Source organism: Pantherophis guttatus, chromosome 2, assembly GCF_059756535.1.
Source record: "Pantherophis guttatus breed Tessera chromosome 2, ASM5975653v1, whole genome shotgun sequence".
Lineage (NCBI taxonomy): Eukaryota > Metazoa > Chordata > Lepidosauria > Squamata > Colubridae > Pantherophis > Pantherophis guttatus.
In genome coordinates, this window is record NC_142064.1 from 255,414,863 (window position 1) to 255,559,041 (window position 144,179).

A 144,179-nucleotide genomic window follows, 5' to 3' on the forward strand; every position below is an offset into this window, starting at 1 on the left:
AGGGGTGTTTTTACAGTTGGGAGTCAGCTCATATTTGCAAGCCGGGTTTAAAAAGCTCTAGAATTAACAGAGAATTGATTTGGGCGGGGCAGGATGTACATGGAGCAGAGATAAATAGCCACATCAGGGAGAGCTTCAACTGCTGCCTTCAATTCAGCCAATCTACACAAAAATCGGGTTGAAGCGGCAACATCTGTAGTCAGAGGAACGTAACCCTGGGAGCACAAACAGCGGGCCAAGGAGCAGAGAATATTTTGTGTCTCTCCCCCCACCCCCCATTTTAAGCAAGCAAAATAATTCGATATTCAGACTCAAGGGACAGCTAAACAGAGTATCCAAGGGCACCAAATTGCACCCTGCCTGCTGAACGTTATTTTTAAAAGAAGAAAGGGAAACTAGTTCTTCAAAACAACAGTTCCCTGCCTTTCGCGTCGTATTTCTTTGCATGGATCCCTTTGGGATGTCAAGAAATCCCATCCACCAGGGCTGGCACAATATTTTCTGAGCTAAGAACCACTCTCAGTTTTGCAGCAGCTTGCCAAAAAATAAAAATAAAAACCCGCATTCCCCAAAGAGGCACAGACAAGTTAAAAATTAAATTTGGGCTTCATTTCATTTAGAGTATATCTTAATTAGAAATAAATGGAATCAGTGCGGTGACTCTTCTGTTCTTTAGTGGGTTGAGTCTTTCCCCTTTCTGTTACATTAAAAACCACTACATTTTTAGGAACATCTGTTAGAAAGTTCTAAAGGATTTATCCAGATGTTCTGAAGGTGCCATAGATAAGCATCCTTACAATGCTTATAATATACAAATGGAGGAGCGACACAGGCCAGGTTTTGTCTGGAAATATGCCCACCGGTCCAGAGGGAAAAAACAAAACAAATACAAGCATCATAGAGAATTACGGGAGAATTTGGAATGTAAACCTACTAGTTTATCTTCTGGTAAAAAGGTGCTTTGAGACTGGCTGTGCTCACTTTGATAGCATTGCACGAATACGCCTGTCTCCCCTCACCTGCTGTGGCAGCCATTTTGTGACAGTGATCGCGATACGTGTTTTCAAATTCCAAAGAGGCCTTGGTTGATTGATTGACTGATTAAGAAAAAGCTGCTCATCGTATAAAGAAAGATTGGTCATCACTTCATGCTGTCTTCTGTCTATTCTCTTATTCAAGATAGATAAAGCTTGCATATAAATTGAGTTGAGTGTGACTTTTAGCAACCACAGACTTTTAGCTATGCAATTTGGGATGAAAATCCTTTGAATGGTGTGGGAGTAGGAATGGATTTCCAGAGGAAAAAATTGCAGGCTACAGGAACCAGAAGCATTACTCAAGTGACCCTGAGGACACAGATAAATCTCCAAGTGCTTCAATGACCCTATAAAACAAGCCTGTCAATCTCGCGGGCTGCGGGCCGGATGCGTCATGCGCTGGCTATGCCCACACCCGGTTTAACCAAGGAGAAAAAAGTCCCAATATGTCACGTGAAGCAGCTGTGACACTGCGAGTTTGACACTCTTGCTCTAAAAGGATGCAAATGTCCAGCTGTCTGCAAGGAATATAAATCCTTCCATTCCCCACTATCCACTCAGAGCTGAAGAAGCTTCTTGGATGAGAAGCAAAACGTCTTCAAAAGAAAAAACAAGAAAGTCCAGTTGCCTCCTGAAAAAGCACCTTTGGGACAACCATTTTATTTATTTATTTTATTTTATATTGGATTTCTATACCGCCCTTCTCCCTAAGGACTCAGGGCGGTGTACAGCCAGATTAAAAAACATGCAGAACAAATATTAAAAACAATTAAAAGATATATAATTTGGCCCAATTAAAACTCATTTACCAATTAAAAACGTTTAAAACATTTAAAAACAGTTAAAAATTTCATCTTAAGCCAGCCCGGCTTGTTTAAATAAATGGGTTTTAAGGGCGCGACGGAAGGCACTGAGGTCTTGGATTCTCCTTATCTCTGGGGGGAGCTGATTCCAGAGGGTAGGTGCCCCCACAGAGAAGGCCCTCCCCCTGGGGGTCACCAGCCTGCATTGTTTGGCTGATGGCACCCCGAGGAGGCCCTCTCTGTGGGAGCGCACGGGTCGCTGGGAGGTCGTCGGTAGCAGCAGGCGGTCTCGCAGATAGCTAGGCCCTATGCCATGGAGCGCTTTAAAGGTGATAACCAACACCTTGAAGCGCACCCGGAAGACAACTGGGAGCCAGTGCAGCTCGCGCAGGAGCGGTGTTACATGGGAGCGCCATGCTGCTCCCGTCACTACCCGCGCTGCTGCGTTCTGGACCAGCTGGAGCCTCCGGGTGCTCCTCAAGGGGAGCCCCATGTAGAGAGCGTTGCAGTAGTCAAGGCGAGAGGTGACGAGGGCATGAGTGACTGTGCACAGGGAATCCCGATCAAGAAAGGGCCGCAACTGGCGAATCAGGCGAACCTGACAAAAGGTCCCCCTGGTTACAGCCGTCAGATGTTCCTCCAAGGACAGCTGCATATCCAGGAGGACTCCCAGATTGCGAGCCCTCTCTGTGGGGGCCAATGACTCGCCCCCAATAGTCAGTGATGGAGTCAACTGACTATATCGGGATGCCGGGAGCCACAGCCACTCAGTCTTGGAAGGGTTGAGCTTGAGCCTGTTCCTCCCCATCCAGACCCGTACAGCCTCCAGGCACTGGGACATCACTTCAAGGGCATCGTTGGGGTGGCCTGGGGTGGAGATGTACAGCTGGGTGTCATCAGCGTACTGGTGGTATCTCACCCCAAAGCCACGGATGATCTCACCCAGCGGCTTCACATAAATGTTGAACAGAAGGGGCGAGAGGACCGATCCCTGCGGCACTCCACAAATGAGAGGCCTCGAGGTCGACCTCTGCCCCCCTGCCAACACAAACTGCGACCGGTCGGAGAGAAAGGAGGAGAACCACCGCAACACGGTGCCTCCCACCCCCAACTCTTCCAGCCGGTGCAGCATGATACCATGGTCGATGGTATCAAAAGCCGCTGAGAGGTCTAACAGGACCAGAACAGAGGAACAACCCCTGTCCCGAGCCCTCCAGAGATCATCAACCAACGCGACCAATGCCGTTTCTGTGCTGTGCCCAGACCTGAAACCCGACTGGAACGGATCTAGATAAGATGTTTCCTCCAGGAATTGCGGAAACTGTCGTGCGACCACACTCTCAACAACCTTCGCCATAAAGCGAAGGTTGGAGACAGGACGATAGTTGGCCAATATTGCCGGATCCAGGGACGGCTTCTTGAGGAGAGGCCTCACCACCGCCTCTTTCAAGGCGGTGGGGAAGTAACCCTCACTCAACGAAGCGTTGATAACACCCTGGAGCCAGCCTCGTGTAACCTCCCGGGAAGCCAGTACCAACCAGGAGGGACACGGGTCCAGTAAACATGTGGCCGCACTAAGTCTCCCCAAAATCCTGTCCACATCATCAGGAGTCACAGCATCAAACTCCTCCCAGATAACATTCTCAAGACTATTCCTCGTCACCCTGCCCTGATCTACCCAGTCAGAGTCCAAATCCCCCCGGATCTGGGCGATTTTGTCATACAGGTATTGTCCGAAATCCTCCGCCCTGCCTTCTAAGGGATCCTCCCGCACTCCTGGATGGAGCAGGGCGCGGGTCACCCTAAACAGGGCAGCCGGACGATTCCCTGATGACGCAATAGAGGCGGAAAAGTAGTTAGACTTTGCCGTCTCTATCGCCACTAGGTAGGCCTTAATATGCGACCTTACCAGTGTTCAATCAGATTCAGCGAGACTGGCCCTCCAACCGCTCTCCAGGCGTCTTTTCCGGCGCTTCATTTCCCTCAGCTCCTCAGTAAACCAAGGAGCCGCACGGGATCGGCATCGGGTCAGAGGCCGCAAAGGCACAACTCGGTCCAAGGCCCCACCAGCCGCCCGATCCCAGGCGGCTACCAGGTCCTCGGCCGAGTCATGTGCTAGATCCTCAGGAAATGGCCCAAGCTCCGTCTGGAACCTATCAGGATCCATCAGGCGCCTGGGGCGGATCCATCTAATTGGATCCACCTCCCTGCGGCGAGGGGTCGCGGTTCGAAGATCTAGGCGAAGGAGTGAGTGGTCAGACCATGACAAGGGTTCCATGTCTATATCCCCTATAACAAGACCACTCAACCACTGGCCAGAGACAAAAATCAGATCCAGAGTGTGACCTCCCCTGTGAGTAGGGCCATGAACTAACTGGGTCAGGTCCATGGCCGTCATGGAAGCCATGAACTCCCGAGCCACCTCAGACGTTTCACCGACGGATGGCAAGTTGAAATCACCCATGACTAAAAGCCTGGGTGTATCTACTGCCACCGTGGCTATCACGTCGAGTAGCTCAGGTAGGGCTGTTGCCACGCGGCAGGGAGCCAGGTACGTAAGCAACAAGCCCATCTGAACCCCACGGCCCCACCTCACTAGGAGGGACTCACATCCGGCTATCTGAGGCACAGTGGTCTCCCTCGGACCCAGATCCTCGTTAATAATAACCGCCACCCCCCCGCCCCTCCCCTGAGCCCTCGGCTGATGGAATGCTCTGAAGCCTGGTGGGCACATTTCAACCAGAGGGACGCCACCCTCCGGGCCCAACCAGGTCTCCGTAATACCCGCCAGGTCCGCTCCTCCCTCTTGTATAAGATCGTGAATGAGGGGGGCCTTATTGACCACGGACCTGGCATTGCACAGCATCAGCCGAAGGCCCAGCTCCTGAGTATCTAAGCCACCTAGTATCCGAGCAGAGCCTTGGGGACCGGGGCAAGCAATTGCTCTCAGACAGCAAGTGCGAGCCCCCAGCACCTGATGTGGTCCCCTGCTCCCGCCATATCTGCCCCTCCCATTCACCGTGCCGATGGTACAGCCCTCATAGATATCGTCCCCCATCCCTTTCCCAATCCCTCGTCCGGTGCCCCCCGGATCGTTACCCTGTGCCGGGCACGGCTCTGACCCTGGTGGATTTCCCCCCCAATCCGCCTTAGTCGTCTTCCCAATATCTTTAAAAGAATAATTACAACCCCCTCCCCCAGAACCCCTTAAAATCTTTAAAAATTTCCCTAAAAAGCCCCATAAATTCTTCCTTGCTCCATGCCATCTCTCCGGACTCCAAAGTCCGTCATCGAGATAGGCCCTCGATAATGTGGGGGGCCAAATCTGCGAGAGGGGAGAATCTCGCAGGGCGAGATCTGGATGACTGAGAATCTCTACAGATTTTTAATCACATATATAGTTTTTCTTCATGATGATCTGTCTTTCAAGTATTCCAATGGTGCCCTATTGCCATTATATCTGAGTCCATCCCTTCCTGCTGGTCATCTTCTTCTTCTCTTTTCTTCCATCTTTCCCAGTACTTCTCTAGAGAGCTTGTCTTCACATAATGTGTCCGAAGTAGGATAATTTACATCTAGTCATTTGTACCTGGTGTGAGAACCCTGAGTTGGTTTGTTTGATGATTCATTTGTTTGGCTCTCCACAGTATTCTCGGGGGAGCGGGGGGGCTTCTCCTACACCAAATTTCAATCCAAACATCAATACTTTTCATAGCCTGCTTCTCAGGAGTGAAATTCAGCAGGTTCTGACAGGTTCTAGAGAACCGGTAGTGGAAATTTTGAGCAGTTCAGAGAACTGGCATATACCACTCCTGGCTGGCCCTAGAGTGGGGTGGGAATTGAGATTTTGCAATATCCTTCCCCCAGGAGTGAGGAAGAAATGGGGAGTTTGCAGTATCCTTCCCCCAGGAGTGGGGTGGGAATGGAAATTTTGCAGTATCCTTCCCCTGCCATGCCCACCAAGCCAGGCCCACCAAGCCACACAACACCACGCCCACCAATCCACGCCCACAGAACCGATAGTAAAAAAAATTGAATTTCACCACTGTTGCTTCTTCAAACTCTTTCACATGTATAGAGTAATGGGGAGGGAGACTATCTTTGATCAAAGATAAACCTTCAGATTTTAGTTGGATGGGAAGACCTTTAAATGATTTATAATCTGACTTTGAATGAGTCTGGATCATACATCTTCTATTTTAAGGTTTTTGAGCGTCTGCACCCAGTGGTGCCCCCTGGTGCTGATGTTGAGTTATGGTCTCCTCTGCTGATTATGATTGCCTTTTCAAGGTACTTTATAACAAAGACCACAATACAGGTAGTCCTCAACGTACGACCACAACTGAGCCCCACATTTCTGTTCTGTTGCTAAGTGAGAAATTTGTTCAGTGTGTTTTGCTCCATTTTACAACTTTGCTCGCCAGATATATCACTGCAGTTCTTAAATTAGTAACACTGTTGTTAAGTGAATCTGATTTCCCCATTGACCTTGCTTGTCGGAAGGTCGCAAAAGGGGATCCATGATCGCAGGACACTGCAGCCGTCATAAATGTGAACCAGTTGTCAAGCATCCAAAAGTAAATCATGTTATCATGGGGATGCTGCATTGGTCATAAGAGTGAAAAATGGTCATCAGTTACTTTTTTTCAGTGTTGTTGTAACTTCGAACGGTCACTAAGCGAACTGTTGTAAGTCGAGGACTACCTGTATTATGCAGTTCACATAAACCTGGGCATGTATTGGTAGTCCTTGACTTATGACCACAACTGAGCTCAAAAATTTATCTTATTAAGTGATGTAGGCCTCATTTTACAACCTTTCTTGCCACAGTTGTTTAGTGAATCATTGCAGTTGTTTTTATGCAGTTGTTTTTAGTGATAGCGAGAAATTTGTTAAGGGAGTTTTGCCCTACTTTACGACTTTGCTTGCCACATTTGTTAAGTGAGTCACTGCAGTTCTGAAATTAGTAACCACCGTTGTTAAGTGAATCTGGTTTCCCCATTGACTTTGCTTGTCAGAAGTCGTCAAAAGGGGATCACATGACCCCAGGACACTGCAACCGTCATAAATATGAACCGGTTGCCAACCATCCATATTTTAATACACATGACCATGGGGATGCTGCAAAAGAGCCGAGGTGGCGCAGTGGTTAGAGTGCAGTACTGCAGCTACTTCAGCTGACTGCTAGTTCAGCAGATCAGCGGATCAAATCTCACCGGCTCAAGGTTGACTCAGCCTTCCATCCTTCCGAGGTGGGTAAAATGGGGGCAATATGCTATTTAGTATACTGTCTTCAGTGTAAGCTGCCCAGAGTCCTCGGAGAGTGGGCGGCATAGAAATATGAATAATAAATAAAAGTTGCAAATGTGAAAAATGGACGTAAGTCACTTTTTTCAGTGTTGTTGTAACTTTGAACAGTCACTGTGAACTGTTGTAAGTCGAGGACTACCTGTATACCTTTTATAAGCAATGTAGCCCTGTAGTGAACAGACAGCCACTGAATTGTTTTGAACGATAGTCATAGGATGCAAAATGTAATTAACGAGCGCTTATGATGGGGGGGTGAATGCACGAGGAATTATCACATGGTTGTTGAACACGAGGTTTTGGGTTTTTTGGACTCTGAACAGAGACAAATTAGCCAAAGGCTTTCCTCGTGCTGATAAAGCATAGGCTTCATTCATTCAAGATTGCATCCTGGGGTGAATGAAAATGTTGCCTTAGACAAGGGCAATACATGGCCTTCTAGATATTGTTGGACTAGAACCTCCATCGGTTGTTTCTAGCACAGGGGGGGTCAAACTGGATTTTCTTCCAGGGCTGGATCAGCATTGTAGTTCTCCTCTGCCGGCCGGCTAGCTGGGGGGGCGGGGAGGGAGGGGAGATGGGACAGATGCCTCCTGCAACACCAGGGGTGGGCTCTACTTACCATTACTACTGGTTCACAATGGGATCGCGTCAGGGGTGGGTTCTAACATTTTTTACTACCGGTTCTGTGGGCGTGGCTTATTTTGTGGGCGTGGCTTGATGGTCATGTGACAATTCTTTAGGATTTAGCAGAGGTACTGGTCTACCAGGCTTTTAACTGCTTGCAGAGCTGTACCGGTCTACTCATTTGTTTTTGGAGGCACCGGTCTACCACCACACTGCCTTTTAACACTGATCAGCCCTTTGAAGCCCCGTGGCAAGAGTTTAAACAGTTTTTTTCCTTCTAGCCGATCAGCTGGGACTCAGGAAGCAGCGAATAGATTGGGGGCAGGGCCAAATAAAAGGTAAGAATAACGCGGGGGGGGCGGGGAAGCGAGGGGGCCCAGCTCCCGAACAAAGAGAACTGGTTCGGTGACGTCATATCATCACCGCTACTGGCTCGGCCGAACTGGGCTGAACCAGGAGGAACCCACCACTGGATCGCTTGCGTGCGCTTACTTCACTCGCACATGCGCAGAAGCTTCTGGTTGCTCTCCTCTGCACTTTTTCTAGAGTCTCAACTTTTTCATCTAGGGATGTATAGAACTGGACTCCCAGTTGAAGTCCATGCATCTTAAAGTTGCCAAGATTGGGAAACTCTGCTATAAAAGACTAGTTATAATTACACTGCAGATAATCGAAGGTTACTGGGAGTAACTTTCTTGGTTAATAGCTACAGCAAAAACAAGTATTCATATTATAGGAAAACTTAGACCAGTGATGGCTAACCTTTTTGCTGTTGCGTGCCAAAAGCAGGCGGGAGCACAGGGAGGGTCACGCACATGTGTGCCCATACCCATAATTCAATGCCATCCCGTGCCCCCCCCATTATTGCCTGCGTGACCCCCCCTGCGCTCCCCCCGTTTTTGACACGCGATGGCAAAAAGATGGGCCTGCTAGGCCTGTTTTTCGCCCTCCCCAGGCTCCAGAGGCTTTCTTGGAGCCTGGGGAGGGTGAAAACGGCCTTCCCCACTCCCCCAAAGGCCCTCCAGAGGCCAGAAATGGCTCGTTTCCCAACTTTCAATGGGACTGGAAGGCCTGAAAATGAGCTGGCCGGCGTGCGCATGCACGCTGGAGCTGAGCTAGGGCAATGCTTGCGTGCCCACAGATATGGCTCCGTATGCCATCTATGGCACGGGTGTCATAGTTTCGCCATCATGGACCTAGACCAAGATCAGGCCCTAATACTAGTTTACTTAGGCAGTGTGAAGTGGTTAACTCAGGCAGTTGATAACGGGATATAAAATGGCTTGTTGTGGCTATTGTTGTATGTTTACTTCCAAGCTGGAGAAAAGAAGCTTGTGGGAGTTTAAGAATCTAAACTGGTAATGGGAACCTTAAATTATGCCTTCAATCAATCAAATCAACAAACAAGCAAACTGCTCGTGGGTATCTCTATGCAAGTCTGAGGTGCCGTTGGCTTCTTTGCATCAGGCATCCAAGAATCTTCTGTACCTCTTAAAATCAAGCAGCTAATTACAAACAGCACTAAAAATGAAAGACAGATGAAGCGCAAATTAAACCAGGCTGAGGAGCCTTTGGCAAAGAAATCTCTCTTTAAACCAGCACCCAAGAGAAAGAGAAAGCAACGCTGCTTAGGCACTGTTACATTGTCAGATGTAAATGCCTTATTCCCTAATGTGTAAATAATGTATATATGGGATATCAGGGGTTAACTTATTCTTTGTTTCTTAATGTATTCATAATTCACCACTCCCACTCTTGGCTCCACCCTTTGTATATATAAGGAGCCACCTTCACCATTTTCCTTGCTTCTATCTGTGAATATTCAGTGAATATAGAATGCCTACTATAATTAAAGAGAAATATATTTGAACCTCTAACTCTCATTATTATTATTGAGTCTGATCCTAAAAATATTGCAACAAACTGGTAGCAGAGGATGGTTAATTGACTCAATAAATAACTAAAAATGTCTAAGAAAGATAGGCCCAACACCAGGGCCTACAGCAAAGAAATAGAAACTGAACAAGAAATAATCAACGAATCCACAAATGCGATTTCGAGAGAATCCGAAGAATACACCACTGAAGAAGAAGAACTAATAAATGAAAATGATGGCCAGGAGGAAATCGAAATAGAAAATAACGAACTCAGGTCAGAGATACTGAAGCTTTTAAAAAGCCAGAAGAATGATGAAAGCCTCATCGCGAACCTCCAAGAAATGCTGAAGAACAGCGGAGCAGCGAGAGAGAAAAACATCGCTAAAGAGAAACCCAAAGACCAAAAAACTGTGAGTGATATGACTACAGAGAAAGTCGTTATGAAAAAGAAAAGATGTGATCCCGCGCGAAATTTTGAATGGCAGCCATCTTGGTTTCAACAAGCCTCCAAAGTGAGCGAAGCAGAGCCAATCAAAATGCTCAGTTCAAAATTTCTGGCGCGAAAAACGTTATCAGACAACGAAAGTGAAAAGGAGGATTCAAACTCTTCGGAAGAGCCAGAATCAGAAAATGAAAACGACTTAACGAAATCCCAAGTAAAGTCAGCAATGAAGACGCTTTTTGCTGCATTCGGGCCAAAATTAAAAATTTCCAAAGCGCCAACGAAGAAGCAAGCGAACAAGCCGATACTTCAAGACCTGCACGCTCCCATCCTGACTTCGAGAACGACGACGCCCGAGCCCAGAGAGCCATGTCGATTCCGCCCTACACCGCAGACCGAAGCAAGTGCCAACGCACCCAAAAGAAAGGGAAGAACAGTCGCCGCCATCAGAACTCCTAGGACCGAGCCAGAGACCGACTCGTCTGAAGAGGAACGGAGCGAGCGAGCTGCAATGGAGAGAACCTTCCACGACGACGTCAAAGAAGAAATGAACAACGCGCATGTGCGAAACTACGTAGACGGTCCGGAAAGACTTGAACTGGCCAGAGAACCGCGCAGACTCGTTGCGAGCATTCCCATGCCGTTTTGCAATTTTCTACACTTGCGAGACCACGGACTACCTCAGGTTGTAAGTAATGGACAAAATAATGTGGGTAACTTACCCAGTGACTTCCCAAAACTTAGGGTTGATGGCATTAATTTACAAGAATGGTATCAACAGCTACAGGTTGTCTTTATGAAAGAAAATTTACTATTTTTTATCACTAGTCCCCCAAGAAGACCCTGGACTTTAAAAATAGATTGCTTACACCATAAGGCATTTTTCTTAATAATATCTAGCGTGTCCCCTGCAATGTATCATAGCATCAAACCAAATCTAACTGTTTCAGAAATAATTCAATGCATGTTTAATTTGTTTCACAGCGATAGTGTAGCTACCACCACAAGAATGTCTAAGGACTTCTTTTCTTCCAGAGTAAAACCAGGGGTTTCCATAAGTGAGCATTTAATATCTTTAAACAAAATAAGAGCTGAGCTGCATTTGAGGGGGGAAGTGATTTCAGATCAAACAATGAAAAGTGTTATTATCAACTCACTTGATTCATCATGGGATAGTTTTATGTCACACTTAGACACCATCAATCTAGGATATTTGTCAATAGAAAGTCTGTCTAACAAATTGATAGCAGAAGACAATTCAAGAAAAAATCGTTATAGCAATCACACAGAACACAAACCTTTTAGGAAGGTAGCTTTCCAAGAAAAATATAATGAAACTTTTAAATGCCACAATTGTGGGTCCAGAGAACACAATAGAAGAGATTGCCCCAAAATTTCAAAGGAAAGACATAGGTCAGAATATAGGAATAAATACAATTATAGACAGTCTTCCACAGATAGACATAAATATAGAAGCCCACCAAATTACAGAGAAAGTAGAGGGGGCAGAGAAAATTCAAAAGAGAGAAAATCTGGTTCACTGAATGGACTAAATAAACAAGATAGCACTAAAACGCAACCAAATGAGAACAATAATTGGCTTATTGATTCTGGAGCAACTAATCACACCACTAATAACAAAAATATATTGTCTTCATTTACAGAAGATAAGTTTGTAATAAAGGTAGCTAATCAAGAAAAAGTTCAAGTATTAGGCAGAGGGAATGTGACCTTGCCTGGTCTAGGAAAAATAGAGGGGGTATTGTTAATACCAGAAATACCTCATAACATACTAAGTGTCATAAAATTAAGCAGAGATTCTGACATCAATATAGTTTTCTCAAAGGGAAAAGCAACTTTAGAGAAGAATAAAACAAATGTAGGCACTGTGATGATTAAAGGAGGCCTACCCTATCTGACAACAAAAGAAAGATGGTTACATAACATTGATTCAAATATGGAAGATTGCATTGAGGCAGATGATGAAAATATTAGTAACAGTGACAATGATGAATGTAAAATATCTCATGATCACACAGATACACACAATGAGAAGAAACCAAAAATAGGTAAACCAATTCATGACGAGTGTGCTCATATCTTACATAGGAAGTTAGGACATGCAAGTTTTCCTGTAGTACAAAAAATGACTGAACACGCAGAAGGTGTCAAAATAAAAAATTGTGAAAATTATTTGGAATGCTCAGTATGTAAATCTACTAAATTAAAAACTAGTCCCAGGCCAAAAAAATCCACCAGATCAACTAACAAAATTTTTGACTTAGTACACATGGACTTAGTTGGTCCATTAACTCCATCAATCACTTATAGAAAACGTTACTTCCTAACAATAGTAGACGATTACAGTCGCTATGGTTTTGTTTACACATTAAAACACAAGGATGAAACCTTTCAAAAATTTAAGGAATTTTACAAACGCATAGAAACACAACATAATATCAGAATAAAGCAAATTATGACAGATAGGGGATGTGAATTCATGTCTAAAGAATTCTCCCAATGGTTAAAGGATAGAGGAATGCTACATTACACGTCTAGTCCATTTTCTGCGTTCCAAAACGGGATTGCAGAGAGAAAGAATTCCACATTACAAACCATGATTAGATGCACATTAGAGGATGCTGGTTTAGGCAAACAATTTTGGTCAGAAGCCCTACATTATTCAAATTACACTCAAAATAGAACCTGGTCCAGTATTGTGAATAAGACACCATATGAGGTGATGTATAATAGGAAACCAAAATTAGCACACATGCACATATTTGGGGTCACTGCAGACGTACACATACCCAAACAATTGAGAAGAAAGGGAGAAAACGTATCCAGAAGATTAAGATTTATGGGATATGAAACTGGCACCAAAGGGTACAGATTCATTGATAATAATAATAAATTTATAGTTTCCAGAACAGCTGTGTTCCATGAACAGGCCAACTGGTCTAAATTACATCTTAATGAAATATTTCCGAATAAATGCAAGGATACCAAATCTCGTGAGGAAGGGACGATAGAAAATCAAAATATTAACAAAAGTAAAAGCAAAACCAAAACATGGACAAATAGTCAACACAAAATAAAGACAGACACATTAACAAAAAAGGAAGCAAGATATTTGCATGACTACCATAGCAAACCAGAAAGAGCTATTAGGAACAACAGAAATCAAATACCAAATAAATACAAAGATTACATAATGCATATGGATGGTGAACAAATAACACCTAATACATATGAGGAAGTATTAAAACTACCTCGTGAAGAAAAAGAAAAATGGGAACTAGCTATGAAAAAAGAGATGGAGAGTTTGCAAGGATTAAATGTATTCACACCTGCGATTGCACCCAAAGATAAAACAATTATTGGTACCAGGTGGATTTATAAAATTAAGAATCTAGAAGGAGGCAATACCTTATACAAAGCTAGATTGGTTGCACAAGGTTATGCACAAAAATATCCGGAGGACTATACTGACACATACTCCCCCACAGTAAGAACAGAGAGTGTTAAAACAGCTCTAGTAGTAGCATCCACACTCAATCTTGATGTATTTCAATATGACATACAGACTGCGTACCTACACGCAAAACTAGATAAGGAAATATACGTAAGAGCACCTCACAGTCAATACACTAATAAAAATGAAATTTGGCTATTGAACAAGAGTTTATACGGATTAAAGCAATCTGGCAAAAGATGGTACGATTGCTTGGTAAAAGTACTTAAAACCATGGATTTCAACGCTACCACTGCTGATAACTGTTTCTTTGTCAAAAAGAGTGATGATCACGTTGAGTTTGTATTGATTTATGTAGATGATATTTTATATATAGGAAAACACAGAGAGAGAAGAGAAATCTTTGTAAACAAGTTAAATGAACATTTCTCGTTGAAATCTCTAGGTAAAGTAAACAAATACCTTGGTGTACAAATTAACAAAACTAGAAGGGGATTCAAACTTACTCAGAAAGATAAGATTATTGAACTTCTAAACAAATGCAATTTAAACAATGCCAAACCCTGTGACACTCCTATGCAAACTGATTTCCTTAGAAATACTGATGAATCTTCCCCTGAATTCAAGGATAATACATTTTATAGATCAGTCATAGGTTCACTTCTTTATATATCTAATTGGACCAGGCCAGATATTGCATTACCACTCAATTTATTATCAAGGCACGTTAGTAAACCAACAATGTATCACTGGGAAGCTGTCAAAAGAATTTTAAGATATCTGAAAAGTACATTAGACTTTTGTCTAGTATTAGAGCCTAGTGATAATAAAGAACCAAGACTTACATGTTACGCAGATGCGGATTGGGCTGGAGATACATCATGCAGAAAAAGTACTTCTGGTTATATTTTTCTGTTAAATGACTGTCCAGTTTACTGGTACACTGGTAAACAAGAACTGGTAGCCACTTCAACCACAGAAGCGGAATATGTTTGTTTATCCAAAGCTGCAAATAACCTTGTATGGTTTAATGATTTAATTTCAGATGTTTGGAAAAAACCTGCTTTGCCTTTTGTTATGCATGAAGACAATAAAGCGGCCATTGAAATATCTAGATCCGATGCCATTGGACAAAGATCCAGGCATATAGATATAAAATTTAAGCATGTGAGACAATTGTCCCAAGATGGATTTATCAAAGCAGTGCATTGTGATACCTCTGAACAATTAGCTGACATATTGACGAAGCCTTTACCTTCTAAACAGCACAAATACTTAACTTCTAAATTGTATGTCTTATATTGTCCTGAATCTGAATGTAATTGGTGTTGTATAGCGAACCGGCATTTAGAGGGGGATTTGTCAGATGTAAATGCCTTATTCCCTAATGTGTAAATAATGTATATATGGGATATCAGGGGTTAACTTATTCTTTGTTTCTTAATGTATTCATAATTCACCACTCCCACTCTTGGCTCCACCCTTTGTATATATAAGGAGCCACCTTCACCATTTTCCTTGCTTCTATCTGTGAATATTCAGTGAATATAGAATGCCTACTATAATTAAAGAGAAATATATTTGAACCTCTAACTCTCATTATTATTATTGAGTCTGATCCTAAAAATATTGCAACATACATGTTATAAGAGGATTATAAATGTGGGGTACCGTAACAGATGGGCAGCTGTACAATTTAATAAATAAATAAGTAGATTCGCCCATCCTCATTTCCATCTCCCCTGACACCAAGCCTTTCTGGTCTCCCAGAGCTGTCACATTCGACAATTGTTTAAAGATAGTTTTTAAAGGCTTTCATTTGTTGCTTTGAAACAAGTCACTTTCTATTGTAATGCCTATTACAACTAATTAACAGGTTGGGGGACTAACATTTGAAAGTGAGGGAGGGAGGAAGAAAGTGAGGGGAGAGGAAGGAGGAAGAAAGGGAGACAAAGAAAGAAAAGGGGGAGAGGGAGAGAGGATGAGAGAGGGAGAATGAAAGAGACAGGGAGGAAGAAATGACAAGAAAAGAAGGAAAGGGGAAAAGGAAGAGAACGAGAGGAAGGGATGGGAGAGAGGAAGAGAGAGAATCAAAGAGAAAGAAAGGAAGAAAAGAGAAAAGAAAGGAAGGGAAGTCAGAATGAAGGGAGAGGAGGAGAAGGGAAGGGATGCAGAAGGGGAGGGAGGAAGAAGAAGAGAGAAAGGAAGAAGAGGAGGGAAGGAAAGAAGGGCCAGAGGGAGAGGAGGGTAGTAAAGAAGGAAAGGAAAGGAAAAAAAAGGAGGGAAGGAAAGAAAGGAGGGAGGAAGGAAGGGAGAGGAGGGGATTGAAAGGGACGAGAGTGGAGCACAGAAAGGAAGTAGAAGAGAGAAAGGAAAAAGAGGAGGGAAGCAGGGGTGAAATTCAGCAGGTTCTGACAGGTTCTGGAGAACCGGTAGTGGAAATTTTGAGCAGTTTGGAGAACTGGCAAATACCACCTCTGGCTGGCCCCAGAGGGGGTGGGAATGGAGATTTTGCAATATTCTTCCCCCAGGAGTGAAGAAGGAATGGAGATTTTTCAGTATCCTTCCCCTGGAGTGGAAGGGGGGAATGGAGATTTTGCAGTATCCTTCCCCTGCCTCGCCCACCAAGCCACACCACGCCCATCAAGCCACGCCCACAGAACCAGTAGTAAAAAAAATTGAATTTCACCACTGGAGGGAATGAAAGAAGGAAGGGAGGGAGAGGAGCGCAGGAAAGAAGGAAATGAAAGGAAGAAAGGAGGAAGGAAGAGGGAAGGAAAGAAAGGAGGGAGAGAGGAAAGAAGGAAGGGGAAAGGAAAGGAAACAGAAGAAAAGTGAGGGATGGGGGACGGAAAAAAGAGGGAAAGATAGAAAAGAAGGAAGAAAGGGAAGGGGAAGGAAGGAAAAGAAGGGAGAAAAGAGAAAAAATGAAGGGAGGGAGGAAGGAAGAAAAGAAAGAAAGGGAGGAAAAAGAGGCAAAGAAAAGGTGAAAGAAAAAGAAAAGAAACATGTGCCAGTGGAAAGGGCACTCCCAGCACATGGCTCTGAATAATTCAAGTGGATGAAACGCCTCAGGGGAGCCAGCGAGCAGCCTCTGCAGGGTCACCCTGAATATGACCCAGGTATGAATTGCGAGCCGCCTCCTGCCATGATGAATGCTCAGCGAAAGCCATTTTATGCAGCGAGGAGGGGGGGACCAAATGAAAACACTGGGATTGCATTGCTGCAGCCTGGGGCCATCTGTGTGCTTGTATCCTCCCACCCCCCCAACTTCCCTCCCCACTCAGAAAAACAGCTTGTTGAAAACTAGTGTTGTGTGACAGGAGGAACGGAGCTCCCTCCTTGTTTTACAACCTTCTTGGAGAACCGAATAGGATGACCTGGCATAATCCTCACGGTCCTGTCATTTTTGACGAGGCAGGGAGCCGGGTTCGTTGTTGTTAGGAAATAATTCCCTCCTAATAGTCTCCCTACAAATCCGACAGAGGACCGAAATCGGTTGGGTGGGGGGGGGAGGTATTTTTAAGTTATGATTTGACACCTTGTGCTCCTCTTGGGCTTATCCCCTAAATAAGAAACTATCACCCAACTGCCTTAAATCCCTAATCTCCTTCGAAAATAAATAAATAAATGGAAATCTAGGAAAGCCTCAGCTCCACAAACCTTTTCGCTACTCACGAGGGGAACTTTTATTTATGTTTATTTATTTATTTGTCAAGCATATATAAGATAACAGGTAAAAGTATAAACATAATTTGAATACATGAAAAGAGTAAGAGTAAAAGGGAACATTAGGACAGGGATGGTGGGCACGTTGGTGCACTTATACACATCCAGGGGTGAAATCCAGCAGGTTCTGACAAGTTCTGGAGAACTGGTAGCAGAAATTTTGAGTAGTTCAGAGAACCAGCAAATACCACCTCTGGCTGGTCCCAGAGTGGGGTGGGAATGGGGATTTTGCAGTATCCTTCCCCTGGAGTGGGGTGGGAATGGAGATTTTGCAGTATCCTTCCCCAGCCACACCCACCAAGCCATGCCCACTAAGTCACACCACGCCCACCAAGCCATGCCCACAGTAGTAAAAAAAATTGAATTTCATCACTGTGCACGCCCCTTACAGACCTCTTAGGAATGGGGTGAGATCAACAGTAGATAGTCTAAGGTTAATGTTTTGGGGGTTTGGGGAAGAAACCACAGAGTCAGGTAGTGCATTCCAGGCATTGATCACTCTGCTACTGAAGTTGTATTTTCTACAATCGAGTTTGGAACGGTTTACCTTGAGTCTGTATCTATTATTTGCTCATGTATTATTGTGGTTGAAGCTGAAGTAGTCATTGACAGGTAGGACATTGTGGCAGATAATTTTATGTACTATGCTTAGGTCAGACTGAAGTCGGCGTAGTTCTAAATTGTCTAAGCCCAAAATTTGAAGTCTGGTGGCATAAGGTATTCTATTGTGGGTAGAGGAATGGAGGACTCTTCTCATAAAATATCTCTGGACTCTTTCAATTGCATTTATGTCCAATATGCAGTGCTGGTTCCAGACAGATGAGCTGTATTTGAGAATTGGTCTAGCAAATGTTTTGTATGCTCTAGTTAGTAGTACAATATATACATAAGCATGTAAGACTTGAAATGGTAGCATTCCTTGCTGGAGATGAACAATGATGAGTAAGCCAACTTACTCAAGGGTGTGTTGTTGGAACATTAGCCATGAATTCAGAATAATAGTTATTCTGAGGAAGGGACCTTGAAGGACTTCTGGTCCAACACCCTGCTCAAGCCGGAGACCAGGAGTGGTAGCGATGGCGGCGGGTGGTTCGGAGAATCGGTAGCAAAAATCCCTGCCCACCCCCCCATGCCCAGCTGAGCCACGTGATCATCAGAGGCTTTTTTTTTTTTTTTTTACTTTTAAAAGGATTTTTTCTACAACTTCTTCGGCCGAGGAGCCCGACCAAACATTCCAGCGCCACTTCAGGGAGCGCTCTTCGAGAGACGAGAGCTTGCAGGGGGCTGATCTGGCGTCCGCAATGGAGAGTAAAATCCGGCTGCTCCCCGGACCAGATACCATTTACCTGTTCTGTCCCCGTCCCACACACGCACCCCCACAGACGGCCCGGAGTTAATAAGCCACACGACAAAGTCTTTGAAGATAAAGCTGGCAGCAACCCAGTGGCTAGCTGCCAATTCAGACTTTACTCACACAAAACAAAGATTAGACTGCAAGCATTCCGATAAAGCAGGCAAAGTTTCAGCAATACAAGGATTAGTCCAAATGCAGTCCGACAAGGCAGGCAGAAGTCCAGTAATGCAGAGATCATGGATTATTTCTAGTTTTTGCTTGTCACAAACTGAACCGGCCACCACACCCACATTTATACCCTGTGGGGTGTGGTCCAGTGACTCAGCTAATCTCTGGCACGCCTTCCCCTCTGCTGTGCACGCTTCTCCCTGCGCCGCTATCGAGGATCCAGCCAGCACTTATCTCCTTCGTCGCTGTCCACCTGTGGCTGCGGGGACGTGCTTGGCTCTGGGCCTATCTCTTGGCCTTTGGTGTCCTCCAGAGGCATTGCCAGAGAGGAGGGTCCTGGAGAGGGAGGCCTTGCCAACTCCTCTCCCTCACTCTCAGAATCTGCATCTGTCGATAGCCCAGGCTCAGGCAACGGAGCCACAACATTACCGCTCTGAGTCCCAAGCGGCAGGAGACAAGGGCTGCCTTGCGCCACTGGCTGGCGCAAATATACCGAGGCAGAATGCTGTTGCCATGCAAATGAAAGTAGTGCTTCGCTCCTGCAGCTTCCAGTCATCGTAAACGCCGCTTCTTCCCGCTTGTGCCGCCCCATCCCCCACCGCCACAACAGCACCATTCATTCCGGATGGCAAGGGCTGTGCTCCTTTTTCCGTATTGCACCACCTGCAAAAATGCAAAAATACGAAAATTTCTCCGCGGACCACCAAAATTTTCTCGCGGACCACCAGACCAAAATGATCTTTTTGTTTGCATTTTGGCACGGTTATTTAGCATGATTTATTTATTTAACTAATATCCTGCCTTTATTATTTTTATAAATAATTCATGGCAGTGAACATGCCAAATACTCCCTCCTCCTACCATTTGCTCCATAAAAACAGCCTTGTGAGGTGGGTTGGGCTGAGTGAGAGGGACTGGCCCGAAGTCACCCAGCTGGCTTTCATGCCTAAGGTGGGACTATAACTCACAGTCTCTGGTGATTGGCCTGAAGTCAACCAGCCAGCTTTCATGTCTAAGGTGGTACTAGAACTCATGGTCTCCTTGTGATTGGCCCAAAGTCATCCAGCTGGTTTTCATGCCTAAAATGGATCTAAGAATTTTCATAAACCTCAATACTGTGTGTTTGCTTTGAGGGTTGGAATTTAGATTGCGCCATCCCCCCTAACAACTTGACATTTTTGAACCCCCAACAGAGGCCCTTCTTTATTAGTCCTTGTCTATACCAGGAAGGGAGGGATGCAGTGGCTCAGTGGCTAAGACACTGAGCTTGTCGATCGTTCAGCGGTTCGAATCCCTAGTGCCGCGTAACGGGGTGAGCTCCTGTTACTGGTCCCAGTTTCTGCCAACCTAGCAGTTCGAAAGCACATTAAAAATGCAAGTAGAAAAATAGGGACCACCTTTGGTGGGAAGGTAACAGTGTTCCATGCGCCTTTGGCATTTAGTCATGCCGGCCACATGACCACAGAGACGTCTTCGGACAGCGCTGGCTCTTTGGCTTTGAAATGGAAATGAGCACCGCCCCCTAGAGTCAGGAACGACTAGCACATATGTGCGAGAGGAACCTTTACCTTTATACCAGGAAGCCCTGGTTATCTAGGATAATGGCTGTATAACCCAAGGTTTGGGAGGAGATTCTGCTTGCTCCTCATCTCTTAAACTCAAGGCAACTTTTGATGATAAACAGAGTTTGCTGAAAGACGCTGATGGCGATTTCTGAGAAAATTAAACCGAATAGCTGTAAGACTGGATTAAAGATGCCTGAGTTGGGTGTGGAAGCGTTGCATGTGTGAGAGAGGAAGAAAAATCAACATGACAAAAAAACCAAACAAACCAGAGTAAAGGTTAAAGGGAAAAAAATGTGATCCAAGAGGAATTTGGACATTTATTTATAGCATTTAGTATTGACATTTCCATCCCCAACAGCTTGGAGTGACAGACTGAAAAAAAAAAATACCGAGATTAAAGAATGACAGAACATACGGAAAGTGGTGTGAACCCTCATGGAACAATCCAATAAGGGTGGATGCAAACTTAGCATCTCCCAAATGTTCTCTTCCTGAGCCAGATTTTTGCCATCTCTTTACAGAAGCTCCTCAGGACCAAAGAATATGGGGACTGGATCAGTGGTGGGATTCAGCCGGTTCTGTCCGGTACGAGAGAGACCGGTAGCGGCGACGGCAGTAGGCCCCCCACTCATCCATCCGGATGTAATACCGTATCACTTAGCCACGTTTTGGAGACCATGCACATGCGCGGAAGGCGTGCGAGGGAGCAAAGAGAATGCGTGGAAGGTACGCAGGCTCACATTTGCGAACCGGTAGGGAAGGTAAGTAAATCCCAACCTCTGGACTGGATCACCCACAGAGAGGACACCTCCGTTGCCGAGGCCCCACTATGGAGTCCCTGCAAATCAAATGCAAACGAAATAAAGTGTTAGTACCACTTTATAACGCTTTGGTAAGATCCTACTTGGAGTATTGCATCCAGCTTTGGCCATCGTGATACAAAAAAGATGTTGGGATTCTAGAAAGAACAGTGACAAAGATAGAATAGAATAGAATAACAGAGTTGGAAGGGACCTTGGAGGTCTTCTAGTCCAACCCCCTGCTTAGGCAGGAAACCCTACACCACTTCAGACAAAGGGTTATCCAACATCTTCTTAAAAACTTCCAGTGTTGGAGCATTCATTAGATCAGGGGTGAGAAAATATGGCCCCTTTATGACCTGTGGACTCCCAATCCCTTCCATTTGATCTTTTAGACTCCAATGAGTTGTGCATTCATAATCCATGGGCACCATTGTTTGCATACGTCACCTGCAGCAACTTCCCAGGTGGTTGCATTGTTTACCTAAGTTAAAGTATAACTTATTAGCCAACTGTAACAAATAAAACTTTGATTGATGGTTGTGCCCAAAAACATAGAAGAAAAAAGGTGGGGAAGGAAGGAAAATAAATAAATAAACAAGCAGGCATGCATTTCCCATCCTTTGTGTTCTTGGGGTGGTTTCTATACCCCCTTTCTCTGTCTATATTCTATGTCTAGGTCTAGGTCTACTATATCTATTCTCTCATCTCTCTCTCTCTCTCATCTCTCTTTCTCTCAGATCTCTACTCTCTGATCTCTCTCTCAACTCTCTCTCCTGCCTTTCTCTCTCTCTCTCATCTCTCTTTCTCTCAGATCACTACTCTCTGATCTCTCTGTCTCTCTCATCTTCTCTCTCTCTGCCTCTATCTACACACTCTCATCTCTCTCTCTCTCTCTTACTCATCTCTTTCTCTCTGTCTCTCTCATCTCTCTGTCTCTCACTTTCTCTCTCTCACACACATCTCTTACTCTCTGTCTCTCTTTCGCATCTCTTTTTTTCTCTCTGTCTCTTTAATTTCCCGCTCTCTTTCTGTCTCACCGTATATTCTCTCTCTCTCTCTCATCTCTCATCTCCTTCAAGTCAGTGTTGACTCCTGATGACTTCTGGACTCAACCCTGCAGTTTCTTGGAAAGATTTCAGAAGTGGTTTGCCATTGTCTCCTTTCCAAGGCTGAGGAAGAAGGACAGGCCCAAAGCAGGCTTTGTGCATAAGATGGGACTAGAACTCACAGTCCCTCAGTTTCTAGCCCGATGCCTTCAGCACCCCACCAGTTGTACACCACTATTACAGATATTCTGTATCTGATAAGGCAAGTCTATTTTAACTCAGCAGTGGCTTGCTTCATTGGCAACATCCACTCAGTAGGCATTAATGATATGCATTCAGATGCTTGGTTCTTTTCATGTCTGAGATTTCAATCTCAGATTTATGGGCAATTAAACAGATCAACTTTGGACTTGTCAAACTTCAAACAAGCTTCAAACAAACAAGGGTACCTAATCAATCCAACTGAGCACAGTAGTTTTGCATTACACCTTACCCTACATCCACTTGCCCATATCTACACAGCACAAGGCAATTATGGTTACAAAGTGCAAATAGAGGCTAGGAATGTGTTACACAAGACAGTAGATATCAGCCCATGTTCTGGGAGAACGTGGAACTTAGAGACAGCAAATAGGGTTGAAGAAGTCACATCACACCTACAGAAAGGGGAGGGAGTGAAAAGAAACATAGATGCATACAGATGGCTTGAACAGATATTTTGTCAATATAAACATGAAAATACAAACTGCCTCCTTCCTTGGAGCCTAAACAGACTCCGATCTATACAACTCTGGAAGTCAACCAGGAACACTCAACATTGTAAGTCTATTCTCTGGTTTCCACAGAGACTCATTTGGCAAAGTAGGTAAGATTGTGATACGTTATTGGAATGTTGTGTTCTTCCAACAATATAAACAGAGAAATGTAAGAGTTCCATAGAGACAATTAAAATACTGCTCTGTGTGTGTGTGTGTGTGTGTGTGTGTGTGTGTGTGTGTGAAAGAGAGAGAGAGATATAAGGAGAGAGAGAGAGAGAATATGTCAAGCACAGGAAATCAGGAGTCCAGGCAGTTCAAATTGGGGTAAAATCTACTTACCTTCCTTACCAGTTCAGAAGCGCATGTGCCATGAGCGTGCACTCACATCATGTGCATGCACAGACCTTCTGTGCATGTGCAAACCTGCGCATGTGCAAAAAACACATTACTTCCTGGTTAAAACCAGGAAGTAATAACACCCGGGTGGGTGGGCGGAGCTTTGCTCTGCTATTGCTACCAGATCACCGAACCAACGGCCAAGATTGCTACCGGACCAGGCGATCCGGTCCGATCTGGGAGCATTTCACCCCTGGTTCAAATGAGCATAAAGGTTTATTACAAGCTTATGTTCTCTACAAGAATCTGAACTACTAATGGTCAAGGCAAATAGGTGGTAGATAACAGTCATTGGAATTCAAGGTGGGCTAGATTTAGATCTCTTGCGGGCCTGAAGGGACTTGACACCAGAGGTGGTATTCAGCCGGTTCAGACCGGTTTGCCCAGACCGGTAGCGGAAATCACAGGTGGGCCCCCCACCTGCCCCAGCTTTATGCCATCCTATTTAGGCACATTTCAAAGTTCCCTTATTTTTTTTCTGTTTTAAAACTGAATCAAGTTAAATGCGATTACCGGGATGTCCTGGCTTCCTGCTTAGATGTAGTCATGGCTTTGGGACGCCATTCCAGGCATCCTCTTGATGCGTCAGCCCCAGGAATTTCCTCAGCTTCTTCCAGTAGCTTGCACCTCTGCTTCAGAGCTGGAATGTTCCCCTCCCTTTCCCCGAGATTTTCCCGCTCGAGGATGGCTATTTAGGCACATTTTTGAGGCTGGGTGCATGTGTGGAAGGCGCGCGTGCCAGCAAAGCGCATGCGTGGAAGGCCGGGCTCATGCGCGGATGGGGCACATGTGAGCGAAGCATGAGCGTGCGTGCAGGCACTCACATTTGCAATCCGGTAGGGAAAGTAAGTGAATGCCACCCCTGCTTGAGACTGATGACGTGTTTAACCCCTCCCTCAGGCTCTGCCTGGTCATTTCCTACACACAGAGAGATCTGAATATAGATTTAGGATACAAAACTATATGCATTCATTTAAAAGTGTGATGGAATGTAGCCTGGATTCCCAGGAAGGAGGGGCTGCATTCCAGAGGACCAAAAAAAATAGTGAAGTTTAGATAGCTTGGTTGGAAGAAAAAAAAAGTGGAGGCAACTCTTTTTTGATTATTCAAGCTCCCTCCAAATTGGGGCTGTACATTAGCAATGGTTTAAACTTTTCTGCAAACGTATCTGGGAGGAATCACTGGCAAACCTGTAACTTGGAAGGTAGGGTGTACATTAGCTACAACTGAAGTCCTTATTCTTCGAGGGGATGATCACTTTTAAGTGAGGAAGGGTCTCAATAGCTTCAATGACCCTGAATCATGCAGGCCAGAATGTCAGCCCTTGGGAATGTAGCTTTTAAGATCAAGATGAGGATGGGAAGCTAAAGGAAGCCACTGGACCAGGGGTCTCCAACCTTGGCAACTTTAAGACTTGTGGACTTCAACTTTGCTGGCTGTGGAACTCTGGAAGTTGAAGTCCACAAGTCTTAAAGTTGCCAAGGTTGGAGAACCCTGCTGTTAAGGATATCCTCTGTGTATGCACAGAGAAACGTTGCTGAGAGCAATGAATAAGAGATATGCAAACTGGTTTATCAAAAGCTTACTTTATAGTAGAAAAAACAATCTCATAGTCTATAAACAAATTCCAAGTCTTTGCCATTTAAATCAGTCCAGTAGTTACAGATATCTTCTTACCCAACAAACATTAGTTGGTTAGAATAACAAACTCACTCTGGTTCACAAACCACGATGGTTGCAGATCCATCAAACGATGATTACAGATAGCAACTCCTCTCAATGGTAGCTTATCATAGCAGCTTCATCATCAAACTGAATACGTTACAGTACCTTGCTTAAATACTCTCACAACCAGTCATTACCTAATTATAGCATGGCTCAGCACATAATACATTTGCAGATTAAAGTTACAGTACACTTATATTACCTGGACAACTGTTAGGCTCAAACCATATCCTAACACCTGCACTGGACATTTAGATGAATTTGAAACATTTACATGAGTTTGGGTACCAGGTGAGGAGATCCGTAGGTAAGAAAACACTTCTCTAGTTACTGAAAAGAAGGTTGAACTCATGAATAGCTCTCTGGATGAGATACCATGTCCACATCAAAGCAAGGAAGTTCATTGGTAACAAAATGGGTGGCCCTCAACTTATGACAACAATCGAACCCCAAATTTCCATTCTTAAGCAAGACAGTTGTTAACTGAGTTTTACTCCATTTTACGACCTTTCTTGCCACCCTTGTTCAATGAATCCCTGCAATCGTTAAGTTAGTTACACGGTTGTTAAGTGAGTCCGGCTTCCCCATAGACTTTGCTTGTCAGAAGGTCGCAAAAGTTGATCACATAAAGTTGATCTCTTGCCTCGTTCCCCCCTCTCCTTGAAATGTGACCATGGGGATGCTGTAATGGTTGCAAGAATGAAAAATAACCCCGGGACATTGCAACCGTCATAAATTTAACCCAGTTTTCAAGTGTTGAAAGTTAAAGTTGACTCAGCCTTCCATCCTTCTGAGATGGGTAAAATGAGGACCCAGTTGTGGGGGCAATAAGCTGACTTTGTATAAATATATAAAAGGATGAAGGCTATTGCTTAGCGCATTGTAAGCCCCCCTGAGTCTCCGGAGAAGGGCGGCATATAAATCAAATTAAAAAAAAAAAAGTGTCTGAATTTTGAACATGGGGAACGCTGCAATGGTCATAAGTGTGAAAAATGGTCATAAGTCACTTTTTCCAGTGCCATTATAACTTTGAACGAACGGTTATCAGTTGAGGACTGCCTAAATTGAAAAAAGAACTCCTTATTTTAAAAGGAACATGGACAACTGTAACACGGAATATGAGAAGCATGATCCAAAGGAAACCTGACATGATCAAATCGGAAATGGTGTGTACTAAATTGGATGCTTCAAGAATAAGTGAATTTAAGTGAACTGAATGGGTCACTTTAAATCAAATGAGCACATGATATTCCAGCACATGAGAGCACATGAAGGAATAAAGAGACCATGATAGTGAAAAAGAACATTGCTAAGTAGATTTTCGGCTATAACCCAAAAAATGACAGGATTGTATCTATCAGAATTAGAGGATAGCAATAGCAAGAGCACTTATATACCGCTTCACAGTGCTTTCCGTGCTTCACATACCGCCCTCTCTAAGCGGTTTAAAGAGTCAGCATGTTTCCCCCCAACAATCTGGGTCCTCATTTTACCCACCTCAGAAGGATGGAAGGCTGAGTCAACTTTGAGCCGCTCAGGATCGAACTGTGCATCACGGCACAGTAAATATCAATGTTGAACAGTAAGACTTTGATTTAGAAGACAAGACATCCATTCAAGATTAATTTCTATTAAATGAAAATGGGATTTTATGCACTGACATGCAGTAAGGCATGTAAAATGGATGAGGCCTGTCAGGATACATTTGTCAAGCAGGGGGTTTTGTCTGGTCCTTGGGATCATAAAATGTGTTATTGCTTCAAATTAAGATTTGTCTATTATTTCCAAAAAAACCCTCAAATGGAGAGTTTGCTGTACAGATGTGTGAGCCACCCATCGACGTAATGAAAAATTCTGGGAGAAATTGAAACAGGTACTAAACACAACATCAAGAAACTATGTAGTAGAACTGACAGATGATCAAAATGCATATATTGGAAAAACGGAGCAGGGTAGAATCACAGGAAATTTGAACTGGATCAATGCAATCATTCAGGAATTGCGCTAAAGAGTTTGCAAAGATCAGTCTTTGCTTATTGATTCATCTTCGAGCAATTTAAATGAAGACTGTACGGATGGATATCTTGGAATGGTCAACTTGACCACATAATGAGGCATAGAAGGTTTATAGGGGTTGGACTAGAAGACCTCCAAGGTCCCTTCCAACTCTGTTATTCTGTTAAGAAATATCATCTAATCAATGATGTAACTTCCAGGCTAAGGCAGTGGAATCCAGCATGAATTCTAAGTATCACACATCACAGACGCTATAGAACACTGCACACCAGAACAATTAGACACAAGAACAGTTTTTTCCCAAACGCCATCACCCTGCTAAACAAATAATTCCCTCAACACTGTCAAACTATTTACTAAATAGTGCATTAAATACTATTTAATGCACTACTATTAATCTTCTCATCGTTCCCATCACCCATCTCCTCCCACTTTTGACTGTCGGACTATAATTTTGTTACTTGTATCTTTAAGATTTATATTGACTGTTTCCCTATGACTATCATTAAGTGTTGTACCTTATGATTCTTGACGAATGTATCTTTTCTTTTATGTACACCGAGAGCATATGCACCAAGATAAATTCCTTGTGTATCCAGTCACACTTGGCCATTAAGGAATTCTATTCTATTCTGTTCTAAAAAATTAGAGCTTAAAAAAAATTAAAGGAAGCAGATCCGGCTTAAAGAACATGAAGTCAGAGCATAAATCAGTTTAAAGAACAGATAATGATATTTAATTTATGCAAGAACTAGAGAAAGAGATAAGAAATGTCATGAAAGCTAAAGTAGTAGAAATGGTGCCAAAATTTCAAAGAGGAAAAGATGAAGTAGCTTTCAGATACTGCTTTGATAGACAAAGAGAGATGGAGAATGAAAGTCTTGGGCAACAAAAAGAAAATTCAGTTAGTGACTTTCAATACCAAGCAAGAAAGGAGAAGGAAAGATCTCAGTCAACATTGCAATCAACCAAAGAAAATGACAGGAAAAAGGGAAAAATGAGAGCTGCTTACAGATCAGAGAAATCACAGGAAAATTTACAACTTAGGAAAGAATATGCAAGAATAATAAAAGCAGTGACCTACCTTGTAGACTAGAGACATATGAAGTTTAGTAAAGTTATAAAATCTGAGGAACATTTTTAGAGAGAGAAAATAATCAGGAAATAAGAAAGCACTGGGACAGATGAAATATCCACCGAACAATTTAAAGCTGCAGAAGAAGAGGTAATTAAAGTGCTAATCGTTCTTTGTCAACAATTACAGAACAAGACTGTGAGGTGCAGAGATTGTTAAAAAGGTTTCTGCAGTGAAAGGGATCCAAAGGGGAAAAGGTAATTTGGAACAAATCCAACTCAAGAACGACATAGATAGAACAATACAAACCAAATTTTCAGTTCTTTATTTGCCTACATGTGGTAGACAGAATCTTGCCAGACTAAACCCTTACTACTCTCACCCAGTGGTGGAATGTAAAATTTGTTACTACCGGTTCTGTGAGTGTGGCTTGGTGGGGAAGGTAATATGACTGAGTGGGTGTGGCCAACTTTTTTTTTTTTACTTTTAAAACCATTTTTCTACAACCTCTTCAGCAGAAGAGGTTGTAAAAAAATGCTTTTAAAAACCTCTGAGGATCCCAGCTGACTTGCCTGATCGGCAGAGGCTTTTTTTCTTTTTTAAAACATTTTTTTGGCCGAAGAGGTTGTTTAAAAAATGCTTTTTTTTTTTTATTTGATTTATATGCTGCCCTTCTCTGGAGACTCAGGACGGCTTACAATGCGCTAAGCAATAGCCTTCATACTTTTGCATATTTATACAAAGTCAGCTTATTGCCCCCACAACTGGGTCCTCAATTTACCTACCTTAGAAAGGATGGAAGGCTGAGTCAACCTTGAGCCTGGGGAGATTCGAACCTGTAGTAATTGCAGGCAGCTGTTCTTAATAACAGAGTGCTTTAGACCACTGTACTACCAAGGCTCTTTTAAAAGCCTCTGACGATCCCAGCTGAGCCGCGCGATCATCAGAGGCTTTTTTTTTACTTTTAAAAGCATTTTTGGGCCCAAGAGGTTGTAGAAAAAATCCCACATAAAATTGGATCAGTCACATGACCCATCACTTAACAGCCATCACAAGTGAAAGCTATGATGAGGAAGCTCAATTATGGTTGTAACTCAAGGGCTACCTGTATTGTTCCACAATTCCTGAGGACAGGCTATTTGATACAGGTAATCCTCGATTTACAACAGCTCATTTCGTGACCGTTCGAAGTTACAACGGCACTGAAAAAAGTGACTTACGACCATTTTTCAGTTACAACCTTTGCAGCATCCCCATGGTCACGTGATCAAAGTTCAGATGTTTGGCGACTTGTTTCATACTTATGACCATTGCAGTGTGCTGGGGGTCATGGGATTACCTTTGGCAACCTTCTGACAAGCAAAATCAATGGGGAAGGCAGATTCACTTAAAAACCGTGCTACTCAGAGATGGGTTTCAGCAGGTTCTGACCAGTTCTGGAGAACCGGTAGCAGAAATTTTGAGTAGCTTGGAGAACTGGTAGTAAAAATTCTGACTGGTCCCGCCCTCACCTATTCTCTGCCTTCCAAGTTCCAGCTGATTGAGAGAAAATGGAAATTTTGCAGTTACCTTCCCCTGGATTGGGAAGGGAATGGAGATTTTACAGTATCCTTCCCCTGGAGTTGGGTGGGAATGGAGATTTTACAGTATCCTTCCCCTGCCATGCCCACCAAGCCACGCCCACAGAACCAGTAGTAAAGAATTTTGAAAACCACCACTGGTGCTACTAATTTAACAACCACAGTGATTCACTTTAACAATTGTGGCAAGAAAAGTCGTAAAAAATGGAGCAAAACTCACTTAAAATTTTCTCACTTAGCAACATAAATTTTGGGCTCAATTGTGGTCATTAAGTCAGGAGCCTGGATAGCTCTGCAGACTAAGCACTGTAATTTAACACCAGCTGTCTGCAATTAAAGTAAGTTCGAATCTTGCCAGGCTCAAGGTTGACTCAGCCTTCCATCCTTTCTAAGGTAGGTAAATTGAGGACCCAGTTTGTGGGGGCAATAAGCTGACTTTGTATAAAATATACAAAAGTATGAAGGCTATTGCTTAACGCACTGTAAGCCGCCCTGAGTCTCCGGAGAAGGGCGGCATATAAATCAAATTAAAAAAAAAAAAAAAAGGATACCTGCATTAGCACCATCAGCCACTTTATTCCAGAGAAATCCTTCTGTTCCACGGTTTATTCATGAGGAGGCAAATCACAATTCTTATGCCCTTCCCCCCCAATAGCTGACAGCCTAAGGGGTCTTTTGATAAGTCCCCTGCCAGAATGAGTGTCACTGATTAATTAAGAATTCCAAGCCTTATTATGTACATCAAGGTCAAAGAACTAAAAGACAGCTGAAAAAGGAGAAAAGATAAAAGAACGATGAATGGAAGAATTATTTCTGAAGCGGCTGACTTTAGGTAGACACCGAGAATGCATCTAGGCTGATAGAAAAACGCCCAACAGCTCAGATCGTCGTCTATATAAAATAAATCAAAATTATACCCCATCCAGCTCCATCGGTCCCTAGTTTGCTATATAATTCCCAGCTCGGATTTCATGGCTTAGGGATTCTCCTCATTGTGCGGCTTTCAGCTAACGATGGGAACAAAGACAAGAAGCCAAATGTGAAAGGCCCCCTCCCCTTTCTCAAGCCTTAAGTAGAAGGAAATCTTTAAACCCCCCCACCTCTCAATTGGGTCTTCAGAATTTGATTTCCCAGGGGTTTAAATGTCCCTGCTGTTTTTACCTGGGTTGACAGATTCAATTTTATTGACAAGCTGGGTTTCCCCCTCCACCACTCTTTCATTGCTTGAGCCCCAGACGTGACAAAAGCCCTCGCTGGTTTGGAAGATTAAAAAAAAAAAAACTACCCCCCCCCCCCCACACACACACCGGGTTTTATGAATGTGGAAAGCAGAGATCTGTGAAGCCACACAGCCCAAAGGGATGATGGAATACTATAGAGCTCTTATATAGTAAATAATCCCTTCCCTAGTTGAGCCGTAGATTTATTGCATGCAAATGCCTGCATGGTTACTTCCAATCCAGACTTTTGCTAAAAAAAATTGTCTTTCACAGTCATTGAAAAGGTAATGAGTGGAATGTTTATGGAGATTCTCAGTCATCTCCCACCCCAAGGTGCTTTTTTCAAGAGGCAACTGGACTTCCTCGTTTTTTCTTTTGAAGACGTTTTGCTTCTCTTCCAAAAAGCTTCTTCAGCTCTGACAGGATAGTGGGGAATGGAAGGATTTATATTCCTAGCAGACAGCTGGTCATTTGCATCTTTTTAGAGGGTCCTTGAAGCACTTTATCTGCGTCCAATTTTCCACCCTGGGGATGGATCTGTTATGTTAAGAACCAATCTGGGTGACTTTAGTGGAGATCTCATCCTCTCTAGTAATTCAGCTCACTAATTCAAGTCCATGAACTGAACTGAATACAGGCCATCCTCGACATCCATTCATCCATCCCATTCATTTAGTGACCGGAGTTACAACGGCACTGAAAAAAAGTGACTTATGTTTTTCACGCTCACCACTGTTACAGCATCCCCGTGGTCATGTGATCAAAATTCAGAGGCTTGGCAACTGGCATGTATTTATAACTGTTGCGCTGCCCTGGGGTCATGTGATCCCCTTTTTGCGACCTCCTGAGAAGCAAAGTCAATGGGGAAGCCAGAATCCCTGAACCACCATGTTATTAACTTAACAACTGCAGGGGTTCACTTAACAACGGTAGCAAGAAAGGCCTTTCAAATGGGGCAAAACTCATTTAACAACTGTCCTGCTTAGCAATGGAAATTTTCATCTCAACCTGAGCCTTGGTAGCACAGTGTACTAATGCACTGTTATTAACATCTGCTGCTTGCAATTACTGCAAGTTCAAATCCCACGAGGCTCAAGGTTGACTCAGCCTTCCATCCTTTCAAAGGTAGGTGAAATGAGGACCCAGAGTGTGGGGGCAATAAACTGAGTTTGTATAAATATACAAAAGTATGAAGGCTATTGCTTAACGCATTGTAAGCCGCCCTGAGTCTCCGGAGAAGGGCGGCATATAAATTAAAGCAAAAACAACAACAACAACAACAAAACAACCGTGGTCATAAGTCAAGGACTATCGATAGTTCACACTAAAATAAAAATTTACATCAAGGAGATTCAGATTTGGCGCTATGCCATTCTGAGGCAGCAAGCAATACACACCCATATTCATCCATATTTTTTTTCCTTTTAACCAAGTGCTGATATTCCGTTTCTCTGCTTTCTGTTCCGTTGCTATTTATATTGGTGGAAATAGTAAACATACCTATTGTTGCAGTAGAATATGGACTTTGGCCCTTGCGTTCTGAAGTTAAGACTCACGTTTTATGGTATTAATACTGCACACAAACCAATTCTGAGTGGAAGCAAATATATTTCCTGCTATAATTCTCCTACACAGTGTCTATCTTCCCATTTCACATGACTCGGGCACCTGGTGCACATGATTTGGGATCATTTGGTATTGCGGTGCGGTTCTTTCTGTACAAATCTTGGGTGATCAGGATATCTGGATTTGGTTTTCCTTCGGCAGATCAGGGAACTTGGTATCACTGATGCTTTGACTGTACGACGTGAAGATGACGATAATTATACTGGTACATTAATAATAATATGCTTTCCAAGATAGCGATGCCAGATGTGCAAATATAGGTCTTTTCAGAAGGGAGAATGCAATATCGAATGGAAAAGCTAAGATATTATAATAATGGTGGAAACAAGCAAACAAAAATCCACATATGTATTTCCTACTGAATTATCCTAACTCTGCAGTTCTAGGCAGTGAGGTCAGAGATGAATGAACTGGCCAGAGTCACTTGACAATGAGATGAGCAGCATATATACAGACGGAAGGTTGAACAACTAGCCTCGTGGTGCGACCGGAACAATCTGGAACTGAACACGCTCAAAACCGTAGAAATGGTGGTGGACTTTAGGAGAAACCCTTCCATACTTCCACCTCTCACAATACTAGACAACACAGTATTAACAGAAGAGACCTTCAAATTTCTAGGTTCTACCATATCGCAAGATCTAAAATGGACACCTAACATCAAAAACATCATCAAAAAAGCACAACAAAGAATGTTCTTTCTGTGCCAACTCAGAAAGCTCAAACTGCCCAAGGAGCTGCTGATACAGTTCTACAGAGGAATTATTGAATCTGTCATCTACACCTCTATAACTGTCTGGTTTGGCTCTGCAACCCAACAAGACAGACACAGACTTCGACGGATAATTAGAACTGCAGAAAAAACAGTTGCTACCAACCTGCCTTTGACTGAGGGCCTGTATACTGCACGAGTCAAAAAGAGGACTGTGAAAATATCTACAAACCCCTCACATCCTGGACATAAACTGTTTCAACGCCTACCCTCAAAATGCTATAGAGCACTGCACACCAAGACAACTAGACACAAGAACAGTTTTTTCCCAAATGCCATCACTCTGCTAAACAAATAAATCCCTCAACACTGTCAAACTATTTACTAAGTCTGCACTACTATTAATCTTCTCATTGTTCCCATCACCCATCTCCTTCCACTTATGACTGTATGACTGTAATTTTGTTACTTGTATCCTTACGATTTATATTGATATTGTTTCCTGATTGCTTATTTGTACCCCATGACTATCATTAAGTGTTGTACCTTATGATTCTTGATGAACGTATCTTTTCTTTTATGTACTCTGAGAGCGTATGCACCAAAGACAAATTCCTTGTGTGTCCAATCACACTTGGCCAATAAAAAATTCTATTCTATTCTATTCTATTCTATTCTATTCTATTCTATTCTATTCTATTCTATTCTATTCTATTCTATTCTATTCTATTCTATTCTATTCTATTCTGTAAATTTAATAAATAAATAAGTAAATAAACAAACAAGCCCATAGTTCAATCAATCAGAATAGAGGTGGAAGGGACCTTGGAGGTCTTCTAGTCCAGCCCCTTGCTCAAGCAGGAGACCCTATACCATATCAGACAAGTAACTGTCCAGTCTCTTCTTAAAATCTTCCAATGATGGAGCACCAACAACTTCTGGAGGCAAAACTGTTTCAGTGGTTAATTGTGCTCACTGTTAGGAAGTTTCTCCTTAATTGCAGGTTGCTTCTCTCCTCGATTAGTTTCCATCCATTGTTTCTTGTCTTGCCTTCTGGTGCTTTGGAAAATAAATGGACCCCATCTTCTTTGTGGCAGCCCCTCAAATACTGGAACACTGCTATCATGTCACCACTAGTCCTTCTTTTTTTCTAGACTGGCCATACACAGTTCCTGCAATCGTTCTTCATATATGTTTTAGTCTCCAGGCCTTTAATCATCCTGTTTGCTCTTCTCTGCACTTTTTCCAAAGTCTCAACATCTTTTTTTGTAATGTGGTGACTAAAACTGGATGCAAGACTCCAGGTGTGGCCTTACCAAACTCATCAAACACTAGACGAACAAACACCCCATGCTGTTGTTAAAAAAAAGACTGTATGTATGTATGTATGTATGTATGTATGTATGTATGTATGTATGTATGTATGTATTTATTTATTTTTCGTATTTCTATGCTGCCCAACTGTCCGAGGACTCTGGGCGGCTTACAAATGGACTTTCCAGAACTCCATGCCTATGTCTCCAAATATAAATGAAAAAAAAACAAAACCCAAAAACAAAACCACAACCACAACCATTAAAATTCACTCCAACAGATGAGGCAGCAGGGTATATCAAATAAATAATGACAGACAGGCCTGAATATTTAAGCTTCATTGGTGTGATGTTCCATACTGTATATGGTATGTGAATGCTGCTTCTCATCTGAATTATTGTATGGTTGTTCCTCACTTTGATTTTGTTTATTTGTATCCTGCCTTTATTTATTTTTACAAGTAGCTCAAGGTGGCAAACATATCCAACACACCTTCCTCCTCCTATTTTCCTCACAACAACAACTTTGTGCAGTGTCAGCAATCCCAGGAAGAAATGCTCAATTCTGCATGTGAGTATCTTGTGCTCACATGTCTCTGCTAAAGAGACCTGTTATAGCTGAAAACCAAGAACAGTCTAATAATGACAGGTTATCATTATTAGATTGATTGATTGATATTAGCCATCCAGTTCCATCAGATGTGTATTTTTACTATCTGACATTAAGACAGATAGCAATAGCACTTAAGACTTATATACCATTTCATAGTGCTTTCCAGCCCCTTTAAGCAGTCAGCCTATTGCCCCCAATTATCTGGGTCCTCATTTTATTGACCTTGGAAGGATGGAAGGCTGAGTCAACCTTGAGCCTGGTGAGATTCGATCTGCCAAATTGCAGGCAGCCAGCAGTCAGCAGAAGTAGCCTGCAGTACTGCACTCTAACCACTTGCGCCACTGAGGCTCAATACAGGTAGTCCTTGACTTACAACAGTTCATTTAATGACCGCTTAAAGTTACTGAACGGCACTGAAAAAAAATAACTTATGACCATTTTTTACAATTATGACCTTTGTAGCATCCCTAGGATCATGTGATCAAAATTTAGATACTTGGCAACTGGTTCATACTTATGACTGTTGTTGGGTCCCAGGGTCACGTGATTCACTTTTGCGACCTTCTGACCAGCAAGTTGATGGGGAAGGCAGATTCACTGAACAACCCAGTTACTAACTTAACAGCTGCAGTGATTCACTTAACAACTGCACCAAGAAAGGCCATAAAATGGGGCAGAACTCTCTTAACAAACATCTCACTTAACAACGGAAATGTTGGGCTCAATTCTGGTCATAAGTCAAGGACTCCCTGTAATTTTCTTTTTACTTAGCACTCTTCTTCAGTGGAAGAGAAGATATATAGAACTATCAGAAGATATATAGAACTATCAGGAAAAACCGAGGGTATGCAGTCAGCCTATTGCCCCCAACCATCTGGGTCCTCATTTTATCGACCTCAGAAGGATGGAAGACGGAGTCAACCTTGAGCTGGTGAAGATCGAACTGCTGGCAGTTGGCAGAATTAGCCTGCAATACTGCATTCTAACCACTGCGCCACCACGGTTCAGGCCTATTTCCCAAGCTCCCTATATAACCTAAAAGTTTCATCCAAATAAGACCACAGTTAAGATAGTGTTAAATCATAGTTTACTGAAAACAAATCATTCTGCTCTGGTTGACACATAATTCTAAGTCTTAAAACATGAATGATCAGGGGAGACACGATAGCACTGTTCCAGTATTTGAGGGGCTGCCACAGAGAGGAGGGGATCAAGCTATTTTTCAAAGCACCCGAAGGCCAGACAAGGAATAATGGATGGAAACTGATGAAGGAGAGATTCAACCTGGAAATAAGGAGAATTTTTCTGACAATGAGAACAATCAAGCCAATGAAACAGCTTTGCCTTCGGAAGTTGTGGGAGCTTCATCACTGGAGGCTTTCATGAAGCGATTGGACTGCCATTTGTCAGAAATGGTGTAAGGTCTCCTACTTGGGCGGGGGGTTGGACTGGATGACCTACAAGGTCCCTTCCAATTCTGTTAATCTCAGTATCTGGATCACACATTACATTCAGCCCAAAGTCAACAAACCACACTTTAAGCCTTAGCGTAATGAATCCTGCCACAGAACTCAGCAGTGCCCTGATTTGAACATGCTCACACCAAAATATGTGCTAGAAAATGTGCTCTTAAATAAAGGTTGGTCTATGACAGGGGTCCCCAGCCCCTGGTCCATGGATTGGTACTGGGCCATGGCATGCCAGAAACCAGGCCCCACAAAAAAGCAAAGCCCCATCCGCAGATGCAGGAAGCATGTGAAACCACACACCCTCCGTTATGTGGAAAAATCTCTCTCCATAGAACCGGTCCCTGGTGCCCAAAAGGTTGTAGGCCGCTGGTTTATGGCATTAGTGGGTAGAAGTGAAAATATAGATAATCAGTGGTGGGATTCAGCTGGTTTGGGTGAAACGGTAGTTAAATTGCTGATTGGCCCTGCCCCTCCCCTTCCAGGAGTCCCCACGTGCCCCATTTTGGCTCCCAGGTAAGTGCAGGGTGGCCTATAGGCCCAAAACAGGGCACAGGGGGCACAGCCCCCACGGCCCATTTTCACTCCCAGGAGGCTTCAGGGAGTCTTACTAGGCCCAAAATGGGGCACCGGAGGGCAGTGCACCAGGAGGGTGCAGGAGGCTGAGTGTTGCCTGTCACACATGCTGTCCACACCACCCAGCACCCAGTCATTAGGGCAGAGAACCGGTTGTTACAATCCCACCACTGCAGATGATGGTTGTGATGGTAGCTACACCGTTAACATGTGTCACAGGTGAACGCCCCTATGTGTGTCCCTGTGTGGCAGACCCCATCTGCTCTCATGTAAACAGAGCCCGAGTAGTCGAGTTATACACATGGTTGTCTGTAGCCTAGAAATAAATTATATTACAGAGACTGACTCCAGGTGAAACAGATTATCTGTGGGAACAGATGTCCATTACTCTCAGTGCCCATTAAAAATAGAGCATTTAATTTCCATCAGTTACATACAGAAATGAAATGTTAAGTTGCTGTACTTGGCTTGTTACTTAGCTCACAGATGAGAGACGTTTGAGAATGTAAGTAGTCCTGGACTTACAACCATTCGTTTAGTGACTGTTCAAAGTTACAATGGCACTGAAAAAATTGATTGGTGATCGTTTTTCACACTTATGACTTTCCTTTGGGAGGCTTGGCACCTAGCTCATAAGGTGTTTCCCCAAAAATTAAAAGACCCAATCTGAAAATAAACTGTGGCATGATTTTTCAGGATGCTCGTAATATAAGCCCTATCCCAAAATTAACCCCCGGTTAAGATTGTCAGTCAGACTGTGTTGTGCCTCTATGTCGTATAATATATGTGTTTGTGGGTATATGCATAAATTTTATATATATAGTTCGGATGCATAAATGTATATGTGTACATGGTAAGAAAAATGAATCTTGCGAGTTTACACACACACACACACATCAGTGTGTATATGTATAAACATATATGAGTTGGCGGCCAGATTGTTTTTCTCACCATGTACATATATACATCCGAGCTAGACTGTACTGTTTCTGTCAGATGTGGGTATCTGTCTGTCTGTCTGTCTGTCTGTCTGTCTATCTATCATCTACCTATTTATCTATCTAAATATCATCTATATATTTATCTATCTAATCTATATCTATATATCTATCTAATCTATATCTGTCTGTCTGTCTATCTATATATCTATCTATTATCTACCATCCATCCATCCATCCATCTATCATCTACCTACCTATCTATCTATCTTGTCATGTTTATGCCATGTACATTGGAGGTGGTGACCCTTTGGAGAGCTGTATGCCACGAAATTTCATTTTAATGCATGCCCATTAGTGTACATTTAAAGTCACCATAAAGTTATTCTAGGTCTAAGTCAACTCGCTCTTTCTCCGTTTCTCAAGGGATCTCCCTTAAAGAGCTCCCGTCCGACTGTATCGCTTCGTTCGGACATCCTTTTGAGCCCCGACGCGGGCTAGAAACTTTTTTTAAATTTTATTTTTAAAGACTCGTGTTTTGCCGAACCCGCTTCCTAGGAGATAGACCGAGCCTCGCAACCCCACCCGAGAACGATTCCTCCCGCTTCCCCCCCACACTTTCCCCCAGACGCCAAACAGATTCCTTCTTTTGGGGATTCCGCTCCCGCCCGATCTCTCCCTTCCGCGAAGGGAAAACGCCTTTCTCGCTTTCCCACGTCGCGAGAGGCGTCCATTCTTGGATCGACGCCTGGAAGTGGGAGTGGGGCGGTGGGGGGGGGAAGGCGTTTTGCTTTGGAACCCAACCCTGTGGGGAGGGGGAGGGGCTTGACAGAGCCCCGCCCCCTCCCCGCCCGCCCCCAGCCTCCAGACAATGCGCTCCCGACCCGCCGCCGCCCCCCTCCCTCCCGCGCGCTTCCAGATCCTGCCAAGGCGAAGCCGGCGCTCCCCCCCTCCCGCACGAGCGGCTGCTTTGGGAAAGAGGAGGGGTGGGAGGGGGGAGAAAGGGGGCTGAGCGTCTGGGTCGATCACGCCCCCCCTCCTCGGCCGGCCCTTCCCCGCTGCCCAGCGTCCGTCAGGCTGCTGAAGGGAAAAGCGGGGGAACGGACGGCGCGGGCAAAGAGAAGGCGCTCCGATCGCGGGGAACCCCTTACTCTCCTCTGTCCCTTTCTCTGGAGTCGCCAGCGAGAAAGAAAGAAGGAGGAAAAGAAAAAAGAAAGGAGAGGGGACGGGACTTTCCAGTGAATGGACTCGCCGAAGGAGCGGTAAGAGGGGGGAGTGGCGGGGCTGGCCGGGGTCCTGCGGGAAGGGAAGGGAGAGTGGCGGGGGAGGGACGATGTAAGGAGTGGGAGTGGAGGTTCGGGACCGTCGGTTCGTGGGTGGGGCAGGGATCTCCGACTCCGCGGCTCTTTCTCCCCCCCCCCCCCACCTCCCCGCCGGCGAGCAGGTCGGCTTGGAGGAGGAGGGCTGCCTTCCCCGGGTCCCGGGAGAAAGGTGATCTTCCTGGGGAGAGAGATTCGGGGCGATCGGGAGACGCGCACAGCGGGGCGAGTCTTGTAATGGCTTAAGAGAGAGGGGGCTGTTTCACTCCGGGGTGGGAGGGATTTCTACAAACAGCCCTTGGTTGCATAAACCGAGGCATAGAATCAAAAGCTTGCAAGTAATGAGTACCGCTTTAGGAGAACACACCACACCTGGATTTCTGCATCCAGTTTGGGTCAGCACGTTACCCAAACAACAACAACAACAACAAAAAGATGTTGAGACTTGGGAAAAAGTGCCAGAGAAGAGGAATTAAGATGATGAAAGGAGACTAAAACATATTGTAGGATTTGGATTTGGCTAGTCTAGAGAAAAGAAGGACTAAGGGGTGACATGATAGAAATGTTCCAGTATTTGAGGGGCTGTCAGAAAGAAGAGACGGAGTCAACTTATTTTCCAAAGCACCTGAAGGCAAGGCAAGACAAACAATGGATGGAAACTAACCAAGGAGAGAAGCAACCTGGAATTAAGGAGAAGCTTCCTAACAGTGAGGACAATTCACCAGCTTTGCCTTCAGAAGTTGTGGGTGCTCCATCACTGGAGGCTTTTAAGAAGAGACTGGACAGTCACTTGTCTCAAATGGTATAGGATCTCCTGCTTGAGCAGGGGGTGGACTAGAAGACCTCCAAGGTCCCTTCCAGATTCTATTCTGATTGAACTGGCAGGGCAAGGAACACTGAACCCCAGGTAGAGTGAGGAGAGACCTGCTGGCGAGTGATTAACCCGTGGAATTAATCAGTTAATTAACCAATTAACCAGTGGAACAGCTTGCCTTCAGAAGTTGTGGGTGCTTCATCACTGGAATTTTCAGAAAGAGACTGGACTAGGAGACTAGGGTCTCCTGCTTGAGCAGGGGGTTGGATTAGAAGACCTCTAAGGTCCCCTCTGGCTCTATTCTGATTGATTGATTTTAAGAAAAGGGAGTGAGTTGGAGATGTCAGCCCCGGTGGGATGGAGGTTACAGGCTCTTGAGTCTTGAAGGTCTTATTTGCCAGAAAAGAGTGCATTTCTTCATGGGGCAGGAGAGGGGAGATTGAGCTGAGTGGTGGGGACAGGAGAGGACCACTCAAGTGGGACAATGTGCACATGTCTTTTTCATCAGGGATGCATCAGAAGAAACCCAGCAGAAGTTCAGGGGTAATAACAGAATAATAGAGTTGGAAAGTACCTTGAAGGTCTTCTAGTCCAACCCCCTGCTCAGGCAGGAAACTATACCATTCCAGAAAAAAGATTGTCCAATCTCTTCTTTAAAACTTGCAGTGTTGGAGCATCCACAACTTCTGAAGGCAAGTCATTCCACCGATTAATTGTTCTGTCAGTAAATGTCTCCTTAGTTCTAGGTTGATTATCTCCTTGATTAGTCTCCATCCATTGCTTCTTGTCCTGCCTTCAGGTGCTTTAGCAAATAGTTTGTCTCCCTCTTCTTTGTGGCAGCCCCTGAGATATTGGAACACTGCTATCATGTCTCCCCTAGTCCTTCTTTTCATTAAACTAGACATACCCAATTCGTAGATTAGGGTGTTGGCTCCTTGGCCACATTTCTCTTCTGCTCCTAACTAGGCCTTCTCCACCAGGGTTCTCCAGATACCTTGGATGTCAGCTATCATTTTCCCAGCCAAGGTTGGGGATGACGAAAATTGTGGTTCAGTATCTTTGAAGTGTGTCATCTAAGGAAGCGTTGTTCTAGCAGTTGGCCATCCAACTGTCAATCCATTAGGACTCTGAAATTGTCCAAGCACAAAACCAGTATTATTATTATTTGGGGAAGGACTTGCTGGATTTCTTTGAGGAAGGAAGAACATTTGCTGGGCATGGGGATGTCCCAGAATTGTGGTGAGTCTCTTGAATTTCCAATCTAGAAGAGGACAAAGGGAGGAGACTGTAGCTGAGATGGGCAACAGATTGTAGTTAATCCCTAAAAGAAGTTAGTAAAGTGGAACAAATCATGGCTATGTCCAGGTAAAAGAAGCAAACGTACTTGGTGGGAAGGTCCAAAGCTAGCTTGGTGGCTAAGGAGTGTTTAAGGGATTTAATGCTCTGCAAAGGGTCCCAGTTTTAATCTCCATCTTCATCTGAAAGAGCAAGAAAAGTTAGTGGCCGGGTTCACACATCTGCCAAGACGAAGCTAGCCAAACCATTGTGAAAGAACGAAGCTCGCCTTGTATAATGTTGATTCCAGTTTCCAGTGTTTTCTTTTCTTGGCTGCAAGGGTGAACTTTTTCACTTCAAGGGTGTATCCTGTCATCTTAGCTACAGAGGCTGCTTTTTGGAGCGGAAAGCATTAAGGCAGTCTGTTCTTGATTATAGTATGTGCTGCATCTTTTGTTTCAGTACTATTTACTGGAGTAGTGGAATGGTATGAAGTTGAGTTTTAATTCCCCTGCATTTGGTACCATGATTGAGTTTCTGTAATGTAAACTGCATCCTTCTTACGGAAGGGTTTTTGGGTGTTAGTGGGGCATCTGGTTTAATGGTAATAGAGAGGCTTTTGAAATTTCACTAGTAGTCTGTTGTGGGATTTAGTTTTAGGGAGTTAATATTGCTGCCATTGTTATTTTGACATGATTGCATTAGTTGCTTCGGTGTTCAAAGTTGGAAGACAAAGTGGGATGGCAAATATTAAGATGAATCTGAGCCTTGCTGTGTGCAAAATGAACTGTCACTTAGAAAGCTGCTCTGGTGCCCCCCCGCCCCCAAAACCTGGTGCCAATCCAGTAGCATCGGACTGTAACTCTGACCACTTGAGTCAGCAGGTTGGTAATCCTATTGTCTGGAGATAAAAGAGGTCACAGATGGATCCAGATTTTAGCCCCCACTCAGCATAGAAACTCACTGGATGGGCTTTGAAGGGATCTCTTAGTTCACTGTATCTCATACATTCATAATGAGGTTAAAATGTGGGGTGGGAAAATCCACAAAGAAGATGAAGAATAAATACGCCATAAATCAGTGCCTTGGTTTGGGCTCAACGGAACCTTTGAAGTTGCCTTCTACAATGAAGTCTTGATTGTTAAATTAAAATGCCGAAGATGCATCTTTTATAAGCAAAAAGATCTTTTATTTGTCTTCGATGCAAGCCCTTCTTTCCTTCCTTCCCCTCTCCCTCCTTCCCTACTTTCTTTCTCTCTCTCTCTTTCTTTCTCTTCTTTCTCTCTTTTCTCTCCTTTCTTTCTCTCTTACTCTTTCTCTTTCTATCTCTTCTTTCTTTTCTCTCTCTCTTTTTCTTTCTCTCTCTCTTCCTTCCTTTTTTCTTTCTTTCTTGTTTTCTTTCTCTTTCTCTCTCCTTTCTCTCTTTCTTTCGCTTTTTATCTCTCTTCTTTCTTTTCTCTCTCTCTTCTTTCTTTCTTTCTCTTTCTCTCCTTTCTTTCTTGTTTTCTTTCTCCTTCCTTCCTTCCTTCCTTCCTTCCTTCCTTCCTTCCTTCCTTCCTTCCTTCCTTCCTTCCTTTCTCTCCCCCCCCCTTAAACATGCAATGTCCAAAGTTTATTATTACTGATCCCACATGGCCAATTTGCTTCCCTTTCCATGACCAAACCAGACCAAAAGGAAGGAAAGAATTCCCTGGCTATGAATTCTATCGTTTTTTTCTTTGCAGAGAAGAAGAAATTAGGCTGTGGACTGAAAACAAAAAGGAAAAGTAACTGGTCCAGAGAAAAACAGGGGTGGGGAGGGAACTTCTGCAGTAAAGGAAAGTAATAATATACATTTCTTTCCTTGACAAGGTTTGTGTTCTGCCTAGAGGACTTTTTCTCATTTCAGCTCTGTAGCCTTTTGCTCCTAATGATTGCATCTGTGTTTTATGATTCCTGTTGGGGTAAGTGAATGTTCATTTGTATGTCCAGCATGGCTGGCCTGGAGTCACCTCGGGGTTGATTAGCAAAACTGCTTCTTGATAAACTTACCTGACTGTCCGCATTCGGTGATAAAGAATCCAATTGTAACATCAGCAGTAAATAACGCCAACCGGCCTATCGGTATCTCTGGAGCATGAAGGTTAAATGGGTGATTTACATGGGAAGTGAGACTAGTGCCTTGAGCATTTTCCTACTCAAAGTGGTTTGGACTAAAAGAGGCTTATGGGTAAGACAAAGCTCATATGCTCTTGCTGGGTCACTGACTTGCCTTCTTATGTTCCTTATCAACAGAGAGAAGACTAAGAGTCTGTCTCCCAAAGCAGGGCTCTGCTCTCCAACCTTGGCAACTTCAAGACTTGCAGACTTCAACTCCTAGAGTTCCTCAGCCAGCAAAGCTGATTGAGGAACTCTGGGAATTGAAGTCCATAACTCTTAAAGTTGCCAAGGTTGGAGACCCCTGTCCCAGAGTGTCCTCTGGACTTGCACTTCACATTCTTCTATGCCAGAGATGGGAAATGGCGGTCCCTTTATGACTTGCGGACTTCAACTCCCAGAATTCCTGAGCCAGCATGGTTGGCTCAGGAATTCTGGGAGTTGAAGTCCGCAAGTCATAAAGGGACCGCCATTTCCCATCCCTGTTCTATGCCTATGCCCCCCCCCATGTGAGAGATTTGGAGGAGAGGGTTTGGTTGTTGGGCTTTCCGATAGCGTTAGCATTCAGAAGTGAGCTCCGGTGATTATCCATAAATGGCTGGAACTTACGTGCCACTGGACAAACTGGAAGAAGGCTGCGAAGATGTGGAAGGGCCTAGAAAACCAAGAAGAATTTTCTGTATTAGGGTATGTTTAAGCATTGAGAAAATACAGCGCCAACGAACAAGTATGTGATATTACAAAACTTGCTGGGTTTGAGATAGGAATCTTTACCAGGGTTATTCTGGAGATGCTGGGCATTAAACTGGAACATTCTGTACACGAAAAGGTATTCTGTCACTCAGTTATGGCCCAGACCTCTCCGGATTATAGCAATAACACTGAGACTTATATACCGTTTCATAGTGCTTTCCAGCCCTCTCTAAGGGGTTTACAGAGTCAGCATATTTCCCCCAACAATCTGGGTCCTCATTTTACCAACCTCAGCAGGATGGAAGGCTGAGACAACCTTGAGCTGGTCAGGATCAAACTGCTGACAGGGAGCAGAGTTAGCCTGCAATACTGCGCTCTAAACACGGCACCAACACAGCTCAATATTACCTTACAATATTGTGTTAAAGTTTAATATTATTTGTTTGGTCTAGAATAATGTAGGGAAGTAGTCGCTATAATAAGTAAGCCAAGGTTTAGGGCAGGGGTGGGCAACTGTGGCCCTTTTACAACCTGTGGACTTCAACTCCCAGAATTCCTGAGACAGCCAAGCTGGCTCAGGAATTCTGGGAGTTGAAGTCCACAGGTTGTAAAAGGGCCACAGTTGCCCACCCCTGGTTTAGGGCATAGCATTAGGTGTGTACCAGAAGCTGGCTTGCTCAGCAAACCATAAATTAAGTAACTCATAGCTTAAAGAAATATATTATCTTTAAAGAAAATGTAGTATCATTTGTTAGGCCTAGAACAGGAGTGTCAAACTCAAGGCCTGGGGGCCAGATTTGGCCCGCAGGATTCTTAGATCTGACCCACAGGGCCACCTTGGAAACAGTGAAGGGCTGGCCCACGGTACCTCTGCCAGTGAAAATGGAGCTCGGGAGGGCCACGTTTGGGTCTCCCGAGCTCTGTTTTCACTGGCAGAGGGTTACAGGAGGTCGGAAACGGAGTTTCAGGAGCCCATTTTCACTGGCACAACACTGAGGCCCCCACAGGCGCCCCCAATATGATTGACAGCAAGCTGGCCACACCTACCCCAGCCCCCCCGAAGTTGCCCTCAATGAAATCGAGTTTGACATCCCTGACATAGAATGATGTAGGGAACTAGTTACTGTAATAAGTAAGCCATGGTTTAGGGTGTGGCATTAGGAACCAGGAGACTGGCTTTCTCAGCAAACCATAAGTTAAGTAACCCATAGCTTAAAGAAATGTATTAACCTAGCCAGTATACCTCTATGACAATGAAACAATGAATATGGACTGTCACAGTTGCTACCCAGATAACTTAGAAGAGTTTATTTGGCACCATGAAAATGTTAGTAGGCTATATTGCCTGCTGGGTCCTTTGGCAAAATAAATCAGTAAATATGTATAAGTATGCAAGTTAATAAATAGTGGTTCTTAAATGCAATTTTGGATACAGAATTGTCTGTCCAAATCTATCCTATGAGTCTCCTACCATCAAGAATGGGAGAGTATTTTGAACAATGCCGATTCAGAGAAGCCCCTTCAGATCTAAACAGGAGACTTAAAATCTATGTTGCACTGAGGTTAAATGTAAATTAGAAGTACAAGGGTTGAAAATCTTGATTTTAAATATTTTGCACTTTTGAGGAGAGGTGGGGGTTGCGTTTTCCCAAAGGAAACAGGGAAGAAGTGACAAAGAAGTGTATTCGTTTCAGATCTGAACAAATGCCTAGAAATAAGAAACATTTCAGCTAAAAGAAGAATCAGTTGAAGGACGTCTTGAAAGGAAGAGTGTTTACGGACCTCCTAAATCTTAGAGTTGCAAAGACATGGGGCCACAATTGAGAAAACCCTGCAAAGTCCATAATAATGGTACCATCTTAATCGGAGAAGGAGCCTCAAAGTTGATTTCTAATGTGCAGACAAGATTGGAAGGCAATTTTTGTCACAGGGAGGGGTGTTTTTCTGTTTCCGTGGTGTGTATAAAATTTGGAATCACATCAAGGAGAGAAAAATCAGGGTTGAACAGAGTTGGGTCCAATGTTTTCCCAGCATCAAGATGACTCAACTCACCTTAAAAATCCTGACCAGAGGTCTTTTTCTTGCCATTGGGTGTTAAACCTGGAACCTGGTCATCTGCACATCCAACCTAGAAGTAAGGAGGCATTTTCTGACAGTGAGAACAATTAATCGATGGAAGAGCTTTATCTCCTGGAGTTGTGGTACTTCCTCACTGGAGGTTTTCAAAAATAGGCTGGACAACCATTTGACCAGCATAGTATAAGGCCATGATGGCGAACCTATGGCAAGTGTGCGAGAGTTGGCATGTAGAGCCCTCTGTGGGCACACGTGCCATCACCAGCTGCTTTTCTGGTTTCCGGCGCGCCAGCTGAACTTCGTCCATGCCAGAGCCCCGGAAACCTGAAAGCCAGCTGGCTGGTGTGCATGCACATGCTGGAAAGTAGAAGACCAGGTGGCCGGTGCGTGCATATACACCAGCCAGCTGGTCTTTTGAGTTTCTGGGGCTCCAGTGTGTGCACATGTGCCTGCGTGCACACGCACATTCCTGTTTGGGCACTCGGTGCTGAAAAGGTTCGCCATCACTGGTATAAGGTCTCTTGCCTCAAGCCGGAGGTTGAACTATGCCTGGCTAGGTGGCTCAGTGGCTAAGACGTTGAGCTTGTTGATCAGAAAGGTCGGCAGTTTGGCGGTTCGAAATCCCTAGTATAAGTCTCCTGCGTAAACAGGGGGTTGGACTTAGTGGTGGGTTCCTCCCGGTTCTGCCTGGTTCCGCTGAGCTGGTAGCAGTGACGATATGAGGTCACCGAACCGGTTCTGGCCCCCCGCCCCCCCCGCAGTTATTCTTACCTTTTATTTGGCCCCACCCCCAATCTATTGCTGCCTCCTGAGTCCCAGCTGATGGCTAGAGGGAAAAAAACTGTTTAAACTCTTGCTGCGGGGCTTCAAAGGGCCGCCCTACAGCTGATCAGTGTTAAAAGAAAACAAATGAGTAGACCGGTGCCTGCAAAAATACATGAGTAGATCAGTGCCTGCAAAAATAAATGGGTAGACCAGTGCCTGCAAAAATACATGAGTAGATCAGTGCCTGCAAAAATAAATGGGTAGACCAGTGCCTGCAAAAATACATGAGTAGATCAGTGCCTGCAAAAATAAATGGGTAGACCAGTGCCTGCAAAAATATATGGGTAGATCAGTGCCTGCAAAAATACATGAGTAGATCAGTGCCTGCAAAAATAAATGGGTAGATCAGTACAGCTCTGCAAGCAGTTAAAAGCCTGGTACACCAGTACCTCTGCTAAATCCTAAATAATTGTCACATGACCATCAAGCCACGCTCACAGAACCGGTGGTAAAAAAATTTAGAACCCACCCCTGGTTGGACTAGATGACCTCCAAGGTCCCTTCCAACTCTTGTTACTGTTTATTAACTAGAAGACTAGAAGACCTTCGAGATCTCTTCAAGCCCTGTAGTTCTGCGTTCTATGAGTTATGGCTTCTTTCCCCAATCTTGGTGGAATGGATAACAGCTGGATAAACTCAGTGGGAGGAAGTTTCCCCTTCACCTTCTGCCTCCTTTATAAACCACAAGACTGCTTAACATTCTCGGCACTTGCCTCACATTCTCATGTCACAGACGGTCCTATATAAGATTCTCTGAGAGACTTGGGGCCACGGTTTTGGGGTCTCTGTTCCCAAACATCCATGTTTATCTTGTAGTCGACAGAGGCTGTCATGGACGGGTGGTTTTCTGTGTTTTGAGTTTGTTCATCCTGTTTTCTTCCTTTTCTTTCCTTCTGGGTTTTCTGCCTCTCCCTCTTCCTCCAGCAATAAACTTTAAAGAGAAATATATATCGCATTTTTTTTTCCTGCCTTAGTACATCCTGGCTGCTCCCTTTAAGCCAGAATTCTTTCTGCTCCATGAGGCCCAGTTTCCTTTTCTAAATAGTCCAGCTGTACGGTGACCACCCATACTGACCCCTGCTGACCTCCGTTGGTGACTTCCATAGTTCAGCTTGCATGAGGAAAAATGTGTGTGCGTGCAAGTGTGGGCGGTGTGCAAGGCCTGTGGAGATGTCAAGATTCCTGGGCTGAAAGGTTTTTTTGCCTTTGCAATGAATCGGTTCTTTGCCAAAACAGCTGAGTTGCAAAGCAAGCGCTTTTTGTGACTGTATTTTGTCTGGAAGGGGCTCACGAGACCGAGATAAGGGCCATTAGCCTTAGGAGGCCATTTCTGGGGCTGCTTCCTCCTCTAATCTCCCACATTAACTGAAAACATACTTCTTTTTTTTAAAACCCTGTCTGTATATCAATGAATTAGAGGGAGAATCAATTTTCTTTTTAACTTTAAGCCTTATGTGGCTGTAGGCATTTGTTTTGTTTTGTTTTATTTCGCTGCTAAGTTGTCGTTCCTGATTTATTTCTTTTAAGTCAATTTGTACGGCTTCTCCCATTGCAATAGGGACTCTGGCAGGGGTGAAATCCAGCAGGTTCTGACAGGTTCTGGGGAACCGGTAGTGGAAATTTTGAGCAGTTCGGAGAACCGGCAAATACCACCTCTGGCTGGCCCCAGAGTGGGGAGGGAATGAGGATTTTGCAGTATCCTTCCCCTGGAGTGGGGAGGGAATGGAGATTTTGCAGTATCCTTCCCCGGAGTGAGGTGGGAATGGAGATTTTGCAGTATCTTTCCCCTTCCATGCCCACCAAGCCACACTATGCCCACCAAGCCACGCCCATAGAACCGGTAGTAAAAAAAATTGGATTTCACCACTGGACTCTGGGCAGCTAATACAGGGTTAAAAACTCAAACGCGATGAAACAACACTAAGTATACATCAGGGTAGCTGAGAATCCTCATAAATAACTTATCCATCTTGCAGGCCCCATTAGCCCCATTCTGACTCCCCCAAGTTTGGGAAAACAGCCACACATTGAAGACTTTATGAAAAGCCAGCAAGGTTGAAGCCAACCAGGTTCCAGGGGCATAGGGGGTTCCAGAGAGGCATCTACACAAAGGTCTTAATCTGATGATATTCCCTGATGAACGTGCCTCTTTGATTGGATCTAATTCTTCCGCCCACCACCATCGGGGATTGTAATAGGCTGTTAGAATAACCTTGGGAAACAGGAGGAAGAGCAGCAGTCTAGACTAGTATTTCTCAACTGTGGCAACTTTTAAGGTGCAGGGATTTCAATTCCCAGAATTCCCCAACCAGCATGAATTCTGGGAGTTGAAATCCACATATCTTAAAGTTGCCAAATTTGAGAAACACTAATTTAATAGGATGGGTGGAAAAGGACAAGGGTGATCCCCAGTGGTGGGATTCAAATTTTTTTACTACCAGTTTTGTGGGCATGGTTTGGTGGGCAGGGGAAAGATACTGTAAAATCTCCATTCCCACCCCACTCCAGGGGAAGGTTACTGCAAAATCCCCATTTCGTCCCGATTAGCTGGGACTCGGGAGGCAGGGAATAGATGGGGTCGGGGCCAGTCAGAGGTGGTATTTACCAGTTCTCCAAACTACTCAAAATTTCCGCTACCGGTTCTCCAGAACTGGTCAGAACCTGCTGAATTACCACCTCTGGTGATCCCACAAATAACTTGGCTTGATGTCATGAATAGCCTCAAAGGTGACAAATAGCAGCTTGTATTGCACCCAAAAGCATGATGGAGGTCAAAGGAAGTTTGCACTGTTTCAATCTTTAGTTGAAAAAAAAAAAAGAAGATTGCTTCCAATACTATCTCTCCAATGCAATGCTTTCCCTGGCCCAGAAGCGAGGATGAAGCAGTCACATCTTTTCAGCAATGTTAGTCACCTCCTGGGTCTTCTGGAGCTACTGTTTAACACTACCCTGATGCCCCAGACATGGCTGACTCAGGAATTCTGGGAGTTGAAGTCCACAGGTTGTAAAGTGGTCATAGTTGCTCACACCCCTGCTGTATTATGAATTGTTGAAATGGGCTGCATTTGCAAAACAGGTTAATTCACCAAATATTAAACCAGGCTTGCCTGTGTCGTCCTCAGGGTGACCTGAGTAGTACAAATTTGCACTATTCAGGTGACTCAGGACACAGAGAAACCTCCCGAGTGGCCTCAAACGACCCTCAAAAAGGATGCGAATGGCCAGCTGTCTGCAAGGAATGGCTTTCCCAGCTAGGATTTTTATCCCTGCCTTTGAAACAGATGATTCCATCTTCCCTCCAAGGGAGCTGTGGGAATACACCAACGATGGTTTGTTAAACCAGGCTTAGTGAAAATCACGCCGATTATAATCTATTTAGCTCGCAAAGATTATGCAAACTGTGGCTTTGCTCCAGTGATGACCAGTATGGGAAGGCTTTCAGTTCCCAATTAGTCTTTGTTTTTCAAACCAATAAAAGTCAAGGCTGTTGCTTTCATTGGAAACAGAAAAAAAAAAAAAACCCACCCCTCTTATTTTAACTAGGTGTTTAATCATTCAATTAATCTCACTGCATAGAAGTTCAGATGATTGAATTGAAAGAAACAATTCTTGTCACTTAAGAAATGGGCACGCCTCCTGCTCGCTTCTTTCCACAACGAGACATCTTTGACGTGCTTCTAGTTATTTTATTTTTACGGGGACCAAAAACAAATAAATCAATCAAGATGTCTCTTTTTAATAGGTATCTTTTAAACGGGTTAAAGGTTTTTGTTTTTGTTTTTTTTAAAAAAACTGGAACGATTGTCTGGATTTGACTCATGACCAGCCTCGTAAAAGCATTTTGCAAGTATAGCACTCCCTGTGTGAAGCGCTGCGTTTTGAGGGATAATTTTCACAGCTTTCCCTCATTTTGGTGGGGAGGGGGGGGAGCTATCTGTCGGCAGCCGCCACGCCTCGTAGGAAGCACCACATATTTTTGCCTGCTAACAAAGCATTCTGGTCTCTTGAGTAGTTGAACAAAGGAGAGTTTGTCCTACTGAAGGCTGAGAAACTGTTCCCTCTTGCAATTCTCTGCTAGCATTAATACTGGCAAAGACGTATTTATTTTTCCCTTGTTGACCTAACCCTAACACAGCAAATAGGAGAATTTATGGCTGATCCTTGTCCTTTTGCTTGGCCAAATATGCAGTGGGTGTCAAATATGCTTGTGCTTTGGAATGTTAGGTCAGCAACAAGGCCTTCCTTAACCGAGCAATTATTAAGGCTTCAGGCTAGAAACGGAGAGAAAACATTTCCTTGAAAATGTTTAGTTTTTCATCCAAGAAGCTTCTTCAGCTCTGACTGAATTGTTGTGTTGTGGTCCGCCAGCAGCCTGCGGACCTGGCAGCGGAGTTGGACAGTGAGGAGGCTGGGGAGGACAATGGGCCAGTCCTGGAGTCGGGAAGGCCCGGATGAGGGCTCTGCGTCGGAGGCAGAGATGGGGCCAGGGCCATCTGAGAGTGATGTGAGGACTCTAGAGCCTCCAGAGACGGACAGCAGAGAGGCAGAGGAACAGGAGGAGCCTGTTCCTAGTACACGCATGCGAAGAGCTGCCAGAAGGCAAGAGCAGCTGAAGCAAAAAGGACAACTCAGGAGTAAGGCCAGAAGATGATTGGCCACTCCCATAAGGCTTAAAAGAGCCGTTGGTTTCTCTGTAGAAAAGCAACATTGATTCTCGTGCTTCTTGTCAGCGTCTCTTGAACTGTGTGGGGTTTTTGCCAAGAAAAGCCTTTGGCAAGTTGCCAAAGACATCAAAGGTTGGTGATAAGGCCTATGGACTGATTATTAAGAATTTTGTTTTGGACTAAGCTGAGAATGAATTAAGTCTCAGCTGTTTTAATAAAATAAGTTTGTTGAGGACTGAATTGTGTTTGGTAATCACTACTTGGGCCTTGGTCACAACATGAATGGTAGGGAATGGAAGGATCCTTCTGTTCCTCACCATCCAGTCAGAGCTGAAGAAGCTTCTTGGATGAGAAGTGAAGCATCTTCAAAGAAAAAAAAAAGAAAGTCCAGTTGCCTCTTGGAAAAAGCAGCTTTGGGACAACCATGACCTGGATGACTGAGAATCTCCATAGATACTTAGCGATACTTCCACAAGATACTTTCAAGCTACCATCAGGGGTGGGCTGCTGGGGGTTCGCAGGGGTTCAGGAGAACCTCTAGATAAGATTCTGTGCAGTTCGGAGAACCCCCAAATCCCACTCCTGGCTGGTCCCGCCCACCCCTCCCCTCCCAGGAGTCCCCACACGGCCTGTTTTGGATACAGGTAAGTGCAGGGCATGCGCGAAGGCTCAGGGAGGGTGAAAAACGGGCCTACTGGAAGTCTGGAGCCTGGGGAGGCCCTTTTCGCCCTCCCAGAGGCTCGAGGAAAGCCTCCAGAGCCTGGGGAGGGGCAAAAACGCCACCACCCCGCCATGGTGCAGGAGGCTGACTAGGCCATACCCACCATGGCCACGCCCACCCAGCAACCAGGCAGAGAACCCCTTGCTAAAATTTTTGAAGTCCACCCCTGGCTACCATCATTTCCATTCCCCTGGTTGTGATTCTGACTGCAAATTAATCCGATTCTGGTAATAATGCGTACCTGACAATGATCAAAGCTGTTTTGACTGTTTTTGGATATGGTATTTCCAAGCAGGGTTGAAATTCTCTGGAGTTCATTTGCTGTAGATTGCTTGGAACTGTCTGTTCTAGGATGCTTGTTTTGGTCCCATGTCGCTCTGCCCCCCCTTCTCCCCCAACCCTCATTTCAATGACAACAAATGCCCAATAATGGAAACACTCTGGCTGTCAAAGGATTTGGGGGTTGAGGGCTCATCTCTTTCCCCCTTCCTTACAGGCTGCCTTTGTGCTTTACTCCTAGCTCATAGTAAGAGTTGCCTAGCTTTTAAAGAACAAAGAATTGAATCAAGAGTTTCCAGTGTTTTCTTGGTGGGCTGAATAAAAGAAAAGAGGAGGAACACGTAAGCTACAAACTATGCTTTTAGGACTGCGTGTGAACGAAATTGCAAGGAGAAAGTTAAAAAAACCAAAACCAGGTTCTGCATCAGATGAATTGCTGGTTGGACAATGTTGAGAACTGCTCATACTGAAGACAATCTGTCGCCTTTTCCTATTCCAGCAAAATAGAACAAGGAGATTTTAACCCAGCTCAATTCAAGGCTCCATCTATCAATGCAGTAAGCCCTTTCATTCCATATCTTGTTTAAAAATTAATTTTCATTAACTTTCAGACAGTTCGGGAATATAGGGATTAAAAGAAGGTGTTCGTTATTTGGACGGTTGACACAGAGAAGCAATTAACTTAATCCATTGATTAACTCAGGGAAACCGGGGAAGGAATTAGCCAACTTGAGTTGTATCTTCAGTGGATGAACTGACCCCTTTTGAAGCTGCCGGAGAAAATTAGCTGAGCAGAAAGTGCTCTCAGGAATCTGAAATTAATTCAAAAATATGGGTGAACATGAAGTAAACTGGGCAATTCTTTTTGCTTAGCGTTCAAATGAGTTTCCTTTGGTTCGAGAGGCTGGAGAGAATGTATAATTGCAGGATTATACGGGTGGGATTTGTGTAAATGCGAGTGTGTAATTAAACTCTAGTCACCCCTTCCCATTTCTTGAAATATTGACGATACGGCCTTGATGTTTGCTGAAATGGCTGTAGGATCAGGATAGATATAAAATAACATCATTGAATGGCACGCTTGTCTGTTCTGCAAAACTGGGGAGAATGAACGAACGAATGAATGAATGAACATAGAAATGAACACAACTCATCAGGTGGTCTTCTACAAAATTAGTATTTTGTGATCAGGATCTTTAGAGAAGATAACAATGGAGTCGGGGTTTTTTGGGGGGGGTGGAGGATGGAGGTGGTCTATGAATACATTACTGGGACATCTTGATTGATTGGTTGCTTGTGATCTTGTTAGTGCACTTGAGTTGGCAGTTGCCATAGAAAGCTCATCCTAGATGAGCTAATTAAGTCCTCACCAGGTGAGGCTTTCTTCTCCTGGGGAGCTGGGGGGGGTGTTGGCTGATTGTTTGTGCTGATTCCCTGCAGCTAGGGTCACCACAATACCAAAAAGATGTTGAGGGTCTAGAAAGTATGCAAAGAAGAGCAACAGATGATTAGAGGACTGGAGACTGTAACATGATGAATGGTTGAAGGAACTCGGTATGTTTGGTTTAACTAAGAGAAGGACTAGGAGTGGCATAGAATGGAATAGAATTCTTTATTGGCCAAGTGTGATTGGACACACAAGGAATTTGTCTCTGGTGCAGAAGCTCTCAGTGTACATAAAAGATATAAATGATAAATCATGATCATAGTCATCATAAATACATTCACCGTGAATCATGAGATACAAAAGTTAGTGATACATAGGATACTAAATAAGCAATCAAAATCACACTAGGAAACTAAATAAAGCAATATAAATTGAAAAGATGCTGTCAGGGTTCCCACGGATACCCTAAATAAATCGTGAGCCTCGAGCCAAGCTTCAAAAGAAATCCAGTTATTTATTAGGAGCTTCATGTTGGCATGTTCCCAAGTGAAGCCAGCTCTAACCCCATATAATTTACGCCCCAATCATGACCCTGTTTCCCCACTCCCCCCAGGATCAAGGGTGAAATCCAGCAGGTTCTGATAGGTTCTGGAGAACCGGTAGCGGAAATTTTGAGTAGTTTGGAGAACCAGCAAATACCACCTCTGGCTAGCCCCAGAGTGGGGTGGGAATGTGGATTTTGCAATATCTTTCCCCTGGAGTGGGGTGGGAATGGAGATTTTGCAGTATCCTTCCCCTGGAGTGGGGTGGGAATGAAGATTTTGCAGTATCCTTCCCCTGCCACACCCACCAAGCCACGCCCACCAAGCCACACCACGCCCACCAAGCCATGCCCACAGAACCAGTAGTAAAAAAATTTGGATTTCACCACTGCCCAGGATGTGTCATCAATCACATTTGCCAACAGAGCAATTTCGCGGGTTGTAGAGATCACTCCCCTCCGGCCGCTATGGGTAACTCTGGGAGACAACCTTGAGAGAGATAAGTCTGGAATGTGCATCTGTCTTTGGCTGCTATGCTGTTTCATCAGTTTCCCATCCCCGCTTGGCTATGGCAACTCGAGAGCAGGCCAGGGATGCTTTGCGAGTTGACAGATACAAGCAACAAGATTATAGCCATAAGTAGAAAAGGAGATAGGTAATAGGAAGGATGAGAAGAATAATAGTAATACAATCTTAGTAAATAGTTTGGCAGTGTTGTTGGAATTACTTGTTTAGCAGAGTGATGGCCTGGGGAAAAAACTGTCCTTGATATCAATGATATGAGTATTTGAGTTGCTGTCATAGAGAAGATGGGCTCAACCTACTCTTTAAAACACTTGAGGGCAGAACAGGAAGTAATGGGTAGAAGATTATAAAAGAGAGATCCAATCTAGAAATAAGGAGAAATTATGAAGTTGTGGGTGCGCCTTCTCTCTGGGTTTTTAAGAAGAGAGTGGACAGCCATTTGTTTGACAGGCTTAAGGGCCTCTTGCTTGAGCAGGAGGTTGGACTAGTAGACTTCCAAGGTCTTTTCCAACTCTTATTCACATTCTGTATTTAATTCTCCTCCATAGTCACAGAAGCAGAGTAGAATCAGTGAAAACTTACACTGTTGACCATTCCCCTAGCATCTTCCTAACCCCTGTCCTGATGCTGAATTTCTGTTGCTAAGGAAGGCAGTTGTTAAGGTGTCTTTTGCCCCATTCTGCGACCTTTCTTGCCGCAGTTGTTAAAGGAATCCTTGCAGTTGTTAAGTTAGTAACATGATTGTGAAGTGAATCTGGCTTCCCCATTGACTTTGCCTGTCAGAAGGTCACAAAAGGAGATCACGTGATCCTGGGACACGGCAACCGTCATAAATACATGCCAGCTGCCAAGTGCCTGCATTTTGATCATGTGACCATGGGGTTGCTACAACTGTTGTAAGTGTGAAAAACGGTCTCTTTTTCCAGTGCTGTTGTTAACGTCGAATGGTCACCAAATGAATAGGGTAGGGTAGGGTAGGGTAGGGTAGGGTAGGGTAGGGTAGAATAGAATAGAATAGAATAGAATAGAATAGAATAGAATAGAATAGAATAGAATAGAATAGAATAGAATAGAATAGGGTCAGGGTCAGGGTCAGGGTCAGGGTCAGGGTAGAATAGAGTTAGGGTTAGGGTCAGGGTTAGGGTTAGGGTTAGGGTAGAATAGGATAGAGTCAGGGTTAGGGTTAGGGTAGAATAGAGTTAGGGTTAGGGTAGAATAGAATAGAGTCGGTTAGGGTTAGGGTAGGGTAGGGTAGAATAGAATAGAATAGAGTTAGGGTTAGGTTAGGGTTAGGGTTAGGGTTAGAGTAGAATAGAATAGAGTCAGGGTTAGGGTTAGGGTTAGGGTTAGGGTTAGGGTTAGGGTTAGGGTTAGGGTTAGGGTTAGGGTTAGGGTTAGGGTTAGGATAGAATAGAATAGAATAGAATAGAATAGAATAGAATAGAATAGAATATGGTTAGGGTTAGGGTTAGGGTTAGGGTTAGGGTTAGGGTAGAATAGAGTTAGGGAATAGAATAGAATAGAATAGAATAGAATAGAATAGAATAGAATAGAATAGAATAGAATAGAATAGAACTTTATTGTCACTTTAAATGTCCACTAGTCAGCAAACATTAAAATGAAATTTTGTTGCATTCAGCTCTCAAAAGATATCCATTATGCATATACCCCCACAAATACATATATGACATAGATATACTGTATATGGTTATAAGTCGATTACCTGTACACAAATAAGGCAAAATGAATTGTCTATGGAGATTCTCAATCATTCAGATTGTCCCAACCTTTTTCAAGAGGTTGAAGAAACTTCTTGGATGAGAAGCGAAACATCTTCAAAGAAAAAATCAGAAAGTCCAGTTGCCTCTTGAAAAAAACAGCAACATTCATCAGACTGGGTTTGAATAATCAGCATAAATTGTTCTAATCCTACTAGTCTCCGAGGATGACAAGAGTATTTTTGGGTTGTGGAAGTCGTGCGTGTTGACCCGCTGAGATTTGTACTGAGCCTCTCAAGGTTGCCTGGCATTGCCTGCCTGCTGTGTCTTGGAATGTGTTCTCCTAAGTTGTCATTTAAAAAAAAATGGATGGGATATTTGGCTTACATTTTTTTGTCTTTGGAAGCAAACTGAGTTTCTCCAACAATGGAATAGTTAAGACCTGACGCCAGCTCTCTAGTTGAGGACTTCTCAAATCTCAGCAACTTTAAGATGCGTAGACAGGGGGGCTATTCAGCAGGTTCTGACAGGTTCTGGAGAACCGGTAGCGGAAATTTTGATAGTTCGGAGAACTGGCAACTACCACCTCTGGCTGGCCCCAGAGTGGGGTGGGAATGGAGATTTTGCAATATCCTTCCCCCAGGAGTGGAGAGAGAATGGGGATTTTGCAGAATCCTTCCCCTGGAGTGGGGTGGGAATGGAAATTTTGCAATATCCTTCCCCCAGGAGTGGAGAGAGAATGGGGATTTTGCAGAATCCTTCCCCTGGAGTGGGGTGGGAATGGAAATTTTGCAATATCCTTCCCCCAGAAATGGGGAGGGAATGGGGATTTTGCAGTATCCTTCCCCTGCCACCCCCACCAAGCCACGCCCACCAAGCCGCACCCACAGAACCGGTAGTAAAAAAATTTGAATTCCACCACTGTGTGTTGACTACAACTCTCAGAATTATCTAGCCAGCATGAAGTCCACACCTCCTAAGGTTGTTGAGGTTGGGAGAAATCCTGAGCTAGCTTTCTGTCCGATCAATTGGATGATGTCCATAAATTGGCAGTCTCTCCCTTGGGCAGGTCATTGATCCTTCATTGGCTTCTTTTGCAGATAGGAATCTAATTGGTCTGATAGGTGCAATCTTCTGGTATTATTGATTGGCCTTTTGAAGGAACCTCTCAGGACGTTCATAACTGGTGAGATTATTGACCTGGAGTTGAATGAACTGTAAACTTTCCCCTTCCTGAAGACATCTGCTGAAGGAGATAGAGAAAGCAATTGCATTCTTTTCAACTTTGCTATCTTTGCCGGGTGGGAGATGAACACATCAACACAATGATTAGGGGACTGGAGGCTAAAACATATGAAGAACGGTTGCTGAAATTGGGTATGTCTAGTTTAATGAAAAGAAGGACTAGGTGAACTACATGATAGCTGTGTTCCAATATCTCAGGGGCTGCCACAAAGAAGAGGGAGTCAAGCTATTCTCCAAAGCTCCTGAGGGTAAGACAAGAAGCAATGGGTGGAAACCAATCAAGGAGAGAAGCAACTTAGAACTAAGGAGAAATTTCCTGACAGTTAGAACAATTAATCAGTGGAATAACTTGCCTCCAGAAGTTGTGAATGCTCCAATATTGGAAGTTTTTAAGAAGATGTTGGATAACCATTTGTCTGAAGGTGGTGTAGGGTTTCCTGTCTGAGTAGGAGGTTGGACTAGAAGACCTCCAAGGTCCCTTCCAACTCTGTTATTCTATTCTATTCTATTCTATTCTATTCTATTCTATTCTATTCTGTTCTGTTCTGTTCTGTTCTGTTCTGTTCTGTTCTGTTCTGTTCTGTTCTGTTCTATTCTATTCTATTCTATTCTATTCTATTCTATTCTATTCTATTCTATTCTATTCTATTCTATTCTATTCTATTAATATCTCTCCCAGCTTTTGAGAAATTTCCTAGTTCCTAAAGAATTGGCCAAGTCCATTTCGCCAAAAATATATCAGTGTTGTCACGTAGCTCAAGTAAATAGGAAGATGCTGGAACTCAGTTCTTGGGAAATCTCAGTTCTTGGGAAATCTTGAGAAATGTAAGGTCCTAAGTTTGAAGTAAAATATCTGGAGTAAATGGCCTAAGATTGAAAAATCTTTGCTTCAGACGCAGGTTTTCTGTTGCTTATCAGAATATAGATAACCCTTGATTTATGACCACAATTGAGCTCCAAATTTCTGTTGCTAAGGGAGACAAGTTAAATGAGTGTTGCCTCATTTTACGACCTTTCTTACCACAGTTGTTAAGTGAATCACTGCAATTGTTAAGTTAGTAACATGGTTGCTAAGGGAATCTGGCTTCCCCGTTGACTTTGCTTGTCGGAAGGTTGCGAAAGGAGATCACATGACACTGGCACACTGCAACAGTCATAAATCTGAGTCAGTTGTCAAACATCTCAGTGTAAATCATGTGACCATGGGGATGCTGCAACGGTCATAATAAGTGAAAAATGGTCCCAAGTTACTTTTTTCAATGGTGTTGCAACTTTGAACAGTCACTAAGCGGACTGCTGTAAGCCGAGGACTACCTGTATAATGCAGTTCACATAAATCTGGGCATGTACTGGTAGTCCTTGTCTTATGATCACAATTGAGCCCAAAATTTATCTCGTTAAGTGAGACATTGATTAAGTCACTAAATGAAGAATTGTAAGTCGAGGACGAGCTGTAGCAAATAACGGAAAAGACAAGAGGGGAAAGAAACAAGTATTTCCACTTATTTTTAGAAAGAGTGGCTCCACCTCTTGTTTGCTTCAGCCCTCTCCATTAGTATTTCTCAAAATATTACTGAGGGAATATTCTTGCATCCAGAAAATATAGTTGCCTTCCCAGTAGACTTAGGCTCTCTGCTGGTGTGAGTCATCTATGAAATCTTGCATTAATCTTGCAATTTTTTCACTTGACTTGACCAAAATGAAACTCTTTCGGGCCAACAATGGAGCTTTCTACTGTTTTAGGTGCAGAATTTAGTCATTGCTGGTCACTGCGGAAGATCTGTTAATGCGGGACTCCTATTTGACTGAAAAATGAGGCCCATTTCATCCTAATGGTTGTATCTCTTCTGTCTTCCTGCAGAACATGGCCAGTGTCTCCTCCTTTGGCAAGTACACCCACGCCATCGTCCGCTGCATTCCTTCCTCCTTTGCCACAGCGGAGACCACAGCGGATGGATCTGACAGCGGGGCTGATCCGGTGGATCTAGCCAAGGCTCACCGACAGTACGGGGTCTATACTGGCATACTGCGGCAGAAGCTAGGGCTGCAAGTCATTGAACTGGCGGCAGACGAGGGCTTCCCCTATGCCACACTGGTGGGGGATCTGGCAGTCATCCAGGGAGATACTGTGCTCCTCACTCGGCCATGGATGCCCACGCGGCGAGACGAGGTAACGTTTATATATGGCTAATATCAAATTTAAATCTGTAAAGGATGTTGGTTCTCTTGCAGATACATTGCTGAGGGGGAAGTTTTTCTTTGAGAATGCATTTGCTTTCTCAATGGCTTGGAGGCTGTTGTGAAGTGTCATTAGCAACCAGACAAAAAGTCTCGTACAAATTTGTTTGGGAGTATAAATGTTTCACTTAGGTTTATGAAGCAGGCATTCGGTCAGGGGTGGGTTCTACTTACCTTTACTACCAGTTCGCAATGGGGCTGCGCGCATGCACAGAAGCTTCCTGATGACGTCCGGGTCAGTGGGCGGAGCCTCCTGCTGCTTTTACTACCGGTTCTTACAAACCAGTTTGAACCGGGGGGGCAACCCACCACTGCATTTGGTAACCTCTTGCCCGTGGAAGGTTTCATATTTTTTTTTTGTATATAATTTCTATGAAGATTTGGATTGCAATAGTAAAAACCGATACAAACTAAACTTAAATAAAGAGAAGAGATTAGAAAGAAGAAAAAGGGCAAGAAAAATAGAATAGAATAGAATAGAATAGAATAGAATAGAATAGAATAGAATAGAATAGAATAGAATAGAATAGAATAGAATAGAATTCTTTATTGGCCAAGTGTGATTGGACACACAAGAAATTTGTCTCTGGTGCATAAGCTCTCACTGTACATAAAATCTATAAGTGATAAGTCATGATCATAGTAATCATAAAAATACATTCGTCATAAATCATAAGATACAACACTTAGTGATAGTCATAGGATACTAAATAAGCAATCAGCATAAATCATGCTAGGAAAGTGCGCAGGAGGTGGGGCACATGCAGGGGAGCGGGTGTGCATGCGTTGGGGTGGGCCGTGTGCATGGGGGCGGGGCGTGTGCAGGGGCACACGCGCAAGCATGGAGACGCATGCATGGGGGGCGTTTGTGCATTGAATTTTGGGGGGTCTGGGTTTCGGTGCGCACACATGTGCACTTTGGGCACTCATTCCAGAAAAGGTTAGCCATCACTGCCCTATAGCGGCGTTTTGAGGGTAGAAGTTGAGACAATTTATGTCCAGGATGTGAGGGGTCTGTAGATATTTTCACAGTCCTCTTTTTGACTTGTGCAGTATACAGGTCCTCAATGGAAAGCAGGTTGGTAGCAATATATAGTATATTTTGAATATAAATTAAAGAAGTGACTTTCAGGCTTTATTACAGGTACAGAATTTTCAGTAACTCGTCATTTTCATTAGGTTACAAATAAGATTTCATGGTTAAGTTTATAAACTCTTCATAAAGCTCGTAAACTTCCTAAAGTTAGAAACAGTTATCTCTTCATCTCACATCCCATCCTTTATCGATAAGCATAAAACGTCAACTTTTAAAGTATTTAAAGTATAGTTACATTTACTTCTTTAAATTATTTTAACGTTGATCAAATAAACCAACTTTATACTCTTTCCTTCTAACAATTTTAACCTTTAGTTCATGCTAATATTGTCGTAGAAACCAGCAAGGTTTTGTTCTTGAAAAACCTCACAGCTGGATAATTCATGGTTGCTAAACTTAGGAACACAGGGGAAAAAAATGTGTCAGCAAAACTAAGACCTGATTTAACCTATTAAATTATCTCAACTATTTTTTTTTATTTGTAGCAAACTTTGTTTTTGTTTTGTTTTTTTTTAAAAATCAAAGTAAGCAAACACCAGTAAAAGAACTGCAGTGCATATTTTGCAACGTTGCCTTTACCGATGTTGCCTTTTTAATATTTCCCCTAGAAAATTGCTATCACATCCATGCAAGCAGTTTGTGGTTTTTTTTCATCTCAGGAGAGATGAAGATAAGCACCTCTGATTTAATTGTTTTTCAGTTCACCTCCATGGTGAGCAAATGTATCTGTACTCGGGCTTACCTGTTGTGAAAAGAACCATCACACCTGCTTAAGCCTCTTTCATGGGTTTTCCTTGACCCTGTAGTTTAAGGGATCATATAAGACAAGTTGTATATAGAAAATGTCTTGCAGGTCCTCAATGATGCATATAGTCAACTGATGTACAGTGTGAATTGTGTTACTGGTGTTACTAGCAAAATGATCCCTAATAGGCTGGGACAAGTTTTACTACTGTAGTAACTTACAGTAGACTCACTGGAGAAGAGCCTGATGTTGGGAAAGATTGGGGGCAAAAGAAGAAGGGGACGGCAGAGAACGAGGTGGCTGGATGGAGTCACTGAAGCAGTCGGCGTGAGCTTAAATGGACTCCAGAGGATGGTAGAGGACAGGAAGGCCTGGAGGAACGTTGTCCATGGGGTTGCGATGGGTCAGACACGACTTTGCAACTAACAACAACAACAAACTTACCACAGTACTAAAACTTGTTCCAGCCTATCAGGGATCGTTTTGCTAGTAAGCTCTATTAAGGTACAGGTAGTCCTTGACTTACGACCACAATTGAGCCCAACATTTCTGTTGTTAGGCGAGACATTTGTTAAGTGAATTTTGCCCCATTTTATCACTTTTCTTTAAATGAATGGCTGTAGTTGTTAAGTTAGTAACCCGGTTGTTAAGTGAATTGGGCTTCCTCATTGGCTTTGCTTGTCCGAAGGTCGCAAAAGGGGATCACCTAGCCCTGCGGGACACTGCAACCGTCATAAATATGAGTCCGTTGCGAAGAGTCTGGATGTTGATCACGTGACCATGGGCATGCTGCAACGGTCGTAAGTGTGAGAAACAGTGATAAGTCACTTTTTTCAGGGTTGTTGTAACTCTGAACGTCACTAAATGAACTGTTGTAAGCTGAGGACTATCTGTAGTCAGGAGCCACTGCGATAGAGCGGTGATGAAAGCACTTATTCTGTTGCCTTATTCTCGTAGAGTTCTGCTTTTACAGGAAGACAGTGTTTAGTTTGGGGGGGTTTCTCCATTGTGTGCCCTCCAAATGTTTCAGACAAGATAGAAAAATCTCATTGAAATCAAGCTGAGCTCCTGGTGGTTTCATGGGCATCCCATCTGGTTCACTTGGCATCCACAGATGAGCATCCTGCCTTTGCTTTCTTCCCCATTTAGAGTAGAATAGAATAACAGAGTTGGAAGGGACCTTGGAGGTCTTCTAGTTCAACCCCGTGCTTAGGCAGGAAACGCTATATCATTTCAGACAAATGGTTATCCAATCTCTTCTTAAAAACCTCCAGTGTTGGAGCATTTACAACTTCTGGAGGCAAGTTGTTCCACTGGTTTTTTTGTTCTAACTGTCAGGAAATTTCTCCTTATTTCTAAATTGGTTCTCTCCTTGATTAGTTTCTATCCATTGCTTCTTGTCCTACCCTCAGGTGCTTTGGAGAATAGTTTGACTCCCTCTTCTTTGTGGCAACCCCTGAGATATTGGAACACTGCTATCACGTCTCCCCTAGTCCTTCTCTTCATTAAACTAGACATACCCAGTTCCAGCAACCGTTCTTCATATGTTTTAGCCTCCAGTCCCCTAATCAATGTTGTTGCTCTTCTCTGCCCTCTTTCTAGAATCCTGGCATTCTTTGCTTGCCTTCCACAAAATTTCAGAGTCACCCTTGCTTAGCTTTCTGAGTACCCAAGTAGGAGAAGTGTGGTAGCCGGGAGGACCTCTCTTGTATAGCATATTTCACACTTTATACCATGTGAATGCACCTACACGCCTTTCCTGTTTCTTTGTATGTCTCTTGTTCCCCGAAGGGAAGCTGTGCAATTGGACAACATTTCTTGTATTCTGATTCAGGGGTAGAACAGACAAGAGGGTAGTGGTACTGCCAACTTGGTGGATGCTTTAGATGGGCATCTTACCGGAGGTTTTCAAAAATAGATTGGACAGCCATTTGACTTAGAATGGGGGGCGTTTGACCAGGGGGGCGTTTGCCCAGGTTTCCCATCCCCAGTTGCGCCCCTATTTGGACCACAGTTACTCATGCGCTAGTCACCTCCCGTATTGACTACTGCAATGCTCTCTACTTGGGGCTGCCGTTGAAGACCACTCGGAGGCTTCAGCTGGTACAGAATGCGGCCGCGCGGGTTGTGATGGGAGGATCCTGATACTCCCATGTTATACCTCTCCTGCGCGACTTGCATTGGTTGCCGGTTGCCCTCCGGGTGAGATTCAAGGTGCTGGTGATGATCTATAAAGCCCTACATGGCTTAGGCCCAGTATATTTGTCGGACCATCTGCAACCAGCAACAGCTTCCGATCGCTCGGTGCGTTCTCACAGGGAGGGCCTACTCAGGGTGCCGTCGGCTAGACAATGTCGGCTGGCGGCCCCCAGAGGTAGAGCTTTCTCTGTGGGCACGCCCACCCTTTGGAATCAACTCCCCCTGGGGCTTCGGTTGGCCCCTGACCTTAGCACATTCCGCCGCGAACTAAAGACATGGCTGTTTAAATTGCCCAGCCTGGACTGATGGGGTTTTGATTATTTTAATGAGTTTTAACATACGTTTAATTTGTATTTTAATATGTTTTTATCTGGTTTGATTTTAATTGTTGTGAGCCGTCCTGAGTCCTATGGAGATAGGGCGGCCTACAAATCAAATTAAATAAATAAAACAAATAAATAAACCTAGACTTAGAATAACTGTATTGTCACTTTGAATGTACACTAACCGGCATACATTAAAATGGAATTTCGTTGCATATGGCTCTCAAAGGGTCTCCACCCCTAATAACACTGAAGGGACATAATAATAATAGAATAGGTAGAATTAGTGGGACATAATAGTAGAGTCAGAAGAATTGATTTGACTTGCTGTTTTGCTTCTGTAAGAATTGCTTTGCTAAGAATTGGAATTGCCTCTGCCATTTGCTTCTACTATCTTCTGCTATCTTGTTTTTCGTACAACTCCGTGCCTGGTGGATATCTCAAGAAGCGGGGTATATCATGGTTTGGCAGTGTTACATCAGGCAAATACCTGTGTTGCTAAGCACCCAGCCCCTCTGTTCCTTGCTGCATTGTTAAAGGAAAGCATGGGCCAAGGGGCCAGAATTGGGTACTAAGCTGATGCCTCTGAAGGTATAAAAGGACGCCGTACCTTCCCTAAGGTGTGGCCTTTCACTGCATGCTCTTTGTCTGTATGTTGTGGTATGGTCTACCCAGCTCTTCTTTGTACAAATAAAAGCTGATATTTTTTCCAAGCCTCTTCTTGGGTCTCTCTCTTTGGCATTTTGGTGACCCAAGTACATTTTGGGACCTTACCAGTGGTGGGTTGCTCCCGGTTCGGCCCGGTTCGGCTGAGCCAGTAGCGGTGACTCTATTACGTCACCAAACTGGTTCTCTTTCTTCAGGAGCTGGGCCCTCCTGCCCGCCCTCGCGTTATTCCGACCTTATATTTCTTCTTTTTTCGCCCAGCTGAGAGGTGCGGCAGAGCGGATTGCCGCACCTCAGCTGGGCAGATTCTCAACGCACTTGCGCAAAGCGAAATGTGCGACCGAAGAGGTGATCGCGCGCGAAGCGCACGCACAAAGAAAACTACTAGTAAAGCCGGTTAGAACCCACCCCTGGACCTTACAATACACCTCATAAACATGACAAAATAAATAAATACAAAATAAACGCCTATACCCACATGACATAGAGAAACAACACTGGGATGGTATAAGGCTCCTGCCTTGAGCGTGGGGTTGGACTAGAAGACCTTCGAGGTCTCTTTCAGCCCTATGATTCTATGGTTTAGTCTACTCCAAGGATATTACCGAGGATTGTTGGTATGTGTGTGTGTGTTTTACCAACCAGTGTAACCACTGATAATTTTATCCTACTAGTTTGGCCTTTGAGAGATGTAGGCTGGAAATCTGGAGAGAACCACCTTGGAGAAGGTTGAACTAGCTGACGGTGTTAGTAGAAGGTCCCATCTGTTCTGCTGCAGGAGACTCTGGGATTAATTGCACCCTTGTGTTTCTACAGTGCAGTTTGGTTGCCTTGGCAATTGGGATCCTGTCTCACCCTCCCTTCCCGGCCCATCCTCCTCCTCCTCCTCCTCCTCCAGTGTCGCTTATAGGTGTCTGCTGATGCCCAACCCACCAAGATACATCTCACAAGTTCCGTATCTTCCTTGTCTCTTAAAGCTGAGGGCCACAGAGGAGTGGATTTGGTCTGAAAGGAAAAGGAATTTCTTTTTACAGCTGTAGATACATAGTGGGAAACCTTAGTACCATTTTCTCCTTCAGTAGAAGCTCTGTGTGAAGAGCTCCGAAGCGGGCACCACTTCATACGAGAAACGTAATTGCTTGTAAACATTCCGCTTCCTTTTGTTCTCTAAATGGCTTTTCAGGTTGAACAGCCCTAACCAGGCACAGAATAAAATGCCTTTCTCTTTTAGCAAGAAGCATTTCTTGAAAACGCTTCTGAATCTCATGTCAAAACCAAAATGTCAACATGGTCCTATAAGCTCATTTTAGAAAAAATTATAGTTGCCAATCCATCCAGCCATCTGGTTTCCTGTCAATCAATCCATCCCTCTATCTCAGTGATTCTCAACTTTAGCCACTTTTAAGATATGTGGGCTTGAACTCCCAGAATCCCTCAGACAGCATGGGGAATTCTGGGAGTTGAAGTCTACATATCTTCAAGTTGCCAAGATTAAGAAACAGTGCTTTAGCTGGACATCAAGCTGGACATCTATCCAGCTGTCTACTGCTTCCATTAGTCCTACCATCTACAATATCTTCCAGTTGGAATCCTAGCTGATTTGGCCACTTTATGCATACAGGTAGTCTCCAACTTACAACAGTTCGCTTAGTGACTGAAAAAAATGACTTATGACCATTTTTCATACTTAGGACCATTGCAGCATCCCCATGCTTTCCCACGTGATTTATATACGGATGCTTGACAACTGACTCACATTTGTGACGGTTACAGTGTCCTGGGGTCATGTGAGCATCTTTTGGCAATCTTCTGACCAGCAAAGTCAATGGAGAAACCAGATTCATTTAACAAATGTGATGAGAAAAGTCGTAAAATAGGGCAAAACAAATTAACAAATTTCTCACTTAACGACATAAATGTTGGGCTCAATTGTGGTCGTAACTTGAGGACTACCTGTACATAATCATATCCGGGAAGAGGATAGGTGTGTGTCATCATTTGTACATCCAGAGTGATGTAAAGCAGAATGCTGTGGGTATCAGGGTTCCAAGTAATACATCCATAGCAAAGAGAACTCCGAGGCAGGCAAATTCCTCAAAGAACAATTTATTAGGACATAATTTTCAGTTTTTTCAATTTAATTCAATTTATATGCCGCCCCTCTCCAAAGACTCAGGGCGGCTCACAATACGTTTAAAATCCTAATAAAAAACATTTAAAAATTAAAAACATTAAAACTCATTCATATCATTCATGGCCGGATCTCGCCATATTGTAAGAGCGAGATCAACGGCCCCAGGCCTGCCAGAAAAACCAGGTCTTCACTACTTTTCGGAAGGCCAATAGGGTGGGGATGGTCCGGACCTCAGGAGGTTATTGGTTCCAGAGAGTTGGGGCAGCCACAGAGAAGGCCCTCCCCTGCGGGCCTGCCAGCCAGCATTGTTTAGCTGACGGGACCCGGAGGAGACCAACTCTGTGGGATCTTACTGGTCGCTGGGAGCTATGCGGTAGAAGGCGGTCTCGAAGATATAACATAACATATTGGCACAAGCTGGTGAAAACCAACTCTGAATATTCCCGTGGTTTTCACCTGATTAAAAGTGAAAGTTTGTCCCTTTCTCAAAACAATCAGTCACATGGTCCAATCAGGATACTGTCCAGTTGCTAGGTGACTTCAGTCCCCTTCTTCCGAGCACCTGCAGGAATGTCCTTGGCTCCCACGAGAAAGAGTTTCGTTTTGACTACAACACCCCAACTATCTCTAGTCCCCCCCCCATCCCTCTTCTTTGGTGTGTCAGCACTGAAGTCTCAAAATGGCCTCAGTCAGGCCAACTTCAGGGTTGACGGTGGGATTTCAAGATTGCAAGTCCTCTTGAAACAGGCTGTCCCTATTCTAAAAGTCTCCCATCTTTTGGGGAGAGCAATATTATTGGAGCTTGTCCTGAGGAGTCCCACACAAAAACCATCAGGAGAAACCTGTCCATTCCTCAAATAGGAGGTCGGTTAAGCATGGCTGGAGGAAAAGAACCACTTCGAGAAGCAAGTGGCAACTTTCTTTCCTGCCCTAACTTCCCCCACCCCCCCAGGCTTCATCCAGGGATGGGCTCAGGGGTGAAATCCAGCAGGTTCTGACAGATTCTGGAGAACCGGTAGTGGAAATTTTGAGTAGTTCAGAGAACCGGTAAATACCACCTCTGGCTGGTCCCAGAGTGGGGTGGAAATGGTGAGATTTTGCAATATCCTTCCCCCAGGAGTGGGGAGGGAATGGGGATTTTGCAGTATCCTTCCCCTGGAGTGGGGTGGGAATGGAGATTTTGCAGTATCCTTCCCCTGCCACGCCCATCAAGCCACACCATGCCACGCCCACAGAACCGGTAGTAAAAAAATTTGGATTTCACCACTGGGTAGGCCCCTGGGGGTTCAGCAGGGTTTGGGCGATCCTCTAGGCAAGAATTGTCGGGGTTCAGCGAACTCCCAAATGCCACCCCTGACCCGCCCCTCCCCTCCCACCCCTTCCAGGAGTCTCCACACGGCCTGTTCATCATTCCAGGTAAGTAGGGGCTGCACGGAGGGTCTGGGAGGGCAAAAACAGGCCTACTGGAGGTTCCAGAAGTCCGGAGGGCCTCCGGACCCCAGGGGAAGCAGGGACTCAGAGCGGCTTACAATGCGTTAAGCAGTAGCCTTCATACTTTTGTATATACCTGCTTAGTAGGGCTTTCAGGCCCCCCTAAGCGGTGTTCTTTTTTATACAAAGTTAGTTTATTGCCCCCACAATCCGGGTCCTCATTTTACCTACCTCGGAAGGATGGAAGGCTGAGTCAACCTTGAGCCTGGTGAGATTTGAACTCGCAGTAATTGCAGGCAGCTGGCAGCTAAGTGCTACTTAACAGCACTTTAGTCTGCTGCACCACCAAGGCTCTATATTATGTTACATTTATGTACAGTTACTTATGTTACATTTCAGGAAAGAAAAGTGGGATACTTGGTTGGATACTTCCTTGGATATTTTGATTTGATTTGATTTATTATTTATGGTACTATTTCTGTAGCTGCCCATCTCAACCAATAGCTGTGGTTGGCTTAGGGTTCCAAAAAACCCATAAAAAACAATTTAAAACCACAAGAACATTTAAAACAATGAAAAACATCCGAAATAATGCAAGCAGCCAAGAGAATTAACTAGCGAATAGTAAAGCCAAGAAATGGGACTTCAGGTACCCAGCCAAGTTTTTTTTAAAAGCTTTGCGAAAGGCCAGCAGGGTTGAGGATTTGCAGCTTTTCCTTTTCCATTTTGGTTTAAGATTCACTTAATCGTTACACAACCTTAAAAGCAGCGATATGCCCAGAGGAATGCCAGCTGCTGGATCAATGCCCATAAGCATTGTGTAGAGTGCGGTGCCCCTCCTGCAAAGCAGGGAAATGGGTTTAAGTGCAGTATGGTTGGACCAATGAAGACGCTTTCCCTGCATCCCAGATTTCACAAATCTAGTTTCCCAGATTGCATATGTAGAATTGCTTGAAAAATGCATGTGTGTCATGTCTGGGTCTACATTGGATATACTTACAGAGAACTTATTATCCTTTTGGGTAGTAGGTCCCAGAGTTGATTTATTCTTTTGGGAGGGGGATATCTTTAATTTTGTTACTGATTTTTTTTTTGCATTTCTGTCTGCCGTGATCAATAGATTCTCAATTAAGTATAAGTATAATTTTATTTCTATACTGCCCTTCTCTCGAAGGACTCAGGGCGGTGTACAGCCTATTTAAAAATACAAGACAAACATCAATTAAAAATTTAAAATTATTAAATAAATTCGGCTCAATTTAAAAACCCAGAAATTTAAAATACCCCAATTTAAAATTATCATGTTGATAGCCCGGCCAGGGTCTTCAGTGCACAGTGAAATGCAGCTCGCGCAGGAGGGGTGTCACATGGGCACAACGAGTTGCGCCCATAACCACCCGCGCGGCCGCATTCTGGACCAGTTGGAGCCTCCGAGTGCTCTTCAAGGGGAGCCCCATGTAGTGGGTCTGTATTGGAGATCCAAAATGCCTGGATGTTTACAACTGCGTGATTGAAACCCCACCTCCACATTGATGTATACACAAAAGGAGGCTGGACTTTGATCACACCGTTGTGAACCCCATCTTGATTTTTTGCAAATGGCAATAAATGTGTCCCGTTTGCTGAGCGCTCGAAGAAGTGGGAGGGGATGACGACACACAACTATCAGAACTTGGAATCTGGGCTCAAAGTACCCCCCCCCAAGTAGGTCTGTTGGAACTTCAAAGGATTGTAAGTCAAGGACTATATGTATAGCAGTGCTTCTCAGCCCTTGGCAACTTGAAGATGTGTGGACTTCGACTCCCAGAATTCCCTAGCCAGCCCCAGCTAGCCATGCTGGCTGTGGAATTCTGGGAGTTGAAGTCCACACATGTTAAGTTGCCAAGTGTTATGGCCCGCCAGCGGCCTGCGTGGATTGTTGCTGATCCCGACGACGAGAAGGCTGGTGTGGTGCTGCGCCAGCAGCCTGTGCAACCGGCGCTTGAATCGGACAGCGAGGAGGCTGAAGAAGATGTGGTGCCAGAGGCGGGGATTCAGTCAGGGCCTTCAGAACCTCCAGAGGCTCCCTTAAGTGAAGAGGATGAAGAGGAGGAGCCTCTTCACAATGCACGGGCACGCAGAACTGCCAAAAGGCAGGAGTGGTTCCTCAGGAGGAGATCTCCTCAAGAGTAAGGCTTGGGGCTAATTGGCCACGCCCTTAGCCTATTTAAGAAAGAATGCAGCTTGTAACAAGCTGCAGGAAACAACTTTAGTTCGCTAATCATCGCGTTGAGATGTCTCTGCAACGTTGCTTCTGGGCTTTCTGCCAACTCCAGTAAGACTCTGACTAGCTTAACTGTGGAATTCTGGCAGGCTGTTAAGAACGCTTATTAACAGCCGGCATTTGCTAAAACTGCGTTATTTGAGTAAACTAAGTTTTGTTCAGAGTTTGTTTGTGCTGTGTTCTTTGGGATCCGTAGCGGGGGCAGAACACCAAGCCTGAGAAATAGGAATCGTGGGAGTGTTTGTAGAGCCAGAATGGTAGGGCCCAACTTATTGTGGGTCCAAGCTTCCATTCTGGGTCCCTTGCAACTCTGGAAAGGTGTGTGTGTGTTTTAAAACAAACGCTCATTTTAAAATATTCTTTGAAAACTGAAATTTCCTGAACTGTTAAGCATAACGGGTTGAAACAAAAGGAAGGCCACGTTTGCAGCAAAGGAAACTCACTGATGTTGTCAAAAGCAGAAGCGCACCCGATCTATGAAAATTAAATTAAAAAGTGCTTATGTGGGGGAGAAAGAGATGAGTCATTGATAAAATTAGAACAGCCCCGGCATCTCTGTGGCATGAAGATGCAACAAAAGAATAATGGATCGAGTTAAAGGTCATTCATGTGATCACATATTTTTTTCTTCTTAGAGGCGGATTGGAACTTCCAAGTTCATGCACTGTATATATCTATATATAGAGAAGGGCTTAGAAAAACGGCATCGGAAAATCACACAAGATTCTAGCATTCTTGCCTTATTCAGGGACGAGATTCGGTCTGGAATGGGATATTATTTGGAAGGGAGGGAGAAAAGCGTCTTCTCCGTCAATGGTTTGAATCACCAGTAGGCTGTTTCATCAGAAAGGCTATCAGTAGGACAGGGATGTCGAACTTGATTTCATTGAGGGCCGCATTAGGGTTGTATTTGATCTCAGGGGGCTGGGGTGGGCGTGGCCAGGGTGGGTGTGGCCAGCTTGACAGCACTCATGTCGGGGGGTGCCTGTGGCAGCCTGAGCGCTCTGCCAGCGAAAATGGGCTCCCGAGCTCCGTTTTCAGCTCCGACAGCCTCCTGCAACCCTCTGGCAGTGAAAACTCGGCCCTCCCGAGCTCCGTTTTCACTGGCAGAGGCACCGTGGGCTGGTCCTTCACTGTTTCCATGGCGGCCCCGTGGGCCAGATCTAAGCACCCGTGGGACTTGAGTTTGACACCCATGCATTAGGAATTCTGGGGAGAGAACAGGAGAGAATATGGTCCATTCTTCCTTTCTTTTGAGGCTGTCTCAACATCTCCAGAAAACATATGGTCATAAAAGGCCATTTGCTTTTTCCTTCAGAGCACTAACTGATGCTTTAGCAAACTGACTGAAAACTGCACTTTTATGAAGGAGTAGCAACCTCAGGGGTTAACATATGTAGGGATAAGTGGACCGTTTGAGGTGTCTTCCTTCTCTCTTTATTCAACTCTGCATAATATATTCTCTGAAGTGCCCAGTTCACTTTCATTATTTATATCATTTAGGGTTGGGTTATGAAAACATTCCAGCCCTTACGTAACTTCTAGGCCCGTGAATAAAAGTTGTATGTTTTCCCCAATATGGAAATATGAAGAGCCGGTTTGGACTAGTGGTTAAAGCACGAGGCTAGAAAGCAGGTGACCGTGAGTTCAACTCCCGCCTTAGCTATGAAAACCAGCTGGGTGACCTTGGGCCAGTCACCCTCTCTCAGCCCAATTCACCTCAGAGGTGGGGAACATGGGAGGGGGAAGGAGCAATGTACATGTTTGCTGTCTTGAGTTTTTTATAAAATAAAAAAGGTGGGATAATATAAATGAAAAATAAAAATAAAAAAAATGGAAAGTTCCACCTTTCTTGGAAAGTACTGTTTCTTCAATATGTGGAGAACACATCTGGGGAACCAGATGTTGTTCAGTACTAATTCCTCTGTGTCACGTTCAGCATGGCTAGTGGCAAAGAATAATGAGAGTTGTAGTTCAGTCAGATCTGGAGGACTACAAATTCCCCATTCCTGTCCTAACCCTTTTCTCTTCTTCACCCTCCGGATGGAAATAAACAATATACAATGGCATTAATTCTTTTCCATTCTCTCTTGTCTCATTTGTTCCCTATTGTTCTTCAGGTTATTCTATATGAGTGATGTACGCTTTGTAGAAATGTTAAAATGTAGTATCTTTGGGATGGTGATTACTGATTCTTCGCTTGTACCCTTATCTTCCTGCTACGGTTATCAACAAACATAATACAGGTAGTCCTCGACTTGCAACAGTTCATTTAGTGACCGTTCGAAGTTACAACATCACTGAGAAAAGTGATTTATGTCCGTCTTTCACACTTAACGACCTTTTCAGCATCCCCATGGTCATGTGATCAAAATTCAGACACTTGGCAATTGATGATGGTCATAGCGTCCTGGGATCATTTGATCACCTTTTGCGACTATCCGAAAAGCAAAGTCAATGGGGAAGCCAGATTCATTTAGCAACTGCACAATTGTACAAGTGCAGCGAGGCAAGAAAGGTCATAAAATGGGGCAAAACTCATTTAACAAATGTCTCACTTAGCAACAGAAAGTTTTGGCTCAATTGTGGTCGTAAATCAAGGATTACCTGTAGTGATTGCTGACTTCTAGAAATCTAATAAGGGATGTGGATTCTAATTCAAATTAAATTGGAGCTGAGATACCTGCTAGATCTCTCCACATGGCACAGTCCATGTCACGATCTACTTAATGTATAAAAAAAGAACGTGGATGAGGCTCTGTGAGGACAAATTCTTAAATGTGGTGGCTATTTGGGGTATTTTTCCTTGACATAGACTCAGAGGAAGTCTGATAAATAGTAGTATCTGATTAATATAGTATCTGTATGCTACTAAAACTCTTCATTGTTAGTATGCAACCTGTCAAGTTTCGTGGTCGTCTCGAATAAAATGCATTTCAAACAAAATCTTTGAAGAAAAAATTCCTATTTATTGAGCACGACATCCTAACATGACTCCAAATGAAGCCAACACTGACTTCCTGACCCCAAACCTTCCCTTTCCGTTCCCCAATTCTCAGCGTCCCATTGGCCTTCTTCCAAATCACTCTCCCCATATCTAGTACTTCAGCTCCCAGGAATGTCCCCCCTCCCATCTCATCTCCTAGGGGACATTATCTTCAGGGAAAATAAGTAGGTGAGAAGTCAAGCGTCCTCTTGCCAGCTGCCCCCTCTTCTCCTTCTTATGTCAGCACTAGAGTAAATGCAGGTTGAAGTGCTGACAACCATTGATTAGCTGAAATGGTACATCATAATATAACAATTTTTGAATCATAGGACCTCAGATCTGGTAATTGTAAACATACACAAAGAACTCATTACTCCTGTGGAATTGAAATTTTGAAGATCTTCAGACCAATTGTATTGACATAGTTGTGGCTGCCACTGTCAGCCGTGGTCATATTATTGGGGTCTATGACAATTCCCCACCGCCAACTCGCTACAACCAACTCACCACGGCCAACTTGCCACCGCCAATTCACCACCGCCAACTCACCACAGCCAATGCCATGGGACAATTGCAGGACAAGAGTTAGACTAATATCAAAGAAATGGTGGAATAGAATCATTAAAGAAAGAATACAAAAGGAGGGACAGAATGAAATGTGAATGACAAAAATTAAAATATTTTAAATTTATTTTAAATAATTAAATAGAATTGTTAAATTGTCTCATGGTGAGTTGTCCTACAGCAAGTTGGCCGTGGTGAGTTATCCCGTGGTGAGTTGGCCATGGCGAGTTGGCTGTGGCAAGTTGTCCCATTCCGCGTTATTATGATTTCTGACACTCCCTGCCAGCTTCCCATGAACGAGTCAATTATAGTTTGCCACTATAATTTTTCCATCATGCTGCACTGTCTTTCTCTCAAGGGATGACCCAATGTTCTGTCCCCCTTCCCCACACAGGCAAACACACAACCAGGCACGCCTGCCAAGATTTTATTAAGCAATCAGACTAGAAACCCTTGCAGATAAGAGTTTTGGCAGTAAACTGCGAAATGCCTGCCAAGTCAGTTTTCACTCACAGTAAGCAAGAGAGAGTTTATCCTCAGTCCAATTCAGTAGCAAAAAGTAATCCACGAACCAAGAGTTCGCCAAGGTCCAATCCAAATATGCACAAGCCAGATTTCAGGTAACGCGATGTGACTCTCAGGTTTTTAACTTTGACCGTCACAAAGCCTGAAGAGCAATCACACCCACTTTTATTCCTTGTGGGGTGTGGTTCAGTGACTCAGCTCAATATCTGGCCCTCCCACGGCTCTTTTGTTGCTGCGCACACTTCTCCCTCCGATGCTGCCTGGGATCAAGTCAGGATTCATCATCCTCGCTCCCTATCTGTTGTTGTTCCGATATGCTTTCCTCCTGGCATATCCCAGGCTGTTCCTCTTGGCCTTCGGATGGAACCTGAGGCATTGCCAGAGAGGAGGGTCCTGGAGAGGGAGGCCTTATTAGTTCCTCCCCATCACCTTCTGAGTCCTCTTCCTCTGTTAGGACAGGCTCGGGAGTCGGGGTCACAACACCCAATGGGCCTTTGGTTGTCTAGTAATAACTAAGGTGCAAGAAGCCATTTGATGGACACCTCTGTTGAATCTTGTCTGAAGAATGAGAAATTAAAGGTTGAGGTTAAGTGCTCCAGCCATAACAGGTGTCTCTATGTTTCTCTCCTCCTCCCCATTTCCTGTCTGTCATTTTTACAGATCAGCTGTGTCAAAAAGGTCTTGGAGGAGCTAAAACTCCGTGTCGTGGAAGTTACAGATGAGGGAGCCACCCTGGATGGAAGCGATGTGCTCTTTACAGGTGAGTTGGCCCACCATTACTGTGCTCTTTATCCTATAACCGTGATGGCGAACCTATGGCACACGTGCCAGAAGTGGCACGCAGCACCCTCTCTGTGGGCATGCGAGCCGTCGCCCTAGTTCAGCTCTGCTGTGCATGCGCGCACGCCTCCCGCTGGCCAGCTGGTCTTCGGGTCTCTGCCGCGCATGTGCGGGGGCAGAACACGTGGGGGGGCTGCGCGTGCATGCGGGGGGTCAGGGCGCATGCGTGGGTCGCATGCATGGGGCAAAGCATGAGCAGGGGCCGCGCATTGCATTTTGGGGGTCCGTGCGTGCGTGCTTTGGGCACTCGGTCCCGAAAAGATTAGCCATCACTGCCCTATACCATTCCAGACAAATGACAGCCAGTGATGAAAGATCTGATGATGCTGCAGAGCCCAAAATAGATTGATATTTTAAAGCAGAACTGAGCAATTATTTCAGATTCAGAAGTTGCCTTTTGTTTTTGGGGAAAAGTTATTCATTATTTATTCATTCATTCAGTTGATGAGCTTTATTTCATTTCATAGAATGCGGTGAGTCATTCAAATCTGGTAATTTCTGGGATTTCTTGATGTTCTCTGAACTGAACGATTTTCTTCCAGATGTTTCATTACCAGGTTTGGTAACACCATCAGTGCAATGTTAATGAAGCATTTGCAGGAAAACAACCAGAGAACATCAAGGTGCCAGCAGTTTAATCCAGAGCTGCATATATATTCTCAACTATTGAAATTTGATAATGTACCGTATTTTTTGGAATATAAGACGCACCTTCCCCCCCCCCCAAAGTGGGTGAAAATTTTGGTGCATCTTATAGACTGAATATGGACATTCTTGGCCTTCCGAACCCTCTGCGCCAGTGGTGGGTTGCCCCCGGTTCACACTGGTAGTAAAACTGGCAGGAGGCCCCGCCCACCGACCCCCAACGTCACCAAAACACTTCTGTGCACGGCCCCGCTGTGAACCTGTAGTAAAGGTAAGTAGAACCCACTCCTGCTCCGTGTGTCCCAATTTTGCCCTCCCCAGCCCCCAGAAGGACTCTGTAGTGCTCCGCACGGCCCGTTTTCCCCAAAAACGGGCCAAAAACAGACCTGTTTTGGGGCTTCCAAGCTCTCCATGTATCGCCTTTTTGCCCTCCCCGGCCCCCAGAAGCACTCTGCAGGCCAAAAACAGGTGTGTTTTTGGTGAAAACGGGCAATGTGAAGCACTGCAGAGTACTTCCGGGGGATTGGGAGGGCGAAAACGCGATAATGCGGAGGCCAAAAAATATCTTTTTTGTTTTCCTCCTGTAAATTTAGGTGCATCTTATAGCCTGGTGTGTCTTATAGTCCAAAAAATACGGTATATGGACAGGGTCAAGCTTGCCTAGGTTTTTTTTTTATTTTATTTTAAGGTTGGACAGGTAGCTCTTAAAAATGTTAAACTGCATTAGTTTTTCTGGGTTTCCTTCCTAAAAAAAGATGGGAACTAACACTATTGAATTTTAATAGTGTAAGAAAGCATTTCAGAGAACACGAAAAAGAGGGCTGGAGGCCACCTGAAACCATGGGGCTGCAAATTAACTCACCCTACTATTAACAGCTGAGTGATCTTGGGCCAGTCATTTTCTCTCAACCCTAAGAAGGGGGCAATGGCAAACCGCTTTTGAAAATCTTTGCCAAGAAAACTGCAGGGACTGGTCCTAGCAGTCTCTAAGAATCAGACGTGATTGAACAGAAGGAAAAAAATATCACATCAACAGCATGTTTTAGGAGTGAACTTGTTCAAAGGCAGTCCTCTTTCTTATATAGGACCATCCTACCTGTTAAGACTTTTCTAGTGAAATGTAATGCTTAGTTTTGGTCAGATTTGAGCTGCACAGGTAGTTCTCGACTTACAACGGTGAAAAAAGTGACTAACAGCCGTTTTACACAGTTAACAACCCTTTGTAGCATCCGCATCAGTGGTGGAATTCAATTTTTTTTACTACCGGTTCTGTGGGCGTGGCTTGGTGGGCACGGTGTGGCTTGGTGGATGTGGCAGGGAAGGATACTGCAAAATTTCCATTCCCACCCCACTTCAGGGGAAGGATACTGCAAAATCACCATTCTCTCCCCACTCCAGGGAAAGGATACTGCAAAATCTTCATTCCTACCCCGCTCCAGGGAAAGGATACTGCAAAATCCCCATTCCCACCCCACTCTGGGGCCAGCCAGAGGTGGTATTTACTCAAAATTTCCACTACCAGTTCTCCAGAACCTGTCAGAACTTGCTGGATTTCACCCCCGATCCCCATGATTATATGATCAAAATTCAGATGCTTGGCAACTGGTTCACACTTATGACCATTGCTGTGTCCCAAGGTCATGGGGCAAAACTCAACAAATATCTCACTTAGCAAGAGAAATTTTGGCCTCAGTTGTGGACATAAGTCGAGGACTGCCTGGAGGCTTCTCCAGTCTGGGGAGAGCTTCTTAAGTGCCATTCATCCTGTTCTCCACCTTTCTTTTCTCTTCCACAGGTAGAGAGTTCTTCGTGGGTATTTCCAAATGGACCAATCATAGAGGAGCAGAGATGGTAGCTGATGCTTTTAGAGTGAGTTGACTTTCTTAGAATGGGCCATCCACATAACCCAAAGATATATTTATATATGGATGCTGGTATACCCTGGATACTGTTCTCGGTTTTGCTTCTCCCGTAATCTATATTCTATATGGAACAGTGTCGATTTTGAGAGTGTCAGGGGAAAAACCTGATTATGAGCATAGTTGTTCTTAATAACAATTGAACAGACAGCACACCACAAAAGCCTCAATTTTAGGATTCAGAGGTTTATTAGAATTTAAAGCCTAGAAAACATAAACCACTTATATTAATTGCATTGCAATGAGGGTCAATCGGACAAGCAGTCAAAAGGGATGGCTTGAGGCCGATTGGCAATTTCCCCATTATTCAACATTTCATTATATATCTTAAAACCACAAAATCACATGACTTTCAGGATTCTGCCAGCTTGTCCTAGCAACAGGGCTAGTTGTCCATTCCTCCAACCTAAATGCTACAACATGGTTATTTTCCACATGTACTTTTTTCCCCCAAGAAGTTTTTGTTTTTATTTCTCATAAACATATTTAAATGTACAATCTTTTATCCATCGTTTCCCATTCATTTTATCTTTTAACTTTCATTTTTAGTTGTTTGGGACTGCTCTTTTACCATTTATTCCCCCTTTATTTTACCACAACTTTTCCACTTCTCCTCCCCTTCTCTTCCTTCCTCCATCTCTTCCTCCTTTCTTCGTTCTTCCTCTCCTTTAAGTGCACACTTCCTCTTTGCCCACAACATTTTGCAAGCTAAGCAACTGCCAGTGTTGCAAAGGACCATTTTGACATACTTAAAGGTCACAAGTTCAGCACCCAGATTAACACTGATTTTATTTCAGACTCTTCAGTCCTTAATATACATAATAGTGCAGGTAAGTAGGCCTTTATTAAAAAACAAAGGTATACATAAAAAAAAAATTCCCTTACAAGAGAATAGCATGATGTAGAAACAATAATGATAGTAAAAACATTATATTATATTATATTATCGGCCAAACAATGTCGACTGGCGGCCCCCAGGGGGAGAGCCTTCTCTGTGGGGGCACCCGCCATCTGGAACGAGCTCCCCCTGGAGATACAGAGGATCCCGGACCTGCACGCTTTCCGCCGTGCCATCAAAACATTTCTTTTCCAGCAGGCCGGCCTGGCCTAACCTCTCTTTTAAACTTTTTTAAAATTTTGAAATTCTTCAATTTTAAATTTGTCTTATGAAGTTGGGGTGTTTTAAATTTCATTTTCCGGGCCAATTATTTAATTGCATTTTAATGGTTTTTTAACATTTGTATTATATGTATTTTATTTGGCTGTTCACCGCCCTGAGTCCTTCGGGAGTAGGGTGGTATACAATACATAATAATAATAATAATAATAATAATAATAATAATAATAATAATAATAACAACAACAACAACAACAACAACAACAACAACAACAACAACAACAACAACAACAACAACAACAATAATAATATCTCAAAGATAACCAAAAGATACTTTCTTGGTTTTTTCCCCTTGAAAACGTTTCGCTTCTCATCCAAAAAACTTCTTCGGTTCTTGTATGAGAAGTGAAATGTTTTTTTTAAAAAAAAAAACACAAGAAACTTCAGTTGCCTCTTGGAAAGCACCTTTGAGACAACCGTGACATACATAACTTTTCCAAACTGGGATTTTTTTCCATTTTAGGGGGAATTTCCTCCCCCTCCCACAAAGAGCTCCTGTGAAGATGCTCGCGGTAGGGGATTCCAAAACATGTTTTAAGCAGCCTTTCTCAACCCAATAACCCATTGCAGAGTTCAGTGCTCTTTAACCCAACCCAGTTAATTGAGAATAATAGGGATGATAGTCCAAAATGGGTGGCAGGCAGGTGGCAAATACCTCACAAGGACTGCAAAACTCAGTGTTTGCTGTTAGCTTTGAATGCTTTAAAATGGAGAACTTCAGGAATACAATCCAGTGTATACAGCTAGACAATGATGATGTCTGTTTCCATCTGTGTTTCCATCCCCCAAAGAATGGGGTTCCCAATTCACCCTCTAGAACACAGCCTTGGTGGCTTAAATATATGTGGACTTCAACTCCCAGAATTCCCCTCTAGAATAGTGTTTCATAGCATTGGCGGCTTAAGGATGTGTGGACTTCATTTCCCAGAATTCTTTCGCCAGCCATGAGGAAACACTGCTCTAGAACGTCATCCTCATCAGAGATATGCTATATGATTCACATGTGAAGGATTTCTGGTCTGAAACAGATGCTGTGGGTCCAGAGTTCCCTGAAAGTGCTCCAGCCTTACCCAAAGTGATCATCACCTTCATTTAACAACCCCATAATCCCTTGTGGGGTGGAGTCTGGGCAACTGAATGGAGCTAGCAGAGTGTTTTAATGGCCAGATGCCCTTCCTGTCGCCAATGCGGAGTTTTGTTCAGCAGATATATTCTCAGTGTGCCCAGATAGAGAAATATCTGCCTCTACCTAGGATTGAACTCACAGCCTCCTGATTGTGAGGTGACAGTTCCACCTCTAGGCCACCGCACCACTCCAGGCATACCCAAAGTGATCCATGCTTGAAAGGATTCAACATTTTTGTACTTCTCTAATTCCTATTTCAGAAGTCTGCCCGAACCCACCAGGAAATGTCTGAATTCAGTTGAATTCAGATATCTCATGGGTTTTCAAGGTGGACCATTTGGTGATGGGCATTGAAACCCAATAGTTCTCAGCGGGCCTCAAATTGTGAAGTGTGATTTATATATACTGTTCAAGTGGTCTTCCGGGTGTGCTTCAAGGTTTTGGTTACCACCTTTAGAGCGCTCCATGGCTTAGGACCTGGTTATTTACGGGACCACCTGCTGCCGCAAACGGCCTCCCACCGGCCAGTACGCTCTCACAGAGAGGGACTCCTCCGGGTGCTGTCAGCCAAACAATGTCGGCTGGTGGCCCCCGGGGGAGAGCCTTCTCTATGGGGGCACCTACTATCTGGAACGAGCTCCCGGAGATACGGAGGATCCCGGATCTACGCACCTTCCGTTGCGCTCTAAAGACCTTTTTATTTCACCAGGCTGATCTGGCCTAACCTCTCCCATTCTCTTTTTAATGTAAATTTTAATGTAAATTTTAATTTGTTCTTAACCTGGGGTTTTAAATTTGTCTTGGGCTAAATTGATTTAATTCGATTTTACTTTTGCTCTTAAATTTTTGTATTCTATGTGTTTTATCTTGTGCCTGTTCACCGCCCTGAGTCCTTCGGGAGTAGGGCGGTATATAAATAAAAAAAAATGAAAAGTGAGGTTAAGGGTAAAATCACGTATTAGATAGGAGGTATGAAAGAGAAGAGATGTTCTGCAGAGGCCCCTGAACCTCTGCAGAAATTCAAGCAGTGTTCTCTTCCTGCAGGATTTTGCTGTGTCTACCGTTCCTGTCTCAGGCACGTTGCATCTCCGCAGCTTCTGCAGCATGGCGGGACCTGACACCGTTGTCATTGGCAGCAGTGAAGTGGCCAAGAAAGCCATGAAGGTAATTCCTGGAACCGCCAAGGTCTTTTCCTTAAAGAGCCTTCAGGTTCGTGGGACGATCCTCTCCTAGGAAAGAACCAGCGGTGGGTTTCAGAAATGCTTACCACCGGTTCGCCGTACGCACACTCGCTTTGGGGACACGCCTTCTGCGCATGCACCCAGCCTCAAAAACGTGGCTAAATAGGACATCTTCACGCCAGGGCGGGTGGGCAGGCAGAACTGGTCCGAACGGGCTGAATGCCACCTCTGGAAAGAACCCTTCTTCCATTCATCCCCGTTCCCAAAATGTCCTTGCCCATTAACCATCAATGCTGATAATTGTAGAGGACAAGGAATTTCTTGCAGATAAGTCATCCTCTCTGGAAGAGAAACAAAGCAGGCTGGCAGAGAGGTCACTGCTCCGTTTCATGCCCAAAGGAATGCAGTATAGGTAGTCCTCGACTTATGACTGGTTGCTGAGCAACCGTTTGAAGTTACCACAGACCAAAAACAAAAAAAGATACAAGCCAGATTCAAAGTTCGGGAGGCCATCCCTATCCCCACAGTCACATCATCACATTTACGGCAAGGGCGCATACCAAATCCCGTCGCTACCGGTTCGCGCACGGGGCGCTTCTGCACATGTGCAGAAGCATCTGAGCAGGTGGGTGGAGCCTCCCACTGCCACCGCTACTGGTTTGCCCGATCTGGAGTGAACCGGTAGCAACCCACCACTGATTTACGGCTATCTACAGTGTCCTGCAGTCTCAGGATGGTGATTTATTTTTCTATGTGGAACTGTTGTTCATTTCTAATTTCCGGCCAAACAAAAAAAGCCCATTGTAGACAGTTTAATGATTGTTCCAAATATATATATATATATGTAAAATCGGGTCGGTCCTGTGATGACCCACTTAACGACTGGCACAACTTATGACCATAAATCTGGGCTCAATTATGGTTGTAAGTTGAGGCTCACCCGTAAGCTCCACAGAAAATTCTGTCCAATCTCTGACAGGCAAAGAAAAAAAAATGTTTTTTTTGTTTTGTTTTATGGTTTTATTTTCAAAGTTGCGGGCATATTTTCCATCACACAGCAGACACTTTGCTTGTTCCTTGGACACTTTGGAGGTTGGCTAAATAAAGCTCAGTGTGGGTTGCTGCCCACCCAGTAACTAGCATGACTTTCCTAGAATAGCTGTTCCAGTTTCTCAAGCAAAGGCCTGTCAGTGATAATCATCTCCAGCGCCCATTAATTCAAGAGATATACTGCCTTTGGACAGGAAGATTTAATTTTGTTTTCACAATTGGTTAGTATTCACAGCCTTGTTCTCCATGAATCTCTCCCTATCGGAGGCTGCTTTGGGTTTTATTGTTTGATTAAAAAAAGAACAGACCAAAGCTTTTTATAAATAATCGTTTCCTAATATCTTGCTGAGGTACATTCTGCAGAATGATCCTGCTTCAAGGGGAGATTGGCTTGTCCTCACAGTCCCGAATTGATCCCTGTTTTGGTTCTTTTACATACAAGTAGTCCTCAACTTATGACCACCACTGACCCCCAAATTTCTGTTGCTAAGTGAGAGAGTTGCTAAGTGAGTTTTGCCCCATTTTACCTTTTTTGCTAAGGTGGTTGAGTGAATCACTGCCGTTGTTAAATAGTAACATGGTTGTTAAATGAATCTGGCTGCCCCATTGACTTTGCTTGTCGGAAGTTCGCCAAAGAGGATCACGTGATCCCGCGGATGCTGCGACCGTCATAAATATGAACCAGTTGCCAAGCATCTAAATTTTGATCACGGGACCAAGGGGATGCGGCAACAGTTGTAAGTGTGAAAAACGGTCGTAAGTAAGTAAGTCATTTTTTTTCAGTGCCGTTGCAACTTCAAACGGTCATTAAATGAACTGTTGTAAGTCAAGGACTACCTGCATCTGATTTAGGAAGGCAGTTTTTTTTAAGTTTCCCTCAGAAAGAAAAAGGAAAGCTGGAAATGAATCAAAGGTGCTTTTTCAAGAGGCAACTGGATTTTCTGGGTTTTCTTTGAAGACGTTTTGCTTCTCATCCAAGAAGCTTCTTCAGCTCTTCTTCGAAGAGAAGCTTTTCTCCTTCAAAGAAGCTTCAAGGAAGCTTTTCTTCTTCAAAAGAAAAACCAGAAAGTCCAGTTGGCTCTTGAAAAAACACCTTTGGGGCAACCATGACCCGGATGATTGAGAATCTCCAGAGACATTTGGAAATGAACCAGTTCAAGAAAGAGTGGAATGAGGATGGGTAGGGGAGACAAAATGAAAATTACGTTTTCGCTGCAATCTGGATTAGAGCTGTAGATGAGTTGAGTTCCTCTAACCCCCCACCGCCCATCTCTTTTTTTCTGAAGACCATGGAGCAATTAACTGATCACCACTACGAAACGCTGACAGTTCCTGATGACCCAGCTGCTAATTGTATCTACGCTCGTCTGGGCCAGAAGAGTAGCGTCCTTTTGCATCGCAGCACAGAAGAATATCCGAACAGTGTGCAAGTAAGACGAAGGGGAGATTTGGGTCTCATGGAAAGGATGGGGACAGGGGTGGGCTTCATAAATTTTAGCAAGGGGTTCTCTGCCCAATTGCTGGGTGGGCATGGCCATGGTGGGTGTGGCCTAGTAGGCCTCCTGCACCATGGTGGTGGTGGTGGTGGGCATTTTTGCCCTCCCTGGGCTCTGGAAGCTCTCCTTGAACCTCCGGGATGGCAAAAATGGCCTCCCCAGGCTCCGGACGCCCTCTGGAGGGCCCATTTCCGGCCTCCCCAAACTTCCGGTAGGCCCGTTTTTCGCCCTCCCTGAGCCTCCGTGCACACCCTGCACTTACCTGCATCCAAAATGGGTCATGTGGGGACTCCTGGGAGGGGCGGGGCGGGTGGGGCGGGGCCAGCCAGGAGTGGGATTTGGGGGGTTCTCCGAACTGCACAGAATCTTAGCTAGAGGTTCTCCCGAATCCTTGCGAACCCCCAGCAGCCCACCCCTGGGTGGGGGGCTTTTGGGAACGCAATTGATTCTATCTGCAGCATTTGATTGATTGATTATGTGCCATCAACTTGTTTTGAAACTTAATGACGACAGAGGTGGACCTTTTCCAGAATTGTTTGGCCCTTCAGGACTTCCAAAGGTGGACCCATCACCACTGCTGGTCATCCTCTTTCTTTCACTTTTCCCATAATTATCAATTTCTCCACAACAACAACAAAAAATGTACTCAAGGGGAGCTCTATAGACAATCCTCGGCTTGCAACCGTTTGAATTTACAAAAGATCATCCAAAAGCTACTTATAATCTGGTTCTGAAATTGTAGTGTCTGTCCCCCTGGCCATGTGACTGCGGGTTTAGGACTTTTCGGCTCCTACCCTTGGCTGCACCTGCTTCTCCACCAGGATTCTGCCTCGGTGGGATTCTCCTCTAGCTTTTCTCCTCGGCTGACACACACCCATTCATTTGCCCTGGCCAGTGGGCCATGGCCCCTCCGTCCCACACGCTTTGGCAACAGTGTGGCATTGAATGGGCCATGCCGAAGCGTGTGGGACAGAGGGGCCGTGGCCCACTGGCCAGGGCAAATGAGCAGGGGCGTGTCAGCCGAGGAGAAAAGCTAGAGGAGAATCCCGAGGCGGAAGCCTGGCGGAGAAGCAGGCACGGCCAAGGGCAGAAGCTGAAAAGTCCCATTCCGGTGACCATGCTCGGCAACTGGCATAAAACATCCATCTTAAGTAAACCAAAAGATCCAGGAGCCCAAGAAGAAAAAACAGGAATTATCAACAATACATAATGTAAAGATTGTTAGAGCCACTATGGACAGGAAGAAGGCTATTTATTTATTTTAGAAAATTTATATAGCTGCCTATCCGCTTACTCTAAGTGGCTTACAGATGATAAAAGCAAATGTAGAAAAAATAAAAATAATAAAAAATAAAATAATAAGCCCCCACCCTAGACTAGCAGAGTGCATCCATGAATACCAATACCAATAGAGAACAATGGTGAAATCCAATTTTTTTTACTACTGGTTCTGTGGGCGTGGCTTGGTGGGCGTGGCAGGGGAAGGATACTGCAAAATCCCCATTCCTTTCCCACTCCAGGGTAAGGATACTGCAAAATCCCCATTCCCTCCCCACTCTGGGACTAGCCAGAGGTGGTATTTGACAGTTCTCCGAACTACTCAAAATTTCCGCTACCCGTTCTCTGAACCGCTCAAAATTTCTGCTACTGGTTCTCCAGAACCTGTCAGAACCTGCCGGATTTCATCCCTGCTAGAGAACGAGTTTGTTCTAGTGGTTAAGACACCAGGCTAGTCCCGCTTTAGTTAGGGAAGCCAGCTGGGTGATTTTGGGTCAGTCACACACTCTCAGCCCAATCCACCTTACGGGATTGTTGTTGTGGGTAACATAGGAGGAGGAAAGAGTATTAGGAATGTTCTCTGCCTTGAGTTATTTATAAAAATAATAAAAGCAGGCTAAAAATAAACTAGCTGTCAGAACACACAATGAAAATTACTTAATCTCATAATGCTTGGACAGGCTCAATTTTAGTTTCAACTGGGAAACTTTGAGCACCTTTGACCGAGCTAAATCAAAAAAGTTCTAGGGAATTTCTGGAAGCCTGGCATTCAGAAAAATCAGTCATCACAGAGATAAACCACATTTACACACTATTAAAAAAGAAACAATAAAAAGCTAAGAAAGGAACAAAAATAGATAGATAGATAGATAGATAGATAGATAGATAGATAGATAGATAGATGTAGATAGATAGATAGATAGATAGATAGATGTAGATAGATAGATAGATAGATAGATAGATAGATAGATAGATAGATAGATAGATAGATAGATAGATAGATGATAGATAGGTGGGCTACTGGGGGTTCACAGGGGTTCGGGAGAACCTCTAGCTAAGATTCTATACAGTTCAGAGAACCCCCAAATCCCACTCCTGGCTGGCCCCACTCACCCCACCCTGCCCCTCCCAGGAGTCCCCACGCGGCCCGTTTCGGATGCAGGTAAGTGCAGGGCGTGCGCGGAGGCTTTGGGACGGTGAAAAACGGACCTACCCGGCCTCCAGAGGGCCTCCGGATTTGGGGAGGCTGTTTTTGCCCTCCCGGAAGCTCGAGGAAAGCCTCTGGAGCCTGGGAGGGCAAAAACACCCCCCCCCCGCCATGGTGCAGGAGGCCGACTAGGCCACAACCGCCATGGCCACTCTCACCCAGCAACTGGGCAGAGAACCCCTTGCTAAAATTTTTGAAGCTCACCCCTGGTGAGGTAGGTAGGTAGGTAGATAGGTAGGTAGCTAGGTAGATAGATAGATAGATAGATAGATAGATAGATAGATAGATAGATAGATAGATAGATAGATAGATAGATAGGACTAGAACAAATCCTTTCTAGCAGCCAACATCCAGATAAGCAGGGATTAACACCAGACAAATAATGAAGTAGAAAACAATGCTATTCAAGAAACTGCTAAGGAGAAAACTACAACCCCACGAATACTCGCAGGGCAAGCTACTGTATATAAACAGAGAGCAAACCGCACACTCTGTTGCTTTTAATGTTTCTAGTCATATACTGAAACATCTGCAAGCAAACAACCAAATTCAGAGAGCACCAAGTTCAACGCTGAGCTACAAATAACTCTCTTCTATTGGGACACATTTGAAATATCAGAAAGGTTCTTATACTGTACATCCTCAAATACTAATGTGTACTCAGAAAGCTCCCTGGGAACCCATTCCACCTTTTAAAAAAATAATTAAAATTAAATAGGAAACTGGTATAGTGAAAATGAGGTATGTTAAAGGCATTGGTATGATCCCTGCAGTCAAGCCCCAGGCAGTCTGGCAAGATCAAGAAAGCAAGAAGTGCAGATCTCTATAAAGTCTCTTAATCTTGATCTGGAAAAGGTGTTTTTTTTTTTAAAAAAAAGGCTTAGTTTATTTAAGGGCGCAGGTTTCTATGAACTGCAAGTCACCTCATCCAACCCGCTGCTTGTCGAGATCTTGTGAGATAACCTGAGACTTTTTAATGTAACTGAGTTCAGCAATCTCTTGATCAATTTTGATGTTTAAGCAGAATTCTGGGAGTTTCACACACCTTCAAGTAGCCAAGATAACAGAATAACAAAGTTGGAAGGGACCTTGGAGGTCTTCTAGTCCAACCTCCTGGTTGAGCAGGAAACCCTATACCGTTTCAGATAAATTGTTGTCCAATCTCTTCTTAAAAACCTCCAGTGTTGGAGCACCCACAACTTCTGGAGGCAAATTATTCCACTAATTAATTGTTCTAATTGTTAGGAATGTTTACCTTAGTTCTAGGTTGCTTCTCTCCTTGATTAGTTTCCATCCATTGCTTCTTGTCCTGCTTTCAGGCGCTTTCGAAAATAGGTTGACGCCCTCTTTTTTATGTCACCCCTTTAGATGTTGAAACACTGCTATCATTATCACCCCTAGTCTTTCTTTTCATTAAACTAGGCATACCCAAGGACGGTATTTTTGAAAAAATAAACATTGTTCCTCTCTGGTGTAAGGCAGAGGGGTTGAGATAAAGAAAATATCTGCTACGCCTAATTCCTGCAACTGTTCTTTATAGGTTTTAGCCTCCAGTCCCCTAATCATCTTTGTTGCTCTTCTCTGCACGCTTTCTAGAGTCTCCACATCCTCTTTAAGTCTCATTTTACAGTGGGGTTTTAACCTATCATAAGTGTTGATTATCTACCTCACAATGTAACCTACATTTGCATTAATAACTTGTCTTCAATAGAAGAGAGTATCTGTACCTCAGGGCTGAAATGTGAGGTTCTTGGTGCTCTCTGAGCTTGGGGATTTGCTGGTAGACATTTCCTTACTCAAGTACCATCATTTTATTTTATTGTTTAGCTCAGGGGTCTGCAACCTTAAATACTCAAAGAGCCATTTGGACTCGTTTCCCACAGAAAAGAAAACACCGGGAGCCACAAAACCTGGGTGGGCGTGGCCAACTTGATGTCACTTACTTCCACCAGTCACATGACCCCCTCTAGCCACGCCTATGCAGCCGGTCATTAGGGCAGAGAACCAGTTGTTAAAAAGCACCGGGAACCACAAAATCCTTTTGACATCTCTCTCTCTCCCCTCCTCCCTCTCTCCCACCCTCCCTCTCTCTCTGTATCTCTCTATGTCTGTCTCTCTCCCCCTCTCTCTGTATCTCTCTGTCTCTGCCCTGGCTGCTTCTCCATCCCCGCCGTTACCCTTACCTTCTCAGGCCAAGCGAGGAGTGACTGGGAGGGGAATGCGAGGGGCGGGGCCAGCCAGTGGTGGGATCACCTGACAGGGAGCCACAGCAGAGGGCCCAAAGAGCCGCATGTGGCTCCAGAGCCACAGGTTGCTGACCCCTGATTCAGCTATTTAACATCACCAGTGTGAACATCTCCTTCCTTCTCCTCCCTCAACTCATCCCAGTTTCAACCCTGCATCTGATGATGAAAATGTACACTGTTACAAAAAATGTTAGTCAGAAAAAGTGTGACTAAACTCCTGATTTTTAGTAACCATACATTGTCACAATTCTCCTCTTGCAACTTTTAGAAATTGTAAGTGGAATGTCCCAGCCTCGTTTATAATAAATCAGTTAAGGTGGGTTTTTTTCCTGAATGATTGAAAAGCTTCTTTTCAGATTGTTAGCAATCTGAAAAGTAAGTTGCCATGTATGAAATAGACTGCCAGCAAATTTATTTATTTATTTATTTATTAGTCATATTTCTATGCCGCCCACTCTCCAAGGACTCTGGGCGGCCTACACCAAAGACAGTATACTAAATAGCATATTGCCCCCAACAATCTGGGTCCTCATTTTACCCACCTCGGAAGGATGGAAGGCTAAGTCAACCTTGAGCCTGTGAGATTTGATCTGCTGATCTGCTGAACTAGCAGTCAGCTGAAGTAGTTGCAGTACTGCACTCTAACCACTGTGCCACCTCAGCTCTATCTAAATTTGTCTTCCGTCCTTGGGTTGTCTATATCAACCGATAGAAGCAAATATTTGTAGATCAGGGTTGAAATGAGGGATTCTTAGTGCTCTCTGAGCTTGGTTGTTTTCCTGCTGATCTTTCATTACCCAAACTAAGTAACATCATCTGTATATATATCTACTCTGCCTTCCATTCCTTTGTTAGCCTGTCTACCATAATGGGTGGAAACTAATCAAGGAGAGAAGCAACCTAGAACTAAGGAGAAATTTCCTAACAGTGAGAACAATTAATCAGTGGAACAGCTTTGCCTTCAGAAGTTGTCGGTGCTCCATCATTGGAGGCTTTTAAGAAGAGACTGGACAATCATTTGTCTGAAATGGTATAGAGCAGGGGTGTCAAACTCGATTTCGTTGAGAGCCGCATCAGGGTTGTGTTTGACCTCGGGAGGGGGGGGCGCGGGGGGCGGTGTGTGTGTGGCCAGAGTGGGCATGGCCAGCTCGACAACACTCGTGTCGGGGGCACCTGTGGTGGCCATGTGCTAAGGCAGGACTTCCCTCAGACCCTCCGTCACTCTCATTATAATCTCCTTCCTTCCTTCCTTCCTTCCTTCCTTCCTTCCTTCCTTCCTTCCTTCCTTCCTTCCTTCCTTCCTTCCTTCCTTCCTTCCTTCCTTCCTTCCTTCCTTCCTTTTTTTCCTTCCCTCTTCCTTCTCCTTTCTTCTTCCTTCCCCTCTTCCCTTATTTTTCCTTCCTTGCTCTCTTCCCATCTTTTTCTTTTTCTTTCCTCTTTCCCTTTCTCCTTTCCTGTCCCTTCTTTTGGATGCTCAAATGCAAAAGAGGAAACATCTCTCCTTTCTTTTTTGTTCTTTAGTTTGTTTTGCTAGCCCTCTGCCAGAGGCACGAAGGGCCGGCCCTTTGTTGTTTCCAGGGCGGCCCCGCAGGCCAGCATCCAGCAGGCCAGTTCTGGACCGTGGGCCATGAGCTTGACACCCCTGGTATAGAGTCTCCTCCATATATATAGAAGAACTCCAAGGTCCCTTTCAACTCTATTATTCTGTATTCTGTACCTCCAAAGATCCTGCTGGGATGGCAGAGAGCATCTCAGAAGCTAATTTATCTTTTGATAATCGAATGTTTTGTGACTAATGGGTCTGTGATGGCGGCCATTTTCTGAGCGGGCATATCTCTGCAATCAGTTGTGTTGTGAGTGCGTTGTGAGAAAGTCAGAGATTGCCACATCTCAAAATGTCAGGTGTGGCTCCAACTCAGAAAATATGGTCTATTCCTGCTTTAAAAGAGCCGAGTTAGGAGTGGTCTGCATTTGTAAAAGAGAAATAACACGTTTCTGTTTTGCTTGTGTTCTTAGCCTTTTCAGAAGCTTCCAGATTACACCCTGATCCCTGCGGCGTGCACAGAAGTAGCCAAACTTGGTGGGACTCTCTCTTCCTGTTCTCTTCTCATCAATAAGAAGCTGGAGATCTAGTGCCTATAGATCCACACAAAAATACAGATTCCCCCCCAGTTCCTGGAGCCCTTTCCTTGTTTTCTTTGTGTAGAGCAATGTAGCTCTTTCCCCACCGTCCCTCCACTTCCTTACGAAGCAGAGTGCCACCCTAATTCCCACGCCTGCTAATTAGGTCAGATTTAAATTTGGTATCTGTTTCTCTTTTAATTTACATTGGACCTTCTCTTCCCCACCAAGTCTTACCTCTCTTTACTTTTCTCTTTATCTTTTCTTATGTTACCCATAAAGGATGTGGTGGCTCAGTGGCTAAGACGCTGAGCTTGTCGATCGAAAGGTCGGCAGTTCACCGGTTCGAATCCCTAGTGCCACGTAACGGGGTGAGCTCCCGTTACTTGTCCCAGCTTCTGCCAACCTAGCAGTTCGAAAGCACGTTAAAAAAAAGGCAAGTAGAAAAATAGGGACCACCTTTGGTGGGAAGGTAACAGCGTTCCGTGCGCCTTTGGCGTTTAGTCATGCCGGCCACATGACCACGGAGAGGTCTTCGGACAGCGCTGGCTCTCTTCGGCTTTGAAACGGAGATTAGCACCGTCCCCTAGAGTTGGGAACCATTAGCACATATGTGCGAGGGGAACCTTTACCTTTACCTTTATGTTACCCTTTAGAAAGATTTTTTACTCCGGCATAGATAGGGGTTTATATCTCTTGCTCCCAAAACTTAATAAAAGCCACATCAAGGAAGCTTGGCCTTTCAGCAATTCGTCAGTAACTCCTATTTTATAATAAGGTTCTCAAATGGTCAACCCCACTTGGAGGATTTAAGATTAACAGTGGTGCTTTTTTCCTCCCTTCTTCTTCTTCTTTTTTGGCTTTGTCAATGAGAGGATTTTGTGGGACAAGATTATTGCAATAGATACGGAGATATAGTTGTGGGCAGCCTTTTTTTTTTTTTTTTGGAAGATCCTTAGGAGCTGGTGGCCAAAATAGGACCTTTATTATTTTTTTTTCTCCTTCTATATCATTATATTAGTTTTGGAAAACAGAGGTATTCTTGTAGCCAAGGTCTGCTTGCGATTGTTATTGCAAATGACTGGCTTGGCAAATAGATCATCTTCCATTGTTAGAGAACTGGATAATTCTAATACCACTGGTTATTATGGATTAGGAGGCATCCCTAACCAGTAATGGTGGAAATCTAACATTGCATATGTCCTGGCAGAAGTCTTAGTGGTGGTGAAGGTCCAGATGACCTTCACTGCCTCTGAAATGTTCTCAAAAAACTTCACAAGTAGCAATAGAGGAGAATATCTGCAGCTCAGGGTTGAACTGAGGAATCCTTGGTGTTCTCTGAGCTTGGTTGTTTTTTGTAGACATTTCATTACCCGACTAGGTTACGTCATCAGTTGGATAATGAAACATCTGCAAGTAGACAATGAAGCTCAGAGAGCAGCAAGGGCTCCACAACTTCGTAAATGGTATCTTATATCTCTGCTTAGCCTACTCTATACCACGATGCTTTTAATTTTGGGTTTCTGAGAGTATAGAGTTATTCTCCGCTGTTTTCCCAGCTCACAGCAGTTTCCTTCATGCCACTTCTGTGAAAACTCACAAAACGAAAGTCATCAACCGAGGAGACTTTTCCTTCAACAGCACCACGTTGTGTATTTGTGTAATGTGGATAAGGGGCACTTGTAGCAATGTTCTTGAGAACAATTCTGCTGACGACCAGTTCTAGGAGCCTAGATGATTCACTCACTGCCTCGTTTAACCCTCTGTGAAATCAGTTTTTTTAAAAAGTAATAAATAAAAGACTGCCAACAACTAAATTTCTTAATGGGTCTCTCTTCTTTGGTTTCATTCTTGGATTTTGGTTCGCCCTACCATCGTCCAACTGAAGAGCTTCCATTTTAACGGCAATCCTTTTAAATACAGGTAGTCCTTGACTTACGTCCACAAATGAGCCCAAAATTTCAGTTGCTAAGGAAGACATTTTGTTAAGTGGATTTTGTCCCCTTTTTCGATCTTTATTGCCACAGGTGTTAACTGAATCACTGCAGTCATTAAGTTAGTTACACAGTTGTTAAGTGAATCTGGCTTCCCCGTCGACTTTGCTCGTCAGAAGGTTGCAAAATGTGATCACAGGACACTGCAACAGTCATAGATACATGCCAGTTGCCAAGTGTCCGAATCTTGATCACATGACCGTGGGGATGCTAAAATGGTAATTGTGAAAAATGGTCATTTATTTTTCAGCGCGGTTACTAAACGAATGATTGTAAGTCAAGGACTATCTCAATAAGTTTTTTTCTGTTTTCTGTCTAATAAATCATGGTGTCTCCTAACAATTCAAAGGGCAAAATAAAAGGAGATAAAAGGATATTTGGATTTCAGATTTATTTTCTTTAACTGTGTGAGAAGTAATGGAATAGAGATGATAAAGGATGATTCTCCAAAGCCAACAAGATATTTTCAACATGTGTCCATGCATGGCATCTAGCTGTGTTGTGAAACTTTCACATCAAATGGAATATGGTGTATCACAATATGTTTGTGCCTTGCTAGATGTCTGCTGTTTCTTTATTCCTGCAGTAAGCAAGAAAAGCAAAATAAAATCAGAACATACATTGACTCCTTAGCACGGTGTAATACGTAGCTGATAGTTCCTGCTTGGTTTTGTGAATTGCAATCACTACGAGGCCCATCCTGTGTTTATTTCAAACTGTCCAACTCAATCAATTGAATGTGATTCTCGGCCTCATACAACATAAATTAAACATACAGCCAAAATAAATAAATAAATAAATAAATTACACATTCTTGAAAAAAAACACAAATGTGCAAAAATGGCAAGCTGAACGGAATAGATTAAATTAACAAACAATAGGGGACTCCATTCACCAAGACTAGGTGTGCCCAACCTTGGGGGACTTTTAAGACTTGTGAACTTCCATTCTCAGAATTCCCCAGGGAATTCTGGGAGTTGAAGTCCAGAATTCTTACAGTTACCAAGGTTGGATATTCCCAACCTAGGCATTTATCTCCATTCAGATCTGGGGAAACACCATTCTAAAGGAGACAGAGTCAGGGCCCATCAGATGTCTGGGGGAAGATCATTCCAGTGAGCAAGACGGCCACTAAAATGTGATGCTACTTAAATCCTATCAAGTGACGACTTAATGAGTGGGAGTGGGAATACCTGGGGTTGGGCAGTGTTCATAGGAAAAGGCAGATCTGCAAATAGCTCAAGTTCTATGCCACGTATGGCTTTAAAGGTGATATCCACCATCTTGAATTGTACTTGGAAGGTTATTAGGAGATAGTGCAGATCACAGAGTAACAAGATAGACCAGGGGTGTCAAACTCAATGTCCGTGAGCTGGATTAGGCCCTTGGGGTGCTTAAACCTGGCCCATGGGACTGGCCTGGAAATCGTAAAGGACTGGCCCGCAGTGCCTATGGCAGCCAAAATGGGGCACGGGGCTGTGATGGGTTTCAAATTTTTTTACTACCGGTTCTATGGGTGTGGCTTAGTGGGCATGGCTTGGTGGGTGTGGCAGAGGAAGGATACTGTAAAATCTCCATTCCCTCCACAATCCAGGGGAAGGATACTGTAAAATCTCCATTCCCTCCACAATCCAGGGAAAGGTTACTGCAAAATCCGCATTTCCTCCGGATCAACTGGGACTTGGGAGGCAGAGAATAGATGGGGCCAGTTAGAATTTTTTACTACTGCACTCAAAATTTCCCCTACCGGTTCTCCAGAACTGGTCAGAACCTGCTGAAACCCACCTCTGGCACGGGGGGCCCTCATGTGGCCCCCTGCACCCCATTTTGGCTAGCAGGGTGCTGCAGGAAGCTGTCCAGGCTGAAAACAGGGCATGGGGGGGCTCACATGGCCCCTCCGTGGCCCAGTTTGGCTGGCAGAGTGGCCAGTTTGGCCCACCCCCTGGCCGGCCCGAAGAGAACTACAGTTTGAGACCCCTGAAATAGACCAATTTGGTCTAGTGGTTAAGTCACCAGGCTAGAAATCGGGAGACTGGGAGTTCTAGTCCTGCCTTAGCCATGAACATCGTTTGGGTGACCCTACGCCAGTCACTCAAATCTCTCGGCTCACCTCACCTCACAGGATTGCTGTGGGAAAAATAGGAGGAGGAAGGTGTGTTCACCATCTCGAGTTATTCGTAAAAATAATAAAGGTGGGATAAAAATAAATACATAAAATGTCACATGAACAAAGCAATTCGCACCATCCTGCTGGATTCTGGATCAGCTGAAGTACTGGATAGCCCTCAATTATTTATTTATTTATTTATTTATTTATTATATTTCTATACCGCCTTTCTCCCGTAGGACTCAAGACGGTGTACAGTCAAGAAAAATATAGATACACAAACATCATAAAATTGCTAATTAAAATTATTATTATAACATAGTTTGGCCCAATTAAATAGAACCTAAAATTAGATAACATTTTAAAAAATGTTATCAAGACCAGCCCCACGGATGGCGTGTTAGAAGAATCCAATTGTTATAACTCCCTTACTTCCGTTTTGAACACATGCCAGGATCTTCCTCAAAATATTAGCTGGCAAATGGCTTTGGAAGCCATTTGCCCTGTGAAACGGTATATAATAGGGAATTTTCAGAGTTGATATATGCAAAGAGCCAATGATCCGAATTGAGAGAATGTATGCATGAGGAAGGCTTAATGAGGAAGTGTTGTATCGACTTGAAAGTAAGTAAAATAGGAATGGAAACAGAAATATGGGGGGGATTTCTTCTTCTGAAAAAGTTTCCCTTTCAGTTGAGGGTTATTTTAAGATTCAAGTTCACCTTCCGTTCAAGTTAGAATACGTGGTCTCAAATATTTATTGCCAAACTTGGCTTTTCATGTACTTCTTTTTTTTTGTACTGGGTGGGAAGGAAGAACAAAGTTCTCACTTTGTAAATATGAGAGGAAAATTTCAAGTGGGTAAAGACATTAAAATTTCCATCCCTGGACAGTAGTCAAGTGATCCAATACGGTAAGAAGGATTAATCCAATTTGTGTTTTTCCTTGGAATATCTCCATTGCTACAGCCACTTTCTTTTAGAAAGGGGAAAAAAAATGCCTTACACCAGAGGTCTTCAAACTTGGCAGCTTTAAGACTTGTGGACTTCAACTCCCAGAATAGCTATGCTGGCTGGAGAATTCTGGGAGTTGAAGTCCACAAGTCTTAAAGCTGCCAAGTTTGAAGACCTCTGTCTTACACCAACTGCCAGTTCATTTCCAAGTACAAGTAGTCCTCAACTTACAACGGTTCATTTAATGACCGTTCAAAGTTACAATGGCACTGAAAAAAATGACTTATGACCGTTTATTTACACAATATGACCATTGTAGCATCCCCGTGGTTACCCAATCAGATGCTTTGGCAACTGGTTCATATTTATGACGCTTGCCGTGTCCCAGGATCATGTGATCGACTTTTGCAACTTGACAAACAAAGTCAATGGGTAAGCCAGATTCCGTTAAAAACTTTGATACTAACTTAACAACTACAGTGATTCACTTAACAACTGTGGCAAGAAAAATTCGTTAAATGGGACAAAATTCACTTAACAGCTTCTCGCTTAGCAACATAAATTTTGGGCTCAGTTGTGGTCGAGGACTACCTGTAAAAAGGTAAAGGTTTCCCTGTCCAGTCGTATCCATCTCTACGGGTTAATGTTAGGGTTCCAAGTAACACCCCCGAAAGAAAACTCCGAGGCTTGAGTTTCCTCAAAGTTACACTTTATTAGAGATGTCATATTGGCACATCTGGGAAAACCCGAATCTGAAAGCTTCCAGGTTTTCCCCACCCAAAGGAAAGTTCAACACCCTGCCCAACACACACATGTCCATCACATGGTCCAATCCAAATACCGTGCCGAGTGGAGACGCCTCCCAGTTCCAACCCTTCAGGTGCAGGGCAAGATGTCCTTGACCTTCTGAGAAAGGAACGTTATTATGATTATATATCACCCTGCCTCCATACAATCCCCCCTCCCAGTTTCCCACAATAGTAAATGTGGCAGGCCTGAAGATGCAACTAAAAAGATGGCTTCCAGGCCTGACATGGTGCTCATCTTCATTTCTTGGCAGAGGGAGCCAGTGTTGTCCGAAGAAAATTTCCGTGGTCATGTGGCCAGCATGGCTATGCACCAAAGAGACATGGAACTCTCTTACCTTCTCACTAAAGTGGTACCTGTTAATCTACTTGCATTTGCATCAGTGGTGGGTTTCAAAAAATTTTACTACCGGTTCTGTGGGTGTGGCTTGGTGGGCGTGGCATGGCACGTGATGTCCCGCTGCCTGGAGGCCGTGCAGGTCTGGATGGGGAGAAATAGGCTCAAACTCAACCCTTCCAAGACCGAGTGGCTGTGGCTCCCGGCGTCCCGGTAAAGTCAGCTATCGCCATCGCTGTCTATAGGGGGTGAATCTTTACCCTCCACAGAGAGGGCTCGCAATCTGGGTGTTCTCCTGGATACACAGCTGTCTTTAGAAGAGCATATGACGGCCGTGGCCAGGGGGGACTTCTATCAGGTTCGCCTGATCCGCCAGTTGCGTCCCTTTCTGGACCGGGACGCCTTGCGCTTGGTCACTCATGCCCTTGTTACCTCTCGGCTGGACTACTGTAATGCTCTCTACATGGGGCTCCCCTTGAAGAGCACTCGGAGGCTCCAACTGGTCCAGAATGCAGCCGCGCGGATAATTATGGGTGCAACCCATTGCGCTCACGTAACACCTCTCCTGCGCGAGCTGCACTGGCTCCCAGTGGTCTTCCGGGTGCGATTCAAGGTGTTGGTTACCACCTTTAAAGCGCTCCATGGCTCAGGACCTGGATACTTACGAGACCGCCTTCTGCCACCGATAACCTCCCACCGACCTGTTCGCTCCCACAGAGAGGGACTCCTCAGAGTGCTGTCGGCCAAACTATGTTGGCTGGCGACACCCAGGGGGAGAGCCTTCTCTGTGGGGGCATCTGCCCTTTGGAACGAACTGCCCCGGAAATACGCACAATCTCTGACCTCCGAGTTTTTCGCTGTGCCCTCAAGACCCTGCTCTTCCGACAGGCAGGGCTATCTTTGTAAAGGAGTTTTAAATTCAGAGTTTTAAATTTTTGTGTTTTTAATGAATTTTGGCTGCAAATGTAATAATTTTAATAATTTTTAAATTTAATTTGGATTTGTATTGTGTTTTTTACTTGGCTGTGCACCGCCCCAAGTCCTTCGGGAAAGGGGCGGTAGAGAAATAAAATTATCTATCTATCTATGGCTTGGTGGGCGTGGCAGGAAAAGGATACTGTAAAATCTCCATTCCCACCCAACTCCAGGGGAAGATTACTGCAAAATCCCCACTTCCTCCTGATCAGCTGGAAATTGGGAGGCAGAGAATAGATGGGGGCGGGGCCAGTCAGAATTTTTACTACCAGTTCTCCGAACTACTCAAAATTTCCACTACCGGTTCTCCAGAATTGGTCAGAACCTGCTGAAACCCACCTCTGATTTGCATGCTCTCGTATTTATAGTATTTCCATGTGAAATATGGTAAAGCAAACAGATTTTTAACCCTTAAATTACTACAACTTGTGTCTGAATCTTTGAGATCTCTCTATTGTCCCTTCGCCACTGATCTGTCTCACAACAGCATGGGTTCAGCTGTCTCCAAAGCCACCCCAGGTCTTCAGAACATGGTCTCTATTGTAGAGAAGAATCTGACTTTGCTGGGTTTAAAAAGCTGAAGCAATCTTTTTAATGGTTGCATCAAGACTCTGCTGGTTGGCACATGAAGAAAATGATCAGAAAATAACCAATAAGAAAAATAATATAATAAACACAGGTAGTCCTCAACCTTACAACAGTTCATTTAGTGTCCATTCGAAGTTATAACAGCACTGAAAAAAGTGGCTTAAGCTTCCACACTTATAACCGTTGCAGTATAACCCCATGGTCACAATAAAAATTCAGAGCCTTGACAACTGACTCATATTTATAGAGTTGCCAGGTGTCCACTATTTGAGCGGACAGTCCACTTTTTTCACATTATGTTCACTATTTTTTTTCACAAAATAGTGGACATTTTTTTTATTCAAAAGCTTTATGATAAAATGGTACGTAATCTAAAGCTGTAGAGTCTAAGAGAATAAGGATAGGAGAATCGCGTTTTGTCTTTTTTTCATAAGTTAGAATGAGACAAAGATCGAATATCCATTGAACTCGATTCTCCGAAAAAATTAATGAGATTAAAATAAAAATATATTATAAAATTATGTACAGTTCACATTTTTAAAATGTATTGTAGCTTGTGTCGACTGACCTAAAATGGCGTCGAGTGATGAGAGTGACAGCGGCGAGATTTCGAATTCTTTAAAACGAAAGAGAGGAATGTGCAAATACACCAAAGACTGGAAAGCTACTTTTGCATGGATTACCAACAATGAAACCGACAGAACAAATACAACGGCCTATTGTAAATTGTTTGTAAGAAAATATATAATTTAATTGTAAATTTTTTTTTTATTTTTTTACTACTTAACCCCCCCCCCCGCTTGTCCGCTATTTTTTGGAAGCAGACCTGGCAACCCTACATATTTATGACGGTTGCAGTATCCCTTTTGTAAACTGACAAGCCAAGTCAATGGTGAAACTAGGTTCACTTAACACCCGTTGTCAGGGTTGGAAGTAACAGACCCAAAGCAATCAAAAACCTGAGGCCTAGAGTTTCCTCAAAGTAAGAATGTATTAGGAATGTCATATTGGCACAACTGGTGAAAACCCGACTCTGAAGGACCCGAGGTTTTCCCCACCCAAATCAAAACCAGGGCCGGATTTTCCTATAGGCTAACTAGGCTTCAGCCTAGGGCCTCAAGATCAAGAGGGGCCTACATTCAAATTGTTAGCAAAATTAAAATTACACTTTCACTATAGGTGAAAGGGCCTCATAAGTGGAATAGCCTAGGGCCTCTGTTCATCTAAATCCGGCCCTGATCAAAACCCAAAGTTCTTTCTCCTCAGGTCACACATCCATCACATAGTCCAATCAGGTCGCAGTCCCAACTCCGGCTGCCTTTTATCCATGCCTCTCCAACACCTGGTAGAGTGTCCTTCGCTCCCATGGGAAAGAATGTTATTTTGGCTACACATCCCCCAGCTATCTCTATCTCCCCTCTCACATTCCCACAGCTCCAACCGGCCTCCCAAAATGGCTTCAGGACTGACACCCGTGTTACTGATTTAACACCTGCAGTGATTCACTTAACAACGGTGGAAAGAAAGGTCGTAAAATGGGACAAAGTTCACATAACAAATGTCTCACTTAACATAAATTTTGGACTCAATTGTGGTTATAATTTGAGGACTACCTGTAATAACAAAAAATAATAAAAACAAGACAATGCATAATAAGAAATAAGACAAATATATTTAATGGTCAACAAAACTTCAATAGGTCCAACTATTCCGGCAAGGATGTGAAGAGATAATAGTTTTACCTTTCCAAACATTAGAAATGGGTTTCTAGCCGAAAACCTTAGGTTGATATCTCCTTTTCACTCTTGACAGAATATTTTGGATTCTGCATAATCATCCCGTTGTGGTATGTAGATCTTAGAATAAATTAATGGATTCAAAATTGCATTAGGAGCACAGACTTTAGGGAGTCCTTCAACCTCTGGGCTGTTGAATGGGTGATAGGGAAGGGGTTGAGTAAGCTCCACTGAGTTTTCTCCATTGTAGCCTTACTGAGTAGAGATTGGAAAAATAAATGCAGCAGTGTTACGCTTTCTTTTGACAGATATTCTGGAACCTTCCATCATAGTGGAGCAACTGGGGTTGGTAGTTTGGTCTCCACATCTGAGATGAAGGTTGCCCAATAGTTTAAGCCTTTGTGCCAATTACAGCTTGAATGGCTAACGTGTCATTATGGATGTAGCCAGTCCCTGGTTCGTAGAGTGAGTTCAAGGGGTAGAATTCAGGGAGGCCACTGGCCAGGTTGGTTTCACTGATGGGCCGCTGGAATGAAGACGAGGACTCCAAGGAACGGAAGGCGGTGGAAACGTGATGATTGTTGACTTGATCCAACAAAGTGAAAGTCACCTAAATTTTAAAGAAGGGAGAAATTATATGCACTGTATTTTGTATATTATATTATATGCACCAATTTACGTGCACTAAACGAAATAGTGTTGGTCTTGGGCCATGTATATCCTTGTCTATAGGCCAGATTACTTTCTGGGTCTTTCAAGACCATAAATTGAAACCTGGATTAGTTTAGGGGAATTGGAAGAAATTTCCCTGGTTAGTTCCCAGTTGGGACATACCACAGACGCTGAAAAGAAATGGATGCAGAAGCCAGCTGCCAGAAAGTGGAATTCTTTTAATGCAGGAAGGCAAGAAGCAAAAAGCGACACAGCTCCAGCGTTCCTGGCTTGCAAGCTGGGTGGCATAATAAATTTATGGATTTTTATACCCATTTTCCCTTTGACGTTTGTGTAGTTTGATGAGCATTTGTGTGTACCTTTAGTTAAGGTGATTGCTCTGAGTTCTGTCTTCCTGCCTTAATGGGTTAATTCTGTTCCTGGGGCTTTATCTTTTCTATCCTGGGGGTTAATTCTGCCAGGAAAGAGGGAAAAGGAAGTTCCAGGTGAGTTATTTTTAGCTGGTTTAAGTACTTTCAGGATCTGCCTCATAATCCAGTTTTGTGATTCCTAGTACTAGCCTTTTGGCAGTAGCCCAGACTTTTAGTTTACTTTGTTATTTCTAGTAACAAGCATTAATGGGTTTTGGCAGCATGCCCAGACTTTTAGTCAGCTCTCACTGGGACTTTCGTTTTAGGCTTTCTTAAAGGGAAAGGGCCGGCATGGCACTGTTTTCTGAGATTTCTGGTGCTGTGAAGTTTCTGGCACTGTCCTTTTTTGGGGGTGCACTTCCCACAGGGGGTAAAGAATGTGGGGCATGATTTTAGGGGAGGAGATCCAGCTCTAGAACCCAGCATTTCAGGGTGCCTGAGGGCTCAACTCTCTTCCTACTCCTACACTTACTACATAAAGATACCAGCTGAGGTCCCAATGGTGCTCTTTCAGGAGGCAACAGTAGTGGGTTCCACTTACTGGTTTGGAACTTGGAGGTGCGTGCATGTGTGCGCTTGCTTTGTTCGTGCACAGCGCTTCTGCACATGTGCAGAACATTCTGTGCATACGCAGAGTGTCCGTGATGACATCCGAACCAGGGCGAACCGGTAGAAACCCACCACTGGGAGGCAACTGGATTTTCTTGTTTTTTCTTTTGAAGACATTTCACTTCTCACCTAAGAAGCTTCTCCAGCTCTGACAGGATAGTGGGGAATATTCTGTCAGAATTGAAGATGCTTCTTGGATGAGAAGCAAAACATCTTCAAAAGAAAAAAAACGAGAAAGTCCAGTTGCCTCCTGAAAAATCACCTTTGAGACAACCATGACCTGGATGATTGAGAATCTCTACAGACTTCTACCATCTGAGGCCATCCATTGGCATGGGCTTAAAGCATAATCAGTACAGATAGGCCTCAACCTTTCTTGCCACAGTTCTTAAATGAATCATTGCAGTTAAAAGCTACTAACATGGTTCTTAAGTGAATCTGGCTTCCCCATTGATTTTGCTTATCAGAAGGTTACAAAAGGTGATCACATGACCCCAGGACAATGCAACCATCATAAATATGAGTCAGTTGTCAAGTGTCTGAATTTTGATCACATAATGTGATGGCCCGAGCCATGGCACGAAAGCAACACAACCAGGGTCTAACTCCCCTTTATTGTGCCAACTGTGCCTCCAAACATCCTCACATTCACTACAACTCCTGGAGCAAAGCTCTCACACGCACCTTCAGAAGCCTCTGGCTGCGAGTAGTCCAGTAAGCAAGCTTAACCACACAGCAACCAGATGCAGCAGTCCAATAAACCAGGTTAGCCCAAACAGCAACTAGGGCCAGCAGTCCAATAAGCCAGGTTAGCCCAAACAGTAACCAGGGCCAGCAGTTCAGTTAGCCAAACAGTAACCAGAGCAAGAAGTTCAGCGAAGCAGGCAAACCGGGCAAATCCCACAAAACAGAGTACAGCAATCTCTCGGTGTTGGCAAGTGCACACGAGGCTTCACAGGTTCAACGCTTGTTCCCGACCAATGCCCCTCCCACCGGCACCTCACTCCCCAAGTGTGCCTTGTGAAATGGGCCGGGGCACTCTCCTCCCTCATAGCTGGCTCAATCTGCGTTGATCTCGCCTTCTCTCTTCCCTCCTTGTTCTAGGATCAGGAGGGTCCTTGCTCTTCACCTGAGCTCTGTCTCTCCTGCTCCTCTCTGTCTGCAGGCCTTACTAATACGGAAAAGTCTTGCCTGGACTGACTGTGCCCTTCCCCAGTTTCCTCCAAGGCCAACGGAGCCCCCCCTCCTTGATCTCTATTGGCTCTTGTTTCAGCTCATCTTCCACCACAATCAGACTCCGAGGGGGGGGGGCATGACACGTGACCATGGGGATGCTGCAACGGTTGTCAGTGTGAAAAATGATCATAAGTCAGTTTTTTCGGTGTCGATGTAACTTCAAGTGGTCCCTAAATGAACTATTCTAAAGTCAAGGAGTGTACATCCCTGTCTTGGCTCCTTAAGGGATGCTGTCAGTATTTGTTCCCAGTGCTTAGAGCCAGTGGTAGGATTCAATCTTTTTTACTACTGGTTCTGTGGGCGTGGCTTGGTAGGCGTGGCAGGGTGAAGGATACTGCAAAATGTCCATTCCCACCCCACTCCAGGGGAAGGATATTGTAGAATCTCCATTTCCACCCCTCTCAAGGGGGAAGGATACTGTAAAATCTCCATTTCCACCCCACTCCACTCCAGGGGAAAGATACTGCAAAATTTCCATTTCCACCCCACTCCAGGGAAAGGATACTGCAAAATCTCCATTCCCACCCCGCTCCAGGGGAAGGATACTGCAGAATCTTCATTTCCACCCCACTCCAGGGGGAAGGATACTGTAAAATCTCCATTTCCACCCCACTCCAGGGGAAAGATACTGCAAAATCTCCACTCCCACCCAACTCCAGGGCAAGGATAGTGTAAAATCTCCATTCCCTCCCCACTCCACTAACCTGTTTCCCAGCTCCATTCTCCTGTGCAGGGCAACAAAAGAAGACCCAGCTGATCAGCTGGGACTTGGGAGGCACAGAATAGATCAGGGACGGGGCCAGCCAGAAGTTGTATTTTCCGCTTCTCCAAACTACTCAAAATTTCCACTACGGTTTGCCAGAACCGGTCAGAACCGGCTGAATACCACCTCTGCTTAGAGCTATGGAGGTCTGGATGTAAATCTAATTCTAGCAAGGCAGAGTGGCTGTGGACTTTAGCACCTGATTGGGATGGCACTCTCCCAAAAAGAGTTGGTATCCAGTTTGGGAATCCTCTTGAACTTATAGCTGCTGTTTGGGGAACAGGTGGCAGCCACAGCCAGGAGAATTGAGGGAGGGAGGGAGCTTCCCATGCCATGTCTCCTTACCACAAGTTCAGAAGCTCCATCATACCTTATGTTGGAAAGGCCATTTCAGCTGGAAATCGTATTCTCCTTTCATCACAACCAGGAAGAGCGAAAGGTGAGTTCCAGTACCGGTCCCATCTCCGTTCAGGAAAAGCTTCAGACAGAGCTTATAGCCGTAGCGGTTGGTATAAAATGCTGGAGGAGCACGAAGGAGAGAAAAACACGAGATGCTAAGAGCAGCAAGAACAATAATACTGACTGGTTTATCTTTCGATAAACTCTATGGGAGGATAAACTTTCTGATGGAAATTGGAATCTTCAGGGTTCATTTTTGTGGGCGCTTTCACAAGAAGGGTTTTGCCTGCTCATAAAAATGGCAGCTGGGACAACGTACCATTTTAACCATGGACAAAACATGGGACAATTTTGGCCATGGACAAAACTGAAGGCTCTAGGATGCCCTCTACTATTCCAGGGGATACTTTGTGGGCCCCAAATGTAATTCTGCAAATAAATTCAATAATAGGAGCTAGTGCTTTTGTTTCCCAGCATCTTCCTTCCTTCCTTCCTTCCTTCCTTCCTTCCTTCCTTCCTTCCTTCCTTCCTTCCTTCCTTCCTTCCTTCCTTCCTTCCCTATTTCTTTTTTCCTTCCTTTCTCTCTCTCTTTTTCCGTCCTTCCCTTCTTCTCCATCTTTTCTCCTTCCTTCCTTCTCCCTGCCCTTCCTCCCGCCCACCCTCCCTTCCTCCCCTTCCTTTCTTCTCCATCTTTTCTCTTTCCTTCCTTCTTTCCTTCCTTCTCCCCTCCCTCCCTCCCTCCCTTCCTTCCTAGGCTCTTCAAGCCTAGTGGCAGCAAAAAGTTCATGAGAGCATCCCATAGTGCCTATTTCTGAATGGGGTCATGCATTTGCAAGTTTTATAGTCTCAGCAGGATGCCCATGCTGGATCTTCCTGTGTTTTCCCGTAGTGCAAGCCCACAGAAATGATACTGGAGTGAGAAAGTCAACTAAAAAGCTGGCATCTCAAAGGTGCGTATTTCTTTGAAAGGTAACTGGACTGTTTTTTCCTTGAGGAAGAGGAAGAAGAAAACGTTTCGCTTCTCATCCAAAAAGCTTCATCAGTTCTGATGGCGGGTATGGCGGGGATGGAAGGATAGGTACTGACAGTGGAGAGTGGATGGCGGGGAGATGGAAGGATAGAATAAAATAGAGATGGGAGGGACCTTGGAGGTCTTCCAGTCCAACCCCTACTCAAGCAGGAGACCCTATTGTCAGGTTTCGATGTCATCTCAAATAAATTGCACTCCCAAACAATTAATCTTTGCTGAAATATTCCATTTATTGAGTACGACAGATCTGGCCCTGACTTCGTCGTAGCCGATACTAACCCTCTGACCCCCAAACCCTTCCCTTTCCGTTCCTCAATTCTCATCTTCTCATTGGCCATCTTCCAAGTCAGTCTCCCCAGCTTCTGACCTCACCCCACAGGAATGTTCCCCCCACCATCCCATCTCCTAGGGGATATTATCTACAGAGAAATAAGTAGGTGAAAAGTCAAGCCTTGTCTTTTTATGGCAGCATCAGAATTCTGACATCTATACCATCTCAGACAAGTCACTCTCCTAGTCCAGTCTCTTTCTGAAAATTCCAGTGCTGAAGCACCCACTACTTCTGAAGGCAAACAGTTCCACAAGCTGGTTAATTGGTCAATTAACTGATTAATTCCACAAGTTAATCACCCGCCAGCAGGTCTCTCCTCACTCCACCTGGGTTCAGTGTTCCTTGTCCTGCCAGTTCAATCAGAATAGAAACTGGAAGAGACCTTGGAGGTCTTCTAGTCCACCCCCTGCTCAAGCAGGAGATCCTATACCAGTGATGGCTAACCTTTTTGCTGTTGTGTGCCAAAAGGGGGGGAGTGTGGGGGGGGTCACACATGCGCGTGCCCACACCCATAATTCAATGTGTCCCCCCCTCACGCGCATGTGCATGCGACCCCCTGCACTCACCCTGCTTTTTGCATGTGATGGCCTGGTGGGCCCGGTAGTCCCGTTTTTTGCCCTCCCCAGGCTCCAGAGCCTTTCTAGGAACCTGGGGAAGGCGAAAATGGCCTTCTCCACCCTCCTGGAGGCCCTCTGGAGCCGGAAACAGACCGTTTCCCATGCGCCGAAGCTGAGCTAGGGCAACGATTGCGTGCCCACCGATATGGCTCCATAGGTTCGCCATCATGGTCCTATCCCATTTCAGACAAGTGACTGTCCAGTCTCTTCTTAAAAACATCCAGTGATGAAGGCAAACACCACAACTTCTGAAGGCAAAGCTGTTCCACTGGTTAATTGTCCTCACTGTTAGGAAGCTTCTCCTTAATTCCAGGTTGCTTCTCTCCTTGATTAGTTTCCATCCATTGTTTTTTGTCTTGCCCTCTGTTTCTGATAGGATGGTGTGTGTGTGTGTGGGGGGGAGGGAATGGAAGGAGTAGTAATGCAAAGAAATATAATCCTTCCATTTCTCTCTCCCCCCTCATCCTATCAGAATTATCTTTCCATTCCCCTGCCGTCCAGTCTCAACGGTCGATCCCTATCCTTTCATCCCCCTGGCATCAGAACTTATGAAGCTTCTTGGATGAGAAGTGAAACGTCTTCTTCTTCTTCTTCCTCAGGAAACAACAACAACAACCCAGTTGACTTTTGAAGAAAAAAAAGCACCTTTGAGGCAACCTGGATGATGGAGAATCTCCATAGCCACCAAGCAGAGATTTTTGGTCTAGCAAATCAATTTCCCCCTTTCTGTTCACGTCCTGATTTGGTCACTCACGGGGGGAATAAAGGGCAGGCCGTTTGCCGATTTGAGCTTCCTGCATTCGACGCCCCACCCTGGAGACCTTCCAGAGGAAACACCCATCATAGCTGGTATGTTCCAGGGTCTGGATCCGGGATACCAAGCTGTTGATCATCACGTCTTTCAGAGCCAAGAGTGAATCTTGCTGTTCTACCTGGAAGGAGTACATGGAAACATGCAAGAGAAATACTGATGCTTTCAATTAAATTCGGTAATCTGACATCGTATTAGACAAGTGTATGATTATTATTATATTCTGATTACAGGATACTGTAAAATCTCCATTCCCACCCCACTCCAGGGGAAGGATACTGTAAAATCACGGTTCTCCGAACGACTCAAGATTTCTGCTACCGGTTCTCCAGAACTGGTCAGAACCTGCTGAGGTGGGTTTCAGAAGGTTCTGACCAGTTCTGGAGAACCGGTAGCGGAAATTTTGATTAGTTCGGAGAACCAGTAGTAAAAATTCTGACTGGCCCCACCCCCATCTATTCTCTGCCTCCCAAGTCCCAGCTAATTGGGAGGAAATGGGGATTTTGCAGTAACCTTCCCCTGGATTGGGGAGGGAATGGAGATTTTACAGTATCCTCCCCCTGCCACGCCCACCAAGCCACGCCACGCCCACCAAGCCATGCCACGCAAACCAAGCCACACCCACAGAACCGGTAGTAAAAAATTTTGAAACCCACCACTGGGACAATCTATAATGGGTGGGGAATGATGGACCCTGTTATAACTTGTAATAACTTTATAACTTGTAATTTTTTAACATGAAAGCTGGGACGTGACCCCTGAAGTAAAGACAAGGATAGAGAAAGCTCGAACATCATTCTTCAAAATGAAAAAGGCCTTCTACAGTCACGACATAAACCTAAGACTGAAAATCAGGCTTGTCAGATGTTACATCTTTTCCATCCTGCTCTACGGAGTAGAGAGTTGGTTTCTGACAGAAAGCCCCTTTGAACAGACTAGAATCATTTGAAATGTGGATTTACAGACGGCTGTTACGTATAAGAATTCTGGGAGTTGAAGTCCACAAGTTATAAAAGGGTCCATCGTTCCCCACCTCTGCTCTATTAGTTCTCATTGGAGACATTTGATTTTTTCCCCCCAAAGGCATCAACTTGATCTTTCCAAAAGATCTCTTACTTTCTCCTCCAGATAGAGGATCCTGGCCAGAGCTTCTCCAACCCTGATGTCAGGGGTTTCTTCTTTTCTGCCCAACTCCCGGCTCAGAACCGAGACAATGTTCTCCAAAGTCTTCTGGCGGCTTTCCAGCTCAGCCACCTGCTGCCTGATTTTCAGATCAGGGTTTATCTGCTCCAGCAGATGGTCCAGGGGGAAGCCCAGATTCACAAACTGGGGCAAGGTATTACGAATCAGCGGATGTTGAGATGGCATGATTCCTTCCACTTGTCCACTGGGCATCTGTTAACAATGGAAGTCAACCAACAAGCACAAATCATTTCATTTTTCATTTTGTTTTATTTAATTTGTATACCGCCCTACTCCCGAAGGACTCAGGGCAGTGAACAGGCACCGAATAAAACACGTAAAATACAAAAATTAAGAACAGAAGTAAAATCGAATTAAATCAATTTAGCCCAAGACAAATTTAAAACCCCAGGTTAAGAACAGATTAAAATTTACATTAAAATTTACATTAAAAAAGAGAATGGGAAAGGTTAGGCCAGACCAGCCTGGTGAAATAAAAAGGTTTTAAGAGCACGGCGGAAGGTGCGTAGATCCGGGATCCTCCGTATCTCCGGGGGGAGCTCGTTCCAGATAGTAGTTGCCCCCACAGAGACATTGTTTGGCCGACGGCACCCGGAGGAGACCCTCTCTATGAGAGCGTACCGGCCGGTGGGAGGCTGTTTGCGGCAGCAGGCGTTCCCGTAAATAACCAGGCCCTAAACCATGGAGCACTCTAAAGGTGGTAACCAAAACCTTGAAGCGCACCCGGAAGACCACCGGGAGCCAGTGCAGCTTGCGCAGGAGAGGTGTTACATGGGAGCGCCACATCGCTCCCATAACTACCCGCACGGCCACACTCTGCGCCAGTTGGAGCCCCGGGTGCTCCTCAAGGGGAGCCCCATCTAGAGTTGGCACAGCCCTTGGGTTCTAATAAGCTAGTACAGGTAGTCCTTGACCTATGGCCACAATTGAGTCCAAAACGTCTGCTGCTAAGTGAGATACAGGTAGTCTTTGATTTATGTCCACAACTGAGCTCAACATTTATGTTGCTAAGTGAGAAATTTGTTAAGTAAGTTTTGCCCCGTTTTACGATGTTTCCCATCACGTTTGTTAAGTGAATCACTGCAGTTAGTAACATGGTTGTTAAGTGAATCTGGTTTCCCCATTGACTTTGCTTGTCAGAAGGTCGCAAAAGATGGTCACATGACCCCAGGATACTGCGAGTGTCATAAATGTGAGTCAGTTGTCAAGCATCTGAATGTAAATCACGGGATCATGGGGATGCTGCAAAGGTCACAAGGGTGAAAAATGGTTATAAGTCCCTTTTCTCAGTGCCGTTGTAACTTTGAACCGTCACTAACTGTTGTAAGTTGAGGACTACCTGTAGTTGTTAAATGAACGTTGCCCCATTTTACGGCCGTTCTTGCCACAGTTGTTGAGTGAATTTACTGCAGTCAGTAGCAGAGTTGCTAAGTGAATTTTGACTTTGCTTGTGAGAAAGTCACAAAAAGTTATCAGTTGACCCCGGGGTATTGCAACTGTCAAGCCTGAAATCTGACCAGGCTGTGAGGTTGTTTCTATCCTGGGTTATTCTCACATGAATTCAGGTTGACACAGTTTAGAGCCTGGAGATGGAGTCTTCAGCCAAAACAACATAGTTAGCTGGTAAACCAGAGACCTTCCAACAGCTGGCTGGCCAGAGGAGGAGTAGAGAAGTTGCCAAGCAACCAGCTCTTGTCCTGATTGGACAGTGTGACATATTGTTTTGGGAAAATGAGAAACTCTTACTTTCAGTAGGGTGGAAAGCCCAGGAACCTTTAGTACTAGCTTTCCACCAGTTCGTGCCAGTGGTGAAAACTGAACAGGTTAGTTACCGGTTCGCTGGCTGTGCATTTACGCCAGGCACCAAGCACACACTGTGCGTGCGCATGCACAGTTTGCACCAAAGGCACACTGTGCGCGCATGCACACTACATGCCAAAAGAAGGCTTGGGAAGGTAAGTAGAACAGCGGCGAGGGGGGGGGGAATCAGCTGTGGCACGCGATCTTGGGAACTTTAAAAAAAAACTTTTTTAAAGCATTTTTTTACTACCTATTCACCTGAACCGGTAGTAAAAAAATGCTTAAAATGTAAAAAAAAAAGTTGCAACAATCAGCTGAGTGATGCGCGATTGTTTTTTTTTAAGAGGCTTTCTTTTTTTTTTTTAAAAGCCTCTGACGATCCCAGCTGACTTGCCTGATTGGCAGACGCTTTCTTCTTTTTTTTAAAAAAGCCTCTGACAGTCCGAGTTGACTTGCCTGATCGGCAGAGGCTTTTTTTTCCTTTTAAAAACATTTTTTCTATAAGCTCTTCAGCTGAAGAGGTTGTAGAAAAAATGATTTTCAAAGCCTCTGATGATCCCAGCTGAGCTGCACGATCGTCAGAGGCTTTTATGTTTTTACTTTTAAAAGCATTTTTTTGGCCAAAGAGGTTGTAGAAAAAATGCTTTTAAAAATAATAAAAAAACCCTCTGATGATTGCGCAGCTCAGCTGGGCAATGTGGAGGGGGCAGGGATTTTTGCTACCGGTTCTCCGAACCACCCACCTCCATTGCTACCGGATCAGGTGATCCGGTCTGAACCGGGAGCATTTCACCCCTGCTTTGAACGGACGACTAAACAAACTGTTGTAAGTCAAGGACTTACATACACACACACACATGCACCACAATAATTATAAAACATGAAAACGTGAAACCTACTTTGTCAAAATGGATGAGGGGCTCAATTTCCTTCTCTTTCAGATATTCAGAAGCGGTTGTTCTGCTACAGCTGGGAAGCAAAACAAATTTTGTCAGATAACCTACCAAGATCAAAATATCCAAGCCATGGAATTCTCTGGGAAGCTCCCTGAAAGTGAAAGTTGGACTTCAAAGAAGCAATATGAGAAGAATATTGACACCTCCAAACTTTGGTACTGGTAGTCCTCAATTTATGACCACAATTGAGCTCCAGATTTATGTTGCTAGGTGAGAAATTTGGCAAGTGAATTTTGCCTCGTTTTACGACCTTTCTCGATACATTTGTTAAGTGAATCATTGCGGTTCTTAAATTAGTAACTCGGTTGCTAAATAAATCTGGTTTTCAAAATATGACTTTGCTTGTTAGAAGGTCGCAAAAGGAGATTCACATGACTCCGGGACACTGCAACTGTCATAAATGTGAGTCAGTTGTCAACCATCCGAATGTAAATCATGTGACCATGGGGATACCGCAACGGTCATAAGTGTGAAAAACTGTCATAAGTCACTTTTTTCAATGCCGTTGTAACTTTGAACGGTCACTAAGTGAACTGTTGTAAGTCGAGGACTACCTGTACCGGAGAAGACTCCTCTCAACACAACGGGCAGCCTAACTAAATAACTAAATGACTAAATAACTAAATAACTAAATAACTAAATGACTAAACGACTAAACGACTAAACGACTAAACGACTAAACGACTAAATAACTAAATGACTAAATGACTAAATAACTAAACAACTAAATGACTAAATGACTAAATGACTAAATAATTAAATAACTAAATAACTAAATAACTAAATGATTAAATGACTAAATAACTAAACAACTAAATAACTAAATGACTAAATAACTAAATGATTAAATGACTAAATAACTAAACAACTAAACAACTAAATGACTAAATGACTAAATAACTAAAAGCACACACACCATGGACAGCCTAAACAAACAAACAAACAAACCACCATGGACAGCCTAAACAAATAAACAAACCAGTAGGTCATTAAACAAAGCAACTCAGAGTCCTCCCTTAAGGCACAAATGACCAGGTTCTAATGAATCTACTTTGGACTCACGATGCAAAGACCCAACTCTTTGGAGAAGGCTCTAATGTTGGAAACAATGGAAGGAAAGTGAAGCAAAGGATAACCAGCAACAAAGGGGAAGGAGTCAGTTACAGTGGCAATGGGTACAATCCAGTGGTGGGTTTCAAATTTTTTTACTATCGGTTCTGTGGGTGTGGCTTGGTGGGCGTGGCTTGGTGGGTGTGGCAGGGGAAGGATACTGCAAAATCCCAATTCCCTCCCCACTCCTGGGGAAGGTTACTGCAAAATCCCCATTCCCTCCCCATCCCACTAACCTGCTCTGGGAAGGAATCAAACTCCCCACCTCTTCATTTCCCCAAATAAAATATTACTCATAAGAAAAGGCTCCCAGAAAAGCAAGGAAAAATCAACCTGCTAATAAATGAACCTGCCTGAGCCTCATTCCACATTCCTGCCAGCTGCATAAAGGAAACTTTGTAAGAAGAAAACAGCTACCATTACTTAGAGATAATAGAAAGTAGAAGCCGGAAGTTCAGCTCCATTTACAAGCAGGCAGAAAAAACTCATTCAAGACAGGATATTTCACAATGGAAATCGCCCAAGCCTTTTTAGAAATACAAAGTCCGTGTTGCACAAACCCCAAAAACTTCAAAAACATAGAACCATATAAGAATCCCTCCTGTTATCCAGTTTGTTGTTCAGATGACCCAGAAATGAACTGCTGAATGTCACTTCGCTCCTGCAAGTAAAAACCTCCTTCCAGCAGCTGCTTCTTGGCTTTTCAATTTAAAGCGAAGGTGTCTTGTTTCTTCTTCTTCTTCTTTGCCAAGCGATCTCCCGGCTGAGAAGTGAGTCCTGATTTTTTCCTTCTAGCCGATCAGTTGGGAGGCTCGTTGGCTTGTCAATTTAAAGCAATGGTATCTTGGTTTTTTTCCCCTCTTCTTTGTCAAGAAAATGAGCCCTGATTTTTTCCTTCTAGCCTATCAGCTGGGAGACTGGGAGGCAGCGAATAAATTGGGGGCGGGGCCAGGCAGAGGTGGTATTTACCGGTTCTCCGAACTACTCAAAATTTCCACTACCGGTTCGCAAGAACCGGTTGAAACCCACCTCTGGTGCAATCATTGGAAGACCAGATTAAGGACAGATGGAGGGAGAATCCATGTATGTGGACATTGCTTTCATCCAATTTTTCTATATCACATTCCCCCCCCCCAAGTTTTAATGCTGGATTTCTCCATAAAGTAAATTTAGCATGGGGAAAAGGATTGAATCCGTTTTTATTAGACATTCCGTTCCATAGCTTTGTAACGGATATAATTGTTTCCAGAGATGCTACAGTTCTATTGTATTTAGATCCTAATGCTGTCCACTTACTTAGCCAAAGGTGCTATTTATAGATATACCAAAGTTGCCTAAATCGGAAAATTTAATATCAAATATGGAATTCCAATATTTAATAATATTGCTTGGGGATATAACTGCAGATTCAGAAAATGGAAATCTTGCTCATTAATCGGTAATTGCATTTTCCGTACAAACATTTTCAGAACTGGAGAACCCCATAAAATTTTTCTAAAATTTCCAAGTCATTGCAAGAGTGACATGGGCAGTACCTAAATTTGATAAAATAATTTTTCTTTCTTTCTTTCTTTCTTTCTTTCTTTCTTTCTTTCTTTCTTTCTTTCTTTCTTTCTTTCTTTCTTTCTTTCTTTCCTTCCTTCCTTCCTTCCTTCTTTCTTTCTTTCTTTCTTTCTTTCTTTCTTTCTTTCTTTCTGCATTCCTTCCTTCCTTCCTTTTTTCTTCCTTCCTTCCTCTTTCTTTCTTTCTTTCTTTCTTTCTTTCTTCCGTTTTTCTTTTTCTTTCTTTCTTTCCTTCTTTCTTTCTGCCTTCCTTCCTTCCTTTTTTCTTTCTTTCTTTCATTCTTTCTTTCCTTCCTTCCTTCTTTCTTTCTGCCTTCCTTCCTTCCTTTTTTGTTTTTTCTCTCTCTCTCTTTCTTTCTTTCTGTCTTTCTGTCTTTCTTTTTCTTTCTTTACTTCCTTCCTTCTTTCTTTTCCCTCCCTCCCTCCCTTCTTCCTTCCTTCCTTCCTTCTCCCTCCCTTCCTCTTTTTATCTTTTCTTTTTTCTTTTCTTTCCTTTCCTATTTTCTTTCCCCTATTTTCTTTCTTTTTCTTTTCCTCTTTTTCCTCCCTCCCTCCCTCCTACTAACTCTCAACTGCAAGATGGGAAATATAAACTTAAGAAATAAATATAAATAAATAAAACAATCACGGAAGTTCTGGCCCCAATTGGGGTCTTACGTTGAGGAGTACCCATACAGACCCAATACTTTCACCAATACCTTTAAAATGATCATATCAGCAGTACTGCACAGCTCTGACTCTCTCCTTGAACGAGATTGATTTTCTTCTATTTATTAAGATAACAGCCCCTGTCTCCTGGATTTCCCCCAGGTTTCTGCCTATCACATAATCATATGCCTTTTTTTCTTCTCCCTTCCCTGATGCCTCAGACATTTTTTCCACTCACTAGATCACCAGATGATACCACATTTGGGGGGGAGGGGAAATTTTTCAGCAGTCAGAAGAAGACTTCTCAGGGAAACCCCAGGGGGTAACATGTGTGGTGAAATCTTAAAAAGATATTAGTGGAGTGTTTTTGGATTTTGGAGGGAAGAATCATCTGATACAAAAGTTGGCTCAGGGCTTTATGGAGATTCTCAACCATCCAGGTCATGGTGGTCCCAAAGGTGCTTTTTCCAAAAGACAACTGGAATTGATTTTTTTTTCTCCCCTTGAAAACGTTTCACTTCTGAACTGAAGAGACTTCTTGAATGAGAAGCAAAATGTTTTCAAAGAAAAAAAAAAACCCCAAGAAACACCAGTTGCCTTTTGGAAAAAGCACCTTTGGGACAAGGTAGCCCAGAGGATTTCTGCCAACCTAGCAGTTCGAAAGCACGTAAAAAAATAAATAAAAATGCAAGTAGAGAAATAGGGACCACCTTTAGTGGGAAGGTAACAGCGTTCCGTGCGCCTTTGGCGTTGAGTCATACCGGCCACATGACCACGGAGACGTCTTCGGACAGCGCTGGCTCTTCGGCTTTGAAACGGAGATGAGCACCGCCCCCTAGAGTCGGGAACGACTAGCACATATGTGCAAGGGGAACCTTTACCTTTACCTTAGCCCAGAGAGTCTTCTCAGAGGCAAAAGAGAGTCATTTCTAGAGGTTCTAGGAGCAATGCTGCATTTTTGAGGCTCCTGAATGGCTCAGTTAGAAAGAAAACTTTCATTTCTTCCATTTTTGACTTTGTCTTCCAGTCTTCTGTTCTGCTATAAGATGTTAAGAGGATAGAACGGATCGTCACTAAACTCCTGCCCGAGTTCCCCATCCTCCACTTGGTGGTGGTGGGGGAACTGGATGAAAAATGCCAGGGCATTTTGAGGGCTCTGGTCTCAAAGACATTAGAAAGGTTTGGAGGAGATTGAATTAGGATTGTGTTGCATCTACTTGATATTTGAGGTGGAAGAATTCAGGAAATCCCAGAACTTGAGGCTCATCCAGAAAACAATCACAGAAGGAGAATGATGTGGCAAACAATTTCTGCATTCTTGCCAACTCATTCACTCACTCACTCACTCATTCACTCACTCACTCACAAAGAACGGTTGCAGGAACTGGGTATGTCTAGTTTCATGAAAAGAAGGACTAGGGAAGACATGATAGCAGTGTTCCAATTTCTCAGGGGCTGCCACAAAGAAGAGGGAGTCCAGCTATTTTCCAAAGCACCTGAGGGCAGGACAAGTAGCAATGGGTGGAAACTAATCAAGGAAAGAAGCAACTTAGAACTAAAGGAGAAATTTCCTGACAGTTAGAACAATGAATCAGTGGAACAAGTTGCCTCCAGAAGTTGTAAATGCTCCAACACTGAAAGTTTTTAAGAAGAGATTGGCTAACCATTTGTCTGGAATGGTATAGGGCTGTGATGGCGAACCTATGGCACAGGTGCCACATGGAGCCATATCAGTGGGCATGTGAGCATTGCCGTAGTTCAGCTCCAGCATGCATGACTGCGCCGGCCAGCTGATTTTTGGGCCTTCTGGTCCCACTGGAAGTTGGGAAATGGGCTGTGTCCGGCCTCTGGAGGGCCTCTGGGGGGGTGGGGAGGCCGTTTTCGCCCTCCCCAAGCTCCTAGAAAGCCTCTGGAGCCTGGGGAGGGTGAAAAACGGGCCTACCGGGCCTACTGTGCCATCACGTGTTAAAAGCAGGGGGTGCATGCACGCATGCATGCAGTGCATTGAATTATTTATTTATTTTATTTGTTTATTTTATTTATGTAATTTATATGCCGCCCTTCTCCCGAAGGACTCAAGGCGGCTTACAAAGAGATATTCAACAAATTCGAAAATTACATAAAAACTAAAAATCCAATTAAAAATTACTTAAAAGTATTTCAATGTGAAAATCCCCCAACGGGTCAGCCCATTTGATGAGAGAGCCATGTCTTCAGTTCGCGGCGGAAGGAGAGGAAGTCAGGGGCTGTCCTCAGCCCAGTGGGCAACCGGTTCCAGAGGGTCGGCGCTCCCACAGAGAATGCTCTCCCCCTGGGGGCCACCAGCCGACATTGTCTGGCTGACGGCACCCTGAGGAGGCTCGCTCTGTGGGAGCGCACAGGACGATGGGAGGATGGCAGGAGATGATCCTGCAAGTACCCCAGGCCTAAGCCATGTAGGGCTTTATAGGTGAGCACCAGCACCTTGAAATGAACCCGAAGGACCACCGGCAGCCAGTGCAGCTTGCGCAGGAGAGGCGTCACATGGGAGTAATGAGAGGCCCCCGTAACAAGCCGCGCAGCTTCATTCTGGACTAGCTGTAACCTGCGGGTGCATCCCAAGGGCAGCCCCATGTAGAGGGTGTTACAGTAGTCCAACCAAGAAGTAACAAGGGCGTGGGTGACCGTGGCAAGGGCATCCCAGTCTAGAAAAGGACGCAACTGGCGCACCAGGCGTACCTGTGGGAAGGCCCCCCTGGTCACGGCCGTCAGATGATCTTATGGGTGTGGGCACACACATGGGTGACTTCCCCGCGCTCCCCCCACTTTTGGTAGGTGATGGCAAAAAGGTTAGCCATCACTGGTATAGAGTTTTCTGCATAAGCAGGGGGTTGGACTAGAAGACCTCCAAGGTCCCTTCCAACTCTGATATTCTATCATTCTATCACTCATTCACTCACTTTCACTCACTCACAGACACAGACACTGACACACACACACACACACACACCAGCAGAGTAATTAGTCTAGAGGTTAAGGCACCTGGCTGGAAAGCAAAAGACTGTGAGTTCTAGTCCCGCCTTAGGCATGAAAATCAGCTGGGTGACTTTAGGCCTTTCAGTCCAGGGTATGGGGAAAATAGGGGGAGGAAGGTGCATTGGATTTGTTTGCCATCTTTGAGTTATTTGTAAAAGTAATATAGGCAGGATATGAATAATCTAAATAAATAAAGCACAAAAATCATCCAAGTTGAGCTCATCCTGAAGCTGAGTTTGTTTCAGTAAATGTTTCCCCAAAATCTTTTTAATGTGTAAACTACGATAACGTGCCTCAAGGCCTCTGAGATATAATAGTCACGGAGATGTTCCAGATTAACATGCCACATGCAGTTAGTTTTTTTCTTTTCTTTTACAGAAGACTCTAATTTTCTGATCACTGATCTTTGCAAACAAGATGGCAAGAGTTTCAAGTTATTTCCATATATAAAAGCCAAAAAAACAACAACCCACCCCCATTCTAAAGGATCATAATAGAATCTGTCTGCATCTCCTCTGGCTTGAGCAGGAAACAAAGCCTTTCATTTTACCCTGTGCTTCAATCAGATCACCAGTGAAGGAACATCTGGGTCATGAGAAACGACTCTTTTGTGAATGGCTATTATTGTTAAAGCAACTTTCATTTTTTTTTGCTTTTATTTAATTTTATTTCCTGGTTTCTTTACTATAACCTCACATATATACTTTATATATAGATGTACAGTACAACAGCAGTAGTTAATATGTATTAATATAACAAGACATAGATTAAAACAACATATTACAATAAATTAGAGAGCATCTCTAAAATAAAAGCTCCATGTCTACATCTACTAATTATCTATCTATCTATCTATCTATCTATCTATCTATCTATCTATCTATCTATCTATCTACTATCTGTCATCTATCTACCTCTATCTACCATCTGTCTATCTATCTATCTATCATCTGTCTGTCTATCTATCATCTATCTATCTATCTATCTATCTATCTATCTATCTATCTATCATCTCTCTGTCTATCTATCTATCATCTGTCTATCTATCTATCTATCTATCTATCTATCTATCTATCTATCTATCATCTGTCTATCTATCTATCTATCTATCTATCTATCATCTGTCTGTCTATCTATCTATCATCTGTCTATCTATCTATCTATCTATCTATCATCTGTCTATCTATCTATCTATCTATCTATCTATCTATCTATCTATCTACTATCTGTCATCTATCTATCTCTATCATCTGTCTATCTATCTATCATCTGTCTGCCTATCTATCATCTATCTATCTATCTATCTATCTATCTATCTATCTATCTATCTATCTATCTATCATCTGTCTGTCTACCATCTATCTATCTATCTATCTATCTATCTATCTATCTATCTATCTATCTATCTATCATCTATCTATCTATCTATCTATCTATCTATCTACATATCTATTATCTATCTATCATCTGTCTGTCTGTCTACTATCTATCTATCTATCTATCTATCTATCTATCTATCTATCTATCTATCTATCATCTGTCTGTCTATCTATCATCTATCTATCTATCTATCTATCTATCTATCTATCTATCTATCTATCTATCTATCATCTGTCTGTCTTCTATCTATCTATCTATCTATCTATCTATCTATCTATCTATCTATCTATCTATCTATCTATCTATCTATCATCATGCAAGTAGCCACCTATCCCATCCCAAGCTCTGGGTTGCTTCCAATCAAGAGTTAAAACAACCTAAAAACAATATAAACGTATTTAAACTATAAACATTAAAAGCAAACAAGCAAACAAAATCCTTTAGAAAGCCACCGTATTGGAGAAACTCATTGTAGTCTCCCTATATTTCAAATAACAGGAATGTTTTTATTTTAAAGCAACTTCGCAAGGGCCAACAACAACAAAGCATTTTGGGTGCACTTCTAAACTTTAAGGCATCCAGTTCCAAATATAATCAGGTTGGGGGCCGTGTGTTAGTTTTTAATGTGCCACAATGACTTTTACTGTCTCCTGTTCTTCTTAGGAAGTAAAGGCACCCTGGTGTTTCGGTGAAGATACTTAATTATACATTTGCTCACATTTTTAAAAGAAATCTGCAGATCTAAATGCATTACTGTGAGGCACCACTTTTAATTCATCCCAATTCAATACCTCCTTTAGTCTGAAAACTATACTCATCGCTTGTGGCTAGGTAGAGAAAGAAGGAAAGGATTCTGCAGGTACACAAATATTCTTTATCTCAGCCAAGGTTTGGCAACTTTAAAACTTCTGGACTTCACGTCCCAGAATTCCTCAGCCAGCTCCTGAAGTCCACACATCTTAAAGTTGCCAAGTTTGGAGACCCCTCTTCTAGACTGAGTCCCAGTAATGTAACAGATTCTAGGACTATGTATTCCTGGCTCCTAGAACTGCTGATATCTGCTCTCCTCCTTTTGTCACCTCTTTGATGTAAAATCTTATTATAATGTTATAGACACACACATACCCCCCAATCACATTTCAAAAAAAATCATTTTGACCACCCCAGATACATACCTCATTTTTGGCTGCTCAGCCCTTCAATTGTTCAACATCTCTCTTTCTGAAGTTTTATAAGTTTCCAGGCAAAGTCAAGACTAACCTTTTCCTCTCTTAAAAAGATGCAGTCAGAATAAAAAATAAGTGGGAGGTTAAGACTGCCTATCAGTGGAAGCGGCAATGGGTGGGGGAATTCCAACTTTGGGGCAGAGGAAGTCAGTTTTCAAATAATAAAATTCTTTAAACTCAAAACTGAAAATAAAAGCTCATTTAGGCATAATGTTTGTTCAGCTATTGCCAGACTACATAGCTTTCATGCGGAGGTCACGTTTTTCTAATTTGGGAAAGGAATAACAGTGGCATAGAGGAAGCCTCTCTATTGTCCCAATTTTTTGTTTTTTTTTAAAAAAAATGTTTCTGGTTCTTCAGGACCTCAGGATGATCATTTGATCAGGATTGTCTGGTAGACCTGCTTGTTGGGTCCTTACAAATCGAACTTTGTGTTATCAATGATGACATATAGCCATCCTGCTTTCTGTCACCTGTTTTTTTTTTTTTTAACTGTCTTGGATTTCTCCAAACTTCAAGGTATACTCTAACGACTTGTCCTTGGACAGGTAGTCTTTGACTTGCCACCACAATTGAGTCCAAAATTTCTGTTGCTAAGTAAGAGAGTTAACTGGGCTTTTGCCCCCATTTTACCATTTTTTTTGCCAGGGTTGTTGAGTGAGTCACTGCCGTTGTTAAATAGTAACACTATTGTTAAATGAACCTGGCTTCCTCATTGACTGCTCGTCGGAAGGTCACGAAAGATAATCACATGACCCCAGGGCACTGCAGATGTCATAAATACGTGCCAGTTGCCAAGTACTCAAATTTTGATCAGGTGACTATGAGGATGCTGTAACAGTCATAAGTGTAAAAACTGGTCATGTCAGTTTTTCAGTGCTGTTGTAATTTTGAATAGTCACTAAATGAACACTTGTAAGTCAAGGACTACTTGTATTATGTATCTGAAATATCTAAGCCAAGGGTATCAAACTCAAGGCCCGCGGGGCCACCCTGGAAACAGTGAGAGACTGGCCCACGGTGCCTCTGGCAAAGAAAACGAAGCTCCATTTTTGCTGGCAGAAGATTGCAAGAGGCCGTCGCAGCCGGAAAGGGAGCTCAGGAGCCCATTTTCGCTGGCACAGAGCTCAGGCCACCAGAGGCACCCCTGACACGAGTGATGTCGAGCTGGCCACACCAGGAGTGAAATGCTACTGGTTCACTCCGGCTCAGGCGAACTGGTAGTGATAAAAATAAAAAAGCTACCGGTTCGATCGAATTGGTATTTCCAACGATCAGCTGTGCCGCGCAGCTTAGCTTTGCTAGAAAGCAGGAAATCCTGCTTTCTAATGAAGCTAGATCGCGCGGCACAGCTGATTCCCCCCTGCTATTCTACTTACTTTCCCAAGTCTCCTTTTGGTGTGTAATGTGCATGCACGCGCAGTGTGCCTTTGGCGCACAGCGCACATGCACAAGGATGCGGTACGTGTTTGGTGCGCACTGTGCATGCATGGCCAGTAAACTGGTAGCAAACCGGTTCAGATTTCACCACTGGGCCATACCCACCCAGTCAGCCACACCCACCCCAGCCCTCTGATGCGGCTCTCAATGAAATTCAGTTTGACACCCCAGCCTAAGCTGTAAACTTCACTATCAGTGCTTCCAGGTAGCGGTCTAATTTTACTTCAGCTATGAAGTCAATGATTTGATGCTTCTCCTGGTCCAGGGTCTCATCCTGTTTCTCCATGTATGATAATTCAAAGGCATCCATTTTTCTTTATTCAATCTTTCTGGCGGTTGATGTTTTGCAGCCCAAATATGACAACTGAGAAACCATGGCTCTGACAGTAAGTACCTTAATTGTCATTGGGATGTCTCTGTCTTTTAATCCTTTGTCTACATCTGTCTTATCTCCTACCTAGTAACATATATTTTGTTTAATACATGGATACTAGGATACTAGAATACCTGAGATTTAATTTAACTACATCAACAGGGAGTACCAACCCAATGCAAGTAGATGGTAAAGAAGTTGAAGTACAGTTAGTCCTTGACATTTGACTGTAATGGAGCCAACCCATCTTGGTCATAAGCAGGGGTGAAATGCTCCTGGTTTGGACCGGCTCGGGCGAGTAGGTAGCGATAGCGGTGGGCAGTTCGGAAAACCGGTAGCAAAAATCCCTGCCCCTGCCCCCCATGCCCAACTGAGCCACATGATCATCAGAGGCTTTTTTTCTTTTAAATGCCTCTGACGAGCCAAGCTCTGACGATCCCAGCTGAGTTGCCTGATCGGCAGAGGGTTTTTGAAAAATCCCCTGCCGATCAGGCAACTCAGCTGGAATCGTCAGAGCCTTTTGAAAGCATTTTGTACATGGTTTTACATGTAAAAAATGGTTTTAAAAGTAAAAAACAAATTGGCCACGCCCACCCAGTCACATTACCCCCCCCCCCACCAAGCCACACCCACAGAACTGGTAGTAACAATTTTAGATTTCACCACTGGTCATAAGTCATGACAGTTTGAGTGTGACCAGGCTGATTTTACAATCTCTTCTGCAACGGTCGCTATTTTACAATCTCTTCTGCAAGAGTACACTATGTTCATTAAGCAGCCTAATAGTTTGCTATGGGGATGGTTAAGTCATCATCCTTGTGAATGCTTGAGACTAGGAAGAAAAAGCTGTGATTACAGGTGCCTTGACTTAAGACCAGCTGCTTAGCAACCATTGAAAGTTACAACGAGCCTATCTTGGTGCTATTAAGGACCGGGTTTGATGTACCAATGGTCACTTCCTCCCTCACCCACAGTCAGATGACCGAACTTCAGTGCTTGGCAACATGGCAGCATTTGTGGCTGTTTGCAGCAGGGGTGGGTTCTAAATTTTTTTACTACTGGTTCTGTGGGTGTGGCTTATTTTGTGGGCATGGTGTGATGGTCATGTGACAATTCTTTAAGATTTAATTTAATTTAATTTAATTTAATTTAATTTAATTTAATTTAATTTAATTTAATTTAATTTAATTTAATTTAATTTAATTTAATTTAATTTAATTTAATTTAATTTATATGCCGCCCCTCTCCGAAGACCAGGGCGGCTCACAATACATGTTAAAAAATCATTATAAAAAAACATTGAAAAATTAAAATCATTAAAAACATCAAAAACTCATTCACGCCATTCATGGCCGGATCTCGCCAGATCACAAGAGCGAGATCAACGGCCTCAGGCCTGCCGGAAAAGCCAGGTCTTCACCGCTTTAGCAGAGGTCCTGGTCTACCAGGCTTTTAACTGCTTGCAGAGCTGTACCGGTCTACTCATTTGTTTTTGCAGGCACCGGTCTACTCATTTGTTTTCTTTTAACACTGATCAGCTCTAGGGTGGCCCTTTGAAGCCCCGTGGCAAGAGTTTAAACAGTTTTTTTCCCTCCAGCCATCAACTGGGACTCAGGAGGCAGCAATAGATTGGGGGTGGGGCCAAATAAAAGGTAAGAATAGTGCAGGAGGGGCAGGGGTGTGCATGGGGGGGGGGGCAGAACCAGTTCGGTGACATCATATCGTCACCGCTACCAGCTCGGCAGAACCGGGCCGAACTGGGAGGAACCCACCACTGATTTGCAGCCTTCTGCAGTGACGCGACCGCACTTTACAATAGTTTTGCCGAAAACTGCAACTTACGTCCGCCATTTTCAGCAAAATTGTGCCCCTAGCGAACCATTGGATTGCTTAATAAGCACAGTGTTCACTTCATGACCGCTGCAGAAAAGGTTGTAAAATTAATTCGGTCGCATTACAACGGTCATAACTTTTGACTATGATGGACAGACTCCATTACGATCATAAGTTGAGAAATAACCTGTACTTCAACTTCTTCACCTTCTAGTTGCATTGTCTTGGCACTTCCTCTTGATGAGTTAAATCTTAACTATTCTAGTAGCTTTCATATTCTGTTTCTCCATTGTCGATAGTAGTGGACAGGATAAGGAAACAAGGAAGTTCAGCAAGTCTAACATCTGAAGGCTTTGTATGACCTTCTTTTCAATCCAAGTGACCTTTGGCTGACTCATGGTGAATGTGATAATAGCTGTGTTCCAATATTTGAAGGGTTGCCACAAAGAAGAAGAGGGAGTCAAGCTACTCTCCAAAGCACCTGAAAGCAGGACAAGAAGCAATGGGTGGAAACTAATCAAGGAGAGAAGCAACCTAGAACTAAGGAGGAATTTCCTGACAGTGAGGACAATTAATCAGTGGAACAACTTGCCTGCAGAAGTTGTGAATGCTCCAACACTGGAAGTTTTTAAGAAGAGATTGGACAATCATTTGTGTGGAATGTGATAGGGTTTTTTGCCTGAAGGGGGTTTGGACTAGAAGACCTCCAAGGTCCTTTCCAGATCTGTTATTCTATTCTGTTATGTTGAGTGTGGCTCCCTGATCATCTCAGAGCCGAGAAAAGCCAAAAAGATCTACCACATCTATTTTTTTTCTTCTGCCTGCGTGCTCCCAGTGTTAGAGAACTTGCAATTCTACCTATTGGAGGAAGCAGCTAGAAGTTCTAAGTTAATAAGAACTGGAAGGTTACAAGTTCTCCACTGTTGCTTTCTATAATGATTAGACACTCTCTTCCTTCTAAGATAAGTGCGAGACGAAGTCACGAATCCTGCAGCTCAGTGTCTCCTTTCACTCACAGCTCTGTTCATTGGAAAATACCTCGGAGATCACATTCCCCAGCATGCTTACTCAGAACTTAAATCCCAGTGTTTCCAGAGCAAATGACTCCCATTGTCCTTGTAACGCTGGGAGCAGCAAAAATCCCCTTTCTTCCACATCAGATAGAAAGGAAATGAAGTAAGTGCCCAGGGCCCCCATCTCTGCCCAAATTTTCAATGAACTGATTCTGCTGGTCTATATAGATAAATACATGATAAATTTAGGATAGATACATAGAGCATTCACCCCTAGGCAGATAAAAAGACAGGCAAACAATTCTATTGCCTATCCATCCACCTACCCACCCACCCACCCACCGATCTATCTATCATCTACCTATCTATCTATCTATCTGTCTATCTATCTATCTATCGATCTATCCATCCATCCATCCATCATCTATCATCTATCATCTATCATCTATCTATCTACAGCTATCTATCTATCTATCTATCTATCTATCTATCTATCTATCTATCTATCTATCTATCTATCTATCTATCTATCATCTACTGTACCTACTTACCTATTACACCAGCAATAGTTAATATGTACTTATAACTAAGTGCAGGACATAGATTAAAACAACATATTACAATAAATAAAAGCTCCATGTCTATATCTACTAATTCTCTCTCTCTCTCTCTCTCTCTCTCTCTCTCTCTCTCTCTCTCCCTCCCCCCCTCTCCCTCTCCCTCTCCCTCTCCCTCTCCCTCTCCCTCTCCCTCCCTCCCTCCCCCCTCTCCCTCTCCCTCTCCCTCTCCCTCCCTCCCTCTGATAAACCTATTCTCCAAAGCACCAGAGCAGAATGGGACAATTCACCACAACTATTGTCATGGACCAACCTCCGGCTTCCTCCTTGGACACGAGTCTGGGTTCTCATTTTACTGACTTTGGAAGGATGGAATACTGAATTGGTGAAGATCGAACTTCTGGTTGTGGGCGGAGTTAGCCTACAATACTGCATTCTAACCACTGTGCTATCCTGCCTGAGTTCTAATCCAAAGGCATACTTTTTAAAAGTTAGGATTCCCTGATAAAGAGAAAAGGACAGGATTTTTTTTGAAAAAAATCCAGGCACTTCCTGCTTTGCTCCAGGGTTTCTGGTCTTCTTGTAAAGGGAGATTCTTGTCAGTTTCACCAGTGCTAGATCAAACCACCTTTTTTTCCCTTTAAAGGATGTGCCAGACCAGTGTTTTTCAAGTTTGATGACTTAAAGCTGTGTGACAAATGAAGGCAAATATACGTGTCCCAGGATAATGTTGCAGGATCCAATCTGGGTCGGTCACCAGGACCAGAGGTTTAGTCTTCCGACCTTTCAGACTCATGCTGGAGCCCATCTTCAAGGAATGTCTATCTCACCAGAACAGTTTTCTCTTTCTCACCAGAATGGTGAGAGAGACGTTCCCTGAAGATGGGCTCCAGCACAAGTCCAAAAGCTTGGAAGACTAAACCTCAAGTCTCGGTAACCAACCCAGACTGGATTCTAAAGATGTGTGAACTTCAACTCCCAGAATTTCCCAGACAGCATGTCAAGAGCCCCCCAACCCAGGCCCCCAAAAGCCTGAGGGAATGGGGAAACAGACTGATCTCACCCAAAGCAGTCTATGTAACCTCCCTCTCTCTTTTTCGTTCTTCTTCCACTCTCGTGTTTTCTCTCTTTCTCCTTTTCTTTCTTTCCTTCCTTCCCTCCCTCGTCTCTTGCTCTGTTTTCTGCTTCTCTTGCTGTCTCTCTCTCTCTCTCTCTCTCTTTTTTCTTTTCTGTCTTTTCTGGGTTTGGGTTGCACAGAGCTAAACTGGAAGTAAGTCAACGCCAAATTCAGCCAACATCATGAGATCACAGGAGTCACAAACTGCTTTTGAACTCAAAGAGTCCTTATGCAGCAATGCCCCAAATTCCCCATTATTCCCATCCCACCCCACTCTTTCCTCTGTTGTTTTCTTCCTACGCCACTTCAGGTCAGGGAATCACTATCCTCTTGAATGCTGGAAAGCACCTTCATTTTAGAGCTCACTGCAGTCTCATGACCCTGGGTGACAGACAAGACATAAAAAAAAAATGAAGCATAAGGGTTGGATTAAATCCCAAAGCTAAAGAATAAGCCTGAAAAATAATATTTTAACCATCACATGCATAGACTGGATTAGGCTAGCAGTTGGACTATTGGATTGGATCACGGAGGTCCAGATTCAATTCCTATTGAAACTGATTTGGGGGACCTCCCCGCACAGGGTCACTATAAAGATAAGATGGGGTTCCCCCCCCCCAATGGAATAATTATACAAATGAATTTTGACCTGGGGAATTCATCAAGGCATATTACCATAGTCAAGAGAAAACATGTTAATATCCGAATTATTTGTTACTTGATTGTAATATAGAGCAATGTATGATATACTTTGGTGTACAGTATGTTGCAGCATTAGATATATTCTGACTTTGTGGTGCTTGGCTTGTGATTTTTTCCCCAACCTTTTGTGTTTTATTGTTTGTATTTTGAATTCCTGGCAAATAGATGGGGAAGAAATGGAGGTAGTGACAGATTTTATTTTCCTGGGCTCCGAGATCACGGCAGACGGGGACTGCAGCCAAGAAATTAAAAGACACTTGCTCCTGGGGAGGAAAGCTATGGCAAATCTAGACAGCATACTAAAAAGCAGAGACATCACCCTGCCAACAAAAGTTGGCTCTGGTTTTTTCAGTTGCAATGTATGACTGTGAAAGTTGGACCATAAGAAAGGCTGAGCGCGAAAGAATTGAGGCCTTTGAACTATAGTGCTGGAGAAGACTCCTGAAAGTCCCTTGGACTGCAAGGCAATCAAACCGGTCGATCCTAGAGGAGATCAACCCTGATTGCTCTTCAGAAGGCCAGATCCTAAAGATGAAACTCAAATACTTTGGCCACCTTATGAGAAGGAAGGACTCACTGGAGAATAGCCTAATGCGGGGAACGATTGAGGGCAAAAGAAGAAGGGGACGACAGAGAATGAGGTGGCTGGATGGAGTCACTGAAGCAGTAGGCATGAGCTTAAATGGACTCCAGAGGATGATAGAGGACAAGAAGGCCTGGAGGAACATTGTCCATGGGGTCGCGATGAGTCGGACACGACTTTGCGACTAACAACAAAATAACAAATTTTGAATTTGGGTGCTTTGTATCTTGTACCCAGGGAGAATTTTAAGTTCACCACTTCTAATGAGGAGCAGATTGAAAAAGACTGGTTTTTACATAGTTTTGACCAAATCAAGACTCCAACTGACCAGAGACTATTCGTAGCTATCTTCTGATGCTGAACTCTCTGGGACACAAGTAGAAGTTCACTCCTTTATCTACAATCACACCAAGGTGATTATGGTGAGCACAGAAATAAGGCTGGCCATTCCTCAGGAGTAATAGAGAGTTCCAGCCAGGACATAAAATACCATGATGTAGTGTGGTAGATACGAGATTGTGACACCAACCACAACTCTGCATGGCATCCTATTGATTCCTGCATTTATTTTATTTTTATTGATTCTATGCAATTTATATGCCGCTCTATCTCCGAGGACTCAGGGCGGCTCACAACAGTAAAATGCATAATTCCTTATTAAAACGATATATAATTAAAACCCAATTTAAAACAGTTTAAAATTCATTAAAAAAAAACCCCCGTCAGTCCAGGTTACGGAACAACCAGGTCTTCAACTCACGGCGGAACGAGCGAAGGTCAGGGGCCATCCGGAGCTCCAACGGAAGTTGGTTCCAGAGGGTGGGTGCGCCCACAGAGAAAGCTCTCCCCCTGGGGGTCGCCAGCCAACAGTGTCTGGCCGACGGCACCCTGAAGAGGCCCTGTCTGTGGGAACGCACCAGGCGATTGGGGATTGTCACTGGCTGCAGGGGGCCCGACAGATATCCTGGGCCTAGGCCATGAAGGGCTTTATAGGTGATAACCAAAACCTTGAACCTCACCCGAAGGGCAACCGGTAACCAATCCAAGCTGCGCAGGAGGGGTGTAACATGGGAGTGTTGGGACGCTCCCATCACAACCTGCGTGGTCGCATTCTGCACTAGCTGAAGCCTTCAAGTGGTCTTCAAGGGCAGCCCTAGGTAGAGAGCGTTGCAGTAGTCAAGACGGGAGGTGACCAGCGCATGAGTAATGGTGCGTAGGGCATCTTGGTCCAAGTAAGGGCGCAACTGTCGCACAAGGCGAACCTGGGCAAATGCCCCCCTGGTCACGGTCATCACATGGTCTTCCAGAGACAACTGTGAATCCAGGAGGACACCCAAGTTGCGGGCCCTATCCACAGGGGGTAACACCTCACCCCCGATGGTCAGCAATGGAACGTCTCGATCGGAACAAGATGCCGGTACCCACAGCCACTCGGTCTTGGCAGGGTTGAGTCGAAGCCTGTTCCTTCCCATCCAGGTCCGTACCGCCTCCAGGCAATGGGACATCACGTTGAGGGCATCAGTGGACTGGTTTGGGGTGGATATAAAAAGCTGGGTATCATCAGCGTACTGATGATACCGCGCCCCAAAACCACAGATGACCTTCCCAAGCAGCTTCATATAGATGTTGAACAGGAGAGGCAAGAGGACCGACCCCCGGGGCACCCCACAAACAAGGGGCCTCATAGCCGACCTCTGCCCCCCTGCCAACACCGCTTGCGTACGGCCCGAGAGACAGGAGGAGAACCACCGTAGAACAGTGTCTCCCACTCCCAACCCCTCGAGCCGTCGCAGCAAGATACCGTGGTCGATGGTATCAAATGTCGCCGAAAGATCCAAGAGGACCAGAACAGAGGAATATCCCCTGTCCCGAGCCCTCCAAAGATCATCCACCAGTGCGACCAATGCCATCTCCGTGCTGTACCCCGGCCTGAAACCCAATTGAAATGCACTTGAATTAATGTCCTTTCTGTCTAACTAACAACAGCACTCTTCCTTTGCTATTTTGGAACAATTTAAAATTCATTTTATGCAAAGCGTCCCCATATCAGCATTCAAGTAATTTCCTGTCACCGCTGTAGCGCCCCAGAATGTTAAATTTTGAAAAGAAAATAAGAAATGAATCATCATTCTAACACACCTGCTTATGAATCCATGAATTGAGACACACTGTTTCCCTTGGGGGGTTGGGCAGTGTATAAATACAGGTAGTCCTCGACTTGCAACAGTTCATTTAGTGACCGTTCAAAGTTACAGCATCACTGAAAAAAGTGACTTACGACCGCTTTTCACACTTACGACCATTGCAGCATCCCCATGCTTCACATGATCAAAATTCAGACGTGCGGCAACTGACTCCTATTTATGACGGTTACAATGTCCTGGGGTCATGTGATCCCACCTTTTGCGACCTTCTGACAAGCAAAGTCAACAGGGAAACCCGATTCACTTAATAACGGGGTTACGAATTTACCGACTGCAGTGATTCACTTAACAACTATGGCATGAATAGTCGTAAAATGGAGCAAAACTCACTTAACAAATGCTTTACTTAGCGACAGAAATGTAAGGCTCAATTGTGGTCGTACATTGAACGATGCAATAAACTAACAAACCAATAATTGCTAGGCTGCAACAACAGAGGAACAGCATCAAGATCACAGGAAGTGATAATGCCAATCTGTACTGAACTGGTGAGGCCACACTTGAAATACTGCATCCGGTTCTGGTTGCCACAATACAAAAACAAATCAAAACAAAACACCGGGACCCTGGAAAGAGTGCAGAGAAGAGCAACAAAGATAATAAGAGGGTTGGAGGTTAAATCGTATGATGAACAGATAACAGAAACCGAATACAGAATGACAGAGTTGGAAGGGACCTTGTAGGTCATCTAGTCCAACCCCCTGCTCAAGCAGGAGACTCTGCCTACACCATTTCTGACAAGTGGCTGTCCAGTCTCTTCTTGAAAACTTCCAGTGATGAAGCTCCCACAACTTCCAAAGGCAAAGCTGGTCCATTGGTTGATTGTTCACACTGTCAGAAAATTTCTCCTGATTTCCAGGTTGAATCTCTCCTTGGTTAGTTTCCATCTATTATTCCTTGTCTGGCCTTCAAATGCTTTGGAAAATAGCTTGACCTCCTCCTCTCTGTGGCAGCCCCTCAAATATTGGAAGACTGCTATCATGTCACCTCTAGTCCTTCTCTTCACTAGACTAGCCATGCCCAGTTCTTGTAACCGTTCTTCATATGTTTTAGCCTCCAGCCTCCTAATCATCTTGTACTCAAAGAGACGTGTGATATGGCTTCTCCTCAACCTCCTTGAAGAGCTGAGGCCAATCTCTCTCCCTCAAGTGAACCATAGGCAGCTTTGCACCCTCAAAGTCTCTCGCAATTCCTGTGGTTCATCATCTACCTTCTTTGAAGGTCCAGGACAGGCTGGTTGAATGGAGACTCTGTCAAACCTGCTAGGAGGAACTGGCTATGTTTAGCCTAATGAAGAGAAGTCTTAAAGGTGACATGATAGCTACCTTCCAATTCTTGAAGGGTTGTCATAGGGAAGGAGAAGGGTCGATTTATTCTCCAAAACATCTGAGGGCAGGACAAGAAGCTTGTCATTGGAAATTTTCAAGAAAAGATTGGACAACCATTTGTCTGGGTTAGAATAAGGACTCCTGCCTTTGGCTGAGGATTGAACTAGATCCAAGGTCCTTTCCATGCATACACACACACACACACACTATATATATACACACACACACACATACATACATACTAGAGGTGGGTTCCACTTACCTTTACTACCAGTTCGCAGCGGGAGCGCATGCACTTCTGTGCATGCGCATATCACCCATGATGATGTCGTAGTGGGTGGGCAGAGCCTCCTGCCAGTTTTACTACCGGTTCTATAGAACTGGACTGAACCAGGAGCAACCTACCATTGATACATACACATATGCGTGTGTATATATATATATATGTTACTGCAAAAGACCCCTCACATAAGCCTGATGATGGCAGATGAGATTCTGTCGAAACGTCGCTTCTACCCTTTTAGGGATATGTTCACAATTACACGGGAAGAAACCCGAAATATTAACTGTACACACATATATACCCTGCCTGGTGAGAGACTTATATAGATATAGATATACATGAGATGTGGGTGTGGCTTACTGATGATGGCTAACAAGCCAGAAATAGATCTATATAAGTCTCTCACCAGGCAGCAAGGGCCTGCTGGCTGCCAGAAAGAAAAAAGCCCAGAACACCGAGTGGATGTGACTCCACTGAGCTGGGGCTGCAGAAAAACCTTGGTTACGTAGGAAAAACCTGGCTAAAAGAAAAAAACACACACACACACACGTGTGTGTGTGTGTATGTGTATAAATATATATGTGTGTATGTGTGTGCGCGCATATACATACATATATGTGTGTGTATGCATACATATACATACATACGTGTGTGAATGTGTGTAAAACTACAAGTTCATGTCAGCATCTCTGACTTCATTTGGACACCAGCTGCACCATTCCCTGACATAAAAGCAGTGGCATCTTTAGGTTTTAGCAATTATATTTGAAATTAAATCCATTGCAATGATTTGGCAATTCCTATCATATACAGTTTGTGGCCATAAGATGGAGCAGAATGGACCATCAGAAAGGTGGCCAAGGAAACAAACAAGATTTTTTTTAAAAAAATACTGAAAATCTTGGACTTTTTGTTTAAAGAAGAAAAGACTGAATTGATAATTTATGGGTTTGGGGATTAAAAAAAAGAGGGAGGGGGAAAGAATAAGATTGCAACTGCTCAGTAACCTTTCTAGTTTCTATCTTTTTCTTATATTTCCTTTCATTCAGAAATTAAACAAATTCTGTATTAAAGGAATTCCCTATTCAGAAATTCTAATAAAAGTGAAATAAAAAAGAAAGGCTACATATTTGCTGTCACTTTTTATTTAGGGAAATAATTTTGTCCCCCCTCCTCCTCCATTCTCCACCAAAGCTTCACAATGTGTAGGAGTTCGGAAAGGGTGCTCAGGAAGGAAATTATGGTATAACATTAAAAAGTTTCCTGCCAGCCCACATTCAAGTGGCTTCTCTATTCTGCCAGTTGGGGGGGGCACCCAAAGCCTGCCCTTTTCCCCCTTGCCCAAAATGTTTTCTGAGTTCCTCAGGGGGTTCCCCCAAGATTTTTGGTTCATGGGCTACATCTGGATTGAAATTTGCAAAACGATTTCATTATGAGTACATAGGATAGGGTTATAAATGCAGGTAACTTTCCACTCAGAAAGCATGTTTGAAAATGCATCTTGTTTCAATGGGAAAGAAACAACACAGGGAGAATTGAGCCTTGAGTCTTCGGAGAAAGGCGGCATACAAGTTGAACAAATAAATAAATAAATTAGAGATGATCTTCCAGTTCTGACATGGCTTTTGGGCCGTTTGCACTCCAGATGTGTTTGCTGGCAAGTTTGTTTATTCATTCATTTATTACAGATTGTCCTTGACTTATAACCTGTCTTTCAGTGACTGTTTGAAGTCACAACGGCACTGAAAAAATGATTTATGACTGTTTTTCACACTTACAACTGTTGTAGCATCCGTGTGGTCACAGGGGTAAAATTCAGATTCTTGGCAACTGATTCATACTTATGTCTGCTGCTGTCTCCCAAGGTCATGTGATCCCCTAGTGCAGGGGTGTTAAATTCAAGACCGGCCCCAGCCCACGGGGTGCTTACATCTGGCCCACAGGGCTGCCCTGGAAACAGCGAAGGAACAGCCCATGGTGCCTCTGCCAGAGAAAATAGAGCTCGGGTAGGCTGCACACTCCCCCTTGAGTTCCATTTTCGCTGGCAGAGGCTGAAAATGGGGCCTGGGGGGGCTGCACGTGGCCCACCCGAGCTCCATTTTCGCTGGCAGAGGGCTGCAGGAGGCCGTTGCAGCCAAAAACAGAGTTTGGGAGCCTGTTTTCACTGGCAGAGTGCTCGGGCCACCACAGGCGCTCCCTGACATGAGTAATGTCAAGTTGGCCACACCCACTCTGACGCCCCCACCCCCCAAGGTCAAACACAACCCTGATGCAGCCCTCAATAAAATTGAGTTTGACACCCCTGGTCTAGTGGGAAGCCTCCCCCCAGAAGAATGACATATTTTGGGGACTGTTAAAAGAGGCAGAATATTATATTTCTTCAAAGGAGAAATGGAAAAATATGCTCTTACAGGCAGTAAAGCAGCCCCAATTTCCTTCATAGTAAAACAGCCTCCAGCAGATGCCTCAAATCGGACAAGGCTAGACGAGAGGATACAATTTTCATCTATCAAATAACATTTCAGTTTTGCAATTCTAAGCTTAGGAAATGCTTCATTTTTTTTACTTGACATGAGAACAAGTTCATACCTTTTAGCCCAAGGCGTCATTAAACTTCACCAGTGTGGATAATTTGCACCATACACTATGTTTATGAATCCAGGTGAGGGTGTTAATTCAAACATAGTTAAATGCATCATTGGTTAAATATTGTTCATTTACAATCACTAAGTAATCAAGTTGGAGAACATGAGCTAAATTATTCAGTGCAAGGCCCGGGGCCTCTGTTTTTATACTTTTATCTTAAACTGGAAAAAGAGGAAAATCGGTGTTCCAAGAGAAAGTTTCTCTTGGAAACTTTCTGATATGTGGGTTTAGCTCCCAGAATTCCCTAGCAACTAATTATATTATATTATATTATGTTGTGTTGTGTTGTGTTGTGTTACATTATTACTTTATTAAAAGCTCATAATGTGCTACTTTTATTATAGAGCTATTGTAATTATGAGAGAAGAATTACATAAGAATTATGTAAGTCTGAATACACTTTCCTCCTCCCTCCCCTTATCTTCACAAGAATTAGGAAGAGTATTGTTTGACACAGTTTCTCGGGACACAGTTCTGGATTGGACTCTGACTTCTTTTATCTGACTTGATTGTGGCTCTTCCTCCTGTTCCTCAAGGCTATTCCTAACAAACAGGAAGCAGCAGGTGAAGCTAAGCAGAATCACATCAGATACCTGTACAATTAGCACAGGGCCCCCCCAAGACTGTGTGTTCTCCCCACTTCTCTTCTCTCTCTATACCAATGACTGCATCTCTAACTACCACCTGCCTTCCATTGAGGACCTGTATACTGCACGAGTCAAAAAAAGGGCTGTGAAAATATTTTCAGACTCCTCACATACTGGACATAAACAGTTTCAACTCCTACCCTCAAAATGACGCTATAGAGCACTGCACACCAGAACAACTAGACACAAGAACAGTTTTTTCCCGAACGCCATCACTCTGCTAAACAAATAATTCCCTCAACACTGTCAAACTATTTACTAAATCTGCACTACTATTAATCTTCTCATCGTCCCTATCACCCATCTCCTCCCACTAATGACTGTATGACTGTAACTTCGTTGCTTGTATCCTTACGATTTATATTGACTGTTTCCTAATATGATTTGATTGCTTATTTGTACCCTATGACTATCATTAAATGTTGTACCTTATGATTTTTGATGAATGTATCTTTTCTTTTATGTACACTGAGAGCATAGGCAGCAAGACAAATTCCTTGTGCGTCCAATCACATTTGGCTACTAAAAAATTCTATTCTATTCTATTCTATTCTATTCTATTCTATTCTATTCTATTCTATTCTATTCTATTCTGGCCATTATACATATAGCATTGGTGGCTACGATAAAGCCCATAAAGTATACAATATAGAACAGAAGAAGAAAAGCTAGAAATTCAAATTAAAATGAACATGAAGTAGAGCAAAACTTCATTTTATCCCTTTGAACAAAGATTATTAAAGTGTTTTGCTTTCCACATTCAGTAATGACCAGCTCTGGGGACTTATCCTGCCTATATAACTTGGATAGCCATTTGCTTGCTACTTATTACTTGATTGATTACTTGCCAGCAAATCATTGTCAGATCTTGGCAACTGCATAGATTTTCTCCACTAGCAGCTGCTAAATATATACATCTGAGCCTTGAAAAGCTATAAATGGCTAATTTCTGCATATTAATTTCCTCATTTTCCCTCCAGCAATCAGAATCGTGCAAGACATAGTATTTGATGTGACATCCTAAAAAAAAAACACAAAAAACTGAACAAGCCTTGATGGCTTTGAACTTTGTGTTGGAGAAGACTCCTGAGAATACCATGGACAGCCCAGGAAACTGATGGATCATCAAACAAATCAACCCAGTGTTCTCCCTCAAGACACAAATTATCCTACTTCAGACATATTATGCGAAGACCAGCTCTCTGGAGAAGGCACTGGGGAAGGCTGGGGATGATGGAATAACAGAGAAGAAAAGGACAACCACAGCAAGATGGACGGCCTCAGCTACAGTGGCAATGGGGCAGGGGTGGGTTCTAATTTTTTTTACTACCGGTTCTGTGGGCATGGCTTATTTTGTGGGCGTGGCTTGATGGTCATGTGACAATTCTTTAGGATTTAGCAGAGGTACTAGTCTACCAGGCTTTTAACTGCTTGCAGAGCTGTACCGGTCTACCCATTTATTTTTGCAGGCACTGGTCTGCTCATGTATTTTTGCAGGCACTGATCTACCCATTTATTTTTGCAGGCACCGGTCTACTCATTTGTTTTTGGAGGCACTGGTCTACCACCAAACTGCCTTTTACCACTGATCAGCTGTAGGGAGGCCCTTTGAAGCCCTGTGGCAAGAGTTTAAACAGTTTTTTTCCTTATAGCCCATCAGGAGGCAGCAATAGATTGGGGGTGGGGCCAAATAAAAGGTAAGAATAACGCCGGGGGTGGGGTGGGAGGGCGGGAGGGCAGAACCGGTTCGGTGATGTCATATTGTCACCACTACCGGCTCGGCAGAATCAGGCCGAACTGGGAGGAACCCACCACTGCAATGGGGGCACCATTGGAAGCATTGACTTTGGATAAAGTGTAATTCTATTTATTTGAACAATTTTTCATGACACTCAGTCCTAAATGGTCCTATAAAAATACACATTACCAGATGTGGTAATAAAGTTTATGTCAGGCCTGGAAGCCAACTTTTGCATTGGCCCTTCAGGCCTGCCACAATTACTACTGTGGGAAACTGGGAGGGGGGATTGTATCGAGCAGGGGAGCTATATAGTCACAATAACATTCTTTTCTCTGAGAGTCAAGGACATCTTGCCCTGCACCTGGAGAGGTGTGACTGGGAGGCATCTTCAGTTGGAACGGTGCTTTGATTGGGCCATGTGATGGACATGTGGGTGCTGGGCAGGGTCTTGGACTTTTGTATGGGTGGGGGAAACCTGGAAACTTTCAGATTTGGGTTTTCCCAGATGTGCCAATATGACATCTCTAATAAAATGGAACTTTGAGGAACTTCTAGCCTTGGAGTCTTCTTTTGTTGGGGGTATTACTTGGAACCCTGACAATCTAACGCTCTAGTCAAATCCAACATAGCCACTAAGGAGCTCTATTGATTTTTTAAATCTCTAAGAAACAGAAAATAGAAAATAATAGAAAATAGAAAATAGAACAGAACAGAACAGAACAGAATAGAATAGAATAACAGAGTTGGGAGGGACCTTGGAGGTCTTCTAGTCCAACCCCCTGCTTAGGCCGGAAATCAGTGGTGGGTTGCTACCGGTTCGTCCCAGATCAGGGCAAACCAGTAGTGGCGACGGTGGGAGACTCCGCCCTCCTGCCCAGACACTTCTGCATATACGCAGTGTCGCGCAAGCGCACACGAACGAACCAGTAGCAAACTAAATTGAAACCCACTATGGCTGGAAACCCTATATCCGTGATGGTGAACCAACAGCACACGTGCCAGAGGTGGCACACAGCACCCTCTCTAGGACCGTGATGGCGAACCTATGGTATGCATGCCATAGGTGGCACACGTAGCCATATCAGTGGGCACACCAGTTCAGCTCTGGTGTGCATGCGCACGCCAACCAGCTGATTTTCGGGCCTTCTGGGCACACCAGAAGTAGAGAAACAGGCTGTTTCCTGCCTCCGGAGGGCCTGGGGATGGGTGGGAAAGGCTGTTTTCACCCTCCCCAGATGCATAGAGAGGAGCTGGAGCCAGGTGAGAAAGAAAAACGGGCCTACCGGGCCATCGCATGCCAGGAGCGGGGGGAGGGGAGGGGGGAGTTGCACATGCATGCGCAGGAAGGGGCGCATAGAATTATGGGTGTGGGCACACACACGTGAATCTCCCCCACCCCCCTCCTGGCACGCGATGGCAGAAAGGTTAGCCATCACTGTGCTAGGACATAGAGGGAAATATCATCATCAGTCAAGAGGATTCATAAGTTTGTTTGAAATGCTAGACTGAGGTCAAATGAAGTACAATAGGATTGCAAAGAGCAAGGGCAGCAGTAGGGAAGGCACATCGGCCAATTGCCACAAGATGGCACTTGTGTAGCTAATAGGACATCATATGCTTTTGCCCTGCCAGATTTTATAGGATAGGGAAGCAATGCAGTTTGTGTCAGTTCTTCAAAGTTCTTCAAAGTAGATCAGACTAGGAAACCTATGTCCTGTAGGTCAGTAATGTTTATGTCTATGTCTATGTCTATGTCTATGTCTATGTCTATGTCTATGTTTATATATTTTTGGGACGCGGTGGCTCCATAGCTAAGATGCTGAGCCGGTCGATCGAAAGGTCAGCAGTTCAGCAGTTCGAATCCCTAGTGCTGCGCAATGAGGTGAGCTCCTGTTACTTGTCCCAGCTTCTGCCAACCTAGCAGTTCGAAAGCAGGTAAAAAATGCGAGTAGAAAAATAGGGACCACCTTTGGTAGGAACGTAACAGCGTTCCGTGAACCTTTGGTGTTTAGTCATGCCGGCTACATGACTACAGAGACGTCTTTGGACAGCGCTGGCTCTTCGGCTTTGAAATGGAGATGAGCACCGCCCCCTAGAGTCAGGAACGACTAGCACATATATGCGCTATACCTTTACTATTTGTATTTGTATTTGTATTTGTATTTGTATTTGTATTTGTATTTGTATTTGTATTTGTATTTGTATCCCGCCTTTATTCTTTTTTTTATAAATCACTTAAGGCGGCGAACATATCTAATACTCCTTCTTCCTACTATTTTCCCCACAAACACCACTCTGTGAGGTAAGTTAGATTGAAAGAGAAAGGAGTGGCTCAGAGTTACCCAGCTGGCTTTCGTAGCTAAAGTGGGATTAGAACTCACAGTTTCTATAGTGACAGAATCTTGCAAGTTTGAGTATGCTTCTCCCATCCCTTCCTTTTAGCAACAGCAACACCACATAGACTTATATACCGCTTCATAGTGCTTTACACCACTCTCTAAGTGGTTTACAGAGTCAGCATATTGTCCACAACAATCTGGGTCCTTATTTTACTGACCTTGGAAGGATGGAAGGCTGAGTCAACCTTGAGCTGGTCAGGATTGAACTCCAGGATGTGGGCAGAGTTAGCCTGCAATACAGCATTCTAACCACTGTGCCACTGGGGCTCCTTCATCAGAACTAGGAAGGGGCTTCTCTGAAATGCTTACTCACATTAAATTCTTACCCAGGATTCAGATCCCTGATTTCTGATCACTGCCTTGTTAGTGGCTCTTTCTTCCTGTCCTTCAAGGCCATTCCCGCTGTCCTCTTCAGCTTGAAGGAGAGATGTGGTAAGGCCTGTGTCAGTGGCAATTCATGCAGCTGTATTTTGAATCAGGGAAAATTTCTGAGTGATCTTCAAAGGCCTGCCCATTACACTAGTCCAAAAGAACATGGACAGGCTCCACTACTTTTAGAAAAAATGGAATGACTGTTAGTATTAAACTTATTTTGTGGCCGGATTTGCAAAAACTGCTACATTTAAGATCTAAAAATAAACAATCATCAGAACTTGAGAAGCCCCACTGGATCTGGTCTGAGGCCTGTCTAATCCAGCATTCTCCACCACACAGTAGCCAGTCAAGAGTTCTTGGGAAGCTCAGAGATGTAGTAAGGAGAGCTGCAGCTGTCCTTCGTTTTCACTTTCCAATAATTTAAGGTGTTAAAAGGAAGCTAGAGAGTCAGTATGAGAGGCAGATGCAGAAAAAGGAAGCAAGAAAAATATGCGGATGTCCGGTGTGTCTTACTAGCGCTGATGTCATACTAGTTGTTTGCCAACCAATGGAGTTCCCCACTATTCACAAGTCAGGATATTGCCCCCTGGCCTTGTCAAAATAAACATTCACACACTGAGTTCTACCTGTGGTAGAATAGAATAGAATAGAATAGAATAGAATAGAATAGAATAGAATAGAATAGAATAGAATAGAATAGAATAGAATAGAATAGAGTAGAGTAGGGTAGGGTAGGGTAGGGTAGGGTAGGGTAGGGTAGGGTAGGGTAGGGTAGAGTAGGTAGGGTAGGGTAGGGTAGGGTAGGGTAGGATAGGGTGGAATGGAATGGAATGGAATGGAATGGAATGGAATAGAATAGAATAGAATAGAATAGAATAGAATAGAATAGAATAGAATAGAATAGAATAGAATAGAATAGAATAGAGTAGGGTAGGGTAGGGTAGGGTAGGGTAGGGTAGGGTAGGGTAGGGTAGGGTAGGGTAGGGTAGGGTAGAATGGAATGAAATAGAATAGAATAGAATAGAATAGAGTAGAGTAGAGTAGGGTAGGGTAGGGTAGGGTAGGGTAGGGTAGGGTAGGGTAGGGTAGAATGGAATGGAATGGAATGGAATAGAATAGAATAGAATAGAATAGAATAGAATAGAATAGAATAGAATAGAATAGAATAGAATAGAATAGAATTGGAATGAATGGAATGGAATGGAATTCTTTATTGGACAAATGTGATTGGACACACAAGGAATTTGTCTCTGGTGCATAATATTGTTGCAGGTTTGAACTGAACAGGAATCTTTGTGAGTGGGTGAGCTCCTGAACATAAGCAGAGGGCTAAGAGAATACTGAGAAATGAAGTTGCAGAATGCTCCACTGAAAAACAAAAACAAAATGTTTATAATCTAGACATTTTTCATCTAGACAAGTGTTTTTTAAAGTGCGGTCTGAGAATTCCTGGATGTCCCACAAGACCCTCTTAGAGGTCCACAAAATCAAAATTATTTGCCAGGTATCGAAGATACTTGCAAAAAATTAAATCAATGCCATGCATTATTATCAATACAGGGTTTTCTTCCCAAAGTATTTTATATATGTTAATATCTAATGAGTTTAATATTGCTTCTTACACAATTCAATAAATATTCTAGAAATGCATCAAGTTTAATTTTTAATACGATAGCATGGATAAATATATTCCATACAAGCAAAAAGCTCTTTCGGGACCCATAATTTTTAAAAGTGGGAAGAAGTCTTAAAAAACTTTTAAGAAACACTGAGGAGTGTTATGGGCTTGGCAGTATTACCAGTCAGTAGTGATTACTGTTGAAATAAAAAAACTATATTTATTAGTTTTTATTACTATATTATAGAGACTCTAGAAAGAATGCAGAGAAGAGCAACAAAGATGATTAGGGGACTGGAGGCTAAAACATATGATGAACAGTTGCAGGAACTGAGTACGTCTAGTTTAATGAAAAGAAGGACTAGGGGAGACATGATAGCAGTCTTCCAATATCTCAGGGGCTGCCACAAAGAAGAGGGAATCAAGCTATACTCCAAAGCACCTGAGGGCAGGACAAGAAGCAAAGGGTGGAAACTAATCAAGGAGAGAAGCAACCTAGAACTAAGGAGAAATTTCCTGACAGTTAGAACAATTAATCAGTGGAATAACTTGCCTCCAGTTGTGAATGCTCCAATATTGGAAGTTTTAAAGAAGATGTTGGATAACCATTTGTTTGAAATGGTGTAGGATTTCCTGCCTAAGTAGGGGGTTGGACTAGAAGACCTCCAAGGTCCCTTCCATCTCTGTTATTCTATATTCTATATTATGAAATACATGAGGACAGAAATGCCTGACTTGACCAAACCAATCCTTAATCAGAGAGATTCAGGATGATGGCAGCTGACTCAAATCTATCATGCTAAAGGCGAAGTTCAAGCTGAGTTTTTATTGTGTGTGTTCTTTCAAAAGCTGTTTCATAATATTAGTAAAACCCTGAAGTATTCATAAAAGTGACTTTCCTTCTTCCCCAAAGCAATGTAAAGTAAGTTGCATCATTACTATGACTCTTAGTATCTTCTCATTTTAAAATCCATTTGCAACACGGATTCTCCAGAAGTGTTGAAACTGTAATATCTAGATTAGTGTTTCTCAAACTCGGCAACTTTAAGATGTGTGGACTTCAACTCCCAGAATTCCCCAGCCAGCCATGCTGAATTGAAGTCCACACATCTTAAAGGTTGTTAGTCTGAGAAACACTGATCTCAGAGTTTCCAGAAAGCAGATGCTCTCTAGGAAGTTGAGTTTTGAAAGGCACTTGGCGTTCGATGCTGAGCCGAGGTAGTGCAGTGGTTAGAGTGCAGTACAGCAGCCTACTTCTGCTGATCACCAGCCTCAGCAGTTTGGCAGATTGAATCTCACCAGGCTCAAGGTTGACTCAGCCTTCCATCCTTCCGAGATGGGTAAAATGAGGAGCCAGATTGTTGGGGGCAATATGCTGACTCTGTAAACCGCTTAGAGAGGTCTGTAAAAGTACTATGAAGTGGTATATAAGTCTAAGTGCTATTGCTAAGTGCTATTGCTATAGAGAGGGGTGGACAAATTTTGAAGGTAAGTTGTCCCGGAGGTGGAGACCATCACTGAAAGAGTTTAAGCAGAGGGATCCTGAAGATGACATTCTTTTCAGTTTGGGGTCAATCAAACCAGGATTTCCAGGCTGGGAGATTCAACCTGGCAAGGAGAGAGATATCCTGATCCTGAAATGATGTGTGGGAAAGGCCTTGGGAGACAGGATGAAGAGATGTTGACTGGGAAACAGTTAGATAAGAGATAGCATAGGCTGCAGCTGCATACTGGGTGGGTCAAAAGGCTGAAAAGGGCCCTTTCCTATTTTGGGGGGCTGTAAAGGAGATAGCCAACTCTGACCCTAGGTTCTTCCTCAGTTTACCTTTTCCAATAAGCAACCGAGCCAGAAGATCATTCAAAAGCAATTTATTATAGTACTCTGATAAAGTGGGATCTCCCTACGAAAAGGGGGAACCCCGAGACCTATCTTACATTCCCTTTTATAGTTAAAACATCAAAGAAAATGCAAGAGAAAAGGTCAGTTACATGTAGTCAAACATGTTACATATTTGCAATCCATCTATCCTCACATGTGCATTAAAATGAAATGAGATGACAGAAGGAGTATAAATTTCAGGATGTTAATAAGCAAAAAGTGGTCTGGAGTTCACGAGACAAACC

The 144,179-nt window shown here is 43.9% G+C and overlaps 2 protein-coding genes across 3 annotated transcripts; one reads left to right on the forward strand and one right to left on the reverse strand.

Annotated features, from left to right (window-relative positions):
• Window positions 1–38,869: 38,869 nt before the first annotated feature.
• On the forward strand, window positions 38,870–93,739 carry DDAH2 (DDAH family member 2, ADMA-independent). The gene is made up of 7 exons (XM_034421547.3): window positions 38,870–39,509; window positions 60,328–60,636; window positions 76,297–76,396; window positions 78,917–78,990; window positions 82,388–82,507; window positions 84,861–85,004; window positions 91,818–93,739. Exons 2-7 carry the CDS (start codon window positions 60,331–60,333, stop codon window positions 91,932–91,934), a joined length of 861 nt encoding a protein of 286 aa, XP_034277438.1. The 5' UTR covers window positions 38,870–39,509; window positions 60,328–60,330; the 3' UTR covers window positions 91,935–93,739.
• Window positions 93,740–101,335: 7,596 nt separating this feature from the next.
• LOC117667931 (TNF receptor-associated factor 1-like) lies at window positions 101,336–121,257 on the reverse strand. Of its 2 annotated transcripts, none has more exons than XM_034421544.2 (6): window positions 121,146–121,257; window positions 112,199–112,268; window positions 109,413–109,691; window positions 108,240–108,417; window positions 105,479–105,627; window positions 101,336–102,028 (listed from the first exon to the last, which is right to left on the reverse strand). In XM_034421544.2, exons 1-6 carry the CDS (start codon window positions 121,148–121,150, stop codon window positions 101,810–101,812), a joined length of 900 nt encoding a protein of 299 aa, XP_034277435.2. In that variant the 5' UTR covers window positions 121,151–121,257; the 3' UTR covers window positions 101,336–101,809. The 2 variants fall into 2 exon arrangements, with proteins under 2 accessions (XP_034277435.2, XP_060546800.2); XM_060690817.2 differs by lacking the exon at window positions 121,146–121,257 and adding an exon at window positions 113,926–114,227.
• Window positions 121,258–144,179: the final 22,922 nt, after the last annotated feature.

What these genes read in the sequence shown, in the direction of transcription:
- DDAH2 (XM_034421547.3), top strand. Translation starts at nt 60,331, where the DNA reads ATGGCCAGTGTCTCCTCCTTTGGCAAGTACACCCACGCCATCGTCCGC. An exon ending in TGCCCACGCGGCGAGACGAG is followed by an intron (nt 60,637 to 76,296) that starts GTAACGTTTATA and finishes TCATTTTTACAG; the next exon opens with ATCAGCTGTGTCAAAAAGGT. An exon ending in TGGTAGCTGATGCTTTTAGA is followed by an intron (nt 78,991 to 82,387) that starts GTGAGTTGACTT and finishes CTCTTCCTGCAG; the next exon opens with GATTTTGCTGTGTCTACCGT.
- LOC117667931 (XM_060690817.2), bottom strand. Translation starts at nt 113,945, where the DNA reads ATGTTTTTGAAGTTTTTGGG. An exon ending in TCCTCTATCTGGAGGAGAAA is followed by an intron (nt 108,418 to 109,412) that starts GTAAGAGATCTT and finishes TACTCCTTCCAG; the next exon opens with GTAGAACAGCAAGATTCACT. An exon ending in AATGGCCTTTCCAACATAAG is followed by an intron (nt 102,029 to 105,478) that starts GTATGATGGAGC and finishes TTTAAAATTTAG; the next exon opens with GTGACTTTCACTTTGTTGGA.